The sequence below is a fragment of the Salvelinus namaycush genome, chromosome 37 (genome assembly GCF_016432855.1).
Source record: "Salvelinus namaycush isolate Seneca chromosome 37, SaNama_1.0, whole genome shotgun sequence".
NCBI classification, from domain to species: domain Eukaryota; kingdom Metazoa; phylum Chordata; class Actinopteri; order Salmoniformes; family Salmonidae; genus Salvelinus; species Salvelinus namaycush.
Window position 1 is genome coordinate 10,992,007 of NC_052343.1, and position 121,684 is coordinate 11,113,690.

The 121,684-nt window shown below is 42.2% G+C and overlaps 7 protein-coding genes and 1 pseudogene across 11 annotated transcripts; 3 read left to right on the plus strand and 5 right to left on the minus strand.

Moving 5' to 3' along the window:
* The first annotated feature begins 831 nt into the window (after nt 1-831).
* Nucleotides 832-12,326, plus strand: LOC120031618 (islet cell autoantigen 1-like). The gene is made up of 14 exons (XM_038977422.1): nt 832-934; nt 2,728-2,897; nt 3,009-3,183; nt 3,413-3,485; nt 3,631-3,754; nt 7,347-7,545; nt 7,966-8,091; nt 8,203-8,301; nt 8,778-8,881; nt 8,993-9,033; nt 9,308-9,370; nt 9,552-9,830; nt 10,779-10,871; nt 11,102-12,326. Exons 2-14 carry the CDS (start codon nt 2,881-2,883, stop codon nt 11,221-11,223), a joined length of 1,515 nt encoding a protein of 504 aa, XP_038833350.1. The 5' UTR covers nt 832-934; nt 2,728-2,880; the 3' UTR covers nt 11,224-12,326.
* A 560-nt stretch (nt 12,327-12,886) lies between these two features.
* LOC120031414 (glucocorticoid-induced transcript 1 protein-like) lies at nt 12,887-28,301 on the minus strand. 3 transcript variants are annotated; one of them, XM_038977152.1, is made up of 9 exons: nt 28,166-28,301; nt 27,666-28,046; nt 24,622-24,770; nt 21,716-21,808; nt 19,030-19,140; nt 18,114-18,251; nt 17,425-17,608; nt 15,743-15,863; nt 12,887-15,466 (listed from the first exon to the last, which is right to left on the minus strand). In XM_038977152.1, the coding sequence occupies exons 2-9, from the start codon at nt 27,994-27,996 to the stop codon at nt 15,055-15,057; spliced, it is 1,539 nt and encodes a 512-aa protein (XP_038833080.1). In that variant the 5' UTR covers nt 27,997-28,046; nt 28,166-28,301; the 3' UTR covers nt 12,887-15,054. The 3 variants fall into 3 exon arrangements, with proteins under 3 accessions (XP_038833080.1, XP_038833081.1, XP_038833078.1); XM_038977153.1 differs by having other exon boundaries at nt 19,030-19,137; nt 27,666-28,301; XM_038977150.1 differs by having other exon boundaries at nt 27,666-28,301.
* A 654-nt stretch (nt 28,302-28,955) lies between these two features.
* On the minus strand, nt 28,956-37,889 carry LOC120030786 (GATOR complex protein MIOS). Its single transcript, XM_038976219.1, has 12 exons — nt 37,741-37,889; nt 36,278-37,137; nt 35,611-36,100; nt 34,748-34,846; nt 34,285-34,539; nt 33,691-33,860; nt 33,320-33,385; nt 33,033-33,191; nt 32,473-32,625; nt 31,895-32,099; nt 31,214-31,343; nt 28,956-30,279 (listed from the first exon to the last, which is right to left on the minus strand). The coding sequence occupies exons 2-12, from the start codon at nt 37,094-37,096 to the stop codon at nt 30,189-30,191; spliced, it is 2,637 nt and encodes an 878-aa protein (XP_038832147.1). The 5' UTR covers nt 37,097-37,137; nt 37,741-37,889; the 3' UTR covers nt 28,956-30,188.
* LOC120031610 (collagen alpha-1(XXVIII) chain-like) lies at nt 36,817-53,915 on the plus strand. The gene is made up of 37 exons (XM_038977415.1): nt 36,817-37,132; nt 38,942-39,087; nt 39,507-39,640; nt 42,311-42,873; nt 43,565-43,591; nt 43,677-43,736; nt 43,904-43,957; nt 44,059-44,103; nt 44,245-44,271; nt 44,364-44,408; nt 44,504-44,548; nt 45,458-45,511; nt 46,595-46,663; nt 46,754-46,822; nt 47,032-47,100; nt 47,267-47,335; nt 47,483-47,551; nt 47,679-47,747; nt 47,884-47,952; nt 48,036-48,107; nt 48,227-48,295; nt 48,383-48,454; nt 48,540-48,608; nt 48,735-48,803; nt 48,911-48,979; nt 49,083-49,151; nt 49,289-49,357; nt 49,508-49,576; nt 49,684-49,752; nt 49,928-50,008; nt 50,093-50,128; nt 50,215-50,251; nt 50,341-50,561; nt 50,811-51,144; nt 51,399-51,583; nt 52,023-52,296; nt 52,425-53,915. Exons 3-37 carry the CDS (start codon nt 39,514-39,516, stop codon nt 52,595-52,597), a joined length of 3,567 nt encoding a protein of 1,188 aa, XP_038833343.1. The 5' UTR covers nt 36,817-37,132; nt 38,942-39,087; nt 39,507-39,513; the 3' UTR covers nt 52,598-53,915.
* si:dkey-256h2.1 (uncharacterized protein LOC337520 homolog) lies at nt 53,002-66,174 on the minus strand. Its single transcript, XM_038976220.1, has 12 exons — nt 65,490-66,174; nt 65,253-65,392; nt 64,807-64,982; nt 64,451-64,611; nt 64,027-64,167; nt 63,192-63,313; nt 62,331-62,499; nt 57,792-57,937; nt 56,839-56,963; nt 56,515-56,641; nt 55,709-55,842; nt 53,002-53,910 (listed from the first exon to the last, which is right to left on the minus strand). Exons 1-12 carry the CDS (start codon nt 66,008-66,010, stop codon nt 53,785-53,787), a joined length of 2,088 nt encoding a protein of 695 aa, XP_038832148.1. The 5' UTR covers nt 66,011-66,174; the 3' UTR covers nt 53,002-53,784.
* A 2,237-nt stretch (nt 66,175-68,411) lies between these two features.
* Nucleotides 68,412-79,800, minus strand: LOC120030891 (septin-7-like). Of its 3 annotated transcripts, none has more exons than XM_038976399.1 (15): nt 79,693-79,800; nt 78,797-78,798; nt 78,022-78,124; nt 76,241-76,347; nt 74,214-74,314; nt 73,924-74,058; nt 73,092-73,209; nt 72,735-72,827; nt 72,181-72,277; nt 72,019-72,070; nt 71,739-71,867; nt 70,811-70,831; nt 70,051-70,186; nt 69,604-69,746; nt 68,412-69,383 (listed from the first exon to the last, which is right to left on the minus strand). In XM_038976399.1, exons 1-15 carry the CDS (start codon nt 79,694-79,696, stop codon nt 69,344-69,346), a joined length of 1,281 nt encoding a protein of 426 aa, XP_038832327.1. In that variant the 5' UTR covers nt 79,697-79,800; the 3' UTR covers nt 68,412-69,343. The 3 variants fall into 3 exon arrangements, with proteins under 3 accessions (XP_038832327.1, XP_038832329.1, XP_038832328.1); XM_038976401.1 differs by lacking the exon at nt 78,797-78,798 and adding an exon at nt 78,272-78,400 and having other exon boundaries at nt 79,693-79,763; XM_038976400.1 differs by lacking the exon at nt 70,811-70,831.
* A 2,159-nt stretch (nt 79,801-81,959) lies between these two features.
* Nucleotides 81,960-92,308, plus strand: LOC120031611 (annotated as a pseudogene).
* Nucleotides 92,309-93,596: 1,288 nt separating this feature from the next.
* Nucleotides 93,597-108,400, minus strand: LOC120031612 (retinoic acid receptor beta-like). Its single transcript, XM_038977416.1, has 8 exons — nt 108,259-108,400; nt 104,681-104,829; nt 102,865-103,006; nt 100,743-100,909; nt 98,409-98,585; nt 96,714-96,918; nt 94,763-94,921; nt 93,597-94,394 (listed from the first exon to the last, which is right to left on the minus strand). Exons 1-8 carry the CDS (start codon nt 108,398-108,400, stop codon nt 94,225-94,227), a joined length of 1,311 nt encoding a protein of 436 aa, XP_038833344.1. The 3' UTR covers nt 93,597-94,224.
* Between the last annotated feature and the right edge of the window lie 13,284 nt (nt 108,401-121,684).

Genomic DNA, 121,684 nt, shown 5'->3' on the forward strand with positions numbered 1-121,684 from the left:
TGAAGACAGATATTGATGTCATAAGTCAATCGTGCCACCTGGCAATGATTAGGAGGCGGGATCATGATGATTTAAATGGTTTCACTGTCCAAATCGGCAGGCGTTGCTGACTGCTGCCAGATTTTACAACGACAGAATATGTATTTTAGGTATCAACTAACCACATACGTTATAGCAATCTGTCAGTCGATGACGTGTCACACAACCATTGGTTGATGCCCATGCAACGTCGGAGCAGGGGATCGCGACCAATGCGTGCCTGACTACAACCTAGGTCTGCAAGGTCCGAGCACAATCAGATCACAATGCTTCTTGTAATCGTCTACACCTGTCTGAAAATGAGGGCACAATCAGAATGTCGACAAGACAAAGGATGCAAGTTAGAACCAGGTATAAACGGAGCTTAACAGGTACATATCTCAGGAATAGTTAGGTGAGTTTTCAGAGCAGTGTAATATTATTATTTTTCCACATTAAATAGAAGATTGTTTGTAAATGTCCTCTGTAGTGGGCATCAAGAAGCGCTATTTTTACCTACTGTTCCCATTTAATGTAATTTTTCATATTTACTATCAACCGAGTCCTTAATTAAGGCCACTACAGTTCGCATAGGCCTACAATAAAAAATGTATATAATTTTTTCCCCAAAAAATTATTTGTAACGTTTTTTTCACGCCAAACACTTATGTAACGCAGGGAGGATATTCTGCAGCTTTATTTGCTAATCCCAAATATTTGATCAACAAACGCGACTGCACCCTTTTTTATGGGAGCGAGTTTGGTGCGTTTTACATGACGTCATCAACCATTCTGCGCAAGGATTGTATTCAACAGAATGAGCAGCTGGTTACGCTGTATTGCCTACAGTCAATAATAGTAGAATAAATGTATGGACGTTGGCTATAGCTGAATGGTAGGCTATCAACACAGCAAGGTATGTGATCTTGATTTTCAATGTAAATTAATTGCTTTGGTCAATAGGTGTTTATTGGCGGCTACAAGAATATGGAGAGGGCAGTCTGGTTCACATACGGTGATGATGTGAAGCGTTCTGTGTTTATTCTGGTACGGCGGCCGAATATAGCCGGACATTACATTCATTCACTCACATGCAGGAACCAATTTATTATAAGGCTTATGTTATGGCATTATCCTTGGCTATCCGATGAGAATGTCTTGAACAAGGTGCGTGCTTGCCTTCTCAGCGAGAGGCCTAAAACCAGGCACCTTATTATCAGAGGCTGCTGAATCGTGACAGAGTATTGCCAGGCCCTTTCGGGTGTGGACTGTTAGCCAACAGACTAGACTAGCATGATAGGTTGAGCCTTGTTTCATTTTGTTAAAGGTTATTGAATATCTAAAAATATATAGCTTACGTATTTCTCAATGAATAATTCATTTTTTGTTTTCAACTGTATCGAGCAAGATCGAGTCCCCAAACATGATACATTTTATATACATGTTTTTTTTTAAAGGTACACTACTGTTCAAAAGTTTGGGGTCCTTGTTTTTGAAATATATGTTTTTAAGTCCATTAAAATGACATCAAATTGATCAGAAATACAGTGTAGACATTGTTAATTTTGTAAATGACTATTGTAGCTGGAAACATCCGATTTAAAAAAAAAAATTATAAATGGAATATCTACATAGGAATACAGAGGCCCATTATCAGCAACCATCACTCCTGTGTTCCAATGGCACATTGTTAGCTAATCCAAGTTTATGGCTAATTGATCATTAGAAAACCCTTTATGCAATTATGTTAGCACAGCTGAAAACTGTTGTTCTGATTTAAATAAGCAAAACAACTGGCCTTCTTTAGACTAGTTGAGTATCTTTAGCATCAGCATTTGTGGGTTCAATTACAGGCTCAAAATGGACAGAAACAAATAACTTTCTTCTGAAACTCATCAGTCTATTCTTGTTCAGAGAAATGAAGGCTATTCCATGCGAGAAATGGCCAAGAAACTGAAGATCTCGTACAACGCCTGTACTACTCCCTTGACAGAACAGCGCAAACTGGCACTAACCAGAATAGGAAGAGGAGTGGGAGGCCCCGGTGCACAACTGAGCAAGAGGACAAGTACATTAGAGTGTCTAATTGGAGAAACAGAACCCCACAAGTCCTCAACTTGCAGCTTCATTAAATTGTACCTGCGAAACACCAGTCTCAACGTCAACAGTGAAGACACGACTCCAGGATGCTGGCCTTCTAGGCAGTTTTGGGACATTTTGAGCCTGTAATCGAACCCACAAATGCTTATGTCCCAGATACTCAACTAGTCTAAAGAAGGCCAGTTTTATTGCTGCTTTAATCAGAACAACAGTTTTCAGCTGTGCTAACATAATTGCAAAAGGGTTTTCTAATGATCAATTAGCCTTTTAAAATTATAAACTTGGATTAGCTAACACAACGTGCCATTGGAACACAGGAGTGATGGTTGCTGATAATGGGCCTCTGTACGCCTATGTAGATATTCCATAAAAAATCTGACGTTTCCAGCTACAATAGTCATTTACAAAACAAGGACATTTCTAAGTGACCCTAAACTTTTGAATGGTATTGTGTATTCAAAAAAATCCATTCATGCATGAAAATAACATAAGGATTGGGCTAATAAATTGACCATTCTCCCAATCATTTGCCCATGACTGTCTAGGATAACAGGTGGGGCAGCAGGTGCACTTTTCATAATGGTGTTGATGTCAACTTTGTTTTCACAGTAGCTACTTCTGGTTAATATTTGACCTCAACCAATGGGCAGGTAGAAACTCATACAGTTTTAGTCCACTGTCAACACCATTGGTCCAGACCGACCTGGTGAAGGGAGTTGAAGTTGGCCTGCAAAGCCATGACATAACATGTAACCTGACAAAATGGAGAGGGGAAATTAGTGAGTACAAAAACACTCACCATATTCTTTGAATTAACATCACAAATGTACTTGTTTTTTGCCATATGGTTGATAAAGTAACAAGACTGACTGTTTCGGATGTCATTGCAGTGGTGGCTACTCCCGGGAGTATTTTGACCGCTTTATTGAAAGCCAAGACTCATCTGTTGTGAACAAGTTCCAGCAAAAGTACTGGAAAACCAAACAGAAGATCATCAAGGTCACAGGAAAGAAAGAGGACGAACATGTCGTGGCGTCAGACGCAGACCTGGATGGCAAACTGGAGGTTAGCTTCACAGATCAAATGCTTCAAATCTGTTTTGTTACTGTGTCATGAATACATTGTCATAGATACACAGACAACTGTTGCTCCAATTACCAAAGACCTGAGCGGACAATATCAAGTATCAACCTTTGTTCATCTCACACACAACACAGGCAGATGACTGTTAAAGATTTGTATAAAATGCATATATTTGTTGACTGGCATAAGTCATTTTTCCATTTTATTGTAGGTGTTTCACTCTGTCCAGAGAACGTGCATGGAGCTATTGAAGGTGATCGAGCAGTACCAGAGAAGAATCTGCTGTGAGTCTTTTCACCCTCACATCTGGCACCCACTTCCATCTCGGACCCAGTTACATCAGGATACCCAAGGTTCTTCTGGACCCGGATTCTGAAGCCCTGTTCAATCCTCTGAGTTCTACCATGTGGCTCTATCCCTCCTCTTCAGTTCTATCCCAGGAGGAGAATGAGTTGGGGCGGTTCCTGCGCTCACAGGGCTCCCAGGACCGGACCAGGGCTGGGAAGATCATGCAGGCTACCGGGAAGGCCCTCTGCTTCTCCTCCCAGCAGAGGTTTGTACCTGGACCACACTACCAGAGGACAGACAGACTGGATATTGCAGTGTAGATAGAGAGACAGACATGCAGGATAGTAGTCTCTCTCACTCTACCAGAGGAGACGAGACAGACTACTAGTGTAGCAAGACGGACATGTAGGATAGTAGTTATAGGCGTGTCCTATAACTACTGTGTGTCCATAAGGCTAAGGGAATTTAATTGCCAAAATTATATAGCCTAATTAGCCTACTCCTGTCTATACAAATCCTTCAACATAGGCTACTACACCAGAAAGCATGATTTGGCCACAGAGGATCATTAGCTTCTTTAAAATGGGTGGCAGATAGACTAGCGGTTAAGAGTGTTGAGCCAGTAACTGAAAGGTCGCTGGTTTGAATCCTTGAGCCGACTAGGTGAAAAATGTGTTTAGTACCCTTGAGCATGGCACTTTACCCTAATTGCACCTGTAAATCGCTTTGGATAAGAGCATCTTCTAAATGTAAAAATACATAAAAAAGATTAGCTGTGGATTGTTTTAAATTGCATTGCCTTCAGTCGGAATTTCTGCAGCGTGTGCGGCAAATACCAAATAGATGATTGTTGAGTTGCGACTGTCAGTGAAAAGTAGAGGCCCAGCCAGGCATATTGCAATATTTGAAAATACAATCGTGGGTAAACATAGTTTTGAAAGCAAATGGCTATTGCTGTAAAGAGAAGACGATGAAAAGACTGTCTTTTAGTTATCAAAATTCTCAACTTAATTGAGCGAACAAACATATCAGCACCAGCTGAGATCATCAGCTATATATCACCAGTGAGTGCACGTTCACTGATCAGGGCCACTTGAAAGTTTGTTTTTGGACAATAATTTCCTCTTCCGGGTTAGATTGACGTCATATTGTAAGTATTTGTGTGTCTCCTTCTCGTATATTAGGCCTAGGAGAAGGGGAGACCATTTTTAAAAATCTGTTTGTCGTTCTCAGCAGAGTAGGTTACCTTGTAATTTTTGTCGTATTTATAAAAAAGATTCTGTTTATGTCTCCGGTCATATAAAGTGTAGTAGAATTTCATGAAATGTGTTTATAAAAGGCCACATTTTTCCCGTGCAAAGAAAGGAGAAGAAACATATCTAATATAGCCTATAGCTCTACGTCACTACGCAGTCAGCCATGCATTGAACAGTCTTTTTTTGCAAACAGTGATTGAGTTATATTATTAGCCTAAATCAGGACTATCCAATCTACTCATCACATTATGAATAGTAGGCTATCTTGCATAAGTCTGCAAATGTGATGATGCATGGAATGCTACACTTATAAAGGTACAGTTCTATGGTGAAAAGTAGCTTCCTCAAACTTGAAACTCACACGCTGCCTATGATGGTAGTCTCCCTCTTACAGAGAAGATAGAAAATTGCGTCAATTGGCTCCTAAGGGGCAGGCTAGGAGTCTGCTGTGTATAGAGGCAAGAAAGAAAACCGCATACAGTGAGAGCTTTGTATTATGACAGACATAGGCCTGTACTGTATCAACTAGAGGTCGACCGATTAATCGGAATAGCCAATTAATTAGGGCCGATTTCAAGTTTTCATAACAATCGGTAATTTTGGACGCCAATTTTGGACGCCGATTTAAAAAAAATAATATATATATATATATTTTTTTTACACCTTTATTTAACTAGGCAAGTCAGTTAAGAACACATTCTTATTTTCAATGATGGCCTAGGAACGGTGGGTTAACTGCCTTGTTCAGGGGCAGAACGACAGATTTTTACCTTGTCAGCTCAGGGATTCAATCTTGCAACCTTACGGTTAACTAGTCCAACGCTCTAACCACCTGCCTCACAAGGAGCCCGTTACGCGAATGCAGTAAGAAGCCATGGTAAGTTGCTAGCTAGCATTAAACTTATCTTATAAAAAACAATCAATCAATCATAATCACTAGTTATAACTACACATGGTTGATGATATTACTAGTTTATCTAGCGTGTCCTGCGTTGCATATAATCGATGCAGTGCGCATTTGCGAAAAGGACTGTCGTTGCACCAACGTGTACCTAACCATAAACATCAATGCCTTTCTTAAAATCAATACACAGAAGTATATATTTTTAAAACTGCATATTTAGCTAAAAGAAATCCAGGTTAGCAGGCAATATTAACCAGGTGAAATTGTGTCACTTCTCTTGCGTTCATTGCATGCAGAGTCAGGGTATATGCAACAGTTTGGGCCGCCTGGCTCATTGCGAACTAATTTGCCACAATTTTACGTAATTATGACATAACATTGAAGGTTGTGCAATGTAACAGGAATATTTAGACTTATGGATGCCACCCGTTAGATAAAATACGGAACGGTTCCGTATTTCACTGAAAGAATAAATGTTTTGTTTTCGAGATGATAGTTTCCGGATTCGACCATATTAATGACCTAAGGCTCGTATTTCTGTGTGTTATTATGTTATAATTAAGTCCATGATTTGATAGAGCAGTCTGACTGAGCGATGGTAGGCACCAGCAGGCTCGTAAGCATTCATTCAAACAGCACTTTCGTGTGTTATGCCAGCAGCTTTGCTGTTTATGAATTCAAGCCTATCAACTCCCGAGATTAGGCTGGTGTAACCTATGTGAAATGGCTAGCTAGTTAGCGGGGTGCGCGCTAATAGCGTTTCAAACGTCACTCTCTCTGAGACTTGGAGTACTTGTTCCCCTTGCTCTGCATGGGTAACGCTGCTTCGAGGGTGGCTGTTGTCGATGTGTTCCTGGTTCGAGCCCAGGTAGCGGCGAGGAGAGGGATGGAAGCTATACTGTTACACTGGCAATACTAAAGTGCCTATAAGAACATCCAATAGTCAAAGGGATATGAAATACAAATCGTATAGAGAGAAATAGTCCTATAATAACTACAACCTAAAACTTCTTACCTGGGAATATTGAAGACTCATGTTAAAAGGAACCACCAGCTTTCATATGTTCTCATGTTCTGAGCAAGGAACTTAAACGTTAGCTTTCTTACATGGCACATATTGCACTTTTACTTTCTTCTCCAACACTTTGTTTTTGCATTATTTAAACCAAATTGGACATGTTTCATTATTTATTTGAGGCTAAATTAATTTTATTGATGTATTATATTAAGTTAAAATAAGTGTTCATTCAGTATTGTTGTAATTGTCATTATTACAAATACATTTTAAAAATCGTCCGATTAATCGGTATCGGCTTTTTTTGGTCCTCCAATAATCGGTATCGGTATCAGCGTTGAAAAATCATAATCGGTCAACCTCTAGTATCAACACCGTACCCAGTGTTTGAATAGAAACTGATGACTCATAATTGAGAGAGTGCTATGGTAATCCATGTTGTTTCGGTAATGGTTCATAGGTTAATTTTTACTCATTGTTTGCTGCTCCATCTTTAAGCTTTAGTGACCAATAACCCAGTCAGAAAGTTTCAGGAGCCGAAAAAAAAGGTGAACAGACAATCATCTTTCTAAATGTATCTTTTCGTCCAGCTGCTGCGCTTCACTCATCCACCTTGTGTCAGCTGCACTTCATTTGGATGAGTGGATTTGTTGTCTGTTGATGAGTCTTTTGTCCCCCTCAGGCTGTCTCTGCGTAGTCCTTTGTCTCGCCTCTACCAGGAGGTGGAGACTTTCCGATACCGGGCCATCTCTGACACCTGGCTGACGGTGAACCGCATGGAACAGTCCAGGACGGAATACCGTGGAGCACTGCTCTGGATGAAGGATGTATCCCAGGAGCTCGATCCAGACACACACAAACAGATGGAGAAATTCCGCAAGGTTTGGATACTCTCTTTAGATATTGGTCTCAGTCATATCAGGATGAAGGACTGTTTAAACAGTATGAAAGAAGTCTGTGGGCCAGATTGATTAAGCATTTGTACCTGTTTCTGTACAAAGAATTACATCTAAATTTCATAGAATCAAACAGAAAATAGAATTGTTATATTTACCACTAGATGGTGCAATTTACTGTAAAATTGTGTACTTTAGTATGGAGCTGATTCATGGGAACTAGGGGAAAGGCATGTTTTCTTCTGTTTTGTGTTGGTTGCACTCAGGGGTTATCTTGAGTGAGAAAGACTTCAGTTGCACCTGCAACATCTGTGTGATGATCATTATTCCGTGCAATGTTACGTGCCTAAGTTATGATCCTGTCTTCAGTTGGGCAATATTTAATATCTCTTCTCTCCATCTCAGGTTCAAGTGCAGGTGCGATCCACTAAAACAAGCTTTGACAAACTGAAGAATGATGTCTGCCAAAAAGTCGATTTATTAGGAGCCAGCCGCTGCAATCTGCTTTCTCATGTTTTAACCACATACCAGGTACACCAGAATATCAAGGAGTGGTGTATGCACAGAAAGTAAAATAGCAAGTATTGCATAATAGTAATTGTTGGCTACAGCCTGGTGCTAATATGTATTTGTGTGTTTCAGACCACCCTGTTGCACTTCTGGGAGAAGACGTCTCACACTATGGCTGCCATTCATGAGAGCTTTAAGGGCTGCCAGCACTATGAGTTCTCTACAATCAAGGTGAGGGAGGCCTCTATCATATCTTTTTTTTTTTTTTTTAACTAGGCAATTCAGTTAAGAACAAATTCTTGTTTACAATGACTGCCTACCCCGGCCAAACCCTAACCCCAACGATGCTGGGTCAATTGTGCGCCGCCCTATGGGACTCCCAATCACGGCCGGTTGTGATACAGCCTGGAATCGAACCAGGGTCTGTAGTGACGTCTCTAGCACTGAGGTGCAGTGCCTTAGACCGCTGCGCCACTCTGGAGCCCAATCCCTCTGTAAGCTGTATCATCTTTGTCAGGATTTTGGAATCGGTGAATAGTCTGTTTTATATCTATGATATACTCAAAATGTGTCCGTACAGTGTTGTACTTTACATTAAGAAGGAACTGTGTGTTTCACTACAAGGCCTCACTTAGATGACAGCACAAGGTGTCGTTGTCAGCGTCATGTCTTGTGACATTGTCAGTATGTCATTCTTCTACTTCCAGAGCCTCCAAGACCCCATGGATAAACTGTCATCTCAGGGATCGAAGAAAAAGAGGGAGAAGAAAGTCAAAACAAAGACCGATCTTGAGGAGACTGCAGATGGCCAGTAAGTGGAAATCCATACAACGTGACAGAATTAATTTAAAGTCTTACATTAGGCTTCACAGGATCCTATACTGTACACTACATGTAACATGCTTTTTGTTGTTATCCATAGACTTATCTCAATAGATCCCAATGAAGAGTCCAATGAAGAAGGTAAAGAACCATAGTGCCATTGTAACGCACACTTGTTCTATATTGATGGATTTAAGGCTAAATTAAATCAGATTCCCAACACCTGCACAGCTGTTGTGTTGACAGTGTCTGAGGTGGAACTGTGTTAGAGCTGTCAAATCCACAAGCGGCTGCCGGCATTATACCTATCATGGACATTGCCATTGGCTGCATGGAGTCCGGGTTAACACTAAATTTGATTGAATCTAGGCCTTAAATTAAGTTACCATGCACTTTTCATTATCATCCTGTGCAGCTCAAACCAAGACACCTTCTGGACAATTCTTTGAAGACATTGACCTTAATAGACAAATGACAGGTAATATACAGAAGCACCACCTCAACGTGTGTCCTAGTGTCCTAAATGAATACCAGAGAAAAATATATGAACAGATCATGTGAAATTATTTCTTATTTTACCCCAAAAAACATATCAACTACCCATTATTAGGCCCCACTGCCCACCTCTAAATAACACAGTATTTGATTGGTTATTCCAGGGCCTGAGGATCTTCTCTCAGCCTTCTCTCATCAGGAGCAGGAGGAGGGTGGAGAGAGGGACAGCATGGCCTTGTTGAATGAGATCCTGGGCAGCACGTCTCTGGATGAGGGCGAGTTCTCACAGGAGTGGCAGGAGGTGTTTGGTAAGGGGGACCAGGGGAGCGGAGCCACTAGTAGAGGGGGCCTAGTGGAACCCCAGCAGGAGGAAGACTCCTCCATCTTCCTCCCATCTCACCTCCTGGACCAGAACAGGAACAACCTCCAATCTTCTCTCTCAGGTCAGAGGTCAAATACTGTAGATCATACAAGACTGTTGTGCATATTTATTCATTGGTCAGATTGCATTGCTCTTCATTGAAAAACAAACCATGTGAAGCATCACCGTGTAGTTCTTCCAGAACACAGGATTTTGTGGAGAGAGAGCATGTACAAGATCATCCTTGATTAAATTGAGGAGAAATCCCTGACCAGAGTATGAAGCATGAAACAATTGAATCAATTTGTATTATTAGTGTAATTAAATTCAACCCTGTGGTTGGTTAGATTTTATGGATGAGCCCAGAAATGACATAATTAGGGCTGTGCAGTTGGCCAGTTTGTTTCTTCTCTCAGAATAAGTACTTCAACAAATAAACCTCTTTTTCACCATGCTTAACTATTTCCACGCTGCGAGAAAATGGCCCAAATTCTTTTTACTACAGCTGTGGAAGTAATAGGCACTGGCTATTTGACACTGGCTATTTGATTCGCTTACCCATAGCTAATTGCTCATCTCTTTCCATTCCATTTCTCTCTGGGTCTGGCAGCGACTACTACAGTAGTCCCTCACCTGTTTTTGTGTTTGTCTATATTCACATGGGGGCTAGTGAAGTGAACAGTCATACTGAAATATAATCTTTTAACCTCATGTGGATCTAAATGTATTATTAAATAAGTTTCCATTTCACACCACACTTGTACAGGGTACATACATACTTGTACATGCGTGAAACAGGACAAATATAAATAAGTACCCCTTATTTGACCTTTGAAATGGTTATGGACTGACAATTGTATTTTGGAGAACATACATGGATTTGGTGAAGACATGCAGTGTTCAATAATTGCAATATTCTTGTCTATTGCACAAAGTCAAAAGTTCTGTGTGAAAGTAATTTATTGCCTCCTGGATCAAGCAACGATGTGTATCCCCTCAAGATGGGTCTAAATCTGCCTCTCCCTTCCAGATTGGGCCACGAGCATTCCACAGCCCATCTCCCAGGCAACAGAGCAATCATCTGGAGCCAATCAGAACCCCTCTAGGCCAACAGCAGTGAGAGGTAGGATTGGGCCAAACGAGTAAAACCTATGAATAGAATTGAAAGGGTTTAGCTCATAAAAAAAAGCTGTGTTTCCAACAAGAACCTGTGTTTGAATGCTTTCGGAGTACTTGTTGGGTATAAATAGCACAATGTCTGAGTCAGATGAAGCCCTGTATTAAACAAGACATTACTATTCAACATCCAAGTTTACTGTGTGAGATGTTTTACCTCTGGTTCTGATTGTCCAGAGACTCCAGAGACCGCCAAAGACCTCTCAGCCTGGTTCAACCTGTTCGCCGACTTGGACCCTCTGTCGAACCCAGACGCAGTAGGCAGGAGTGGGCAGGAGCATGAGCTTCACAACGCATAGACCTGCGACCTGATTCACATCCAGGGCAAGCTCCTACGCTATAAGTTAGCATAATGCACAACAAGGTTATGGTTATTTTGCTGTTAACATCTGTTCTAGGGTCATCTCTTTCTCAACCCCCGTCCTACTCCTTACCATTGAGTTAAACAACAATTTTACCCTGACCCAGCTGTTAGAGGCATTTACTGTACAAGTATTCAATGGTATCAATCAATTGAGCTTGAAATCGTGAATTCCAAAAGAAAACAAATGTTATTTGTGTCTTTGTTTAACATGATTTATCAATGTTTATAAGTTAAGTTGTCAGAGCGGGTAGATGCTTTCAACAACCAAAGGATGTACGAAGGATTCATGATTAGCTTTTTCAGAATTATTGCCTTGTCATTTGGGTATACCTGTAAGGTTTCTGGTGGTGACAATGATGAGGCCTTTACACCCAGCTCAACAATAGGAAAATCAGTATACAGTATGAAAGGGTAAAATATGTATCAGTTTTGTCTGATAGATCATACATTTATTGCATGTTTTGTGTAATCCTTATTTGATTGTGATTGTACTCACGATATGTTACTGTTGACAATAACATATCTAACATTTGATTTGTTTGAGATGGCCTGGAATAAATTCAAGGTGTGTTATAGAGCAGCGCACTAGACCGCTGACAATGCACCTTTTTAAAAGGCATTTTCTCAGATGTTTGTGGAAATCCTATTCACGGTAACCACTGCACATGTCGGCTCCAACGTAAATGACCTTAGTCTGTTCTGGTGCGCTGTTCTATAACACGCCTCAGATTGCATCCCAGCCTAGGTATACATTTATTAACTAGCTGCACTTTCAAGTACACAATCTGTATTCTATTGTTTGGAGAGCAACCTATGGAAGAGTGAGAAATGTGCATAACACATTCTAACCTGCATAAAATACATATGTTGTAATTGGTGACTGGTTTTAAGCTTGTAAACAAAATTATTAGAATTATATTTTAATTGTGGAGTGCTGAAAAGTGTGCATTTTGATTTTGTCAGTAAAAATGTGCTAAATGAGACTAACTTATTAGAATTCAACTATTGCCATTGTTTACATTAAAGCCTTGTTTATTCCTGTTATCTTATGTATTGTTGCTTTATTTGAATGCTGCAAAGCTATGCTATTGTTCCTCTATTGTCAGGTTACAACCACAAGACTATTTTTCCTCTTTGGTTTATTAGCTTTGAATAGATAGTGGGATATGTGCATTCTCTCAACTGACAGAATTTCTATCTCACTGAATCCCTGAGGCATATGCTGTCACTGTAGGCTTCCTCTGAACCATAAAACTGAACTAATAAGCCAGGTTAAGGGGTTCTAGGGCTCGATTAAATCCGTATTGTTGAAGTTCAGCGCTATAGCACCCTTTGAAATGTCGGACTGAGACGACATATGCAGCGTTTACTGTGAATGCAGTCTCCACGAACGCAGGAACGTTGCCGTTAAATTACATTTGTGCTATAGCTCTGAACTTCGGCAATAAGGACTGAATCGAGCGCCTAGTCTCGAGTGGCCAGCCTTCCAAAATCCTGTCTTGTTGGAAGCCTGGGCTTAATAAGTGAAAGGGGTTCTAATACATCTAAAATAATAAGAAGCTAGTGCTTTAAAAAAAGAGACAAACATCAAGTGATTTTATTGCTTACTTTATTGTAAAAACACAAGGTCTACATAAAACATGAAATACACAGGCATGAAATATTAGTGCTGAACATGGCAAGCCTTGCTGAACTTTGAAAATAATGTTAGTATCATTTCAAACTAGTCATCGAGCAGCGGTCATTTTTACCGACAAAATATACATCTAGGTTTGAGTGGATTGTGTTGCATATGTTTGTGTTCGTTTTGCAAATGGTTTTGTCTGTTTTTACTTGAAAAATACTTTCATATAGTTTTTTTGATATTATTGCCAAGGGGTTTTAACGTAATGTACTGAAGATACATAATACACTTAGGGAATGGATTCAATCCGTATCGTAGAAGTATTGGGGGAGGTCCACGTTATAGCTCGATTTAAATTTAAAGGCAATAATTCCCGCGGTACTTCCACGACAAGGATTGAATGCAGCCCTTGTACACAGTTTCATGAAATATTGTACTCCATATTGAACGTCAAATCAAACACTAGGATACTTATAGTTTGTATTTGCTTTACATTTTATATAGTACTGTGTAATATTATATAGTGATTATTATCACGCCTGGAATTAAGTGCTTTGAAAATATCTCATTAGCCTCAATGTTAATTCTGAATTTGACAGAATTATAAGTGTTTGTTGATTGCTTATCTATTTCGTATTTTAAAAAGTCACTTTCGGCTTTGGTTTTTTGCTCATTTCTTTTTTTGTTGATGCTGGGGAAAAAATTTGGGGCTAGATTCTATCAGATGCGCACTAGCCAACACCCGCAGTGGCATTATACCTGAAGTGGACATGGCCATTGGCTGCATGGAGAAGCATTACGAGAAATCCCATGTAGCCTTGTTTACAAGTTCGAACACTGGAATGTGAGACGTAATCTATACCTCGATTAGGCTAATAGAAGTCCTCATTTTGTTGAATGATTTTCAATTAGAGCGTCATTATTTCTATTTAGCCTACACTTTCTCTTTCTGAACTTCTAATGCCAGAGAGACGGGTGTGGCAATGATCACAGAAGCAGCTGTTCACTGATTTGACAACTTCAACGCAGTAACAACTGACACCGCCAAAACTCAAAGCACCGCTGGTTAACGCTTAATCCGATTGAATCTAGGCCTTATTTTGATCAATTTTATTGGTTAAATGTCATAGCTCATATTTAATCAATTTCATCACTAGGGAGGTTGAACAGGCTGTGAAAGATAATACTGCTGATATCTTGGAGCTACAATATAATAACCTCCTGAATGTCTCTTAAGCACTTGAAACTATCTTTACAGATTTCCCATGTACCAAGTTATCATTTCTAACGATGGAAATCCTTTAATATGTTGTGTTGAAAGATTAGAATCAGCACTTGTATAAAGACTATGGAATGTCTTTGGAGTAATGTCGTGAATGAACCATAAAAGGCAACGTCAAAGTTCATGCTTGAGTAGTAGTACATTCCAAATGACCTGAGTTCATTGGTTATTCAGGGGACCTGAAACAAGGCTATGTGGGGACACTGTGCTTTGTAGCTGGCTGTTTGGTCACTTTCAGATCGTCTTCAGCTTTTTGTCATGCGTTTACATAAACTGGATTGAAACCTGAAATAATTGTAAACATTCAGGGAAAGGTGGAGCATTGTATTATAACTGTAGGACATCCCAATAGGGTTTTCAATATAAACAGGCATGATATTTTATATTAAAAAGCTTATCCATGCTGTAATATTGACTAGCAACACAGAACAGCTAAATAAGCTGGTTAGATAAACATTTTCAAAATTCAATAAAATACATGTTATTCTCTTGCCCATTGCTTAATTCCCTTATTTTTTTCTCAATTTCTTTAATTGATTTTGATAAAGCTGATTGCTACAGAACACAATACATGAAACAATTGAATCTACCCTCTGAATAGAAAACAAGTCTTTCTGGAGGATGTTGCCTGCCACACCTTTCAGAAGAAAAGGCTAGGTTAGTAAGGATAGGCCCTCCTTGCTGGCTAATGTTGTGTTAAAGAGCTATACTCAGCTAGAGGCCTTCTCAGCTAGTCTGGTCCCAGGTCTGTTGTGCTGTTTTGCCACCTCCTATGGTCATTGCGACCCTAGGAGTTAGCGAGACAGCTCAAACTGACATGGGACCAGGCTAATGCTCAGCAGCTGGACTGTACCTGAGAACTAGCTGGTAAGAAGGATGTGTGTAGTGGAGCAGGAATCTGGTGACAGGCCGTCTGGGACCATTGCTGTGCTTGTCGGTTCGTCTGTGTTAGGGCCTATGTCTGGGCTCAGACTGTCTGTGCTGTTATCTGTGCTTGTGTCAATGCCTACGCCTGTGTCTGAGCTACTGACCATGTCTGTGCCTATAGACGAGCTCCAGTTAGTGGAGGCCAGAGTAGTGGAACTACTGGGTGTCATGGCGTCCTCGGGCCATGTGCTGCCTTTTCCATGGAGACCAGGGCTGGACGAGGTCGTGGTGAAGTGGGAGGAGCAGAGGAGTTTGACGGGACAGAAGGCGGAGCCCCTGGGGATGAAGTTCACCTTGTTTTTGTCTGGGCATGAAAAAAGAGGGAAGCCTTTGGAGACACCAGACCTGGGGAGGAAAAGTGAGGGAGAATGTCTTAATCTTTTTATCATCACATACCAAAGTGTGTATATGAAACACCTACAGTGAGAGAGTCCTACAGATGTAGGATCTTAATTTGATCGTGCCGTTGCAGGAGAACTAAATGAAGATCCTACATCTGTACAGTGGCACAAGGACATACACTATCAGACCAATTTAAAAAAGAAACCAAAACATGTAACACTATGAAGTTGAGAAGCATTCGAATTAGAAATACCCCTCAACGTAGTGAAGAAGACTTACACCATCTCTTCAAACACTTTGACCCTCTCACACCCCTCCGGAGGCTCCCGTTTGAACATGTAGCTGTTGTTGGGTTTGGGAGAGGTGGCAAACTTGGGAAGGGGAGAGCTGCAGCCGCTGTCTGAAAACAGAATGGAACATATAAGCAGGTCAGTGTGGTGATCTTATGTTCCTATAAAGGAACGTGTGTTAGAGATCTGTTGTCTATAAAAGACAATGAGATGATTAATTTAATACGGCACAGTACTAATACAGCGTGAGCCATTTATCATTAAGCAAATCCTGATCAATGGACTCCTGAACAGAGGATGTGAGCGGAGCATGCCCAATTTGATTGGAACGTGTGGCAAGATTCCCAAAGGCTGGAGCGTCGGCCTTCTCGCCCGCTCCAATTTCGCCCCAGTAGAGATCACTTCAGGAGCTCAGGGCATGCCCGCCCCAGCATGCATTTGTAGTCTACTTGTGTGCTGCTAATAGCCACTTGCTTTAGCTACTGTTATGGAGTTCACTAAATATTTTCATAAAGAAACTGATAAAACACACAGGTACTAAATCAAGGTGACTTATGAGGACCAATAGCAAGACAGGGAGTGTGGTGATATAGTGTCCTTAACGATTGTGGAATCTGAAAAGACACTTATCCCAAAAGTATGATGGTGTACTTACTACGTGCACATGCTAAAAGAAAGGAATGAGGTGGGTAGATAACTATGTGCGTCATTATAGAAAGTATTTATGAACTAAAAATCAGATCTCTTAAACGTTTCGTTCATTTTTGTTCTATTATCTATACAATAGGCCATCATTGATTTTGGCCCAATAGGCCTGGCATATTCCAACGTTCAAGGAGCTTTCCGTTTTGATTGGGTTATTTTGCCTAAAAACTTTTAGGCCTACTTATTAAAATAAATAAAAAAACAACTCTGCATCTCTGCCCAGCCTGGCAAGAATGGCCTAAAGGGTGTTTAGCATCCCCAGTGGCTCTGCAAGTGTGGAGAGGATATTATCCACTGCTGGCTGTCTCTCTAGGCACCATCACATGAGCCTGAACCCACAGACTGGCCAAACTCCTGTTTCTAAAAATGTATTCAAAGGCACTAACAAGTAATTTTTCATTGAATTTGTATTTAATTCAAAGCCTAAATGCGCAATTTATAGACTATAATGATTTAATACAACGAAATGTTGTTTAAATGCTGCTCGCTTTATGTCCCTACCAGCCTATTGTGTCAAATTCGCAAATGCTTCACAATGTACTTCTTTGTAGGCTGTAGCCTTGAAATAATATAGCCTAAATCATTTGTTCCTTCTTAGGCTCCCTGTCTGGCTCCTGGTCTATTTAGAGTGTTTATATGCTGTTTAACATTCAAATCCTTATGGTTTGGTTTCAATACTTAAAAACCAATTGGTAGGTCCAGTTATTCACAAAAATAGATGGGTGTTAGTTAAATTGTGATTTTGATGAATGAGGTGAATTTGGAGCTGGATTTTTTTTCCTGTGAGCGTAGAGCGTTTTTTTTTGCGGAGCAGTAGGAAAGGACATGGAGCACTGGAGCGGTGAGAGGGATTTCCAATCGCTCAACTATGTTCCTGAGACATGTAATGGCTGGAGACTGTTGAATGTGTGCATTGAACTACAGTAATAGATCATGCAAGTCAGAAAATACATCTGAATGGAGTACCTTTGTCAAGCTCTTCTGTAGAGCAGGGGCTGCCTTCTGGGGACTGGAGGGGGTCAGGGGTGAAGGGGCAGGGGCTGGAACCGCCACTAGAGGGGGCCTGGGTGTCCGTGTCACGTGTGTCACCGCCATTGCCGTAGCGATGAGGCTGAAACGGGGCGCGGCGGCCATCCAACACGTCCAAAGCCTGAGAGGTCAGAGATGGAGATGGAGGGAAGAATGAAGGGATGCGAGGAGTGCAAGAACCACAGCAGGGCACTATATAATTCCCAGTTGTTATTGATCATCATACATAAGTCAATTCAATGCATTCAGTTAATTTCAATATTATCACACTGCATGTAAACTCTAGTATGTGTGGACGTATTTGAATGACAAGCAGAAAAGCAAATACCAGTGCAGATGATAATGCATGATACAGTATGAAAATGTTCAGAGCCCTTCTGCTTGTGCTGTAGAGTACAGCTGATTCTGAGCAGAAGAAGACTTGCTGCGCTGCAGGTCGTAAATATGTGTGTGTGTGTGTGCGTGCGTGTGGGCACCCATGTACACGCTTCAGGGAGAGCCATTTCACTAACCTGTCAAGGTTTACTGCCCTAATTCACACACAATTTACAGCTCTACTCAACTCTCAGCAATTTAAATCAGTGTGAGTGAGAATATAGTGTGTGTGTGTGTGTGTGTGTTCCCACCTGTATTCCCTGCTTCCAGTCCTCTCTGATGAACACATTCTCCAGCTCGTGGTTGATGCCCTCCACGCTGCTAGGCACTCTCGATATGAGGGACTTTGGCACTGGGATGTTCGACAGGGCTGTGGAAACCACCTTATTCTGGAAAACATGGCAAACCAAGGGTGGTGGTAGAAATGTTTTGTAGCTTTTCTATGATCATTTTAAACAGACATCTCGTCAATTGTATGCTCTCCCCAGTATTTCAGTGTATGATATTGCTATGGAATGTGATTTATGTGAGGTTAAATTTGAAGTTAAATTACGTTAAAGTGAGGTCAAAAATAATATAGGCTGTGACTGATCTACCACAGGTGAAAGTCATACCATGTCAAAGTTAGTTTATGTTCTTTTCCCCAGTGCTTTGTTTACAGTTGCTCAGGATCCATTAATGAATGAACCACAAACACAGAGAGTACTGGGAACTGGGCATGCCCAGACACGTCTCCTCCTCTTCCTCTTTTTCATCTGTCTCTGGTCAGAATAGGGACTCGTGAACTAGAGCTCTTTAAATCAAATATATATATATATATATATATTTTAAGTGGTCTGACCACATTCATATGACGGGAAACATGCCTGAACAATTGCCTGAATTGTGACCGAACAATTCTGCACTACAGCAAAGCCACATTGTTGTTTTGGAAACACATGTTGCCTGAAGCAGAAACAGCCTGGCCAGGCTACCAAAACCCTAGTCTATACATTTACAATCAAGTATTATCCATAATAAGTACTGCATTTATTTAAGGTTGTACATGGTACAGTGACACTCCCACTGTGAATATAGCATTGGGGCAGACACCATACTAGTTCCATGCTACCATGCCCTGTGATCTGGGTGGCAGACACAGGGAGGCAGCAGTAGGGTATAACTCACCTGGAGATGGCATGTGGTGCTGGTGTGTAGTCCCAGCTGCTGATCTCTGTCTTTGCTCTGGCGGCTGACCTGTTTACTGCGCTGGAGCTGCAGCCTGAGTTTAGCAATCTGCTGGAGAAAGACAGGGGGTTTACCTCAGAGAAAATGAATGGTTCTCAATGGACATTCAAGGTAGCCTGGTGGTTACATACTGCATGTGCTGTGTAGCCAACACTTCTGTTGTTTCATGCCATACATGGCAGAGAGGAGTTGGCTAAAGCACAAATAGACTGGACCACCAAGCTATATTTGAGGTATAATTCAATAGAATATGCACTTAGAAAAGGTACAAAGCAATACATAAGGGATAATCAACGAGGAGCAATGCGTTCAATGGAAAATGATGCACGATGTGGAAGTTGTGCCACGAGCTTCCTCGGATTTCCATTGTTTTTTGTTGTTTTCCTCAGAACAGCATTTCTCCAGCATTCAGAGTGATTTGTCCACAGATTCAGAATGAATTTGAAAAAAATCTGTAAAGAGAGGGCTTTTATGGATATAGCTACGATCAAACATAAGTGAAGTCAAAAGGTTATTATGTTTCTGTACTGGTTATATAATCATAACATAATCAGTTGTATAATGCAGACTAAGGCGAGGTCTTTTAATGCTGATCTTATAATCCTGGCTATACAGTACACAGAAAGAGTATGTCTACTCTATAGGATGTACTGCCCTGCAAGTCATCGATATAGGTTATTATAAAGTCATCGATATAGGTTATTACATCCATAGAGGATATTTTACAACAGTTCCATGTCATCCATAGAGGTTATTTTTGAACAGTACCATGTCATCCACAGTGGTTATTATAGAAGGGTACAGTGTGGTTCGTCTGGATTGACTTGCTTTGAGAGTACAGAATAGGAGGCAATAGTGCCAAGGCAATCCATATGAGGTTTCTGAAGATGAGGACAAACAGGGCAGTGTAAAGCTCAGTGTATTAAAGGGCTGGACCTCAGAATATGATATTATCACGATACTTAGGTGAGCGATACGATATGTATTGCGATTCTATATGTATCATGATTCTATATGTATTGCGATTGGATACTGCGATTTTATTGCGATGGGGAAAAAATGAAAAATTGGTTCCAAACATATTGCTCACTATATGTCTGCTGCAGACGGATAAGAGAAAACCATGACAAAATGAGTTTTGGAGGTAAAAGTGCTCAAAACATGTTGGCTCATCATTAAAAACAATTAAAAAGATGAAGAACTTGCTATAGGATGATAAATACCAGAGTTTTGGCGCAGGAACACCTGACTAGCACTAGCTAACGCTATCTTGTATTTTTGATTTTTTTTAATCAATACTTTGAGTCAACGGTATCGATATAAAATCGACAAAAACAATATTGCGATACTCTACTGCCTTGAAACTCAACTGTGGACCTGGAAACCAGTTCCACTGTGTTTCCCCCCCCCCCCTCTAATGAGGGACTGATTTAGACCTGGCACATCAGATGGGTGCAATTCATTATCAGGTAGAACAGAAAAATCCAGACCTTGTAGGGTAAGATTTTAATAGCCCTTCTTACTGTATTGATTCCCTCTCCCCCCATCTCTACTGTATAGTACCACTCACCGTTGGGTGGGAAGATTTGTCCTTTGGCTATATATGACTGGGTCAGCTAAAATATATATGTAAGACTACATGTCAAATCCAAATGTACCTATTGCTACTTTTATATGTTACAACGTGCGACTTAGATAAACTTAGATTATTAGTATCTTTAGAAACATGTACTATATGTTGCTATATGTTACTACATGTACATACAGTACAGTAGCATATCATCATAATCATGTCAAGAACAAAAAGAAACATCTCAACATAGTGAGAGAACATTCCATCCATTTAGTGTTTATCGCTCATCTAACAACAGGCCTATCTTATGTAAGTCAGCCCATTTCAAAAGCCTCAATACCATTGTTTTGCTGATTTACTCTTGAGCAAAAGCCAGCAGACTGTAACACGCTTATATATGTGTTGTTTGCAGGAGGACTAGGCCTTTATGGAGATAGATAAGGCTCATCCTTGTCACTAGAGTATCAACAGGGCCAAGCTGAGAGAGAAATGATATGGCTGTTACACCCTGCAGACAAGTTCAGTGCCTGCTTCCCCTCTCAAAACAACCAGCCCCAACGAGATGCGACGGACTAGACTACAGAGGGAAAGGAAGGTTAAATAAAGACTGTGGTCTGGAAGAGCTAGAGAACTAATAACTCAATGTGGTCTCCAACTAGCCACTAACTCAGCCAGGCTACGCGCACGGAAACCAACCTTCAGGAGAATAATATTTAACTGAACCTCATATCCTGACAAATAAAACACATCTCAAGTAATGGCTGAACCTCAAAGCCCTGACAAAAACTTGTTGGAAGTATATTTGATTATGCACATACAGTGCAGCTCCAATAATGTCAACACTACAGCTCTTGCTGGATGTTTTGTGACAGACCAGCTATTCTGGTCTAACATTAAACTCCTCAGAGAGTTATGGTGTTGAAATCGGTTACAGTATTCGATTACAAATAATAGGATAGCGCCCCTTACAGTTGTTTTGGCTAGGGACATAGGTCATGCAGAGAGTGTTTACGCTAGGCTAAATATGCTAGGAAGGTTGAGTGTGGCACCTACCTCTTTCAGATGGTCTGCACTACCCCAGGAGGCTGACCGCTGGTGTGGGCTTCCCTGCTCCCCTCCTCCCTCCTCTATCCACAGACCAGGAGTCTGAAACACACACACACACACACACACACACACACACACACACACACACACACACACACACACACACACACACACACACACACACACACACACACACACACGCACAGATATAAATATGCATACTCTTAAGCAGTGGATAAACAAATACACCCACATCAATCCCCATCCTTTGTATGGAATTCAGGACTGAGAGACAAGACTCCGGAATTCACTGAGATGAACAGACAAGAGAGAGGTGGGTGAAATCAATCATCACCCCTGTGCCTTCGCCAGAGATGCACACATCTGGAATCAATCAAATGAGTCAAAAATTGTCTTTGCGGGATAAAGAAGGATGCAGGCACAAAACAGTAATAATATGTGTGATAGCTACTACTTAAAGTTGTATTCTCACAGTTTTAATGACAATCCACATTAGGACAGATTGCCAAAGGCTACTTTGTGGTTGGTGACTGACATACAACATACTAACTACTAGCTGGTAAGTCTGTGGGAAAGCAGATAGAGAAAAGTGCTCTAGTGTCTACAAGAATGCAACCTTTACATAAATAACGAAATGGTTAACTTATGTAAAATACATGCAAAAAGAGACAGGATGTTTCAAAAGCATGTTTGCAACCATGATGCACTTCCCCTCGATTATGCATATCAACAGTGACATTGGTCCTCCAAGGAGTCGTGGTCAGTACAGTAGAGTGAAGCATCTTAAATGTCAATGTCCTCGTACTGCCTTACGTTTGACCCTTGTCGAAAAACAAAACATCCTCTATAACGCACAACGTTACACAAAAGACCCACTCTATGATATGCAATATGAAGAACACTAGTGATGCATTATGGCTACTGGCACATTGCTCTTCAGAAAGGACAAACGGTTTAAACGGGTGCTTGTGCGCCAATAAAGAGGCCACTATGCTGGATGGCAGATGTGCTAGCGTTTAGAGTAACATGTTGAACATGGCTATGGTATTGCTGTGGTGTTTGATGCTAGAGCCAAACATTGAGGGCTGAATGAATAGTGAAAGGAAAGTTTCCAATGCTAAGTGCAAACTTTGCAAAAAGTTATATTGAGATGTTAAGTAATATGGGTATTATTAACTTGTAGCCTAGTTCTCCAGTACTACTAAAGCCTACCCTTCAGCAAATAGTTCGAAGGGTACAAGAACATAGCAATGCTTACACCATTGGCTACTTATCTCCATCATCATTGTAATAACAATTTAAATGCTTATTTTTTATAACAAATTAAGTGTCTGTTCACAGAGCTCCCAGCTTTGTTTACCTCAAGCCTCTTTTATCGACTTAGTTTTTGCACTTCCCGGCCTGTCTTGTGTGTTTTGTGGGGTTGTTTGCCAGGTGTCGTGCCAGATAATGCTCTGGTGAGATAAAGGTAGGGTACTTTACTTTCACATAGTCTACAGCTCATGTTAAATGACTCTCACCCCACTTAAAATCCTATTTGATTTCCCAGCAGGGATACTGAACGTCAATGGATTTACAATGGAATTGAAGTTGGTTTGTTTAGTTTACATGCTGAGGTAAGAGTATAGAATGCCACAGCTATCATTTGGTCTGATTTGAGTTGATGAGGGTATTACGTTCTGGTTCTGTGACCTTGTAGGTCTTCTCATCTACAGATATCTTGCACGTCTAAAACATGATGAAAATTTTTTCGAGAATAGATAAAACGCTCATTATGGATTCAAGCTTCTTGAAGAACAAGGAAAGAGCAGTAGTGCATAACTGCTGACTTTAAACGACTCATAAGTAAAACATGCCGAGTTGATAGTCATCGATAATAGACTGTCCACATCCTGCCTGTGTAACACAATTCTAAAAACGAAGATTAAGACAGCCTTTAGTCTGACTAAATCAATACATTCTGTCTGTCTGTGTGTGCTTGTGGGTATGCCTGTGTGTGTGTGTGTGTGTCTGTTTAATCTTCATACAAACATTCTCTGTGTTCTGTAACCACAGGGCCTGGGGCAGACAGATCTATCCCGGAACAGTGATTAGCATATGTATGGCCCTCCGCTCCTCACTCCCACACAAAGGCAGACGGGCCAGCCACAAGGGCCAGGTGGTAAGCAGTGGGATTCCTCTCCTCGCCCCAACCATCGCCTGAGGGACAGGTGCAAACAACTTCACCTCCGCAGACAGCTACATTCCAGCTCTGAAAAGAGCCCGTCTCTAGATTGTGTGCTACAACAAAGACTTTCTGTCCCAGTTTTTTTGCTGTTGCAGTGTTACAGGCGATTTGGGGTAATGGGAGAGATCTTGTTAACAGGAAGTAGCTAGTCTGTGACTGTACTTGGGGAGTTTGTGCTTTTCCTAATCGAAGTGGTTTAAGTGAAGCAGTCCACACCATCATTAGGGGAACGTTGATTCTATATGTAGCTACTTGAACCTGGAGGCCCACTCACCACTTCCAAAGACTAAACAAAGAGCCCCAAGGTGAATAAAGGTTTACAGGGAAGAAGCCATGTAAATGAGGCTGGGCGGAACTCATTCAGTCCACATGAAAGGATTCTATTAGGACGGACAGCGCAGCCATGGTCAATGGCCCTGCCATCATCATACATATTCAATATGGGTTCATAACCACAAAAATCTGCCCATTCTCAAACTGCATGGAACGGTTAATCACTTTGACCAGAATAGTGAGTGCTGATGTGTGGGCTGCTACCCAGGAAAATTGTAGTCAAAATACACCCAGTACGTCTTTTTCTGAAGAGAAACTTGATTTAGAAAACATTTTAAATAAATGATTATGTGCATCATTAGCTTTTATGGGTCCTTTGGCCTACAGTTACCTGTGTGGCTTTGTCTTTCATGCAGGAAGGGTAGGGTCCATGGGAGTCACGAGGCCACTGGCCTGTGAGGTACGGGCCCATAATGGCGTCCAGGGAAGATGTCCGACGGATAGCACTGGAGCTACGCACCTGCAGTTTGGACCTCTCTCCTACAGGAGCAAGGGGAGAGCAAGGGTCAGTATAGGACACACCCACACTGTCATACTGAACAATTGGCCCGGAACGTCTTGTTGTTTCCATAAAACGGCTCTATTGCTAACCTTATTGACTATCAGTGCTCTACAGTGATATATACTAGGCCTAACTAATCTGGATGTGTTGAAGCTAGGTCTGATGTTATGGGAGCTGCCTTCTCTCAGCCAAAGTAGTTAAACACACACCACCCACATAAGAACTCATTAACAACCACACCACAATTAACAGCAATATGGCCTGCATTCACTCAACATTCCTCCTGCAGTAACCCAAACACAGAAATGTGCTGTTTTTCTAAAGCAGGGAGACATGAAAGAGGAAATGGGTGAACGCATAGGCTAGTAAGCAGTATTATGCTTTGTGATTGTTGAAAGTCAATGAGAGCTCCTTGCTTTCCATATCAAAGAGCTTCTGAGGGGGTGAAGGAGGTGACCAGGGTACACATTCTTCATTCAGTCTGTTCCTTGTCTAAGTGCATATGCAGTGTTCCTTTTCGATACCACTACACACCACCTGGGCTCTAGGGCCTAGATGATCAGCCAAGTCTGAGCATATCAACCAAAATATGTTGGCTAAGTAAGTAAACCCAATGACTTAGGGTAAACTATCTGAGGAAAAGGGAGTGGATTTCCATCAATATTGTTGTAGCCAAAGTTCTCCAAACACAGCATGAAAATTTAGCCCGAGTGATTTTCCACTGTCTCTCCACTTTGCTAAATTTAGGCTCTCAAGAGCAAAATAAAGTCAGATCATTTCCTGGCTTTTAGTATGCATACGGTCCCTTTCACAATTTTCTAATCAACCTTTTCAAAAATAGTGCACTTTCTCCCAAAGTTGACAGATTTTGAGCTGGGTTCTAGGTTTAACAACAAGCTTGTTTTCCAATTTACTCTTACTCTGCAGTTTGGGGACGTGCGACAATGAGGCAGGCCATTTCAGCACAGCTGGCACTTTGACAGGGAGGGGGAGTTTCTTTGTTGAGACCATTGGGAAGGCCTGGTGTGGGGCTGATGTCATAGTGTGAACCTAAAGATCATGTGGTGGAATGTCACCCTTTTCCATTGCCTTCACCCTGACCCGTTGTCCTTGCGACCCTTTCCCCACCACCTAGCTCAGATGAGATGGGTGATGCAAATGAACACGCTGACTGACTGAAAGGAAGATGTCCACTAATTAACTTCTCCAATGTTCCAATCACAAAGCTGCATGGCTGACAAGGACACAATGTATTGTCCACTTTAATGTTTAACCTTAATTTGTCAGATGCCTCGAAAGATAAAACCACAAATTCACTTCAGTGTGTTTGCTGCAAATAGCCTGCAATTCTGAGGAAACGGTCAAATAAAAATAGTTCCATATTTCCGTTTGACAATGAAAGATGAACAATACATCTACATATTTCCATTTCCATCCCTGTGCACTTCCCAGTGGTATCCAAATTCCACTTGTCGCAATGCAATGCACCTCCTACCCCTAGCTAGCAGATGACATCACACAAACTAGCCTTGTTTCGACTGGGAGGTCACTGCCATCCAACAGCGGGTCTCCATCACAACGTATGTGTCTGGACACTGCTCAGGGTTGAAGGTCATCTCATTCTGAGGACCAGGGAATGCAAGGCATGTCATGTCATTTTCCCGAACATTGAGTTACCAACCCCACAATAACCGCAATGCAGCTCAAAGACAAGGAGGCTGCCATCTTGGGAAAGGTAAGGCGGACGCCATTATACTCCACTGATGTAGGAGGGCGTCAAGACAGCTGGAGCGTCATGGCTGTCACTGGTTAAACCATGGTGATTCATGACCTGCCCTCGTAAAGTGCAGAAGGTCATTGTAGTAAAAATACTTGGTTGCGTATTGAGTACAACATTGTCCTGGATGCAGATTTGGAGTCACACAGCAGGTTCGACGCAGTCTCCAAGCTGTGACAGAAAAAAGCTAACTGTATTCAGAGATTTCGCCTTCACAAAGGCAAGCAGACATTAACTAGATGCTTTGTGTGTCTTGCATTTTACTGCTGTGAAATACACCTATTCCAGAAGTTTTTTTGTTGGGGAAGATAAATATAATCAGTCTCAATACCCGCGGCAACATCAATATTTGACAGGAGAGCCTGTCTCAGAAACAGGATTTAGAGTGTTCTAGTCTCCCATCTCCCCCTTCAGTCCACCCTCCTGAAAGGAATAACTGCGCAGGCTGAACCAATAGAGACATGAAATGTCACACCACTCACTTCCATTCTCCATAACATAGTGCTCACAATATGTTCCCGATGTATACAATACAGTACAGTTGAAAGGGAGTAGGTCATACACCTGTAACCTGACTGTTTGTGCAACAACGATTCTCAGGGTCTACAGCCCCCTTACAACCCTTAAACATGTCTTGCTGCCAATTATCTCCTCCCTTTTTCTGTCAATAGTCCATAAGCAGCAGGAGTGTAAGAGAGGACACTATAAGCTTCCTTATTAGCGATGTGATGTATTGTAGTAGTAGGCCTTCGTATGGGCCTACTTCCCCTTTTGTCTAACTCTGGGGCCATATATTCAATCAAAACCTAATATGCTTCCTTAATCAGCACAAGACAAATCATGTGTTTGACTTACCTTAGAAACCTAGGGCCCTATTCAGTGTCAAGGTGACTGAATAGGGCACAGTCAGTCTCACTAATCCATCAATATTGTAAAAATTAATTAGGCTATAAAATGCATAGCAAACACTGTATTACAAGAATACAAAAGGCCTACAATCTCTTGACCATCACCAAGAGCAAGCAAAATGGTGCATTTTTCCTGCATACATCGATATTGTAGCATGTGGTAGGTGGATAATATAACAATATTTTACCTCTACAAACGGGTGAGTTTGGACCCCGGTCAGGTGAGTGCGAGACCCTATTTTCAGGAGACAGTCTCTGTCTCGTGGCGCCAGTGCAATTTACTCCAAGATTCAGATTCGCACTTGGGGGAGATGACCCGCGGCTATTTGTCTGTCCATTGTTGCCTCCAACAGAGAGAGGCGGAGAGCGTGTCGGGCTGCTCTGGCCCCCGCGTATGAGCTGGTAGGGCACGGTAGCACGGATGGGGTGCAAACGGCAGCTGTTGGAAAAACTGGGGGACCCTGCATTGCTACGTCTGACTGAGGACTGTTGTTGAAGCGAGTTGGTGGGAACTGACATTCTGCTGCTTCGTATCACTTTCAGGAAAAATTTCGCCAAGATATCCGCTTCTGGAAAACACAGGATTAACTTCCTTTAATTTTAGCTCGTATGCTGCTCGAGCTCATTTTGCAGCAATCTCGCAGTTATCTTGCATCTTGAAAAGGCGAATTCTACTGCAATAACTTACCCGAAGAACACTAAAACAAGTATTATTTGGGCATGTTTGTCGAGAACTTTAAATATATGTTTTAAAAACTTAATTTGTACAGTTAGCTAAACATATTCCCTAATATTTGGCGATTCCCTACCGTCCCCATGTCCACTGTAAATGACAGTTGTATCCGCAAGACTACTGGCTGATAAACCTGGGCGGGCTGCACTCTTTAATTCTGATCATGTGGTTGGACAGCTAAATTATACAGTAACATTACTCATTGGTCCAATGTTGTCTATCGACTGTACTTTCAGCCAATAACTTCATCGATGTATTATAAGGATTGGACCAATTTCTTTCTCAAAACCTTCGTTTTAAAAATGTACTTTACAATATTTGTGTAATTACCTGTACAATTAAATACATAATGTGTGATGTAATGACATTAATTCATATGGACGAAATGTTGTTAGACAAACCAGATTCTAGGACAGACACGATTTGATGAAATATGATCCTCAGTTTTTAAACCAAATTTGCATAGTCCCAGGACTAAGCTATATGTATATACGTATTTATTTAACCAGGCAAGTTCAAGTATACCCGCTATAGAATTACTGGGTAGTCATTGTGTATTTTATTTCCTTTAGACAACTTTAAATATGAGACAAAACGGTAACATCATACATGATCGAGAACACCAAAGATTTAGGCCTAAAGTTATAATTAAAAGGGCATACATTTTCACCAAAGATTGAAGCAATTCGTTACTATGATTCCGTTTTCAAAAGGCAAATGCAAAAACTATTTTTGGAGACTTGAGTTCAAGTAACTTTTTATTCAGAACGGTACACGCCTACCAAATGTGTGAACCCCACTCCATTATGGTTCACAAAAGGGTACGCCATAAAATATCCGACGCTGAGACGGTGGTGAAAAACAGAATACAGTAGCTCGCATGCCCCCTCCCTACCCCATGACCAAGTTAATTAGCCAGCTCGGGTGCAGGCCCCTCACGTTTACAATGGTTCCCCGAGTCGAAGCAGTAGAGTCTATTGGGGGGCGGCAGAGAAAGAAAAACACATTTACAATGCATCTTACACATCGCCGTCCCTGTGGAGTCTGGACAACCATCCCGGATTGATATGTGTATGCATATTTAGTGCGCGATTTTGTCCCGGGGAGAGAGAACCGAGGGCCTTCTCGCGCTCCAGCTCTCGCCCTCTTTGAGTCAGTGGTGTTCCAGCAGCTGAAGTTCTTTATGAAGAGAACAATCTGGAGGGTCTTGTCGGAGTGCCGAGCAGCTGCTGTTTTTTTCTCTGCCTCTTTTCACAAGATACAGGCCTGGAGTGAGTAGGTGAATACACAGACAACTTCCCCCCTCCCTGCCCCTGCACTGTAAACCCTGACATACAATGTGAAATGAAGAGTGGCACAGGCCAGGGTAACCAGAAGAGAAAGCATTGTCAATTTGTTCTCTTTCTGTTGCCTGGGGTAACTAACTTCCTTATTTCATCACTTTGTCAATGTTTTTCGAGATATCTCAGTCTGATTGTGACCCAGAAAGAAAGCTTGAAAAAATGTAAGTCTTAAAACATAGCTACAATATATTGGCACACAATCACATCCTTTACCTGCTGGCTTATTTGAGGCATAGGGGAAATGAAGGCTATATGCTAATGATAGGAATTAAAGGATCATCCTGATTCAGGTTTGGTTAAAGGAGGCCGTTTATAACACAACCTTTATAATATATCCCTTTAAGGATCTCCTTAATATCATTAGTAAGCATCAAGTCACAATCCTTCAAGACATTCATTGATTCATCAGTAACACATCTAGCCTCTTTTACCATATGATTATGAAAAGATGTTAAGTTTTTATTCAACTCAAGCTATCACCCAGTGTTAACACTATTCAAGCAGCCTGTCCAGAACAGTACCCAGCAACCTGGCTTAGTCTGGGGTGTGTCGACTGGTAGGTGCCGTAGTGAAGTCAGAGTGCACAGGCAGGTTTTAGGCTGGTGGTTAGGCTATGGACCCTACCAGAGGCCCCTCTAGTGGCTGTCTGAAGGCACCAGGTTTCCTGTGGTGTCCAGCTGCATACACTTACAAGTGCAGGCCGACACTGGACACTCTGTATGGTCCCTATGGGGAACAGAGAGGACAACCAAAGGTTAAATCAATAAACAACCATTAAAATGCACAAACCACCAAAAATGTGACTTCTCACAATGCTACCAAATCAAATCAAATGTTATTTGTCACATGCCCCGGTGTAGACCTTACCGTCAAATGCTTAGTTACAAGCCCTTAACCAACAATGTTAGTCAGGTTAGTCGAGGTAATTTGTATATATAGACAGGGGTAAAGTGACTATGCATAGACAATAAACAGCGAGTAGCAACAGTGGAAAAACAAAGGGAGGGTAAATGTAAATAGTCCAGGTGGCCATTTGATTAATTGTTCAGCAGTCCGATGGCTTGGGGGTAGAAGCTGTTAAGGATTCTTTTGGACCTAGACTTAGCGCTTCGGTACCGCTTGCCGTGCGGTAGCAGAGAGAACAGTCTATGACTTGGGTGACTGGAGTCTTTGACAATTTTTGGGGCCATCCTCTGACACCACCTAGTATATAGGTCCTGGATGGCAGGAAGCATGGGCCCATGCTTACAGTCAGATGCCGAGCAGTTGCCATACCAAGCAGTGATGCAACTGGTCAGGATGCTCTTGATGGTGCAGCTGTAGAACTTTTTGAGGATCTGGGGTCCCATGCCAAATCTTTTCAGTCTCCTGAGGGGGAAAAGGTATTGTCATGCCCTCTTCAGAACTGTCTTGGTGTGTTTGGACCATGATAGTTCGTTGGTGATGTGGACACCAAGGAACTTGAACCTTACGACCCGCTCCACTACAGCCCCGTCGATGTTATTGGGGGACTGTTCGGCCCGCATTTTCCTGTAGTTCACGATCAGCTCCTTTGTCTTTCATTGAGGAGAGGTCGTCGTACAAGACCTATGATGCATTCCGTTGACAAAACTACTCTGATACAGAAAATGTTATCTGAACGTTCCGGTAATGTTCTTACCTAAACCAGCTGAGTATGTGACCTGCGTGGCCGCCATGTCGGCAGTTGTGGCACCAGGTGAACCAGTTGTTGAACTGGGCCAGTTTGTTCTCTCTGGCCAGATCCACCTTCTCGTCTGACTTCCCCGTGCCTGGAAAAAAACAACAGCGGTATGACTACACACATCTAATATAAACCATAAAATGCAAATGTTTGTTTTGCTTTTTATGTGCTTTGAGATTATTTTCTGTGATGAAAAGAGCTATACAGGTTAACTAAATTACTATTAATAATCTGGTTGATGTTTTATAAGCCAACTAAAGTACAGATCAGTATCTACAATCATTATCACATTAATGATCTGCTTTATTTATTTTCTGTGTGATTTGTATTAGTTAGTGATACAACAACATTGTATCACTAGCTAATATACTGTATGTATGCATTTCTCTCACTCAATTACCCTGAAGTGTGTGTATGCATTCCTATTTAAATAATAGGGTGTGTAATGAGGAAGTTAGACTGGCTGCAGAACTGTGACAGTAGGGTAAAGTTGAACTTTGACACTGATCCATGACCAGTTTTTCATTCTCTCCCCATAATGTTTATGGTTAGGATTAGGGGAAGGTAAACAGATCCTAGATCTGTGGCTACAGGCAACTTCCACCAGAGCCTATCTGTGGAATATACCATGTCCAGTACCTGGGCAGTTGGACACAGGCGTGCCCATGTTCATGAGGCAGAGGGCACACCGGGGGAGGGGCTTCCTGCAGCCAGGGCAGCTGGTGACCTTTGACTTGGTGGGCGAGCCGCTGACCCCGTACTGGCTGAAGCCGCGGCCCTGGTGGGGCATGGCCGAGCAGCTGTACGATATGGACTTCCCACAGAAGTTACAGCTCACAAACACCTGCAGCAGGCAACAACACAAAGGTCAAGTGTGATAAGGACTGGCAGGTTAAATTAGAGCTAGCAGAAGCCAACATGAATAGGTTATAGCATCGAGATCCTTGTTAAGCTTATGAAGCTAGAGATTAATGTACTCGTCCAATACAGTGTATCATTATCTAGCTGACCAATAACAAATAAACAACTAGCATCACTTATTAATCAGGATAATCATATTCATTATTGTGTTTTAAGTTTATGTAAAACCTGCAAGCAAGTTAGTCACTCAGTCACATCCTCCATGTGAAGATTTATGAACAGATAAACCAAAAGACAGAGACATTAATAACTATGAACAACTGTCCATCTCTTAGTGCAGTGTTCCCTTTCCTTGCCTGTGCCAGTGGTTTGGAGCTGGGGTCCAGCTTGCTCCTGTGGATGTCAAACTCAGCCCGTTTGTGCCAGAACCTCCATGCGTCCAGCAGGTTACGGTAGTTCTCGATCCAGCACTGGACACGCGGGTCCTTCACCACCTCCCCTGGGGAACCCTGGGAGGGAAGGACACTAGGTCATGAAGCTCCCCTTACAGTGACAAAGGTATTTGAGTTTGAAACAGAATGGAAGTGGGCTCCCGTTACTGTGTTAGTCTCACATCAGCATAGCTTCTATGATATTTGTATTGTCACTTTTACAGTTGTTTTTCGTTTTATCATTAAGCATTTGAACTCCAGCAAATCTTAAAGATTCAACAAATCTATAAGCCTGAATGTGGGAAAAACCTTGGATAAAAGATCCAACAATCGATCTTGAGCAAAACTTATCTAATTCTAGCCAACATGGGACAGGTGATCGTAGTATGAACCACAAGGTCAGTCAGCCCGTTGCCTCGACTACAACCGTTCTACGGTGTGATGTCGAGCTGTGCAAGACTATTCAGCCCCTGCTCTGACCATACCTTGAGCATGCAGAAGCTGGCGGTCTGGACGTCTCCGGTCCGGTCCACGTAGCTCTCCATCAGGTCCACTCCGTCTTTGGTCAGCCCCGTCAGCAGGATCCCCTCCAGGTTCCCCACCTCCTTCATCTCACTGGTCAGCTTCTCCATGTAGCGAGGCAGCTACATAACAAGACACAGAGAAAATGAAACATACCTTTCAATAGATAGAACCAGGTAATCAGTGAAAAAAAATATGATTATTATCTATTTAGTGTATGTTGTCGTGCGTTTGCTGGAGGAGGTCTTACCTGTGCGTCGTTTAGGAACATGCATGCAAAGGCCACTCGGTCCGTTACAGCCACACTACTCTCATACTAAGGAGGGAAACAACAAGGTTTGTATGACTAAGTTGTACTTTTTTTTTAACGTTGGAATCTTCAAACTACTATATCAAACACTGCCCTCTTCATGCTGCTGCTGATATTTAGGATTCATTTGTAGTTTCCCTGAAAACTCACTGAGGCCCCCTCGTGGTCCCTAGCCCCTTTTGACAATTCAGGTACTATAGCCCTTTGTACTTCAGCCTAACATGATAATGAATGTTATAAAGGATTGGATCATGCACATAAAAATCTGGCAACCCAGTTTATATCAATGGTTTACCGCCTTCCCTGCGTACCAGTACTCCGTCGTATGTGCCAGGCTCACTGGTGAGGAAGGCAAACATGACACACAGGTAGGGGTTCTTGAGTTGCAGCCTCAGAGAGCTGCACATCTCCCTCCACAGGGAACTCTTCTCGTCCGTGTAACCTGACAACGCCATGGCAACCACGTTTAGGTTCAGGTCCCCTGCAAGGAAGGAAGGGTGGGGAAGATTGGTTTATTTCGCTTGGATAGCTTGGTTTATTATCTTGGTTTATGAGCTTCCACTGTACACTATAGCCAAATCCTAATCTAATATTGGTGGGTATACTTTCTGACTGTATAATGCTTTTGTTTACAGTGGTGAAATCCTAGCAGTATGTTATAGTACTTTTGCTGTGATGGAAGTGACACTTCAAGCAGCAAGAGCACAGTAGGGCAATGCATGTACTGTTAACACTCAATATCTAATTAGTCTCCCTGTCAGTCTGTGACCAGGCAGTAATTAGTAGCACACTTTATGCTGTGTACAGTACATACAGTGTATATTGCAAACAAGTTCTTGAGCCCTTACAAAGAATCTTCAAAAATGCATTACATAGCCCTGTCCCAGATGACTCCATGCCAGTACCTCTCTCAGCGGAGGCTCCCTTGTTGAGGATCTGGATGGCCCTACGGATGTCCAGGTTGAAGAGGGCCACGGCGGCCGCACGCTCCCACTCGCCCTCCCCCTCCAGGGAGCGCAGGAAGGGCTCCACGTTGATGTCGGGGCCTCGGTTTATCCAGCCGCACAGACGCAGGGCAAGGCTGCGCTCCTCGCTGTGGAACCTGGGGACATCCGTCTGGCGATCTGAGCCGCTCCAGCACCGTCGGTTCTCTGTAGTGCCTGGTGGAGTAGAGAGAAACAGATATACAAATGTTACTTCAGGGACTTTTTTGCTCCAATTTGAAGAAAAACCTAGGGGAAACACTGAAAAATAGTTGTATAACTTACAGTACCTATGTAGAATGTTACATAATACTGTCAAGGGTTAAGCCTGTATATTTAGCCTAGATATAGACCTAAAGATGATCTAGATCTTTAGGTTGCTTACCTGAGCTGGACTTGACTATGTTCTTGATGCCTGAATAGACCAGGGCCTGTTTGTTCCCCTGCTGTTTCTGCTCCATGTCTTCAGTGTACTGCTTCATGAGTGATACTTACATAGGAAATGGAACGCTGAGACATCATAAGAACCACAGTACAAACAGTGACATACAATATAGAAACTTAGTCTATGTACATTGTATCCAGTATGTCAGGTGTAAGAACACAAAGACAAATGATAATTCAATGAATCACTACAGTGCAAGCAGAACGCCAGGCATGTCTCTCACACAAGGACAGTGTCTACTTAAAAATAAACAGAACAAAAAATGTAATAAACAGCACATGAATCATCACGCAAAGCTAGATATGTTTAGAAATTAGTAAGCACCAGTAATGTAATAAACCAGGGGTATTCAACTCTTACCCTACAAGGTCCAGAGCCTGATGGTTTTCTGTTCTACCTGATAATTAATTGTACCCACCTGGTGTCCCAGGTCTAAATCAGTCCTTGATTAGAGGGGAACAATGAAAAAAGACAGTGGAGCTGGCTTCGAGGTCCAGTTGAGATTGAGTGTAATTAAGCAATAAGGCCCAAGGAGGTGTGGTATATGGCCAATATACCGCGGCTAACGATTGTTCTTATGCACAACGCAACGCGGAGTGCCTGGACACAGCCCTTAGCCGTGGTATATTGGCCATATATCACAAACCCCAGAGGAGCCTTATTGCTATTATAAACTGGTTACCAATGTAATTAGAGCAGTAAAACGAAATGTTGTCATACCCGTGGTATACGGTCTGATATACAATGGCCTTCAGCCTATAAGAATTCAGGGCTGAAACCACCCAGTTTATAATAAAGGATATAGAACAGAGTGTACCACAGGGACTTGAGCTGGGGGTCGTCCCCTCCGGCCAGCAAATGGTTCTTCCACACCTGGACCGTATCATGACCGTACCTGGACTGGGCCCTCTGCCTCATCTTAGTGGCTATGTCCTTCTCTACAGTACCCTCCCCTCCCACGCCCCCCTCCTCGGCACACTCATAGAGGTGTCTGCCGCAGGCCCACATGAGCGAAGTGGTGGAGCTCCAGGCTAAAGAGATACGTTCGAACACAGTGAAGTCGGTCATGGTGCGGTTGGCGGCCGAAACCACCACCATGCGGTTCTGGGAAGTGGGGTGCCAGGCGAAGCTGCCAATGAGGCTGTTGCTGGGCTGCACGCTGCGCTCGATGATCGTGGGCTCTGTCTCGTCGCCGATGGGCGTGGGCGTGTGCTGCATGTCGTAAAGGCGGATGATGTTGCTGTCGCGTGTCAGTGTGGCCAACAGGCCCATACGCGTGGGGCACCAGGCCACCTGGGAATGAAAGTGAATTGTACATCCTTACATCCAAAACATGTAGGCTATAGCACAATTATGCATTACGCTATCACACAAAAAGTATACTCCTGATATGTGCAAGTCGATTGTACACTGGATGGCAGGGGACAACATAATTTCACAACAGACCAAAAAAGCATTCCAGTAAGTTACCTTGGTGAGTGGCTTGGGCTGCTCGGTAAGCGTGAGCACTGGCTTCTCAAACTTGCGCAGGTCCCAGATGGCCACCTGGCCCTCAAAGAAGGAGGCCACGCGGTCTGGGAAGTGGGGGTCCACTGTCACACCCTGGATGGCCTTGGTGTTGACGAAGGTCTTCTGGCTGGTGTTGCGCAGGTCGAAGATGGCCAGGTTGCGGTGCATGCCAGCCAAGAGCAGCTTCTGGTCGCGGGGCAACCAGCAGAGGGACAGGCAAGCATCGTTCTGGCCTAGCTCATACAGGGGCTTGGTCACCACTAGGCCAGAGTCTGTGTCTCCTGACGAGAGACGGATCTTTTCGGTGGCTACACTAGCCTCTGGGGAGAACTTACTGCTAATGTCCCATATGAGCACTGAGAAGTCTGCTCTGTGCTTGTCCAGGCCGGCGGCTAGCCAGTTGCTGTCTACAGGGTTCCAGGCTAGGGTGTTGCATTGACGTGCATGCTTGGGCACAAACTCTTTCCCCATTAGCTCCTTGCACTTGGAGTTGTGGCTCTGGCCTAGGCTAGTGAGGACTACCCTGCCGTTAGCCTGTCCAACTGCTAGCAGACATTCAGGCTCGTGCTTTGGGTACCAGGCCACACATTTCATGTAGGGGGTGTCAGAGTTGATCGCTAATAGGGTAGCAGCGGTCTCCTCAGAGAGGGGGAGAGCTCCGGCTTTGGTCTCGCCGCTCCCCACAGGTCCGATGCGGTACAGTCCAAGCTCTGAGTCACAGATGACATAGCGGTCGGCGTGGTGGGGAGACCACAGAATGTCTGGCTTTGAGCCACTCATTGTTCAAAGGAAGAGCTTCTTGCTTTTTACAACTAGGTATACTGGGGGAAAACAGCATTTACAGTACAGCTGAAAGTTACCAACTGACATCTAGGAAGTAGTCTACTAGTGAGCAAACTAATATGTTTAGCCTACTTTCTATAAACGAATATGTTGAGCCTACTTTCTATAAACTTAGCTGAAGTTATTGTACAAATGTTGTCACAATGTAGTTAACTACCATTATGTGCAGCACGGGAGCAACATATTAGGTCGCTAACTGCTAGCTAGTGACAAGTGGCACAGCTAACAGACGATTTAGTTAGCAATCCCAAGGCGTAAAATAACGATAGGCCTAAATTGCATTAAAATTGCAAGATGTTAATGCAACATTGTATCTAGCGAAATAGTTAATTAAACAAAATGTGGATATAGGATACTTTGTAGCAGATTTTTTAGCAAAAAATATGAACGTCTGCTATCTTAGCGAGCTACAGTAGGTAGCTAACGTTATCTGTCTAGCTGCAGTGCTAGCTACAATTGTTTTGACATCGCAAGATTAGCTTCCCGAAGTACCAGTATCAAGAAAACAGATCAACCGCAAATAAACATTCGTAAATTGTGTTTCTACTAATAAAGATAACAAATTATTGAAAAAAACTTACAAATTGCTAGACATGTCAACATGGACAAAACTGGGTGTCCACTAGTTACCACAGCCACAAAGTCAAAATTGCCTATATCGTAAAATTTCATAAAAACAAACATTAGCTTTTTGGTCTTAATTTAAGGTTAGGCATAAAGGTAGCAGTGTGGTTAGGTTTAAAATCACAGTTCAATAAGATAAATTGTAGAAATAGGCGGGCTTTATGATTTTGTGGCTGTGGTAACTAGTGACGACCACAAACCAAAGCCGTGCTTGTTTTCATGTTACACCAAAATATTTCCCCGGAAAAAACATATTGCTATTCGAGTGGTCCGGTTACGCACAAACCCGTTAGAATTTTGAGGAACACGGCACTGTCAATTCCTGAAGGTGGCGCTACAAACAAAGATGTATGATATTGGGATACGACTACATTTGTATTATATTGTAATAGTAGATATGCATGTTTAATAGGCTTTTACATCTGTTAGATGATCAAGGGTTTTCAAACTGGGGTCCCCAGACCCCGGGGGTCCGCGGAAAAGTTGGAGAAAGAGAAACAAATTGACCCCTCTTATTTTTCACAAAATTATACATTTGTTTTATCAAACCTGCAGAACACAAGTTGGGACATAAGTTAGCCCAAGGTAGTACTGGCAGGTTGGTCTTATCCTACTGCAAATCAAATTAAGTATCATTCCACGTGGGCGTTAAATGATTCTTGAACATGCGGGGGAGCCTGTATTCTGGTTCTATCTATTGAAAAACAACATCATGCCTGTTTTTCAAGTTAGCAGGCGTGCAAGTGGAGAAGAGGAAAATCGTCATAACATGTATCAGTTGGTACTTTTATGTACAACATCCAAATAATCACCATGCAGAAAGGTTACAAACAGTTCTAAATAGCAAATAACGTGATTCAAACGTAGACTGTGGGGAAAGAGAAATGTTTAAAGAAACCACAACGTGTTTTAACTTTTTATCCTCAGCTTTTTACACCTCTATAATGCTTAATTAAGCATAATACGTTATAAGGAATTCATGTCAGAGCTACAATATTACGCGCGCTACTAAATCAAATTGTATTGGTCACATACACGTCCTATGAGTGACTACAATTTATTCAGTATCTGTGAGTTTGTAAAACTGAAATTTCATAAAGATACATGAAGAGAATACATAGTGACATGTAGCGCACAATAATCTACACATTCTTGCAGAGGAACCGAGCGCTGTCCTTCCCTAAGCGACATCGCACTTCACGTCGTGGACTAGTCCTAACTGGTGATCAGGACGAGATGCTGCTTCCTAAACCACTCCAGATGATTATACCTAAATCGGCGGCTGTATTTAAATGAGAACTAAGGTAAGATGATAAAAATCCACATTTTCAAATCAAATGACAACTTTTTGAGTAGTTGGCCAATTATTTTGTCTTGTGGGACGTAAAAGATGAAAAATAGATTACACTGACTTTGTTTTCTAGGCACAAATTAGCATAAATTATGTGGCATGTTGTTTTAGTTGAATATTTCGTTTTTTTAGTGCTCTGTATAAATATTTGACAACATTACAGGAATTCATAAAGTACATTTATGTTGCCAGCTTCAGCCCATAGTTGATACAGTGACTCTGCATGGCCCATGTACTGTACATTGATTCTGTGCACCAACAATTGGGGTGAGAATCAACAATGATCGTGATTGAGGAGGAGATCGCATCCACACCTGCCATAGAGAATGATGTCACACTTGAATACGACATGTTTTTTTTCTTTATGTGTAGGGTGTGAATGTTGAGAAAGAACAACATGGGGAAAGGAGTGGCTCTGTTCCTTCTACTGTTGGCACTTCTTCACGAGGCCATAGGTCAGAGAAGAAGAAAAGGAAAGTACAGTGTCCTCAGAGATGGAGGAAATGGTAAATGAAGTCCACATGTTAGTGAGGATGGTCAGTCACTGTGGCTTATCCATTTTTTTTTTTATCTATATGGCTACATTACATCTAAAACACCCCGTGCATGTTAAAGGGGGGCTGAACTTCCTGATTTAGCCACGGTTTCAATTCTCATTAGGATATGCGACTGAAAATAACAGTCAACCTTCGTTCCGTGACATACCGTGTTTTTCCTAATTAGCTCGCAAATCTAAGTTTTGGACTGACTTTATGTCTAAAATTATCCTATTTACACTTGAATACATGTTTCTCATATCGATGCCACACAGGCCGTTTTCAAAAGGAAAAGTAGCTTATTACGTTCAGTTGCTCTTTAAGGTGTTTCTGTCTTTTGTACAAATAAAAAAAAAGGGTGCACAATCTGCTGGAGAAGTCAAATAACTTTCTCAGCCAACAGGAACATTTTAATTTATCAATGTCTAAGTCATTGTAACCGTGATTTATTCTAAGTAGATGTACAGTGCATTCGGAAAGTATTCAGACCCCTTGACTTTTTCCAAATGTTGTTTGTTACAGCATTATTCTAAAAAATTGTTTAAATAGTTTTTTTCCCTAATCAATCTACACACAATACCCCATAATGACAAAGCAAAAACAGTTTTTTAGATTTTTTTGCAAATGAAATATTACATTTACATAATTATTCAGACCCTTTACTCAGTACTTTGTTGAAGCACCGTTGGCAACGATTACAGCCTTGAGTCTTCATGGGTCTGATGCTACAAGCTTGGCACACCTGTATTTGGGGAGTTTCTCCCATTCTTCTCTGCAGATCCTCTTAAGCTCTGTCAGGTTGGATGTGGAGCGTTGCTGCACAGCTATTTTCAGGTCTCTCCAGAGATGTTCGACCGGGTTCAAGTCCGGGCTCTGGCAGGCCCACTCAAGGACTTTCAGAGACTTGTCCCGAAGCCACTCCTGCGTTGTTTTGGCTGTGTGCTTAGGGTCGTTGTCCTGTTGGAAGGTGAACCTTCGCCCCAGTCAGGTCCTGAGCGCTCTGGAGCAGGTTTTCATCAAGGATCTCTCTGTACTTTGCTCTGTTCATCTTTCCCTCGATCCTGAGTAGTCTTTCAGTCCCTGCCGCTGAAAAACATCCCCACAGCATGATGCTACCACCACCATGCTTCACTGTAGGGATGGTGCCAGGTTTCCTCCAGACGTGACGCTTAGCATTCAGGCCAAAGAGTTCAATCTTGGTTTCATTAGACCAGATAATCTTGTTTCTCATGGTCTGAGAGTCTTTAGGTGCCTTTTGGCAAACTCCAAGTGGCATGTCATGTGCCTTTTACTGAGGAGTGGCTTCCATCTGGCCACTCTACCATAAATGCCTTATTGGTGGAATGCTGCAGAGATGGTTGTCCTTCTGGAAGGTTCTCCCATCTCCACAGAGGAACTCTGGAGCTCTGTCAGAGTGACCATCGGGTTCTTGGTCACCTCCCTTCTCCCCTGATTGCTCAGTTTGACTGGGCGCCAACTCTAGGAAGAGTCTTGGTGGTTCCAAACTTCTTCCATTTAAGAGTCATGGTGGCCACTGTGTTCTTGGGGACCTTCAATGCTGCAGAAATGTTTAGGTACCCTTCCCCAGATCTGTGCCTCGACACAATCCTGTCTCGGAGCGCTATGGACAATTCCTTCGATCTCATAGCTTGGTTTTTGTTCTGACATGCACTGTCAACTGTGGGACCTTAAATAAACAGGTGTGTGCCTATCCAAATCATGTCCAATCAATTGAATTTACTACAGGTGGACTCCAATCAACTTGAAGAAACATCTCAAGGATGATCAATGGTAACAGGATGCACCTGAGCTCAATTTCGATTCTCATAGCAAAGGGCCTGAATACTTATGTAAATAAGGTTTTTCTGTTTTTGCTTTTGTAAAAGTATAGATACCTTAATAGAAAGTTACTCAAGTAAAAGTCACCCAGTAAAATACTACTTGAGTAAAAGTCTAAAAGTATTTGGTTCTAAATATTCTTAAGTATCAAAAGTAAATGTAATTGCTAATAATTCAAGTATCAAAAGTAAAAGTATAAATCATTTCAAATTCCTTCTATTAAGCAAAGCAGGCAGCACCTTTTTCTTGTTTTAAAAATGTATGGATAGCCAGGGGCTATGTCCGCCAGATCAGAGGCAGAAGGGAGGACCATGTGTTGTCTTGATAAGTGCGTGAATTGGACAATTTCACCCGTCCTGCTAAGCATTCAAAATGTAATAATAATTTTGGGTGTCAGAGAAAATGTATGAGAGTAAAAAGAGTAAAAAGTATGAAAAAGTATGTATGAGAGTAAAAAGTACATTATTTTCTTTCGGAATGTAGTGAAGTAAAAGTAAAAGTAGTCAAAAATATAAATAGTAAAGTACAGATACCCCAAAAAACTACTTACGTAGTACTTTAAAGTATTTTTACTTAAGTATTTTACATCACTGTGAAATCCATAGATTAGGGCCTAATTTATTTATTTTAATTTGACTGATTTCCTTATGAACTGTAACTCAGCAAAAATATTTGAAATTGTTGCATGTTGCGTTTATACTGTATTTCTGTTCAGTATAGATATTCATTTGCTTTTGACATTGGCCTGAAGTTTATCCAATTGATCTCCATGTGAAACACATGTATGTATCCCTCTCCCAGACATGACAACATGTTCCATGGAGGTGGCCTTCATTCTGGACAGTTCGGAGAGCGCCAAGACCTTCCTGTTCGAGAAGCAGAAGTCCTTTGTTCTGCATTTCAGCACTCGTCTCACCATGCTCCAGGTGTCTGGATGGACCCTGAAGCTGCGGATGGCTGCTCTGCAGTACAGCAGCTCCGTGTCTGTAGAGCACAGCTTCACTGCCTGGCAGGACCTGGATGTGTTCCACAGCAGAGTCAGCTCCATGGCCTACATTGGCCATGGCACCTACTCCACCTACGCCATCACCAACGCCACACAGCTCTTCACCCAGGAGACCAAGGAGGACAGCGTCAGGGTGGCGGTGCTCATGACCGACGGTGCCGATCATCCGAGGAACCCTGATGTGATCGGAGCAGCGGCGGATGCTAAGGCTAGTGGCGTGAAGCTCTTTGCTGTAGGGTTGTCGGACCTGGCCCGCCAGAACAGTGCCAAACTCCGGGCTATTGCCAGCACACCGGCCCAGCAGTTCGTCCACAGTCTCACTGACCCCCAGCTAGAGGAGAAGTTACTGAAAGAGTTGGTGAGTGTTCTGTCATCAAAGTCACCCTACACTCAAGTTGAAGATGATTGGTATGCTGAACCAGGCCAGCACGGTATGGTTTGGGATCATTAGTTTGTAGTGTGAAATGGGTATGATAGTACCTCCACACTGTCTTTTCTATATGAGTATGAGAACTTCACAGCTTTTTCCAGAGGTTTGTGGAGGTACAAAGTGAGGGAAACTAAGTTAGTTGGCGCACAACATCCCTGTCCAACAGTTCTGAGCTCCTCAGATAAACTTGTCTTGTTATCATGTCTGTGTCCTAAGCGGGGGCTCAAACCTCAATGGCAGAATTGTTCCTGTGTGGGGAATTCTTCCCCTAATATGCATTTTCCATAACACAGAGATTTGTCTATGGACAGACAATAGCATGAATTATACATTTTCCAAAAATCCATCATTGTTTTTCTAATTCATATTCATCATTAGCGGAGGTTTAAAAGAGAACAGCTTTATTAAGCAAAACATACAGGAAGTCATCTAGGCTTCTATCGCCTGTCCCATCTGTTGTTTTATTCTTTCTTAGAACAATGTCTTGACCATCTGTACCATTGTTCATGTACAGTAAGTATTGCTCAGGTACAATACAATGTTCAGTCAATAGTGGTACAGTTGGAATTGTTTCTAGGTAAAAATCTCACACAATCTTCTTGTATTTTTTTCCATTCAGGGTGCAATAGTGCTTGAGGCGGTAAGTACTTCAAAATAATAAACACTACATTGGCACTGGAAGTAGCCGGTGGAGTGATAAGATTGATTTTGTATTCTTTTCATTGTATCAGTGTCCACAGGCTAAAGTGTGTTTGTGTGAAAGAGGGGAGAGAGGCCCTCCTGGAAACCCAGTGAGTACACTAGACGTTTTTCAACAGAACATGTAGGTCTACAGTGAGGATTATGCAGTAACCCAGTATGACTGACACACCACACAAAACAAAATAAAAACATAAGAAATACCGAATACTCTCATTCAACAGTGACTCCATATACTAACTTATTGTGTTTCGTCAAGGGTAAAAAAGGAGATCCAGGATATGAAGGACCATCTGGTCCAAAAGGATCAGGGGTAAGTTGTAAAAATATAGTGATTTTCACTATTTTAATGACCTTAAGTGTTCTACATACAATCCTGTTCTCACATTTATAACACTGCCTCAATTCTACAAGGGAGAACCTGGAGTCAGTGGCCGACCAGGAAGTGACGGTCTTGAGGTATACAATGTATTTCTTTATTCTGTAATTATTTTCTGAGGCATTCTATTCTAATTAACTTCCATCTAACTGCCACATGTCCATAGTTGACTGAGATACCTTCAGTACTGGGTGTTGAACACTGTTGTTCTTACTTTACAGGGCAGTCCTGGTTATAAAGGTGGCAAGGTGGGACATCTGCTTTCAAGACATTTCAGAATACAATTGTCTTGCTTAAAAGTGTTTTGCCAATGATTGGTTGAACTTGTGCTGTATTTCAGGGGGAGATAGGAGACTGTGGCACCCCTGGGGAAAAAGGAGATGAAGTAAGTACAATGATTACTGTGCCATTTTGGTTCAATCAACATTGTGATCTATTCTACAGTATGTGTGCCAACTGAAGCATGATGTCATATTACAGGGCCCCGGAGGACCTCCTGGCCCACGGGGACCCAGAGGAGACCAGGTACAGTGTAACATTGTTGTTTTTACTCCTTCAATACAGGAACAGGTATATTTCGCTACCTTTTTAGGACCTTGTTTTAATCATGATTGCATATGATACAGTATGTTCATATGGAATAGGTTAATTGATTCTCAATGAATGATGCACTTTAGAGCAAGGGCTGAGTACTTTTTTCACTAAGGTGTTGTTTGATGACAGGGTGAAAATACCTGAGTCCTGATTACAGACATTGAGAACAGACTGCATATAAGTCAGTCAGAGACATCCCTTATTCCCTTTCATTCTCAAACATGGAAAATGGAAGTTGAGTTTGTCATTTTCCCACCCATGCACTTATGGAATGTGAATTTTGGATTACGCCTAATCCCGATGCTAATGTGAGTATCTAAAGCAGTGAATCCAGGCTTGCAGGATATTATTCTTTTCCAGGAGCAGACTTTGTGTCGTAGGATTAGCTGCTAGGACAGGGTTGGCAGTACAGTGGCACTGTTCCTCCTCACTATCAGCCCCTCGTCTGGCATGGTATCAGTGATAGTGTTGTTTTGACACCAGGCCCTGAGAATGGAACAAAACTACTGCTCTGTTCTGTATAGTTCTGTGCATTTGTATTGCATTAGTTCAACTGTAAGAATTGACTACTAACTGGTACATTGTAAAATGTAAAATACTCCTCACAATATAGATTTGGCAGATATCAGGGATGAGTTAGATTCTCTGGGCTATCAATTCTATACAAACAATAGCTACATATTGTACAGTGAGAAAAAAGGCTGTTGTAGACGCCATTTCAAAACCATTTCAGATGGACTTGTTAGGATACTGCAATGGAACCAGTGCATTATATAAATCAACTTCATTGTGCTTTTATTCATTAAGGCCATTTCTGGATTTTTTTGGTTTTTTCAACAGGGTGTTAATGGACCACCCGGGGAGCAGGGTCCGGAGGGCCAAACAGGACCTAAAGTAGGCATGCTGATTCTCAGCCAATTACATTCATGGGCTGCTAGGAAATCAGCCAATTACAGTCATGGGTGCTACTGTATGACACTTTCCTACATGCAAACACATTTTCACACAGCATCTCTATTGTCAAAGTGTGTTGCTTGGTCATTGAGAGAGCTGAGTTGACCATTCTGTCCATGTGTAACAGTATAACTTTACGTCCGTCCCCTCGACACGGGCGCGAACCAGGGACCCTCTGCACACATCAACAACAGTCACCCACGAAGCATCGCTCCACAAAAGCCACGGCCCTTGCAGAGCAATGGGAACCACTACTTCAAGGTCTCAAAGCGAGTGACGTAACCGATTGAAACGCTATTAGCGCGCACCACCGCTAACTAGCTAGCCATTTCACATCCGTTACACTCACCCCCCTTTCGACCTCCTCCTTTTCCGCAGCAACAGCATCAATTTAACAGTTTAACTTTAGACCGTCCCCTCGCCCCGACACGGGCGCGAACCAGGGACCCTCTGCACACATCAACAACAGTCACCCACGAAGCGTCGTTACCCATCGCTCCACAAAGGCCGCGGCCCTTGCAGAGCAAGGGGAACCACTACTTCAAGGTCTCAAAGCGGGTGACGTGACCGATTGAAACGCTATTAGCGCGCACCACCGCTAACTAGCTAGCCATTTCACATCCGTTACACATGTCTATTTAAATACTGATCCTTCACTTTCTCTCACACATTGACCAGACCTCTCAAACAAGGAAGGCCTTGGAATCAAGTGATTTAGAGCCATTTAGCTATTTAGATTTTTTTAAATTAAAGTTCTGATGTAATCAAGAACATAAAGTATAGCAGGAACAAGTGACAGATGCGTTATTGAATCCCATGAAGATCCTTTGTCTTTTTTTTCTATCCTCGTAGACTTCTGTTGGAATGGATAGAGTTCCTCTGTGGAGAAGCACTGGGGAAGGGTTTTCTCTTACAGTATGAACTTGGAACAGAAGTGTTTTATGACTAACTTGTTGGTGGTGTGGGTTTCAAGTAGTAGGCGTTTTGACAAATTCACACTGTGATCGTACACCTCTAACACAGGGGGACCAAGGACCCACCGGTGCATCTGGACCAGTAGGTGACATTGGCATTGGGTTCCCAGGTCCAAAGGTAACCTAATAATAACCATTACAGAGATGATGCTATACATTTACAGTTTATGTAAATAACATAAATGCTGAAATGTGTCATTGTTCTCAGGGGGCCAAAGGAATTCAGGGAAGACCAGGAACCCTTGGTCCCATTGGAATTGGAGAGCCAGGACAGCCAGTAAGTATTACTGTAGATGCCAGCTTTGGATACCTAAACAGTGATCGCTATGGGAACATTATACATGACCCTATCCTTCTACCTCTGATTCATATGATCAGATTTGACAATGGTAATCTAAAAACAAAACTAAATGTTGCCATTTACTGGACAGTAAATTTTGAAACTGTTTGAGGGTCAAAAATGATGAGACTGTTTGTTTATTTCAGGGACCCCCAGGACTTGCTGGAGCACAGGGTAACCAGGGAGCTGTTGGGGAGGGGCTCCCTGGCCCAAAGGTGGGCAAATATTTGAGTGTCCGAGCATTATCCTGTTTCATGTATACTGTTAGGTATAACTGTGCACATCCTAAAGTCAGAATGAGGTCTGGTGTAAGTATAACGGGGCATTAATATGTCATATTGTTTTTTTAAATCAATGTGGACTCAAGTATCTATTTTTCAGGGGGATCGAGGCTACGAGGGCCCCAGAGGTGAGCGTGGTCTCACTGGTGTTGGGGTCAAAGGTGATAAGGTAAAGCAAGTTTAAGACTATTGGACATTACTATGTTGAGGTCTTATGTTGGTCCGTATGAGGATAAATGATCAATGATCCATTGAGAATGATCCCATATTCCTTCAGTGAAATGACATTTGACGAGAGGTCTTGTGTTTTTCTCAGGGAAATCTTGGACAGCTTGGATCACAAGGACCAGTGGGAATGCCAGGGGCAGGAATTCAAGGAGAAAAGGTACATTCTGATTAAACTGCAGTCAGATCCTTTTGTATAATGTCAATTTGTCTATTCTCAAACATACTGTATACTCACACATACTTATACTCATATTCCTTTTCTTCTAATGTCCCCTTCTTTTCAGGGGAACCAAGGGCCAGTTGGCCCTCCAGGCCCCAGAGGGAATCCAGGTGTGGGACTTATGGGCCAAAAGGTAAGGTTGAATGTCACATGGTCAAAGGAAGTCTAATGTCAGGCAAAAACTAAAGTCTTGGATCTGAACGCAAGACACAAACGTACAGTATATTAATTTAGTAAATATGATGCCACATATACTGTTTGTTCTGCAGGGAAGCCAAGGCTTCTCAGGTGAGCCTGGAATCCCAGGGGAGAGAGGTGTCGGGGAGCCAGGACCTAAAGTAAGTCTGATGGTTCAGTAAGACAGTATTTAAACCAGATCAAGTAAAACTGTGTTAAAAGAGATTTGTAAATGCTCCTCTAGGGAGACCCAGGATCGGAGGGGTTGCCTGGTATTCCGGGCCTCTCTGGAAAGGATGGAGACATAGGACAGAAGGTGGGCACAGTGTGCTGTGATGCAATGTCATTATCACTAGGACATTACATTAATGCCAGTCTGTCGACTCACAGTGTTTATTGTTTACAGTATTGTGTATTTATTTCACATGGTATCAGGGTGACATTGGGTTACAGGGGCCCAGGGGACCTGATGGTTCACCCGGAAAAGGTGTCCCTGGAGAAAAGGTACAAACCAGCAGTCTTAAAGCATTTTCACTATTTCAAAGGATGTATGGAAGAGTGTTTGAAATCAATCTGTGACTATTCTCTCAGGGGGACCGAGGGGAGCGGGGCTCCAGGGGCCAGCTAGGGGCAGTAGGGCCTGTGGGGCCTGTGGGGGCCAAGGTAAGCACATGCACAATAGTCATGCTCAACACTACTGACCCAAAGCATGGTTGGTTCTGCTGTTATAAAATGTTTCCTGTTTCAGGGTGAACCCGGAAGTGCTGGACGACCAGGTACAAATGGACCACCTGGGCGGGGATTACCCGGTATGAAGGTATGTTCTGGTGAGAAGGACCATTGACAACACTGTTGGTTACCACTTTATTAGGATATTAAAGTGTTACCATATCTTAAGGATGATGTCAGTGTTCTATTTTATGTTGGGTTGTTTTGTTTCCAGGGGGACCCTGGTGCAGTAGGCCCACCCGGACATGTTGGTGAACCCGGAATAGGAATCACTGGACCGAAGGTCATTTGATTCAGCTTCTTTCAGTTTGATTTGGGAGGTGCAAGTATTTCTCAGATGTCCAATGAACCACATAAGACCATTGGTGTAAAACCACTCTCACTTTTTAGGGTGAGAGAGGGCTACCAGGGCCCATTGGTCCACCTGGGCTTGAAGGGGAAGGCCTCCCTGGAACTCCAGTAACTATCCCCATTTTCTCTAGTATTATGATCATATTCATTGATCTATGCTGACTATTTAGTTTGAATACTGTATGAATGGATGTTCTGTCATGTTTATTAGGGCCCCCCTGGAATACCAGGACTGACAGGTGAGACTGGACCAGAAGGAAAAGGTTTACCTGGTCCTAAGGTGAGTTTTCCGGTATAATGATTGCATAAACTTAAATTTAGGACACAAAATAACCTTAACCCAATTATAGGGGCAACTTAATGTGTTTGTTTTGTGATCTATATGTGAGTATTTAACCTGAGGATCTTTCTGTTCAGGGAGACCGGGGAACTCCAGGCCCCACAGGACCAGCTGGAGCACCAGGAGTCGGGCTAATGGGTCCCAAGGTCATGAATCCTATTCAGACCAATAATAATAATTTTATCAATGTGTAGGAGGAGAAAGGAGCCATCATGATTGGAGTACACAGGATTGAGAAAGATTGATAGGAACCGTATGACTGGCGGAGCATCAAGATGACATGATTCTCTCTGCAGGGGTCAGCCGGTCAGATTGGAGCACCGGGTCCCCAGGGACTGCCTGGAGAGGGCATTCAAGGACCAAAGGTACAGTTAAAGGACCATTTAGTATGCCATGTTAGGTCATAGTACAGCCAGGCATATACTAGTGCTGTTTCCACAGGTCAAAATGCTGAATTGATTTTGTCTGATAGGGGGAGTCAGGATTCCAGGGGATCATGGGCCCCAGGGGGCCCCCAGGACATGGTATTCAAGGGGATAAGGTAAGAACCTCCACACAAACAACATAACATGTAGCTTAATAAATATAGAGATGTTATCCAATCTCTAATCTCGGCAGCCAGAACCAAATCCAGTCTCACAAATGGTCTTGAACTTGACAAAATTATAATGCTTTCCAAGTTCTAGAAAAGTTCTGCAGTTTTGCCGTTCCTACAGGGAGACAGGGGGTTCGTGGGTGAACGAGGCAGAAAGGGGGACAGGGGAGAGACTGGAGAGACAGGAGCTGCTGGACCTTTGGTACTAGTCTTACTATAAATCTGGAAAAAGCATGGACATTATCAGATGTATATATTTGTTATTGAGTGATCTCCTGAATTACAGGGCAGACTGGGAGAAAAGGGGGAACCTGGCCTAACAGTAAGTATAGTCTGTTTTGTACACTGTACCTCCGTACTGTAGTATTACAATGACTAGGCACTAAAGTGTTTTACCATCTTTTACAGAGAGAGGAGGTCACCAAACTGGTCAGATCTATATGTGGTTAGTGTGGTAATTCACACACCAGGTACAATACCATACCTGTAATGGCTGTTTGCAGAGACTTTCAATTAATCTTTCTCTTTCCCCAGGTTGTGGGGTGAAGTGCCGTGAGAGCCCACTGGAGATGGTCTTTGTGATTGACAGCTCAGAGAGCGTTGGCCCCGACAACTTCAACGTGGTCAAGGACTTTGTGAACTCTCTGGTCGGCCGCGCCTCCGTGAGCCGGGAGACCACTCACGTGGGGGTGGTCCTCTACAGCCACATCAACATGGTGGTGGTCAGTCTGCACCAGCAGGCCAGCCGGGACCAGGTCAAGACTGTGTTTTACATTTCTCAAAACTTTATTGAGGCCTCTGTAATGATAACATTCAATTCATATGACATAAATGTTCAATGCAAGGTGATTTTCTCTCAAGTGTCCAAAATGAAAAATCTTATTCTCTAATACAGTAGCCTGGTCCCAGATCTGTTTGTGGTGTCTTGCCAACTCCTATGGTCATCACAAACAGATCTGGGACCAGGCTACATCAGAGATTTTATCAATATTTATCACCACCAGGTGAAGGCGGCGGTCCGCACTATGACCTACCTGGGCGAAGGCACCTTTACGGGCAGCGCCATCCATCAGGCCAACCAGGTGTTCCGGGCGGCCAGGCCCGGTGTGAGGAAAGTGGCCATAGTGATCACAGATGGACAGGCGGACGAGAGGGACACTGTGAGGCTGGAGGAAGCGGTGAAAGAGGCCAATGACAGTAACATTGAGACATTTGTCATCGGGGTGGTGAACCAGAGTGATCCGCTGTACGAGGAGTTTAAGAAAGAGCTCCACCTCATGGCCTCTGACCCAGACAGGGAACACATGTACCTGATTGATGACTTCAGGACACTTCCTGGTAAGCAGGAAGTACCTTTCACTGATGTCCATCCTTACTGAAGTTAATGTTCCTTATAAGGAAGATCTTGTAAAGCCACAGTTATATCTGAAGAGTTAATGTAGAACTAAATACTTCTAAAGCCAGAGAAACACCTGTGCTGTTAAAACTAGCCAAAGAAAATACAGTCCTAAATATCTGTACGTTTTACATAGCTGTGTCTTATTGCCTAGTCCCAATAATATCAGGGTACTGTCTTGTCTTGGATCATCCAGCCCTTGAGAGCAAGCTGCTGAGTCGGATCTGTGAGAGTGATGGCGGGGCCCAAATCAGCTCCATCCCTAGCTCCAGATACTCCCCCGGAACCCCTGGACAAGCCGGGATTGTCAGGGAAACCCCAGAGAGGACTGATACCGACACGCCCACTTTCAATGGAGACTTCAAGAAAACACAGATGGTGGTGAGAATGACAACACTTCCACTTTACATAATGGTTCTGTCATGATCAGAATAGGGCTGCACATTTACTGAGTTTTACTGAGCTCACTAAGCTTTGCAGTACAATATATCATGTCATTGTAAAATATAATATTGTGAAGAAAATTAGGAGAGAACTCACCATAACCAAAAGATTGCTAAAAAGGCCCCACATAAGGATAGTGTCTGAACTCGGGCCCAAAATTGTATTTCCGCTAAATGAGCCATGAATTGAGTGTGAGTACGTGCACATGTTCATTTGCATGCGTTCATACATGGACCTGTGTGTCAAGATTTTGATTGCAATCCCATATTATAGACAATAACTCAGGTTCAAGCCTATGCAGGTGCAATCACATACTATAGCAGATGTACAGAATACACATATCCATTTAACCATTTCTTTACCCTCGTTTAAACAGCCAGGTTCACCAGGAGAGCCAGACAGAGTCTTTATCCCACAGGGCCCCCAGACTGGGGACCGAGATAACTCGGAGACCTACAGGGTCCCATCCTTTGACAGGGAACCATTCAAGCGCCTACCAGAGTTCCTTCTTCCGTCAGAGATGAAGAACCCCACCCACAGTGTGGTCATGACAGGCCCCCAGGCCCCCACCCAGATGCCCCTTCCCGTAGTAAAGCTACCCAGGCTCCCCTCAACCTCTCCACCTCTGCCCCAGGATGCTTTAATACCAGGTCATTTGATTGATTGGATATAGCGCTTTTCCAGAGTTAAAACTACTGTGTAGCACCTTGCTGATATTTCCCCATTTCCTACAGTACAAGTAAAATCAATGTCCTCCATTTCTCTTCCCTTTTCCCAGATGAGAGCTGTGGACAGATTCTGGACCCTGGGCCTTGCAGAAATTATGTTGTGAAGTGGTACTATGACACTACGGCTAACGCCTGTGCCCAATTCTGGTTCGGAGGTTGTCAGGGAAACCAAAACCAGTTTGAGTCGGAGAAGAGCTGCAAAAAAACCTGTGTGAAGGTCTAACACGTTTGTTGACTTGTTTTGAATGCTTACAAATCTACCTGATTGTATTGATGAGACAGATGATATATTTGGGTCAAAGTTGGGTCAATTTCAATATCAGTGCCTTATCTCTTCACCAATACTTTGACATGGGGATAGAAAACTTGTCGAAGAGAGGACTAGGTAATTTTAGGACCAAATGTTCAATCACAATTATTTTGGATTCGTATTCTCTCGTCTTGGAACTGTTGGTGGTAACATGGCACCATTTCAATTTAACTTGAATTAAATTGAATGAATCCCCTCAGGGGCAATAAGCTATTTACATAACGATGTATATGTGTGTCTTTGGTTTAACATAAGCTCCCTCATTTCTTGGAGCTAACTCGGTAAGTGAATGAGACTTAGGGCTTTTGAAAGAAGTATACAGTGAGGGAACCATTCCATTTATTCATGTTCAAGATGGAGTAATAAGGGCAGTGCGAACCGTATTGGTTTCCAAAAACACTGTTGAACACTAAATAGTAATGTTACAAACGTGGCAGAAGGTCTTAACACTAACCTTTATCCCTGATTAACTTTTCTATAAGTAACTCATTTGTATGAAAACTGACTGCTGGATATTAGTTTATAATACTGCACACCTTCATTAAAGTTAATTAAATGAACAAAGAGAATGTTGTTAATTTGAACATCCAGATATATTTTCACATTTTAAGAAAGATTACACTGTTTAATGCATTCATGTCTGTGGTAGCAAATGTAACCAACCCACACTCCTCCAACCTTTGCAAGTAAACCATTCAAAAAGAGATACTTGAATAATTGAAGGATCAGAAAGTGGTTGATCTTGCGTCAGGAAAAGCGTCTTGTCATCACCTGAAAGTTTAATTTTGACACTAAAAGCTAAGTTTGTGTAATTACACATAATTGACCAGGTTAAGTAGCAAGATAACAATAGCTCCTTCTTCAACTTTTCTGAAGAGCAAAATGAGCTATTCAAGATGACGTCTTCTTTGTATCAAACTTGAGTGAAAACTCTTTGAGTGGGAAAACAGTGCAAGTTGGTGACACACCCAAACATAGAATAGGATACAATATTACTGGATAAAAGTGGCAGTCTGATAAGAAAATAAAGATTTTAACATGATTCGCATCAATCACAGTCATTACAATTCACATTCAAGACAACCTGGTTGTCAGGGAGACTACTTGTAGAACACCAGATAAGAGAACATGACAATGTAGCCAGGGTCGTGAGACGGATTGGGGTCCTGTCCACTGTAAAGGCCAAAGTAGAGCAGAGTATTGGCTTCAATCCCACTCATGTCCAGCTGAGAAAGACAAGAAATAATTCAAGGCCTCAGGAGAAACACTTTAGTAAATCAAACATCCCCAATACTGTAATATCTATGGATTACAAATGAAGCCTGTGGTAATTAAATGAAGTGGTCATGAACATGATGTGTGTGTATCAAATGAATAAAATGTAACTGAAGCTTTGAAAAGAGAGGGTCATGTGTGCCTTTCCAAGGACTCATGAGTGATCAAGTGCTGTACTCATCTAATAGGCTAGTTTCATGAAGGGCGCTCCACTGCAAACTAATGGACACAAATGCCTACTGTAGCAAAAAAATCTATAATTTGAATGCTTAACCAAAAACCCTGCAGTTTATGTGATAGAAGATGAGCAAAACTTTTGTCTTGAATCTCTTTCAATGTCAGAAATAGCAGCTAAAACACCAAAAAAAGGCTTGCAAATTTACAAAGACTATGTGTTATGGTCTTGTTTACATGGTGAAGGAATGCCTCTTTAGTATGAACTTGAAGGTGACAACATTGTACATTGTTACATTATCATTTCATAGTTCAATATCATTCCAGTATGAGGTGAGGATGAAATAACCATAGAAATAGAATGATTAAATTAGATAGATCTAATGATAAATTCTATTTATATGGAAAGGACGTATAAAGCCATTTTTCGTTTACAAGCAATCGTCACATTCGAGGGATGCACCAAAAAGCTCTGTAGCACGATAGTCAATGCTAAAATCAGGACTAGAGGTCAACCGATTAACCGGAATGGCCGATTAATTAGGGCCGATTTCAAGTTAAATTGTAAATTTATCATCGAATCACAGCCTACTTCGCCAAACGGTTGATGATTTAACAAGCACATTCGCGAAAAAAGCACTGTCATTGCACCTAACCATAAACATCAATGCATTTCTTAAAATCAATACACAAGTATATATTTTTAAACCTGCATATTTAGTTAATATTGCCTGCTAACATGATTTTCTTTTATCTAGGGAAATTGTGTCACTTCTCTTGCGTTCTGTGCAAGCAGAGTCAGGGTATATGCAGCAGTTTGGGCCGCCTGGCTCATTGCGAACTGTGTGAAGACCATTTCTTCCTAACAAAGACCGTAATTAATTTGCCAGAATTGTACATAATTATGACATAACATTGAAGGTTGTGCAATGTAACAGCAATATTTAGACTTAGGGATGCCACCCGTTAGATAAAATACGGAACGGTTCCGTATTTCACTGAAAGAATAAACATTTTGTTTTCGAAATGATAGTTTCCGGATTTGACCATATTAATGACCTAAGGCTCGTATTTCTGTGTGTTATTATATTATAATTAAGTCTATGATTTGATATTTGATAGAGCAGTCTGACTGAGCGGTGGTAGGTAGGTAATTATTACAAATATATATATATATAAAAATCGACCAATTAATCGGTATTGGCTTTTTTTGGTCCTCCAATAATCGGTATCGGCGTTGAAAAATCATAATCGGTCGACCTCTAGTCAGGACCCAGACAAACTTAACAGTGACTGAGAGATGACCGTGAAAACATGCAAGACTGATGGCTATAGCTATGTTCAACAACTGCATGATTCTTCTGGCTTTAACTAGCTCTATTTGTGATTTAATCAATCCTCTGATGACATCTGTGATGTTGCAGACGATAACCATCCGATTATGTGTTTGTTAACTTGCATGAGCTGCATTTGAAGTTGCATGTGATCGTATTCACCGCTAGCTAAATAAAGAGGTTTCTGATGACGAACCGCAAGGGCAACTATTCATGACGCGGTCTGGTGACAGTTCTATACCTGTGTGGTGATGTCAATCCTCCAGGGGGTGACCTGTAGCCCATCACACCAGCCTCCACGGCCGTACAGCCAGGTGCCATGCTCATTGGGCACCGCCCCCTCTCCCACCCGCATGGCACACCCCAGGGCTGAACCTGGAGAGTAAAACAACACCAGGAAACAGTCAGGACAATGGGATCGTTAAAGAACGCTGCATTAAAAACATGGTGAATGCAGTATAATACATTGATATGGTAGTATCTACATTCATTTGGAACGGAATGCATGACAAAAGACCCACACCTGACTCACTCAAACAAGAATAGGGACACAAGCAGGCAAATGCCCTAAGACAGGGGTCAGCAACAGGCAGCTTGCAGGCCAAATTCAGCTGAAAGGGATTTAATATGGATTTAATTTGGCCCCCAAAAATACATTTTTACTAATAATTTTTGTACAAATAATTTTTGTTCTTGGGCAAAAAACACAAATTTCCAGGAATTTAGCTAATTCCTTTAATTTAGGAAATCTGTTCCCAAGTATTCCCACGAATACATAAAGAGACCTATGTGGCCGTGTCTCAATGTAATCAAGGTATGAAATGATTATGGTATTGTGAAATACAATATCTACTTGGGCTTACTTACGGTGTAAAAACAATAATGTTCCACCCCCCCAGCCCATCCAATCCAGAAAAAAAATCGTCCCGCCGTTCAATTTAATTGCCCTCAGAGGTATACAACCTCATGCTAATGTAACTATGGCCCAGTCTAAGGGAAGATTATATGAATCTGCATGACCAAACTCTAACGTTAGTCATTTCTCACCTGCCGAGTCAAAAATACGGGTGTTATTAAATGCTCCGTTGACGAGGAAGTGGTGTGATGTCACACAGAACTCGCCACAGCCGTTCTCGTCGCTCCCGTGGCCTGTGATTACGGCATACAACTCCACCTAAGACACAAAATGGTACATAAAATGACTGATTACTATTATATAATTGATTTGTAAAGCAGCTTTTTACCCACATTATGGACAAAGCACTAACTAAAACAAAGGCATATTAAAAAATGTAAGAACATGCAGTTTATGACAATTACCATTTATTATGAGTAAATGTAAACAGAAGTAATATCAATTCTGCATTATACCTTTTTTGTTGAGGCTGGGACAGTGAATTTGATTGGTTGGTATCTCTTGTTGTATTCCTTGTCAAAGGTGCCTCCACTGTACAATGACATCAGCTTAAAGGGGTAAAGCTTGTCTGAGTGATTGGCTGTAACAAGAGCAAAATCTAGTTATAACATCTGTTTGAAGAGTTCATTCTGTTACTTATTACCATATAAGAATACAGCATGATACTGTCTTTAGACAGTATTGCATTTGTGCAGTGAGAAAAAGCTGATTCTGGAGTACTTTTTTCCCCATGACTACTCTGTTGTGACCGAGACTCATAGGGGGGGTTGTCCTTTGCCAGGACAACTTTCCAGCAACAATTTGCAAACATCCTGTTATTTTCTATGACACTCCACTTTGCTTAGGATGGAAGTGCACATCTTTTTCTACACAGTGTGAAAGAGGGAAGAAATGGTCTAAATTACTCAAGTGATTTCTGTCCTATATACCCACCTATTGGAAACCTATTTAATGTTGGGGGTTTTAAGCGAAAGAGTCAGTCCTATTGCCTAACCATCACTTAGCATTTTTTTATACTGTAAAAAAATATACATATATTTTAGAGAAGAATTCTGATACACAATGAACAGTAAAATACTAATTAAAAAGTGTAGAGTATGAATGAATGTCTTATGACAGTGTTATGTAGGCGTTATTATTTGTATTTTTTTATTTAACTAGGCAAGTCAGTTAAGAACAAATTCTTATTTACAATGACGACCTACCCCGGCCAAAACCTAACAAAGACGATGCTGGGCCAATTGTGCGCCGCCCTATGGACTCCCAATCATGGCCGGTTGTGAAACAGCCTGGAATCAAACCAGGGTCTGTAGTGATGCCTCTAGCACCGAGATGCAGTGCCTTAGGATTCCCGAGTGGCGCAGCGGTCTAACACCTGTGACTGTGTTATGTAGGCATTATAACTTACTTGAGTGATTTGTGTGGCTGAATCTCAGACTCAGAGACACCACCCAGGGCATGGCCCAAGGCACAGTCTTCATGGTGAAGGTACATCTCCCATTGTTCAACAGAGGCACCAGAGGAGAAACATCAGTGAGCCAGCGCCCAATGCCTCTAGGGGAGGAACATTAACATTGTTAAAATAATTTGCAGGAGCGTTTCTTTAAGCCAAAGGGGATCGCTTTGAAGTGGTAAAGGCCATAGGCACAGAGGTAAAAGGCCCAGTGGAGTCAAAAACGGGATTTTCCTATGTTATATACATATATATACACTGCTCAAAAAAATAAAGGGAACACTTAAATAACACAAATTAACTCCAAGTCAATCACACTTCTGTGAAATCAAACTGTCCACTTAGGAGGCAACACTGATTGACAATAAATTTCACATGCTGTTGTGCAAATGGAATAGACAAAAGGTGGAAATTATAGGCAATTAGCAAGACACCCCCAATAAAGGAGTGGTTCTGCAGGTGGTGACCACAGACCACTTCTCAGTTCCTATGCTTCCTGGCTGATGTTTTGGTCACTTTTGAATGCTGGCGGTGCTTTCACTTTAGTGGTAGCATGAGACGGAGTCTACAACCCACACAAGTGGCTCAGGTAGTGCAGCTCATCCAGGATGGCACATCAATGCGAGCTGTGGCAAGAAGGTTTGCTGTGTCTGTCAGCGTAGTGTCCACAGCATGGAGGCGCTACCAGGAGACAGGCCAGTACATCAGGAGACGTGGAGGAGGCCGTAGGAGGGCAACTAATTCCTCTAACTCCTCCCAAACCCGGATCCGGGAGCACCCCCATCAGTAAAAAAGCTGACTAGCATAGCCTAGCATAGCGTCACAAGTAAATACTAGCATCTAAATATCATTAAATCACAAGTCCAAGACACCAGATGAAAGATACACATCTTGTGAATCCAGCCATCATTTCTGATTTTTAAAATGTTTTACAGGGAAGACACAATATGTAAATCTATTAGCTAACCACGTTAGCAAAAGACACCACTTTTCTTACTCCACCATTTTTTTACTGCATCAGTAGCTATCACAAATTCGACCAAATAAAGATATAAATAGCCACTAACCAAGAAACAACTTCATCAGATGACAGTCTGATAACATATTTATTGTATAGCATATGTTTTGTTAGAAAAATGTGCATATTTCAGGTATAAATCATAGTTTACCATTGCAGCCACCATCACAACTCTCACCAAAGCGACTAGAATAACTACAGAGACCATCGTGTATTACCTAATTACTCATCATAAAACATTTCTTAAAAATACACAGCGTACAGCAAATGAAAGACACAGATCTTGTGAATCCAGCCAATATTTCAGATTTTCTAAGTGTTTTACAGCGAAAACACAATATAGCGTTATATTAGCTTACCACAATAGCAAACATCACAACAGCATTGATTCAAGCCAAAAATAGCGATAACGTATAAACCACCAAAATATATTAATTTTTTCACTAACCTTCTCAGAATTCTTCAGATGACAGTCCTATAACATCATATTACACAATGCATATAGAGTTTGTTCGAAAATGTGCATAATTAGCGGCACAAATCGTGGTTATACAATGTGATTAGTGGCCAAAACTTCAAGCAATCTGTCCGGCGCCATCTTGGAGAGGCACCTATTCTAATCGAAAACTATTCATAAACTTGACTAAAAAATATAAGTTGGACAACAAATGAAAGACAAATTAGTTCTTATTGCAATCGCTGTGTTACATTTTTTAAATTAACGTTACTTCAGCATACAGCGTGCGCTAAAGCGAGACCGCACCGAAATTCATGGCGGAATTATTATTTGACATTTGTCAACATAAATACGAATTAACAACATAAAGATTGCTTACTATTTGCCGAGCTTCCATCAGAATCTTGGGCAAGGTGTCCTTTCTCCAGAACAATCGTCTTTTGGTTGAAAGATGTCCTCTTCTCATGTGGAAATAGCAGCTAACGATAGCCACCCACTGGAGAGGTGTCCAACTCGTGAAAGCGCATCACAAAGAAATCCAGGAAAATCGCAATAAACTGATATAAACTGCTATAAGTCGGTTTAAATTAACTACCTTATGATGTCTTTAACAACTATAACGAATAAAAACATGACCGGAGATACAGAACTGCTAAAACGAAAGCTTTGCAGGAGGCCATTGTGATGTCCCTGATGCGCCAGGCGCCCCGTTGAAAAGAACGGTACTTCCGTTCCACGGTCTTATATAGGGCCCCAGATTGCGCAATCCACTCCATTCAAATTCTCCCCGCTTACTGACATCTAGAGGAAGGCGTATGCAGTGCATGTAGCCCGATGGCTTACATGGGGACTTATAAACTGACCTCAGAACAGGGACCTCGATTTCTGAAATCTCACTCCCTGACAGGAAATGTGCTGCAGAATGAGTTCTGTTTCACTCAGAGAAATAATTCAAACGGTTTTAGAAACTAGAGAGTGTTTTCTATCCAATAGTAATAATAATATGCATATTGTACGAGCAAGAATTGAGTACGAGGCAGTTTAATTTGGGAACGAATTTTTACAAAGTCGAAATGGCGCCCCCCTAGTGTCAAGACTAATAACACAAATTATTGTATGTTTCTTGTCTATATTGAATACATCATTTAAACATTCACAGTGTAGGTTGGAAAAAGTATGTGAACCCCTAGGCTAATGAGACGAGATTGGAGATGTTAGTTAGAGCTGCCTTGCCCTATAAAAACAACACACAAAATTTGAGGTTGCTATTCACAAGAAGCATTGCCTGATGTGAAACATGCCTCGAACATAATCTCAGAAGACCTAAGATTAAGAATTGTTGACTTGCATAAAGCTGGAAAGTGTCACAAAAGTATCTCTAAAAGCCTAAAAGTCTATAAATGGGGAAAGTTCAGCACTGTTGCTACTCTCCCTAGGAGTGGCCGTCCTGCAAAGATGACTGCAAGAGCACAGTGCAGAATGCTTAATGAGGTTAAGAAGGATCCTAGTGTCAGCTAAAGAGTTACAGAAATCTCTGGAGCATGCTAACATCTCTGTTGATGAGTCCACGATACGTAAAACACTAAACAAGAATGTTGTTCATGGACAGACACCACGGAAGAAGCCACTGCTGTCCAAAACAACATTGCTGCAAGTTTGCAAAAGTGCACCTGGATGTTCCAGTAGTATTCTGTGGACAGATTAAACTAAAGTTGAGTTGTTTGGAAGGAACACACAACACTATATGTGGAGAAAAAAAAGTACAGCACACCAACATCAAAAACTCATCTCCACTGTAAAGTATGGTGGAGGGAGCATCATGGTTTGGGGCTGCTTTGCTGCCTCAGGGCCTGGACAGCTTGCTATCATCGACGGAAAAATGAATTCCCAAGTTTATCAAGACATTTTGTAGGAGAATGTTAGGCTATCTGTCCGCCAATTGAAGCTTAACAGAAGTCGGGTGATGCAACAGGACAACGACCCAAAACACAGAAGTAAATCAACAACAGAATGGCTTCAACAGAAGAAAATACGCCTTCTGGAGTGGCCCAGTCAGAGTCCTCACCTCAGTCCGATTGAGATGCTGTGGCATGAACTCAAGAGAGCAGTTCACACCAGACATCCCAAGAATATTGCTGAACTGAAACAGTTTTGTAAAGAGGAATGGTCCAAAATTCCTCCTGACCGTTGTGCAGGTCTGATCCGCAACTACAGAAAACATTTGGTTAAGGTTATTGCTGCCAAAGAACGGTCAACCAGTTATTAAATCCAAGGGTTCACATACTTTTCCCACCCTGCACTGTGAAGGTTTACACTATGTTTTCAATAAAGACATAAAAATGAATAATTTTTTGTGAGTTATTAGTTTAAGCAGGCTGTGTTAGTCTATTGTTGTGACCTAGATGAAGACCAGATCAAATTATATGACCAATGCAGAAATCCAGGTATTTCCAAAGGGTTCACATACTTTTTCTTGCCACTGTACATTTCCACACTATGAAGTAGTAATAATAGTGTGAAATTGTGAAAATGATGATAATGGCCTTTTAGTGTGAGAGCTGTTTGAAAAAACTGCCTGGGATTTCTGCTTGTTGTGCACGGGTGGAGTTTTGGCCTGCCTGGTGACATCACCAAGCGGTGTAAGTTAATAGACCAATAAAGAGTTTCAAACCTCTCTGACAATAACAGCTAGTTTTCAGGTTACATATCCCTCCCATTAGGCTCCTCCAATTAGGCCCCTCACTTAGACCACTCCGAGCAATTTTTTTTGTTGAGAAATGCTCTTGATAAGAAGCTATTTGGGTTTCTTTTTGACCATTTTAATTGAAAATAATCACAGTAAGGTACATCATTGTTACGCATAAATTATTTGATATGGAGATTTAAAAAAAACATCTGCATCAATGGAAGTGGAACAGCTTTGTCCTTCTTGAGTGATCTTAACAAATATCAAAATGCATTTTGGGGACTCATGTCACATGGTATCCATGTCAAGTGACAACAAATGCACAGACTATACCTGCGGAAGGCTGTTATCCAGCGCCCCATCTCCATGTTGCAGTGGGGACTGAAATGATCACAGCACACAAACAGCTGCACAGTGTGGTCCCAGTGGGCGCAGGAGTCATCCCTCTTGCTGGGACACGACAGAGACGCGTCCAACTCCAGCAGGTCAAAATCCAACATGTCTACCGACACAATGAAATGGAAAATTCAATATTCCGATCCCCTTTAAATACCTATCAAATTATATTCAAAGCTGATGCATTTATTGTCGACTTAGTGTATGGCTCGACCATAAATGCTGAGTGTACAAAACATTAAGAGCACCTTCCTAATATTGAGTTGCACCCCTTTTGCCATCAGAACAGCCTCAATTCGTTGGGGCATGGACTACAAAGTATCGAAAGCGTTCCACAGGGGTTCTGGCTCATGTTGACTACAATGCTTCCCATAGTTGTGTCAAGTTGGCTGGATGTCCTTTGGGTGGTGGACCATTTTGATAAACACGGGAAAATGTTGAGTGTGAAAAACCCAGCAGCGTTGCAGTTCTTGACACACTCAAACCGGTGTGCTTGGCACCTACCATACCCCGTTCAAAGGCACTTAAATCTTTTGTCTTGCCCATTCACCGTCTCAATGGCACACATACACAATCCATGTGTCAATTTTCTCAAGGCTTAAAAATCATTATTTAACCTGTCTCCCCCTTCATCTACACTGACTGAAGTGGATTTAACAAGTGACATCAATAAAGGACCATAGCTTTCACCTGGATTCACATGGTCAGCCTGTCATGGAAAGAGCAGGTGTTCCTAATGTTTTGTACACTCAGTGTATGTGTAAATGACCTGGTGGAGATACAATGAGGTCTCTTTACCAGAAGGCAGGTTCACAGTGGCTACTGCTCCACTCTGTCCTTGCATCTGGACCTTCTCAAACACAGGGACCACCCAGGCTGGGTCACAGAGTCTAGTCTGAAGCCCCTCATAGAAATCAAACCTAGGAGGGAACGGTTACAATTACCAAATAGATGAAAATATTTATCTTTCTTCACATACTCCTGACATATGAATTCCTGATGTCTTCAGTATACTGACATATGAATTCCTGATGTCTTCAGTATACTGACATATGAATTCCTGATGTCTTCAGTATACTGACATATGAATTCCTGATGTCTTCAGTATACTGACATATGAATTCCTGATGTCTTCATCAGTATACTGACATATGAATTCCTGATGTCTTCAGTATACTGACATATGAATTCCTGATGTCTTCAGTATACTGACATATGAATTCCTGATGTCTTCAGTATACTGACATATGAATTCCTGATGTCTTCAGTATACTGACATATGAATTCCTGATGTCTTCAGTATACTGACATATGAATTCCTGATGTCTTCAGTATACTGACATATGAATTCCTGATGTCTTCAGTATACTGACATATGAATTCCTGATGTCTTCAGTATACTGAAATATGAATTCCTGATGTCTTCAGTATACTGACATATGAATTCCTGATGTCTTCAGTATACTGACATATGAATTCCTGATGTCTTCAGTATACTGACATATGAATTCCTGATGTCTTCAGTATACTGACATATGAATTCCTGATGTCTTCAGTATACTGACATATGAATTCCTGATGTCTTCAGTTTACTGTAATAAACTGGGGAATCCATAGTGTGCTTACTGCTTACCACTGGGCCTGCCAGTTGATAAACTTGAAGGAGGGGTAGAGGAACCAGCCCATCTCAGACAGTGCCCCCTGCTGGTCAATGCCAATGAAGAAGTTTGGAGAGGGGGTACTCTGAAAAGACACATTCACCATGTGCCCATACCTACAAAACATAGAACAGAATATAAACATCCATTTATTAACTTTATTTGGTCCAATATTCATTAATGGTTGAGAATTTGACAATCAACAAGTGTAAAATAACATACACAGTAGGTTCTATTGACCATCTCATCAGGTCAGGAGTCGATAGATAATTTCCATGAGTAATCCGTCTAAGACTACTGAGAGAACACAATTATCCTTAGAGGAAGCATGGCTTCCAGTGAGTTAAGTGAGGAAGGCAACTTGACCTAACACTGTATGAGTCAGTCAGTGTTAGTTACCTAAGGGCCTGGGCTACAGAGGGCTCGCAATGCACCATGGCAGCAGGTATGCCTAGTGGCGTAGAACATTCGTCTCCCACACAGTTCATATCCTGGATCGGGTTTCCAGGACCTGCATGGATAAGGACACCTGTGGCATTGGACTTGGCCATGTTCTTCACCTAGGGACGGAAACAAACAATGTCAATGTGTTCCTTCATGTCGAGTTCAGGCACATGGAAAGTCTGTGAGTGTTTACACAACCTCTCAAACTCTATGGGCAACTGTATAACAACTCTTCTGTTAAACCTGGAAAACAGCAGTTAAATGTTTCCACGCATCTCTCCACCTATCCCTCTCTCTGTCTCATAACTGACCTTGGTGAAAAAGGAGCAGTTGCCCTCGGAAACCCAGGCAACAGCACTTGCAGCGGAGGGGGCGGGCTCACATCCATCGCCTGCATCAATCAACTGGTGTTTCATCTGGCTCCAGGAGCCCATCAGCCAATCGTATCGCGCATCAAGTCTCTTGACAATCACCGGCATGTTCCACACTGTATGTAATTAACATTTCAATAAATACATCACTTCCAGAAGATGGACATAGAAAACAATAAATACATGGCCCATCTGTCATTAAATAACTGATGACACCCTGAGAACTCTGAACTATAATATGTTCCTCCGGGATAGAATAATAATAGTCAAAAACAAAAGTTAAATGGACCACAAACAGTTGGGATCTAAATGCAAGGGACAATGAAACTTCCACTGGTGCTTTGATGAGTGCACCAGTCGTACAGTGCATAGAGAGTATTCCCTACCTGTAGAGGTAAAAACTGCTTGAGAAAGGCCACAGTTGTGTCCGGAACAACCCCAAGAGTACAGCACACTGGGAATCCAGTTCCCTAAGCAAAATACAGGAACAGGGGAGAAGTGCAATCTGGACAAAACCTCTTTCTTTCTGTTGAACAGAAACATGAAGGGAAAGTTGTAATATGTCAGTTCAGTTCAATGTCTCCTCTATATTAACAAGCAACAGTAAACATTTGTGTTGCTACCTATGCGATGCTACACGAAGGACTTGATCTCTCATCCATAAGGCATCGTTGACAGAGCTGTCATCAAGAGACACGAAGAGGACTTGGGTGCTCTCGGGTAGGTTCTGGACCAAGTCGGTTAATGACGACTCAGAGTTCCACAGGCACTCCAAAAAGGCAGACTTGTTGGTAAAAGCATGAATTATCAATGGCCCTTTCAACCCTGCAAGTGGCGGGTAAACGAATTCTCCATCAAGGGTTACCACTTTGAAAGCTGGAGCTGTGTTACCTGGCTCCAATACCGTGACTTGTTGAAGAGTTATTTTGGATCTGAAGTTGATGGTGCTATGCGCAAATGTAGATGGTGAGAATGCACGCTCGTCTTGGTCTAAATTATGAGTTGACTTCATCCCTCTCATTTTCGCTGTTGCATCAATTTGAATTACATGTAGACCTAACGTTACTGTTAAGCAGCACAGCACCAAAGTTGATGATAACCAAGCCATATGTTCCTCCCTCAACGGTGGCGGTATGTCGATCATTTTCTAAATCAATTTGCACACAGCAGTATCTTGGGTCATTGCTGTGTAAATGCAAAATATGTATAAAAAAAAAAAAAAACGATTTAAACTGACAGCATTGAGCCAGGAGTTGACAGATAGTACAATAACGAGTACTTCCTTGTTTATTCCAAGGGATGTATGAAGTGGGCGCGTGCACTTGTACGGTGGCCCATAAATGCTAAAAAGTCTTAGACGCAAGGATTATTACTGTATGTGTGCTTATGCTTGTTTCAAGGATTTCACTGTACACGCACGCTCTCTCTCTCACACACACACCTGCTTTCTCGCTCACTCTGACACATCACACTCTTTCTTTTTATTGTGCCCTACTCCCTACTTTTTGTTTAACTTTTCTTGTGTTTCTTTTATACTATATAAAGCGGCCTTGGGTCCTTAAAAAGCGCTATAAATAGGCTGCCATGTATTAAATATGACGTTTTGACGGCATTTGTATATGTTGTACTTCTGGATGGAATTGATTGATTGTGAGCCCAGCACATTAGGAAAAGTAGGCTAGCCTTGTTCCAGACATTTAGATTTTAGGCCTCTGTTGAACAGAAGCAACAGTGGTTTACCCCTTCAGAAATAAAACACAAAGACAAACCTACTGACTCATAATATGACCTAATTATGTTACAACAAAACTGCTTGACATTGACACCCACTTCAGCTCTGTCTCTGCATAAAAACGCCGGCGCGCCGATTGTAATGTCACGCCAATAGATAGACGCACTTCTTTCTCTGTTAAAATTTGCTCCATGGGGTATACCAGCAGGCTGCATCTTTGAACTATTGATATTATAGGAATTCAGTATTTATTCAGGCCATTAGTCTGGTTTTATCAGTGAAGTTACTCTCATCAAATAAAATAAACGCATGAAGAGGAACAACTTTACGCACAGCACACCTGCTAACACAATGAAGATAATTCTACTCATCATGGTATTTTCCCTCGTTTTGGCAACTGTCCTCAGCCAAAAAATCTATTTTGATGACAGTTGGAGAGAAGAAAATGAAACGGTAGGACATTTCTCTCAAATTGGCAAAAATATGTTTGAAACATTTGACTATAGCCTAGTGTCATTGTCGATATTAAGATAAAAAAATGTTTCAGCACTGTCCGGTACATTTGGAAATGTGGACTATTTAGGAAGCAGCCACGGGCAGTGATAGGCTTCATAATTTGCATCTCATGATTAGCCTAGGCTACATTCAAATGAATAAGCTAAATTGTGTATTTTATTTATTCAGAGCAAATGGCCACAATCTGAGCAATACAAAGAAATCCTGAAAAGAATGACTCGAAAACCTGAGTCACGCAAATTCTTTGGTCTTATGGGGAAAAGAGGCTCTGGTATGCTAACTACTTTCTAGTTATAATTCAATATTTTAAAGGACATATATTCTTTTCTACAAAAGCTCATCTGTATTTTTGCTTTTTCCCCTTCCACTCTTTGCAGCAAAATCCCAGGTAACAAGAAGAAGTAAGTGTTGCATTTAATAGGATCTCTGTGCCTTGTATCCCATTGATATCTTCATACTAGTAGCCTCAGTTAAATGCTATTGAAATAGTCATTGCCAACAATGTCTAATGCATGATAGAATTACATATGATAAAGGTATGAACACCACTAAGGTGGAACTGGTCTTCATATACAATTCCTGCAAGACTCTCTGGTGTGTAATGTCAAAATGGGATCACTGTGGGAGATATACTTTTTTCAGTCTGAAATAGCCCTACTCTCACCTCTTTTCCAGGGCAGAAATTTGAGTCTTTTGTTGGACTGATGGGTAAAAGGAGCTCAGAGGAACAAGGTAAAATACCAGCATTTAGTGTCTGACTATTCTGAGTGAGTTTTTTTCTCTTAGGACATACTGTTGATTACTGTTATTCCTGCAGGTAACTTCTAATGAATCTCCAAAGCAGCTACATACAACTTTGAATCAAAAGAATCAAGTGTGTACCAGGATGCACTGAAAATGTGTTTGCATGATTGTTTCAGTCAAGTGTGATGTCCAATATTTTGAAAACATTTTTGCATCAAATTAACAGTACTTGCAAAAATTGCTTTAGACAATTAAGGAAGATGCATATTACTGTGGTGTGAAATGTCAAATCTATTCAGGCAAATAACCTGTTAGTGCTCTGAAAACATTCATATTGTGCATGTAATGTGGCAGAATACTTATCAAAAGTAAAACCACTAAACTGAGACACGCTGAATGAAGGTGGCGATATGGTGCAGACAAAGCAGATTAATACTAAACTACAGAGCAAAATAAGTATCACATTTAAACTGTTTAAATTTCAGTAGGCCTACATAATAGGTATTCTGAATGTAGTAATGCAGTATCAACATGCATCTCTTATCAGAATTCATTGCATTACAAGTCTATCACATGTTTATTAAGTGACTTTGTACAATACAAATAAAAAAATACAGATGAGTACATAGCCAAAGCAAAATATGGTGTTGACTTTCCTTTCCCACATAATCTGATGACATGTGGAGTTACAGAAACATTCCTTTCATTTATTTATTTTTGCTCTTTGTACGACTACTGAATGTACTTTAAACAGTCAATCCTCTTCAGAAACTAGTCAAAGCTTCAGAAAAATTCTCCATACAAAAAAAACATTACTTTAGCTGGCTCGGTATATATAAAAATAAACTAACTGAAATATAACATTTATGAAGTTAATGGTGGTCCAAGGCTAGTGAAATTAGCTAAAATCAGAAGAAAGCGTTACATTTTGGAAAAAGCTTCAGCCATAAAAAAGCCCAAGGTGCATTTTTGCCTCCAGATTTCCCATTACTCCTGTTGAGAGACTAAGACAGTTGTTTCGTGTTAGGCTACATTGCATGGGGAGCTGTTCAGTATGAGGTTTATCTGTTACACTTCACTAAACAAAAATTATTTTGTAAATGCCATTTCCTTTTCCACATCATGGAAGATCTTTTGTGCATGTAAACAAATAAAACCACTGAAACATGATTGTATAACAGTTCATTTTTTTTGTTGCTCTGCATTAAACGGTAGACATCAGTTGTTAAATAGACAATGCAACCTTGGGGGGGAAGGGGGCAGTTCAGTTATATATGGGTTTGGCCTGTCTAAGACAGTAAGTTTGGTTAAGGTAAACACATTCCTTGGAGAAGTCCACAGGCAGCTCTCTTCCGGTCATTGTGACAGTACATGCAGACCCAGCTGGGCTGTACAAGAGCTTTGGTGTTGGTTTGGTGCCACACACGGATGTCCGAGCTGGCAACATTGGCAACAAGTACAACTTGGTGTTTCTGCAGACTGTCTCTAAAATATCTTCCCCTTCTTTTTGTTTTTTTCCAGAGTCCTGTAGAGGAGAATAGTATATAAGGCAATAAAATGACAAACATTTACAAACAGTGGTTGAGAATTATACAGTGACATCTAGTGGGACACGCTGGTATTACATTCTGCAAAGACCATTGTGTCCAGTTAAGTTGTTCTCTCTATCCAACAGACAACACTAAATAGAGCTACTTTAGTAACAACCAAAGTCACCAGTTCAGGTGCGTGACAGACAGTGTTACCTGGAGGCATCCAGTCTCTGTTGCTCCAGGCGCTGATTGGTCTCCCAGTTGGCCCGGTCATCCTCAAACTGGCGTCTCTTCTCCTCCAGCTCCTTGTGCTGGGCCTCCAGATTCTTCTTCATCTGCTCATGACGCCTCGAGAGCTGCAGAAGAGACATTTAGAAAAAAATTGAAAAGGCATGATCACAACTGTATGACTCACTGAAAAAGTGACAATTGTTGTTAAGAGGACTATCCTGGTTAAATAAGTGTGCATTTGGAAATGTAACACTTCAGAGAGGGGCAGTGACACACACGTCAATAAAACACAACCCACTCACTGTCTCACTAAGACTTTCAGTGCATCAACACCCACCAAAAAGTTACAGTGTTTATGCATCAGGAAGTAAGAAGTCAAACCATACGGTAGAGGTCAGTAGTGTAGTAAGGCAATGTGACTGATGTTACCTCAGCCTCGGAATCTCTCAGCTTCTGGATCTTCTCCTTGACCTTCATCTCAAACACCTGTTCCATTTCCATCTCCATCTTCTTCATCTTGGCCACGTGCTCCCTCCGCTCCTCCTCCATCTGAGCTAGGGGGCTCCTGCAGGGTCACACACACGTATGCATGCAAACAGTCAGACCAGTCCTACAGTGCACCGACCTCCATCACACTGGAATAATCTGCACAGTAATGCCACCCCCATTTTCCTGCAGGGAATTGGTACATACAAGGATCTATGCATGAAAGGAACGGTAGGACCCAACAATGTGGTGACTGAAATGTGGAAAAGCAGAGGGAAGAAGAAACCCAATTTGCTCTGGAGCAGGGGACTCAAAGACCAGCACCAAGCAATCACGGAGCTGAGTTAGCTAAGCTGTTAGCATAGGCTAGTGAGTAACTGTAGTGAAATAGTGGTGCTTTGGGATGTTAGCTTAGCTAAATGTTAGTAAACGCAATTGAAAGTGAGAAGAAGCCACCAGTCCAACTACGCTAATTACATTTGTAGTATTCGCAATGTAATATGCATATTTATCAATTCCCAGTTGACTTCTCAATGTTGGCATCTACAGGGTTCCTGAGACATTGTCCGACATAAGGGGGAAGAACGGAGAGAAAACTGAACTGGGAAAAAGAGAACCCAGACAAAGGAACACGAACAGGGGAGGAAAAAGGTATATTAAAAATAATAATAATGATCTAAGGAAACATAAATTGACCACTTACATGCCTTCACCTGTGTCATGTCTAAAAAAACAGAAACACACACACACTTAGCATGCTGTGATGAAATCATGCACTACGACAACGGGAAAAAATAAACGGACTGACCGCACTAACAAAAAACATGGACTAAGAACGAAACATCTACTTTCTCACGGTAAACAAGGAAAAGTTCAAAGAAACAAAACCACTTTTCAAGAGGCATGAAACGGTGTGTGTAGTAGCAGCATGTGTTTGGTGCATAGCTGTGCGTTAGGAACCGCAGTGTGTGAGGGTGTCTCTCAGTAAAGAGCTAAGATGCTGAGCGTGGTTGGTGTACATAACAGGGTCTTAGGTGTAAGAGAGCAACAGTGTGGAATTTAAAGGGATAGTTATGGATTTTGGCAATCATGCCCTTTTCTACTTCCCCGGAGTCAGATGAATTTGTGGATACCATTTTTATATATCTGTGTCCAGTATGAAGGAAGTTGCTATCTAGCGCAATACTAACTAGCATAAGCGCAATTGCTAACTAGCCTTAGCGCAATGACTGGAAGTCTATGGGTATAGACTTCCAGTCATTGCGCTTACGCTAGTTAGCATTGCGCTAGATAGCAACTTCCTTTAAACTGCACGAGAGACATAAAAATGGTATCCCAGAGTTCATCTGACTGAGGAAGTAGATAAAGGCCCTCATTGCCAAAATCCCGAAGTATCCCCTTAAGCTGTAATACCTGCATTTGGAATGATGGACCTATATTGGGGGGGAAAAATACCTCCAAGAACACTACGACAATAACATCCATTTATATACAGCCTAAATATCACATCAATATGATAAAACATTTCAAATGTCCAGTAGATTATCTGTCATGTAAAATATGCCTTTGATCATTGACAAAGAGAGTTAGGCTATGCCTAATAGAGAACCATTGGTAGCTGTTGGACTCACTTGGTCGACTGTTGACCCTTGACCCTGTTGTTGTCCTGTCCGTTGTAGGTGACAGCCGCCAACTTCCTGCTGCGGTAGTTCTCATAGTGGACGTTATTGGTCACGTCCTTCAGGTCCTGCATGTGGGTTCTGTACGCACACAGAAAGACAGACAAAACAAGTCTTAGAAACCTAGCAAGTTGAGGCTATGGTCAATGTTGTTGACAACGTAACAAAAAAAATGCATTGTCATTTCCCCATTTTCTATCAATTGTTGTAACTTCATGTTTTGAGTCTGTACCTGATGAGCATGTCTCGTAGGATGGTGAAATCACAGTGGTCTCCGTTCTCAACTGCAAGGCAAGACAATCAATACATATTCAAACCGCTCTCCAGAAGGAGCCTCTTACTATTACCGATTTTCCTTCTCTGATCAAACTACATCTCCCATCATGCCTGGTACCTTCTGCCACTCCCCATGGGTACTGTCGTCCTCTGGTCCTCTTCCCGTTCACCTCGATGATGGTGTTACTGCCCACCACGGCCAGGGGCAGACGGTCCTGCAAGAAAAATAACACAATGACGTGTGAGACGAGTGTGTGTGTGTATATGCAACAGCCCTTCCAGAATTTTGTGATAGGCTAGTTGTGGGCCAAAATATTTGGTTTTGCTGCAGCAATTCAGATATTTCGCACGGCAATTTGTGATGATTTTGACCAATTTGGAAAAAAGTTTGACGTGCTGCTTGATTGAACCATTTTATGCTGTAAAAGTTAGTTATTGGTTCAAATGTCCAGCACTCTTTTTTTTGTGTGTGTTTTACGTGGTAATAGTGCAGTGACTGGTAATTTGCACGCTCTCGCACAATAAGCAGGGAATTGTTGATTTTGCAAAAACCAATTGCAATCGCAATATCCAGGCGGGACTGATGTAGCTAAGTGCCTCACAGTTTAAATGGCTAAGTTCGTTGGTGCATGCATGGTGTTTAAAACTACTCGCAGTACATTTGTGTCATACCTTGATCTTCTTCACCAGTTTGTTCTCCTCCTCATCATCCGTCTCTGGGAACTCGTAGATCTGGATTTTGTGCTCCAGGATTTCCCGCATGATCTGAGGGACCGTTCAGTATGTTTTATTAACAAGGACCCCAATGACAAAACAAAAGACATGTGGGACAGTTCTTTATCATATGGTATCAACTCCCTTCGGAATTTCCTCTGGGTAGTACATTCATACAGTCTGAAGGCATCGTCGGAGCAGTATGTGGAATAGGAAACGGCCCATTCTGCCCAAACAGTCTATTTCTATCTGCAACAATCAAGTCTTCGTGTTTGTAGACCCTTGATGCCCAGCCCCCAGACAGAGCCCACTGACCTGCTTCTTGAACCGTTGGCACTCCTCTGGGGTGAGAGTGTCTGCTTTTGCGATCAGTGGGATGACGTTCACCTTCTCATGCAACCGTTTCATAAACTCAATATCCAGAGGCTTCAGTCTGGAGGGAGACATGGCATAATAACATTAGTACCATAAATGGTGGGGTAGGGGTGCTGATGGACAGATTCAGTCCAGTATTTTCATAGCAAACCATGAAGCTCACATTTCTTTCCTTAAATCTAGTAACTAATAAAACATTGCAATGGAGCTCTAGTAGTGTAAACAAACAAGCAATATCAACGATGACAACACAAATAACTATTGTCTGTGTCCCCAGAACACTTTCCCCAGCTGTTTCTCATTAGCAGTGTCACTGTGCAAGGCACTCGAGTGTGAGTGAGCTATATCAGCTGGTGCTGTGAGGAGTGTGTGCGTGTGAGGGGTCAGTGTGTGTGAGGCCAGCATAAGCTGCTCATTCTAAGAGCCTGTCTCAACACTGACTGGGGGATTGCAAGGACAATGTCCCATAGAACAGAGTATGAGCAGTGAACGCATGCACACACCCCATTTACCCCACGTCACACACAGCCTTCTCTGACAGAGAGCCGATGCCCTTTAGCACTATCAGTCATATGAAACACAACTATGTATGTATACTGCAAAACAACCCTAAAGAGAGAGAAAAAAACCTTTAAGAGGCAGTAGCCAAAAATGATTGGAATTTCTAATATGGGGTAGTGTACTTTACACTTGTGAAATCTTATATAAATCTTAAGCAGCCCTCGCCATTCATTCACACTGTCCGATCTCTCTCCCTACCACCTAGACTCACCCGTGTCCCGAGGGGGCGATGAAGTAGAGGCAGCACTGCACTCTGCTGTCGGGCATCAGTCGTCTGTTCACCCGCGACTCACAGTTGAGGAAATCCTCAAACTTGCTGTCTATGTGGTCGATGACCGGCTGCCAGCTGCGTGGTACATACAGCCACAGGGAGGAAACAAACCCACACACATTGAGCCAAAATGGTCACTACTTCCTGGAAACCTGTTCACAAGCTATGTCAAATGGGTCAAGATCAATGCATTTATTGGAACCAAAATGGAGTTGTCAAACTTTGCGTACCAGTTGCTATTGTCCACAGCGTCGCCGAATCCTGGGGTGTCGACTATTGTGAGCAGGAGCTGGACACCACCTTCCTTTACTAACACTTTGGATTGCTCCACCTGGGAAATACAGAATTATATTAGCATTCAATAGTTGTCTTGTCTAAATGCATACTATTACTGTTCATATTTGGTGTATGACAGTGAGATAGTGAACAATACAACTTTCCTAAGAACTGTCGTAAGAATATAAAGCTCTGGCTATTTAACAATGCCAGACCCAATGCGCTCAGCAAAACGCCTGTCTCCACAAGAGAGTGTTTGCAACAACACAGAAGAAATGAGCATACTGCCAATCCCAATGAAGGGAAAGAGGAGGACCAAAACAACCTCTCAGCAAGACACCTTGTCCCCAATTGTGTAGCACACATTGAGGACAGTGGGTGACTCTCATTCTAGCTGCATGCATCAACATGCAGTCTAACACTGTGTTATTACCTAACTATGTAGAGGAACCAGAAAAACAGATGAGCATCTGTGTGGAGATAACGTTGCGTTTTGGAGACCAAGTTTCTCTACTAAATGACATGCAGTGCCTTCAGAAAGTACTCACGCCCCTTGCCATTTTGTTGTGTTACAGCCTGAATTTAAAATGAATTATTTTGAGATTTTTTTGTCACAAGCCTACACACAATACCCCATAATGTCAAAGTGGAATAATGTTGGTCAATTCTTTTTTACAAACTGATTAAATAAACGAAAAGCTGAAATGTCTTGAATCATGCAGTGAATTTCAAACAGATTCAACCACAAAGACCAGGGATGTTTTCCAATGCCTCGCAAAGGGCACCTATTGGTAGATGGGTAGAAGAAGAAAAAGCAGCCATTCAATAGCCCTTTGAGCATGGTGAAGTTGTTAATTACACTTTGGATGTTGTATCATGACACCCAGTCACTAAAATGATACAGGCGTCCTTCCTTACTCAGTTGCCGGAGAGGTGACTTTAAAACAGTTGCAGCCTTTAAAATGGCTGTGATCGGAGAAAACGGAGGATGGATCAACAACATTGTAGTTACTCCACAACACTAACCTAAATGACAGAGGAAGCATGTACAGAATACAAATATTCAAAAACATCCTGTTTGCAACAAGGCACTAAAGTAATACTGCTAAAAAAATGTGGCAAAGCAATTAACTTTTTGTCCTGAATACAAAGTGTTATGTTTGGGGCAAATCCAATACATTACTGAATTCCACTCTCCATATTTTTAAGTATAGTGGTGGCTGAATCATGTTATGGGTATGCTTGTAATCATTAATTAAGGACTGGGAAGTTTCAGGATAAAAAAGAAACGGAATAAGGCTAAGCAAAGGCAAAATCCTAGAGGCAAACCTGGTTCAGTACGCTTTCCACCAGACACAGAGATGAATTCATCTTTCAGCAGGGCAGTAACCTAAAGGCCAAATCTACACTGGAGTTACTTACCAAGAAGACAGTGAATGTTCCCGAGTGGCCGAGGTAAATCTACTGAAAATCTACGGCGAGACCTGAAAATGGTTGTCTAGTAATGATCAGCAACCAATTTGACAAAGCTTGAAAAAACGTTTAAAATGAAAAAAAAAGGCAAATGTTCCATCCAGGTATGGAAAGCTCTTGGAGACTTACCCAGAAAGACTCACAGCTGTAATCGCTGCCAAATGTGCTTCTACAAAGTATCGACTGAGACTCAGGGGTGTGAAAACGTATGAACATGCATTTAATTTTCAATACACTTGCAAAAATGTACAACAACAAAAAACATAATTATGGGTTATTGTGTGTAGATGTGTGCGAATAGTTTTTGCTTTCATCCATTTTGAATTCAGGCTGTAACACAAAATGTGGAATAAGTCAAGGGGTATGAATACTTTAGTCTGCTCTATATCGCAGAATGTGTTTCAAATTCCAAGGCATCAACACTGAGGCAAACTAACATGGTCATCGGTGGAAAAAGGATATTCAACAAGAGAATACAGGACTGTTAAGCAGAAGTGTTTTAAACTACCTGTACAGTCTTTTTGACTCTGTGCGAAGGCCCAGGGTATTCTGACGAGTACAAATCTGTTAGGAACAGAGAGTTGATCAACGTGGACTTGCCCAATCCCGATTCACCTAGAAAAAAAGAATAAAAACAGTTGCAGTAAAACAATCTATTTATTTTTGATCATAAAGCCTAATGACAGTGTTGCTACATTAGGGTCAGTGTCATTTTAAACGAGGGAATCAATGCAACTCAAATCACCATACTGGCCTAGTGTGCACAGTATAACATATAGCTATACCAGCAAGAACACAACATTTAAAAGATATAAGGGAACACTGACATTATAAACAGCTAACCATACATGTTGAAAGCTGGTACACCCCACTGTGTGATAGCTATTCATGCAACTTTAGAGGCATCCAATGGTACTGTAGAAGCATCGAATAAAGCCCAGCCAATAAATCCCAAAGGTCATGTCTTTGATTGAGGGCCATTGACATTTGTCCAAGACGACCATCCATCTGAATGATTGTGTAAAGGGCTAGGACAACAGCTCCTAGTCTGAACGTGGCTAGAGAATGCCTTATGCCGGCTGTGTGGTCCCGTTTATCTAGTATGGCTAGCCATTGTGCGCCTGGTCTCCATGCTCCTGGTGAATGGAATCATTAACGCAGTGGAAATGACCACTGGCACTGACCTCGATCATTAACGAGCTGCTGTTTACAGGCTACAGTATTGGGAGTTGAGCGCTACCATTTCAGTGTTGAGCAATTGCACTTGACAACGTGCATTTCAATGCCCATCTTCATACTCCTATGAGTATGAACGGCTAGTTTATATCAACACACCAGTGTTTTCCATGTAACAGGACAGGTTGGCGTGCTGCGCTCAGCGAGGCATAGTGTGCTGTGCCAGTCACTGCTGATAACGCCAGCCCTTTCTGACATTACCAGTGACATGGGCTCAAAGCTCCTCAAGACTGGGTAGAGGAGCAGGCTCTGCCTACTGCTGAGGCAGTGTGTTTGTAACAGTATACAAAACTGATATTGCAAAACAGGACTTTAAAAATCGTATTATTATTCTCATTGCAGCAATCAGGCTGGCGAAATCGTCAAGGCATTTTTGGGCCCCAACAGCCAACTTGGGCACCATCCAACACACTGCCTTTAAAGGACATTTTTACACAGCAGGGTAAATCATGGTGACTTGTTTAAGAGGAACCCCGTTGCATGCGAGTGCCTGGCAAGGCAGGCATGTTTAGATAGGCTACTGACAAGTGTAGCCTAACTTCTTAAAATTAAAAAAAATCTATGATAAACCCATGACTGGCTCAGAAAGAGGCTGTTGTTGAGATAAACTGCGAGACAAACTATTCTTAGCAGTGAGGGAGAAATTCTGCTATGCCGACCACAGGAAATGGTTTGACCCAAAGAAACATTTTCCCTCCAAACAGTGACTGATTAGCAAATGAAGGTCCTGGCCGAGTTCAACGACCGCATCCAAGTACTTCAACGGCACCCTTGTATTTTTGATAATACTGCGCAGTTTTTAATAAATCAATGCTATTTTAATAGGCAGGCAGATGTGAAAAAAAGTTAAATGAGAGGTTGACTGAGAGGAGGTTAACCACACACACGCACACACTTTGCTTGCACATAACTGTGGTCACACACACATTCCTGTCTACAAATTTAACTTACCATATACAGCCTTACCTGGTCAACTGTATTGTGTAAACTGAAATGACTGAAAACATGACTCGGTTGAACCATGACCTCAATATATGAATAGCATTTTCTTACCGACAACCATCAGGGTGAATTCAAAGCCTCTCTTCACTGATTTTCTGTACACTTGATTGGGAAGGCTAGCAAAGCCCACATACCCCTCCAGATTCTTTTGTTGCTGGAAAGTAACATACGAGCACAACATCATCACCACAGCGTTTGCAATGTATGTAACAGGCCTAGGATACTTTAAAATTAGGATAAAGTCCTTCTGATAAACAGGCAAATCAACATCGGCCTAACTGACCAATCCATCCATACTTACAGCTGTTTTATGGAAATAATCATGCGATGTGGTCCAACGTGAGGTAAGAGCCAAAGGAGAGAACACACGCGACAACAGTCAATATCAGCAATAATCCTAACACAGAATTATTTTCACAAACTGGAAAACCTGGGGATAAATAACATGTGCTTAGGCTAGCAAGCATAACATCACAGAATTGGATAGTATGATAATGTTATTCACTGTTGTTGGCTTCACCATGGGGTATAACGGAGTCCAATCTCTGTTGATGCCCTTAGCCTTGGACTGTCGTTCAAATATTTTCAATTGAAAGCCTATGTCAGTGCAAAATGATCGTTCAAATTGTATGTCTTCTTTATGTCCATGCATGGTATGAGTGAGATCACTATCTGTACACCAGTGGAGGCTGGTGGGAGGAGCTATAGGAGGACGGGCTCATTGTAATGGATAGAATAAAAGAAACGGTGTCAAACCTGGCTTCCATGTGTTTGATACTGTTCCATATATTCCATTCCAGCCATCACAATGAGCCCGTCCTCCCACAGCTTTACACTGTTACATGAAAAATGTAACAAATCCTCCACGACTATGCTAGCTAGTGTGGTTTCCGTTTCAGTTTGCGGGTCAACTGAAGGAAGTGGTGAGAGGTGTACACTCATGACTGCATGAGAAAAATGTGTATCTTCACCACAATTTAAATAGGCCTTCTTTAATAAAAACCTGACTCACTTTCACTTGGTCCTACCCTAAACCAATTTGAAAAGGCAGACACCCAAAGATACCCCATCTTCACACTTGACTTGAACATACTCTGGTTTGCTGTTTTCGACACTATAGGGTGTCACACACACTTCAATCTATTTTTCAGTGTCGAACTCATGGGGAAATCAAGTGTTTGAAATAACTGGAAGTAAATACATTGCTTGACATTATTGTTTTGCTAGCTAACCATTAACAATGGCTTGCTTGGTGAATACTGGGACACTAATTTAAGGGTAGGGACTTGGCGTTAGCATTTTCTGAATCGTAGGCTAACAAGCCAGCTGGCTAACGTTAGGTGGTGAACATGACGTTATCGCCACACACTGGAAAAAAAGCTAGCTAGCGTTACCTCGATGGAGTTTACTTAACAAACACCAGATACATAAAATAAGACATTCGCTTTTGGAATGAACCACTAGGTAGGTAAACATTTAGGAACGTAATTAGTGATGAGGTAGAAAATAACTACACAGGAAATGCCTTAGCTAACGCTAACCTGCTAGCTAAACTAGCAACTCATCCAACAACTGGTGGGGGGACGACTGGGCGTTGGTTACTCAGACAATTAGAAAGCCACAAACAACCATTACTTTAAAATAGCCATTCTGATACAACAAGCTATACATGTAATTTCCAAAGCAGTTTTAGGACATTTTTGATACAGTAAGTAGGCTCACCCATAATGTTGACGTTCGCTGCCGCTCAGAAACCGATCATTCACAACCCGACATTCCGCTTCTTACCACTAGCGCATACCTACGTACTATGGCCGACGTAATTTCACACCTGAACGACGGAGAGTACGCCAGATACAATGCGTACTGAGATTATGAATAGCAAAAATTAAGGACCAAATATCTCGCGGTAGTTTGTTCATTGCCTGAGTTATCCACATGCTATCGCGACAACAATATTACATTTTTGCTTAAGAGAATCTGTTTTAATTTGATGTATTTTCCATCAACAGAAACCTGACAGAAACTCTGCATCTACTTAACTTTCCAAAATCGGAAGTTTATTTTGCATATAGATCGATGCACACAGGTTAGTAGTTTATGAAAAATAAATATTAATCAAAATAAGAGCTATAAACCTACTTGTTAAATACAGTTATTTAGTATTAATATGTTTATTTATGCACTTGGTGAAACTGGAACAACCACTGAACTATAATAACAGGGGAACAACAAACAACTACATTCCAAAGACAAAATTATCTGGTGACGGAATGTGAAAAAAAGGCGTCAGTTGTATCCATAGAAACTACCACATAATAATGTTGCTTCCTCCTATTGGTTAAAACTATCATCAAATTCAGTATGACCTTTTCCAATTCGGGCACATACTTTCCCATAATATGCCCATGAATAAACTGCATCATTGAAGGAGAAAACAAGCTTGAAAAATAATAATAAAAGAACAGGTGTATCTTACATATTTGCCATGGTGAAGGAGGGTAAGGGACTGCTCAGTGGCTCAAAGGAAACATGTTTGTCCTTTGTTTTGTGTTCCCTTGTAGTGGATGGCTGCATTATTCCCGAACTATGTCGCACATGTTGTTGTTCAGTGTTACTAGCTACCGCTAGGCTAATGTTTCTAAAACAGACTATGTTTATTTGTATATTGAGAGCAGTTACAATGTACCAAATGCCATGATATTGAATGCATTGTTATACTTTGTCAATTATCGGAAGTTGAACCTCAGGTAATGACCCATGGAAGCAGAAGGGAGTTTGTATAATGCCCAACCCATTTAAAAAGGTGAGAAGAGCAGGCAAACTACTCCAGAAGTTAAAGGGACCAGACAACAAGTATGTCGTATTGAAGTCATTTCAGGTTCAGTCAATTCAGATACTGCACATGCATAATGTCAAAATAGGCCTACTTTTTTGGGGACATTTTCAACTAAAATATTTGCACACAACTGATATCCTGTTTTGACTGGAATAAAACGATTGACCAAAAGGTAACACTTTTTAGGGAATCAGATGATCTCAGGAAACTTCTGTCCCTGCTTGAAACTAATGCTCACAGACACCAGGTAAGGACATGTCAATTCATATGAATGTCAAACCCTCTATTTTGTGTACAATATGATGTGATCAGGTTTGTCTGCCTGACATCCCAGCTGCTGCCTGACATTCCAGGTGGCAGCGTTGAGACAGTCATGTAAGGTCCGCAACAGTGGAGGAAGATCCCAGACCACTCTCCAGCTAAATAATGCATGCAAAAATAGGAGTCAGATTCACATCATCTCTGAAGATCCTGAGCCGGAGAAATTCAGGTATATCCCTAAATAATGCATTTAGGATTCCTTAAATATTATTGATCACATAATTAACTTTTCTTACACATCTTTCCTTCTAACAGCGCAACATCCAGAAATCAACATTGTTTCAACAGTCATCCTCAACATATGCTCTTTTTGGAGATCCTTACCTCTTTGGTCAAGAACAGACTGTGCATGTAGTCTCATACAGTTTCAACATTTTTTGTGCAGCTGATGTTGTTGATGAAGGTCTTGAAAGTTGCTCAGTTGTGTGTGTACTTCCGTTGTAGTGACTGGGTCGACCATGCACCACCTGAGTCTGTCCTTAGAGTGCTCATCTGTCTGCAATTGCTTATAAGAGAACCCCTTTATCATGTAAAACGAATGATGGTCCTTTTCTTCCTTCAACTTCATATGATGTAAAATAGATATGACTTGTGCTGCCTTTCTTTTATGACTTGTTGACAAAAACCTGACAAGCAAGCAGGACAATTCAACACTCTGAATTCAGGTATATTTTTACTTCTCTTCATACCTTCTCTTTTCAGAGAGTTTTTCATCAACTCCAAGCTGTTGATCTTCTTGCAAGGGTAAATGTACTTTAAATCTATTTTTAAAAACCTTCAAGTCTGACAGCTTGTGTTGCTTTTTATAGTTGCCGCTTTCTGTCCCGTTCACTCCCTCTCCAGTACATGGAGTTGATGTGCAGCAGTTATCTGGAGTGTGGAAAGCAGACATTTGCTATGGAGAAGTTGGTCACTATGACATGTGAGTTATCAAATCCCCCCAAAAAGTAGCCTGTATTTCCCTCAATGTCCTTCCTTATCAATCCTTGTCTTTTCATTCCTGAATAGATATGTTTCAGAAACTGTCTGCAGTGGAGGACCAAAGGCAGTGGGTTATTGAGAGTGGAGCTCATAAGGTAAACAATTGTAAAAATTGCACTGCCTTGTACAATATACTATAGGATTGTGTTAAATAAAGAACTGTACTCCTAACTGACTGTTAGTCCAATGTCTGATCCCCATTACGTGTGGATAGGTTTCTTTCTGTCTGGGAAAGTAGTAACTAATGAGCATATAATGATATAAGATTTCATGCTCATGCTCAGACCCTGGTAAAGCTCCTATCAACACATGACAGCAGTGTGTTACTAGGTTCCCTCCTAGCACTCACCTCATTGGCTGAGAGGTAACTGCTCTTATAAAGGGACCTTGGGACATCATGCATACCTTTTAGTAAGAGTATACACTGTAGCTAACACTTAAATACATCGCTTGATCAATCCCCTTGTTCAGAATGCAAGGAGAAGATAGGAGAGTTGTCAATCATGGAGAATCTTCTTGTTATACTACAAGATTATGACTTATTGTCCATAAGGTACAGTGTCTACCTCCCTAATCAGTCACACACTATGCATTCATCTTTAAGCAATAACGTTGCTTCAAAATAAACAGTTCGCCTTACACCCCCATCAACAGCATGACTATATCAGTAGCAATAACATGCACCTTCCAATGTCTTGCTTTGATGTGTGTTTTGCATATCCATTTTTCTTTGTGTCCCTTTCAGGATGAGTGCAGAGTTGCTGCGGCTGCTTTTCCCGGTGCGGCAGGTGCGGGAGCAGGTGAGGGAGTGCGAGGGACTGCCGGTGCTGCTCAGCCTGCTGCACGGGGAGCACCTGAAGCTGCTGTGGAGCGTAGTGTGGGTCCTGGTCCAGCTGTGTGAGGAGCCAGACACCAGCGCCGAGATACGCACCTGGGGAGGGGTGCAACAGCTGCTCCACATCCTCAACAGGTGAGAGGCTGCCTCTGGATAGACTAAAGAAGTATCATAAAAGTTCATGGAGAGCATAGACTACTCAGGAGTTCACTGGGTCAAATGCAGTATATTGGGTGAGGCCTAGGTAGTGCATATTATGACCTTGAGAAAATAGTGGTTATGAGAAAATGGTATGCAACCTCTGGTTAGGCTAAAAATGTCACGCCATGTCTCTGTTTCACCTATTCCTGTGATTGTCTCCACCCCCTCCGGGTGTCGTGTATTTTCCCCAGTGTATTTATCTCTGTGTTTCCTGTCTCTCTGTGCCAGTTTGTCTTTTATGTTTAGTCAACCAGCGTGTTTTTCCCGTACTCCTTTTGCTATTCTCCTTTTTCTAGTCCTCCCAGTTTTGACCCTTGCCTGTTTCTGGACTCTGTACCCGCCTGCCTGACCATTCTGCCTGCCTTGACCACGAGCCTGTCTGCCACTCTGTACCTCCTGGACTCTGATCTGGTTTTGACCTTTTTGCCTGTCCACGACCATTCTCTTGCCTACCCCTTTGGATTAATAAACACTGTAAGACTCCAACCATCTGCCTCCTGTGTCTGCATCTGGGTCTCGCCTTGTGCCTTGATAAAAATAGTATTTCAAACTTTAGAACATATATTAATCAAGAGTTACTTAAGAGTTTAGTGGGTCAAAGACAGTGGTTGAAACATTGGTTAGTGCATATTATAACCAATGAGAAAATGAAGTTGATGAGAAAGTGGTATGCAACCCAGATCAGTAGACTTCTGTAATGTACTTCCTAGCCACCGTGCTTCTACACCTGCATTGCTTGCTGTTTGGGGTTTTAGGCTGGGTTTCTGTACAGCACTTTGAGATATCAGCTGATGTACGAAGGGCTATATAAATACATTTGATTTGATTTACTGTAATGTACCGTTCCAGTGAACGGGCGTACGTTTCGAACCGCTCCTCTATCGAGGCCGTTGCAGCGCCAATGCAGCAGGACGCATCCAGAGACAGCACATCAGCGAGGAGCTCAGTCTGCAGGAGGGTGTGGACGACACCATGTCTCTACAGTCAGGTAGGAACGTACACTGGATATGTTGACTATAGATCATACAGATTGATCTACGTCCAACATAATCTTATGTAAATGTCTGTCTTTACTGCAGCGTGCTGTGCGGCTCTGACTGAGCTCGTTTTGGATGACACCACTGCATATCAGGTGGTTCAGGTAAGGGCACCTACCCACAAACAGAAACAGAATGTTGGCTGCCGTTAGAATGGTCAATGAACTGGGCAGTATTTAGGACTATGATATTGATTCAGAATTGTGTTCGTGGAAAGGACATTTTTGAAATGCATTCTTTTTGCTTCGTCAGGAGAATGGGGTCTATGTAATTGCGAAATTGATTCTGCCACAACGCTTTCTCAATGGACCAAAAGCAATATCCCTACAGGTATTAAACATGCATTAGATAATGGTGTAATTACAATTATCATGTCATGTTTGTCCTTATACTGCAATGATAGTGATTATGTTATTGTTGATGTTGACAGTGCTATGCATTTCGGAACCTACGTTTCCTCTTCAGCATGGAATGTAACCGACATCTGTTTTAAAGGTGATGACATAAGACATTGTTTCTTAAAGTCAATGTACATATTCTTTCCTTTCAGAAAATGTATGAAAATCATTTTCTGTTTCAGGCTCTTTCCTACAGATTTATTTGAGATGTTCATTGATGTTGGACATTATGTGAGAGACATCACTGTCTATGAAGCACTTCAAGCAAAAGTTTCTCTCTACACGGTGAGACAACTACTATACTGTAAAAACGACTATACGTAACATACAGGTCAACACCAACATATAGCGTCTTAAAAGGTTGTTGGGCCACCATAAACCAAAACCGCTTCAATGCATCTTGGCATAGATTCTACAAGTGTCTGTAACAATATTGTGGAAGCACCTGCTTTCAATATACTTTTTATCCCTCATTTACTCAAGTGTTTTCATTATTTTGGCAGTTAGCTGTACATTCAAGGGCCCTCCTGTCTCCTTTTACCTGTTAAATACATTTAGATTGTAATGTAAAGCCCCGTATAATAATGATACATTTACTATTTTCATTACTTGTTCTCTGCAGCCATTACTACCCTACTCCACTCTGTGAGGATTGTTTACTGGTGTGTGTTGGCTTGCCTTTAGCAGGAGGAATTGGACAGTCTGAGGGAGAGTATTGAGACTTTTGACCATAACTACCCTCCTCTGAGAGTGATCAATGGTTACTGCATACTGGACCATTTAGGCACTGGGGCCTTCGGCAGTGTGTTCAAGGTAGAGCCTCCCGCTGAGCCATTCATCAGTGCCAACCTTAACGTGCCTGTAAGAGTGGACACATGACAGCCATTACAATGTGGTTGTGATTGATGTGTGGCATGTCTGATTGTGCTTGGATTTCAAGGGCTCATGATCATGAATTGCAATCACCAGAATTTAGCTACCTCTGCATGCTTGAGTTTGAATTTGTACAATTTGGCATGACTATGGAGTGATTTTAGTGCCAAAAGAAATTGAATCTGAAATGTATTTTGGCACTAATATTTTTTTATTTTAGATTTTTTTTGTTTAACCTTTATTTAACTAGGCAAGTCAGTTGAGAACAAATTCTTATATACAATGACGCAAAAGGCCTCCTGTGGGGACGGGGGCCTGGGATTAAAAATATAAATGTAGGACAAAACACACATCACAGCAAGATAGACAACACAAAACTACATGAAGAGAGCCCTAAGACAACATCATAGAAAGGCAGAAACAAATGACAACACAGCATGGTAGCAACACAACATAACAACAACATGGTAACAACACAACATATGGTAGCAGCACAAAACATGGTACAAACATTATTGGGCACAGACAACAGCACAAAGGGCAAGAAGGTAGAGGCAACAATACATCACACAAAGCAGCCACAACTGTCAGTAAGAGTGTCCATGATTGAGTCTTTGAATGAAGAGATTGATATAAAACTGTCCAGTTTGAGTGTTTGTTGCAGCTCGTTCCAGTCGCTAGCTGCAGCGAACTGAAAAGAGGAGCGACTCAGGGATGTGTGTGCTTTGGGGACCTTTAACAGAATGTGACTGGCAGAACGGGTGTTATATGTGGAGAATGAGGGCTGCAGTAGATATCTCAGATAGGGGGGAATGAGGCCTAAGAGGGTTTTATAAATAAACATCAACCAGTGGGTCTTGCGACAGGTATACAAAGATGACCAGTTTACAGAGGAGTATAGAGTGCAGTGATGCGTCCTGTAAGGAGCATTGGTGGCAAATCTGATGGCCGAATGGTAAAGAACATCTAGCCGCTCGTGAGCACCCTTACCTGTCTATCTATAAATTACGTCTTCGTAATCTGGCATGGGTAGGATGGTCATCTGAATCAGGGTTAGTTTGACAGGTGGGGTGAAAGAGGAGCGATTACGATAGAGGAAACCATGTCTAGATTTAACTTTAGCCTGCAGCTTTGATATGTGCTGAGAGAAGGACAGTGTACTGTCTAGCCATACTCCCAAGTACTTGTATGAGGTGACTACCTCAAGGTCTAAACCCTCAGAGTTAGTAATAACACCTGTGGGAGGTGGGGCATTCTTCCTACCAAACCACATTACCTTTGTTTTGGAGGTGTACAGAACAAGGTTAATGGTAGAGAAAGCTTGTTGGATGCTAAGAAAGCTTTGTTGTGGAGCAATTAACACAAAATCCAGGGAGGGGCCAGCTGAGTATAAGACTGTATCATCTGCATATAAATGGATGAGAGCGCTTCCTACTGCCTGAGCTATATTGTTGATGTAAATTGAGAAGAGCGTGGGGCCTAGGATCAATCCTTGGGGTACTCCTTAGTGACAGATGGTGGCTGAGACAGCAGATTGTCTGACTTTATACACTGCACTCTTTGAGAGAGGTAGTTAGCAAACCAGCCCAAAGATCTCTCAGAGACACCAATACTCCTTAGCCGGCCCACAAGAATGGAATGGTCTTCCGTATCAAAAGCTTTGGCCAAGCCAATAAAAATAGCAGCACAATATTGCTTAGAATCAAGAGCAATGGTGACATCATTGAGGACCTTTAAGGTTGCAGTGACACATCCATAACCTGAGCGGAAACCAGATTGCATACCAGAGAGAATACTATAGACATCAAGAAAGCCAGTCAGTTGATTATTGACAAGTTTTTCCAACACTTTTTGATAAACAGGGCAAAATAGTAATAGGCCTATAACAGTCAGGATCAGCTTGATCTCCCCCTTTAAATAAAGGACGAACCGTAATATCACTCCACACGTCATTAACATTCTTTCTGGTATATTTTCTACCGGTTTGGTTTTGATTGTTGTGTGTGGTTGTGCTGAGAGGTGAGGAAACAGAGTGGACAGAACCTTCTGGCTCTGAAGGAATCGTATCTCCACAACCCTGCCTTTGGCAAAGATAAGAAGTCCAGAGACAGCAACGTGGAGAAGATAGTGTCTGAGCCCACCATCGTTAAGGAAGAGGTTAGCATTGGTTTACTATCGGCCAGATACAGTAGTTCATGTCTCACACATAGCTTTTGTTTGTTGATATTCTACCGTGTGGTTATATACAGTATTACCTACAACACACCAGTCAGTACTTATTTTTGACTGATGAGCACTTTTTCTCTGTTCCCTGAAAATGACCCATCCAAATGTTGTGAAATATTACAAGACATTCTTGGAAGGTACGTATCAGACACACCACTATATTGAGTTAACATTATTAAGATATCAGCTTCATAAATGGCATGAACACCGTTGTAGGTGACAGGCTGTACATTGTCATGGAGTCGATAGAAGGTGTTCCCCTCTGGGATCATTTCAACTCTCTGGAAGAGAAGGAGCAGCAATTCACAGAGGAGAGACTTTGGGACATATTCATCCAGGTAAGTATCGGCCTCCATTGCTTTGCACTGACAACAAAGCTACTGTGACCGTGAATTCTCTCTTGGATAATTACTATGAAGGAATGAATTAATCAATGCTATGATGTTGTTTACTAAAGAGTGCATATCCTTGTTTGTTTTTTTCTCCCAATGAAATTCCTCGGATGTGTCTGGCTTTAAGGTACCTGCACAAGGAGAAGAGGGTCATCCCCCGAGACCTAATAACGTCATGCTGGGAGAAAGGGACAAAGTCACTATCAGTCAGTCAATCACAGTTGTCCTTTTCATGCTCTATTTCTCTCTCCTCATGGCATCTCCTACTAAAACCAGAGGCACACGTAAACGGGAATGAGTCAAATTCTTCAGCAAACCACTTACCATTCATTTTACGTACATCATGTCGTTATGCCTGAAGGTATACGTGTCGGTAAAACATTTGACCTGAATCCATTTCAGCTGGCTTAACAGAAACAGGAGAACAGCAAGCTAACATCAGTGGTTGGGACCATACTGTGTTCCTGGTGAGTTGTGTGTATAATAGTTACTCAGGGGAGATTTCAGGTAGATCTGTCCTGATGATGAAGTAGGTCGTCTCTAAGGTACGACTGCCTTTAGCAAGCTTCATGACTGACACTCCAATATCATTTGAATGATCTCTACAACTGCCCCTTATTGTGTGTGTGTATATGTGTGAGTGTAGTCCAGAGATAGTGAAGAGAGCCGTATGGGGAGAAGGCTGATGTCTGGGCTAGCGGATGTATCCTCTACCAGATGGCTACACTGAGGCCTCCGTTCTACAGCAGCAACATGCTCTCCCTCGCCACCAAGGTAACACGCAAACGCACATACACACACACTACTCACATAGGTTCTCTATGTACCTAAGGCTATTGTTGCTAAACTGTGATTTGTGTTGGTAGATTGTGGAGGCAGTCTATGAACCAGTGGAGCAAGGCCTTTTCTCAGAGAGAGTCACAGACATGATTAAATGGTAAGATGTTAAAGTTAATTAATTTATGTTTCACTTAAATATTTTTGATGTGGATAGCAAAGGGCTCTCATTGCATGACACAAATCAATGATGGACAGTGCTTGACAAGATGCTACATTATCTGATTACTACCTAAATAACTCCCATAATACCCCTCAGGTGCCTGACAACCGACGCAGACTTGCGTCCAGACATTGTGGAAGTCAGCTCCAAGATCTCTGACATCATGATGAGGTTCATGGACAGCTTGTACACCTCCCAGAATGCTTTGGAGAGGAGGGCGGAGCGAGACAGGAAGCGAGCACAGAAGTACTTCCTGGAGAGCCATCGGGGCAGGGGCAGCTGCCGCCACTCCTCTAAAGACCAGGAGAAAACCCCTAGTAGGACTGATGAGTCCATGGTACCATACTTCTCTTTAGGCCATAGCTCAAACCAAAGCAAAAAAATACACCGCCAAGGTAAATCTTCCCTGGATTATATGGCCATAATTTATGTTTCTCATAAAACATTTGCTACCATGTTGATTATGATCTATATGTTTATATAGATAATGGCTCCGATGGAGATCTAGATCCCTCTCATACCAACATCTCCACTGCCTCGGGGTATAAAGACGCTGGTGAGCACTTGAATTCAAAATGCTCACTTGAATTTAGATCTTTCAGCTACTAGGAGTATTCCCAAGTGAAATGTTTGGATTGGAATCAATTTATCTTTGTTATTGTTAAAGGGCCGGTAAAGAGCAGCATCAGTGCTTCTGTGGCAGATGAACAAATCTTAGCTGGGTGAGTCTGATGATCGTACTCTGATATATTATATGTTGTTGAATATTACCCATATCATCATTTCATCTGAAGAGTGCCTATACTGTTTGTGTCATGACAACAGTTTGTCAGTCAAGTGATAAAATAACCATCCTGTTTTCCTCAGTGGTGAGTTTGCTGTTCTGAAGCCAAAACCTCGACCAGCTAAATTGGGTAATTTTGAAGGATGTTCTGCTTTCCTCCTTTAACTCTTTAGTTAAAAGGGTTCAACTCAACCGATAAACATGTGGGTTTCATAGCGTCAGCAGGAATCTGTGTATCTCAGAGGAAGGTTCGGCAGATCGATGATCCCATCCAAAAACTCCTGGTATCACTCAGGTAAGTCTATATGTACTTTAGATTTTCATTCGATTTAGAGTTCCGGTAATATAATGAGATATACCAGTTTGTTGGTGTATAAAGTATGTCTAGACATTTGAACTGTCGTGTCTTTGCTATCGTTAAATTGAAGACTTATAGTTTTTATCAAAGATTCCTGTAATTAGGGATTACGCGATCAACTGAGTAATAACGTAACTAATTAACTATGAATTTGGGAGCACCAGGGAAAGTAGTCAGATTACAAAGTTATAATTTCCCAATATAACCTTTCAGATATTTTCATATCTGATCAATAGTCTTCTAATTAATGATTTATTTACTTTACCTCACGTTAGTCTCATTCCAAACGTCGTAAATTGTTGATTATCTGCACGAACCCAGTCTTCACTATGAGTCATCCATACATCAATTGTCTTAAATCATTTATTTATTACTAACTAATTAATTCACAGAAATGCATAAACAAACAAACAAACTTAAAATTGGTTACATGAAAATGATGGGAGAAATATGCCCTAGGGGGGCTGAACCGGCATGGCGGCTTGTTAGACAAAAGGGAAAATGGGGGGGGTTGATTCAGAAGTCACTACAGAGTATACTCTTTATAACAATTGACATGCTAATCCTTACACATGAACGCTCACTCATTCGGGAACAATTGCAATCAATATATATATAGTTACGCTCGGTGTGTGTCGTCTTGATTGTTGGAGAGAAGTTCGTTTTTGTTGGAGTTCCTTCTGTCTCGGTTATTGTGGATAGTTCAGAGTGACATTCGTTATAGAATGGATGTTTCGGCGGTTGTCTTTCTTCGCGTTCAATGATACCGAATTCCTAGCTGCAGACTAGTAGTCAATATCAAAACTTGTTCTTATTCGCCTAAGAGTTTAACCATGTGGTATGGTTAAAGATTCAGCAATTGTACTTAACCTTCGTTCTCCCCATGGAGAGAAAACATGGTCTAAATGGTAATTTCCCAGAGTTGAGCTTTTATTCGGATAGCAGAGAGGGGCTGTCCTTGGATGTCTGACCCAACTGGCTCAGGGGCGGGTCCTCGGGTTTAGTTCAAATCAAACGGGATTTGTATTTTTCTTCATTAAACAGTCCAAAATCACATTACACAATTATACAAACAGTATCATACTCACTCATTCATTTTATACAACAAACAGATGTAAACCTCATATCTGAGGTTATTATATAAACAGCGGTATGGTAATGTAGTCCCACAGTCTCTCATGAGTTTCCCACATGGGGACAAACGGGCATGTTAATAGCTGGACTCCCCACCGATCTTTTATACTTTTGCAGGAATATGAAATATGTTCGTACCTCAAGTTCTGTGAGGTGGAAGAGAATTCCTTTGTCCTGAAAGTTTACCCTCTCTCTTAATACTGTTTGGCCATGAGGAGATTCTCAGGAATTTACGACGTCTCTCTGTGATCACAGCATGGGTTGAAGGAGGAAAGGGAGAGGCAGGGAGAGGGGGATGGGGTTTGCAATACCCAAGCAGGCAACGTCATGACAGAACCATTATATTTAAAATCATACTGTTTTTCACCATTTTATGTTCAGCTTCCCCCAGCTCTTCAGCACAGTGTCAAACGGCGGGCGATTGAGAGATTCAAAATGTCCCTGTTCCACTACGGAAGCAGTCCCTACAGTCTCAAGGTGGAGCTTAACAAGGTAAGTACAAGACACCAGGAACTTACAACAACGTTAGAGCGATCTGCCTCAACTTTGGAGTTGAACTGCGGTAGTTAGAGTGGCATTGTAAGCCTATATACCAGTCTAGTTCATCTAACGGGTTAAATCCGTATGTGTTGATCTCCATTTTGTTTCCAGCTGCTCCAGGGGTCTCCAGAGCTAATGGAGTCGGGCTCAGACTGGTGGTCTCTGGTCCAGTCATTTGGAGGAGACCATCTAGGTGCTGCCAAGCAAGGTACGCTAACCTCAGTGCTAGTGCATACTGGTTAACATAGCAATCTGACAGTACTGAGGCAACAGCCACAGCTACATGATTGTTGTGTACTCACATTGTCTCCCATGGGGGTTGCTATAACTCTGTCTACGTGTTTACAAGCCTAAAATTTATCTGCTAACAAGTCTAACTTTGTGCTACAGGTGATATGGAAAATGGGAATCAGCTATGAGCAGATGCAGGTTAGTATCTGGGATTTTTTTTAATGTATAGAAATAAATACAGTAAGTTAGCCTGTTGAAGTTGACATATTTCTGGACATGTGGATGTCTATGTCTGGCTGAAACGGAGAAACTGGAAATATGGATGGTATAAGTGATAATTCCTTTCAGGCCATTATAGAGGAGGTTCTGGAGGAGAATGGATAGAACCCAATGAGGAATGACCAGGGTGCAACAGGGACAAACAAGTGACCTCCATCCTTATATATCATATCTTTATTAGCATGCTAGTGTTTTCCAGTCACACTGTCGAAATGGGCTAGCACTACATTTCTTTGAGAGGCTGATAACCTTGATACACAGTCTACATAAAGGGGAAGTGTTTCACGACAGGCTCAAACAGAGACAAATAGGGTACTGATTTCGGGTCAAAGAAAGCAGTCATACTTCTCTATCACATATGCATATTAGACTATTTATGGCCTAAGACGTTGAAACTGTATGGATACTTGGAGTTTTTCCTCTTTGTGTTTGCACTGAGCTAATGTACTCATGCGTAGATCATATGTACAAATCTATACCGTTTCTAGGGTCTTTCTCAGTGGGGTGCTGTTGTGTGATTATTTTGTGACCTCTCTCTCTCTCAGGTTACACTTTCTTTACTCTAAGTAGACTCAGGATAGTGATTTTACAGCTTTATCTTTGGTTTTGTCTGACCTGCATCAGACGGCATGTTCCTAATGTCTCTATACAATAACTTGCTTGTTGTTGTTGACTTTTGCACAGTTAAATAGTCTACTTCTAGATGATATTCTATGTTAAATGTTATGAATTGTACATTTTAATTTGTTTCTCAACAGCTATGCTCTGAGGAAATCTCAGATGAAGATTGATGCACTTTCTACCTATGTTTAACTTTTAACAGACAGGTATTCGTGTACTCTGGTCTGTGTGTTAATAGAAACTCTTGCATGTATTTCCATGACATGGGAAATAGATCTATTGCTGTGGAGAATCCTGTTTTGTATGTCTGGCTTTAGATTATTGAGCCACTCTTGAATATTTCATCTCATTATTGTGTTTATACAGTAATGAGTGTAATTCTCTACAAAGACCACAAGGGGCAGTATCAACCTTTGTATGGAGTACTGGCTCCTGTAAAGATATACAAAATAAAAAAATAAATGAGTCAGACACACCCGGGGTATATATAGTTTCAAGACTTTAATAGACCAATAACTACCTGAAATATGATCATAATCAATATCACAAAAATGCACCATGCCGTTCATAGGGATAAACATAACCATACAATGGTATGTAGAATACGTGTTGACATGGTGAGAGTAATAGCACTTAACAAAGCCAATCATGCAAGACTTTAAATAATGGAAATGTGAACCCCCTTACTTTAGAGTAGGTACCTGTTTTAAAATCTCTCGTACATTTGTGACCTACACACACCCAGTAAATGCATCCTTTTTGAGAGTTAAACTGAATCCATATCATGCACATTGTCATGCCTTGCCACTGTGTCGCACCACAATGGAATGTCCATTCACAATTCACATGAATTCCACTCCCATCCGTATAGAAAGGCTCTCTGTGTGAGGTTAATATGTTAAGCTACTCTCTAGTACTGCAATGCACTGTATGTATTTAAACCATCTTCTAAGCACCTTATGATACTGACCAACACACAGGCCGGTCCTGTTATAGCTCCAGTCACGTCCAGTTATGAGTATTCTCTTTTTCTCTCGGTATGTACGTCACAACTAAGTACTGTAGCATGATTCTATTTACAATTCCCTTTATATATTCAACTCTGAATACACTGTTTTCACTGGTATCGTTCACATTTGACCATCCTCATCATTTCCTTCCCGGAACATCCCACTGGAGGTATATTTTTCAAACAGGCCAGTGTCTATGTACTGTGTGGACATGGAGAGTGTGTGGGTGTGATGTTCTTGTCTGCTCTCTGCTCCTCAGACTGCTTCTGCTTCTCCAGGTTCTCCATCTCCTCCAGCATCTCCTGGATAAGAGGAGGCATGGAACCTGGGATCTCCATCTTCAACGTCACCACGCGCTCAGCTCCTGTGTAATTAGAAGGGAAAATGTCAATGACACTTTATAGAGTAGTCGAAGTGTCTCTTAACTATATCACTCTCATCAGAGGCAGATTTCCTTTATTTTCTCCTATTTAACCCACCTCCACCCAGCATGTCTTAAAGGGTTTTTACACTGACTAGATTTGTTGCCCACACCGACTTCTACAAGTCACCCCTGATTTTCTACTTCTCTCTTTACACTACATCCTTAAATTAGCCCTGGATGTGGTTGGATGTGCACTGCTGTTGTAAAATCACAATATGCCATAACACCTGGTTATAACAGTCATGAAGCCAAGCCAACAGACTAAGGTCAAAGTAAGTGTCATAGCCGATAGGGAGTTGACCTCTAACCTTTGGCGCTGATGCTGCGCAGGTCGGTTATCTTCATGAGGACCTTGGGGAACATGAGGGGCATGCTGGGCCGGCGTTTACGGGAGTAGATCTTCAAGGCCTCCAGTAAGGGCTCTTGCAGGACCTCCACCTTCGACGGCTCCTCCAGGTCCTGGCGGTCTGACACAGGAGAGACATTGTCAGTGTGACACCGACACATCATTCATCTGCTAATTCAGCTCATATCTAGTTTGTTTGTGTGACTCCACTACAAAGCCAACACAAGGAAGCTAAGGTAACTGAACTGAATGACTATCGCCTCGTTGCACTCACTTCTGTCATCATGAAGCGCTTTGAGAGACTAGTCAAGGATCATATCACCTCCACCCTCCCTGACACCCTAGACACACTCCAATTTGCTTACCGTCCCAATAGGTCCACAGACAACGTAATCGCCATCACACTGCCCTATCCCCAGAGGAATACCTATGTAAGAATGCTGTTCATTGACTACAGCTCAGCATTTAACACCATAGTACCCTCCAAACTCGCCATTAAGCTCGAGCCCCTGGGTCTCGACCCCGCCCTGTGCAACTGGGTCCTGGACTTTCTGACAGGCGCCCCCAGGTGGTGAAGGTAGGAAACATCTCCACCCCGCTGATCCTCAACACTGGGGCCTCAAGGGTGCGTTCTCAGCCCTCTCCTGTACTCCCTGTTCATGGCCACGCACGCTTCCAACTCAATCATCAAGTTTGCAGACGACATTACAGTGGTAGGCTTGTTTACCAACAACGACGAGACGACCTACAGGGAGGAGGTGAGGGCTCTCGGAGAGTGTGGTGTCAGGAAAATAACCTCTCACTCAACATAAAAAAAACAAAGGAGATCGTGGACTTCAGCAAACAGCAGAGGGAGCACCCCCCCCATCCACATCGACGGCACAGTAGTGAAGCTGAAACTTAATTGGTCCACCCACACAGACAGCGTGGTGAAGAACAACAGCTCCTCTTCAACCTCAGGAGGCAGAAGAAATTTGGCTTGTCACCTAAAACACTCACAAACTTTTACAGATGCACAATTGAGAGCATCCTGTCGGGCTGTATCACCGCCTGGTACGGCAACTGCACCGCCCACAACCGCATGGCTCTCCAGAGGGTAGTGAGGTCTGCACAACGCATCACCGGGGGCAAACTACCTGCCCTCCAGGACACCTATACCACCCGATGTCACAGGAAGGCCAAAAAGAACATCAAGGACAACCACCACCCGAGCCACTGCCTGTTCACCCTGCTATCATCCAGAAGGCGAGGTCAGTACAGGTGCATCAAAGCCGGGACCGAGAGACTGAAAAACAGCTTTCATTCTCAAGGCCATCAGACTGTTAAACAGCCATCACTAAGATAGAGAGGCTGCTGCCGACATACTGACTCAAATCTCTGGCCACTTAAATAAATGGATTTAATAAAGGTATCACTAGTCACTTTAAATAACGGCACTTTAATAATGTCTTCATATCCTACATTACTCATCTCATATGTATATACTGTATTCTATACCATCTACTGCATCTTGCCTAAGCCGCACGGCCATCGCTCATACATATATTTATATGTACATATTCATCCCTTTACATTTGTGTGTATTAGGTAGTTGTTGTGAATTTGTTAGATTACTTGTTAGATATTACTGCATGGTCAGAACTAGAAGCACAAGCATTTCGCTACACTCACATTACCATCTGCTAACCATGTGTATGTGACCAATAACATTTGATTTGATTTGATATATGTATAATTTAACTACACCCACAGAAACTTCTATACACAAAATCGACAGTGAGGTTAATTTATTGGAGTAAATAGTTTCAAATAAATGTACTAAAAGTTAATCCATTCATAAAACAAAAAAAAAGATAGTTCACGTTCCATATAAAACATTCTGCCTGTACTGAAGCTATGGATAGTTGCAGTACCTCCAGACACCAGGCAGATGGCGCTGAGGAGGCCACTTTCTGTGTCATCCATTTCCAAGGGCAGCAGCTGGCCGGCGAAGGTGAACACCTGGTCTGTGAGCGGGCCAAAGCCAGCGTTGTGGATCTGTGTACGGGTCAAGGTCAGCCCGTCTGAGAAGGTCATAGTGTCCTGGTCAGGAGTGTACCTCGTACAGATCCGCAGAATCTACAGTAGACATAAGGGGACATAAGGGGTAGTATAGGACATACAGAAAGGGACAGTATAGTCAGTATAGAAAAAGGCAATGTGAGATGCATTTTCAAGAAGAGGGGGATGGAAATTAAAATTCAAAGACACGAAAGACAGTTCAGGCAAATAGAAAAAGAGAGAGAGAAGTATAGAGGTAAAACACAAACCTACATGGAGTCTGCATAAGAAAAAAGAGATAGAGGGATCATGTCGAGAGAGATAAACAGATAAACAGATCAGGTAGAGAGAGATAAAGAGAAAGACAGATCAGGTAGAGAGAGATAAAGAGAAAGACAGATCAGGTAGAGCGAGATATAGAGATGTACAGATCAGGTAGAGAGAGATAAAGAGAGAGACAGACAGATCAAGTAGAGAGATAAAGAGAGACAGACAGATAAGGTAGAGAGAAATAAAGAGAAAGACAGATAAGGTAGAGAGAGATAAAGAGAAAGACAGATAAGGTAGAGAGAGATAAAGAGAAAGACAGATAAGGTAGAGAGAGATAGAGAAAGACAGATAAGGTAGAGAGAGATAGAGAAAGACAGATAAGGTAGAGAGAGATAGAGAAAGACAGATAAGGTAGAGATAGACAGATAAGGTAGAGAGAGATAAAGAGATAGACAGATCAGGTAGAGAGAGATAAAGAGAAAGAAAGATCAGGTAGAGAGAGATAGAGAAAGAGATAGAAGGATCAGGTTGAGAGAGATAAAGAAAGAGATAGAAGGATCAGGTTGAGAGAGATAGAGAGAGAGACAGACAGACATATCAAGTAGAGAGAGATAGAGAAAGTGATAGAGAGATCAGGTAGAGAGATAGAGAAAGATAGATCAGGTCGAGAGAGATAGAGAAAGAGATAGACAGATCGAGAAAGATAGATAGATCAGGTAGAAAGAGATAGACAGATCAGGTAGAGAGAGATAGATGAAGACTCCTTAAAAACTCCTTAAAAAAACATTTGTAGCTTAAATAATGCTACATCATAGTAAGGCACTGAGTCAAGTTTCACAAACGGCCTAAATCACCATCAATCTGCACAGTAATTATCCCTGCACGCCTCATTAGAAACCACCTCAGTAATGTAAAATAAACATGATAACGCTTTGATTTCAGATTAAAGAGTTCCCATTGAGAAAATAGAGCCGTGAGTGAATCACCATGGTGCAGCTAGTGAGAATCTACCAACCTTTGATGGTGCTGGAGAAGCACAGAGTTGACAATGAAAACCAGAAGATATGGGGAGATGAAAGAGAATAAAACATGCCTTCAGCGGTAACACTCTGTCTGAACCCACCACCACTGTGTCTGTCTTCAGCACAAACGTATGCTGAGACAATGGAACAGCAGATCCATAGTGTCTGCACCAAACAGCACACTGAGGCTGAACCCTTCTAACTGCACACAGGCCAGTTGATGAGGTGTGAGATGTGCTTTGGAGATGATGATGTGGACGTACACACACAGCTCACCAGAATGTCCAGACAGGCCGCTTTGAGGAGGGTGATCTGGTCAGTTATAGTCAGGCCGGTGAAGCCAGGAACCCGTTTGGCAAACTCCACAACCCTGATGATACATTTGGTGGCCAGCTCACTGAACTTATCCCACAGCCCCAGGTCCAACTGGATCCTAGTGTCTGAGCTTGAGTTCTACAGATACATGGACATGGAGAGGGGGGGGGGGGTAAAGAAAGATTAGAGAATGGGGGGATAGATAGATGGAGGGAGAGAGAATGGGGGGCGGAAAGAGAGGGATGGGGATGAAGAGAGAGAAAATCATGAGAAAACAAAAAAGATAATTACTTGAAACATTGAGAGAGAGAGCGAGCGAGAGAGAGAGTAGGAGAGAGAGACAGAGAGAGAGCGAGAGAGAGAGTAGGAGAGAGACAGAGAGAGAGAGCGCGAGAGAGAGAGAGTAGGAGAGAGAGACAGAGAGAGCAAGAGAGTAGGAGAGAGAGGAGAGAGACAGAGAGAGAGAGAGAAAGCGAGAGCGAGAGCGAGAGCAATTAGTTCTGAGTATTATCTCAACAATACAACCAGTATGATCCATAGATGACTAGATTATGGTACAGGGATAGTGTTTCTGAGCCTCAACAGAGACAGGCCTACCCACAGAATTACATGGAAATCTATCCATGATACATGTAATATATACAGTTGAAGTCAGAAGTTTACATACACCTTAGCCAAATACTTTTTTAAACAATTCCTGACATTTAATCCTCGTAAAAATTCCTTGTTTTAGGTCAGCTATGCTCACCACTATATTTTAAGAATGTGAAATGTCAAAATAATAGTAGAGATAACTATTTATTTCAGCTTTTATTTCTTTCATCACATTCCCAGTGGGCCAGAAGTTTACATACACTCAATTAGTATTTGGTAGCATTGTCTTTAAATTGTTTAACTTGGGTCAAACGTTTCGGGTAGCCTTCCACAAGATTCCCACAGTAAGTTGGGTAAATTTTGGCCCATTCCTCCTGACAGAGCTGGTGTAACTGAGTCAGGTTTGTAGGCCTCCTTGCTCACACACACTTTTTCAGTTCTGCCCACAAATTTTCTATGGGATTGAGGTCAGGGCTTTGTGATGGCCACTCCGATACCTTGACTTTGTTGTCCTTAAGCCATTTTGCCACAACTTTGGAAGTATGCTTTGGGTCATTGTCCATTTGGAAGACCCATTTGCGACCAAGCTTTAACTTTCTAACTGATGTCTTGAGATGTTGCTACAATATATCCATATAATTTTCCTCATAATGCCATCTATTTTGTGAAGTGCACCAGTCCCTCCAGCAGCAAAGCACCCCTACAACATGCTGCCACCCCCGTGCTTCACGGTTGGGATGGTGTTCTTCGGCTTGCAAGCCTCCCTCTTTTTCCTCCAAACATAAGGATGGTCATTATGGCCAAACAGTTCTATTTTTGTTTTATCAGACCAGAGGACATTTCTCCAAAAAGTACGATCTTTGTCCCCATGTGCAGTTGCAAACCGTAGTCTGGCTTTTTTATGGCGGTTTTGGAGCAGTGGCTTCTTCCTTGCTGAGCGGCCTTTCAGGTTATGTCGATATAGGACTCGTTTTACTGTGGATATAGATACTTTTGTACCTGTTTCCTCCAGCATCTTCACAAGGTCCTTTGCTGCTGTTCTGGGATTGATTTGCACTTTTCGCACCAAAGTACGTTCATCTCTAGGAGACAGAACGCATCTCCTTCCTGAGCGGTATGACGGCTGCGTGGTCCCATGGTGTTAATACTTGCGTGCTATTGTTTGTACAGATGAACGTGGCACCTTCAGGTGTTTGGAAATTGCTCCCAAGGATGAACTTGTGGAAGTCTACAAAAAAAATTCTGAGGTCTTGGCTGATTTATTTTGATTTTCCCATGATGTCAAGCAAAGACGCACTGCGTTTGAATGTGGGCCTTGAAATACATCCACAGGTACACCTCCAATTGACTCAAATTATGTCAATTAGCCTATCAGAAGCTTCAAAAGCCATGACATTTTTTTCTGGAATTTTCCAAGCTGTTTAAAGCACAGTCAACTTAATGTATGTAAACTTCTGACCCACTGGAATTGTGATACAGTGAATTATAAGTGAAATAATCTGTCTGTAAACAATTGTTGGAAAAATGACTTGTGTCATGCACAAAGTAGATGTCCTAACCAAATTGCCAAAACTATAGTTTGTTAACAAGAAATTTGTGGAGTGGTAGAAAAACGAGTTTTAATGACTCCAACCTAAGTGTATGTAAACTTCCGACTTCAACTGTATCTATAGTGCTAACATGGCAGTGGCTGTTACTCACTGTAGTGTATTTGCCCAACTGGCAGAGGGAAGGGAAGGTCTCTCTATGAGCCCTACAGATTTTCTCCACTATACAGCCCAGTTCTGCTGTCAGCTCATATGTCTCGATGATGGTCATCTTGGGAGTCTCCTTCTTCTCCTTCCTCTTACTCCGGTCATTCCTGACAGCTGGGAAGAGAGGATGAAAAATGAACGGAGCTAACTCAAGAAAAAAATTGAAATTGAATTTGTTGCAATAGCTAAGTTGGTTGGATCATGGTGCTTGTAACACAATACCTCTGGTGTGATTTCCCTTGTGGGCAACACCTGCAGAATATATAGTAGGTGTTAACAGTAAAGAGTCTGTTAAATGACCATATTTTTCTAAACAAGCCATGCACATTTACCAATGAGTGTCTAAGTAATGTAAAATAGTCATGTTACCTTCCAACTGATCTATAAATCACGCCAACGTACTTCAACCATTGGTTTTCAACACCGGCCACTCATTTCACTGAGCCGGATCTCAGGGAGAGATCCATCTTATGCACCTGGTCTCCTCAGACAGACACATGCCTCAGATCTGTGCAGTCAATGGATAGTCTACTCTAGTCTGCCCTACTTCCTGCAATCATTGTGTATAACCTTCACTCTGGGCTGCATTACATACCAGTCAGTGACAACGGCAGACAATGATACAGTAATATTAGTAGCCGTTACATTCCAGCCACAAGGCCACAAGGCTGATACGTGTGTTGATGGATGTATGTAATGCTGACATGCTGGGTAGAAGAGATGAATGACATTCAGTATAGCAGGCATCCATCACCATGACACCATCCCCCGACCCACAACAGAGATTGTATCTGGGTCAGTGCGCCTTCTGGGCAATGGTGTTTGAAGTGCTTTCATGTGTTGGACAGCGAAGGTGGAATTAGTGTTCTTGGAAAACGTTCGGACAGCAAGCATTGACATGATTAGACAGGTTTGAAGGTACAGTGCCTTCAGAAACAATTCACACCCTTTGACGTTTTCCACATTTTGTTGAGTTAAAACTAACTCTGCGTGCAATAATCATTACACTTTGGATGAATCAATACACCCAGTCACTGCAAAGATACAGGCGTCCTTGACAGCGTTGACGGAGAGGATGGAAACCGCTCAGGGATTTCACAATGAGGCTAATGGAGATTTGAGACCAGTTCCAGAGTGAAATGGCTGTCACGACTTCCGCCGAAGTCGGTCCCTCTCCTTGTTCGGCGGTCAACGTCACCGATCTTCTAGCCATCACTGATCCATTTTCATTTTCCATTGGTTTTGTCTTGTCTTCCTTCACACCTGGTTCCAATCCCATCAATTACATGTTGTGTATTTAACCCTCTGTTTCCCATCATGTCCTTCTCGAAGATAGTTTTTTGTACGTTTGTGTATTATGTGTTGGTGCATGACGGGTTCTTGTACCCACTTTTATTTATTCTGTAATTTTGGTTTTGTAGTTTTGTTAAGTTTATTAAACCACTCCATTTATACCAAGTTCTATTCTCCTGCGCCTGACTTCCCTGCCACCTACACACACGCCATTACAGGCTGTGATAGGAGAAAACTGAGGATGGATCAACAACATTGTAGTTAATCCAAAATACTAACCTAAATGACAGAGTGAAAAGAAGGAAACCTGTACAGAATAAAAATATTCCAAAACAGTCTCTAAGAGCTTTGCAAACCTGGATTGTACAATATTTGTACATTATTCTTTTAAAAATTCTTCAAGCTCTGTCAAATTGGATGTTGATCATTGCTAGACAGACATTTTCAAGTCTTGCCATAGATTTTCAAGCCGATTTTAAGTCAAATTACACAGAAAGACTGTAATCGCTGCCAAAGGTGATTCTAACATGTATTGACTCAGGGGGTTGAATACTTATCTCATCAATATATATTAGTATTTTATTTTCCATTAAGTAAAAAAAAGTATAATTTCTCTTACACTTTGACATTTCACATTATTTTGTGTAGATCCTTGACAAAAAAATGACAATTAAAGTTGCACTATGCAGAAGGTTACATATTGTCACAATCAATTTTAATTCCACTTTGTAACACACCAAAATGTGGAGACATTCTGAAATATTATTGACACTTACACTCCCTGGACATGCCCGCGGCGAAGCACCTCTGTAGCCGGCAGTACTGACAGCGGTTCCTGGTGATCTTATTGATGATGCAGTTACTGTCCCGGTGGCACGTGTAAACCATGTTCTTCTGGACACTTCTACGGAAGAAACCCTGGGAGGCACCAACGGAAAGGATAATAATATGCTTTCAATAGAGAGGACATCTCCCTTGTACTTTCAGCTACCAGCAGTTAACATTCTATAGACGTCTGAAAGGAGCTCGAATGTCTTTGGAGGTGGCGTAGTAGTGTTATTACATCACCCTCTGAATACATATATCCTTCTAAAATGAGGACCTTAAAGGGACACTTCGGAATTTTGGTATCCACGATTTCATCTGACTCCGGGGATGTAGCTAAAGGGCCTCATTGCCAAAATCCCCAAGTATCCCTTTAACATCAACATGTGTTTTCCATATGCAAAGAAAAAAAAAACTACTTTTAAATACTTCATATATAATGAATGACTGTTATCAAACAATCACAATGAAATGAGAGAAATAAAAAACAACAGGCCAAATGCAACCAGAATGATGTTGTGAAACACGTCAATAGTATAGGGTGTAGCTGGGTAACACCACACGTGTTGTGTCTGAAGCAGCGTCCTGTTTATAGTCAGTCAATAGTATAGGGTGTAGCTGGGTAACACCACACGTGTTGTGTCTGAAGCAGCGTCCTGTTTATAGTCAGTCAATAGTATCCCGACACATGAGCAGTTTATCAGGGCAAAGATTCAGGGTGATCACTAAAGGGTGATACTAGTGTTTGCTCTGGGTAAACCCGGCAGTCAAACAGTCCCTAGTGGCCTTGAGTCTACTCTTTAGGGTTAAAAACAGTAGGTTGAGTAACGTTACATAGTTGTATTGTAAGTTGGGTTTTTGCCTTTTGGTAGGCAGTCATTGTAAATAAGAATCTGTTCTTAACTGACTTGCCTAGTGAAATAAAGGTTAAATAAAAAATGTAAATAGATTTATATGCTATATTTCTTTTGGAGTAAAAAAAAATCAGATTTTTATTTTGAACATCTAAATAGATCTGCCAGGTCTGACCAATACGTGTATCAACAGACACCAACTGATATTTCTAAAGCATGCCATTTCCACTTTCGACCTGCTACAGTTGAGAAAACGAACAATCGACAAATCTCTTTCACGCAGCTCCTTATACGAGGTCCCCCTCCAGGGCAGGAGAGATAAGCTCCATGCTCACTTTCTGATTTAAACAGTCAGCGAGACAACTCTGTAACTAACGCCACTTCTCATCTCTAACACAGATGTGATCTCACACTTAATCTATAATTAGGATCATTGCCTTTCATCTTGTTCTGAAAGATGAGGAGGAGAGAATGTCATCTGTAGTCAGGGTCTCCTCCATGCTCTTGGTCTTGTTCACAGTGCTGCCCATCAATTATTTACCTTCTCTTTGTGGAGCCTTCTGTTGCCCGAGCATTCAGCTCGAGCGGAGGGCCAATCGGCCTAGCTTTCATGAACAATTGTGTTAACACCTACTCACTATAGCTCACTGCCATGTACCATCAAAGGATGATAGAGGGGGGACATTTGAGAACCCCAGAGAATAGTGGGAATTGTGTGTGTGTGTGGTGTTTGTTGCAGTTTCTCGCATTACATATCCACATCACAGGTAAATTAGGTCTGGGATTGAACTCCAAAGTAGAAATGAACATGCTGAATACGTTGAAAACGCTGAAGAAATAAAAGTGGAATTATTCATAATTTGAGCAGTCAGATGGTTTTCGCGATACGTACATGATCAGTCTGGTCCCTTACCTTACAGCCCTCACAAGCACTGACGCCATAGTGGTAGCCCGAGGACTTGTCTTGGCACACGAAGCAGGGTTTGTAGGTGCGAGGAGGGGGCGGAGGTGAGAGAGGACTGGCGAACAGGTCCTCTGAGCTGGAGCTCTGGGTTTCCACAGCTGCTGACACACAGGAGGGATAGAGGTAGAAAGGAAGAGAGTGAGAGAGGGATGATGAGGTGCTGGGAAGAAAGACAGGCACTGAGTGTTGGGAGTGAGATGAGGGCTGCCACTGCATAAACTCTGAAATGGCCTCCTTTCCTTATTGTCTTTCTATCATAAGCTGTGACTGAGTTTTCATCGTTTTACTGTCACTTTAATCCACAAAAATCTCTACCGTGGAGACAAGGAGGAGAGGAAAGTAATATTAGGACAAAGCTGGGAGACGGAGAAAATTCCAATTCAGCTGTTGAAAATGCAGTCATACATCGAATTTATGCAGCTTAATGTTCTTCAAACAGTAACGTGTTGAAGTAAAACAGTATTTAATCCCTAAAAACTGTTGAAATATCAAACAAATTGGAATATGTCTTTGGGCCTCCTCTTTTATATTCGAGGAGCAATAGTTATTTCTATGGTCAGTAAACATTCTGCAAAGTGACTACGCAACATAGCATTCAATCCATTTTTTTGTTTTTTCAACCAAACAAATAACAGAAAAGTGCTTGGGCATCTTTTATCGGAGAACAAATACTAATTTCTACGGCTGGTAAACATTGTACTGAGGAACTCAGCAATAGAACTATCTCTATGGAAAACGACTCACAAATTTACTGTAGCTGAGCTGATAACACAGATCATGTCAGCCCACAGTGCCAAGTCCACTTGTGTTCCCGAGGACATGTTGAGGCCATGTGTTGATAGGCATATCTGACTGAGATAATGTTCAGGTTTTCTTTTCAGATTTCTGTGTCGTCCTTTTCACAGAGAGTGCAAGGGTGAAGAAGAGGCAAGATACAGTCATACTATTCCAATGCCATACTTTGTGGGAAAATGACGACAGCAGACACTCTTAAGACATCTCTTCAGTTTTATAGAGAGCCCCCACTGTGACAGGGTAAGCATCCCTGCTGGCTTCTTATCACCTCCACCATAAAAGCACATAGTGCCAGATCAGTGACAGATCACTATAAAAGCCAAATTGAGGGGACAAAAATAGAAAATGTCCTTATATCCATCCCCTTGAACCCACAGCCTCCAGTTGAACCTACCCTCGCCGGGTCAAACAAGAGAACACACCCATTAGCAAGTATTCTCTCCACTGCGAAACAATGGTGGAGCATGCCACAAGCTCAACTGACTGATGAAGCAGTGGAATATTAAGCTAGACTAAGTGGTTTGGAGGGAGAGGGAGGTGCTCACCCACATTTATTAAGAGAGAAACTGGTAAAGAGTAACGTTTTAAGATTTGTGCCACGATCTGCTTCCACTATGTCAAAGGAAAGTCACTTTCTCTGCGCGCTATCACAATGCTATCACACTCTCACTGAGGTCTTTTTGGGGGACTTTTAGGGCTGGATGCTGAAAGTAAAGGCAATCTGTAGTGAGGGAATGTCTGTGTGTTGTGAGTAGGCCAATTGCTCAGTGAAATCCAAACACCCTTAACATTACACTTGTAAACAGGAACAATAATTATAGTCAATAGGATATCAGCGCTGGCCATACAACATTAATGTACTCATATAATAGCCAAAGTGATGAATGAGGTAAATATATTATTGTTTCCCAACAACTACTTTGCTGTGGGTGAGACAAGCCAAGCAGTCTGGGTCTCGTCTGACCTCCTGTTGGTGACCGTCCACTGAACCCTCGGTGACCCCCAGTGACCGTCCTGACCACTGACCACATTGGCTGTGCTTCGGCTGAGATGGTGCTCCAACTACAAACACTGAGCGCTGCCAGAGAAGGTCTAATGTTGTAACAGGCTTTGGTGCTGCCTTCGAAATGCCTTTGAAATCGCAGAAAATATATGGAACATAATGTCCTGTGAAGCCCTTGAGACTGACTGTCAGAAGCACACCGGTGTTGGATAAATTAAAACCTCCAAAGAGACAGCTAGATCAACCATCAGATAGAGGAAACCAAAGGTATCTGAATGGAATTTGACTTCCTAATCTGATCTGTAAATATCAACAACTAGCTGAGGAAATGGGCTCCCGAGTGGCGCAGCGGTCTAAGGCACTGCTTCTCAGTGCTAGAGGAGTCACTACAGACCCTGGTTTGATTCCAGGCTGTATCACAACCGGCTGTGATTGGGAGTCCCATAGGGCGGCGCACAATTGGCCCAGCGTCGTCCGGGTTAGGGTTTGGCGGGGGTAGGCCGTCATTGTAAATAAGAATTTGTTCTTAATAACTGACTTGCCTAGTTAAATAAAGGTTAAATAAAACATTTAATAAAGAGGAACAGTGAATGTAGTAGGTGACAACAGAGGTGTGACAAGTCAAATAAGAGTGCAGATTTTATGGCCAATTCATTATCAATGGGTTCACTGTAATAATCCATGAATTATTGATTTAGGATAACAAGTAAGTATATTGATTGATTGCACAACGGTGAATTCATTCCATAAACTAGGAGGTAGGCTTGCCAATATTAAACTAATGCAATCATCGGTTGCAACAAAGCAAACAATGTGCATATGTAAAATAACAACAATATTGACCCTATTCCTTTGCTATAAAGCCACAATCTGTCATTCTTTTTTCAGCCAAATGGCAGCCCTGTCACTTGGTTTGCTATAAAGCTGAGGGATTGGGCTGGAGAAATGTACCCACTCTCCGATTATCAATGAAGCTATGGATGCAAGGACTGACAGTTATATCAACATTATAGTTTGAAGCATATTTTGAACTATACATTGTTTACAAAGGCATTATTTACAAATGGAGTAAAAAAAGCAACCTTATATTTTGGGTTATAGTGGTGTAATACACTTGTACTGAACGCATTAGGCATTTATAAGTTATTCTTCAAGATTCAATGGGTATCGTTAATTGAAATGACCATAAAAATCTGTAAATATTGCAGACCGCACCTTTAACTTTCATGTGTAGGCCTACATAAATGCTGTTGTGTGTTATTTTTTGTTTAAGCTTGATTTTACTATTGAATTTGATGTAAGCCCTATATCTGAAATAATTGTATCATTTTTGTTCATTTGAACTAGATATGCCATCAATTACATATTCAGAAAGATATATGAAGAAATGCCATCGAACTACAGCCTCTGGAAAAAAGATGGTAGCCTCCATACAACATGACCTAAATAAATATGTTTACATTGTCTTTGGATTAAAGATGCAATGATACAGGACTGCACAGGGAACAGTTTAGGCTACAATGTACGAACAATTGACGCAGGAATAGGCTATATTATAAACAGTGCATCAAAGGTGTAAGAAGAAGATACAACTGGATGTATCATGTCAAGTCCCACGTTCAGTCTTTCAAACAAATATTTCGATTTAGTAAAGAGTAAACCAGTTGGCAACTGAGGGATTATTACTTAAATCCTCAAATAGACCAAATAAAAATAAAGCTTCACCTACATTGCGCGAACCGATGAATTTGCCAATCCGTTTCTGTTAGTCCAGTGAAGCATGAGGTTTGAGATGGTTCCTGGAGCAAAAACGCTGGACTTGCAGTATAGAAGTCTAGCGTTTCCCCTGGACCAACTGCGAGAAAATCCATATAGTCAAACATGGTTTTCTATAACATTAGTGTAAGGCCGAGTCCTTATCAAGATGCGTCAGGATCTAAAGAAATGAAAAAATGGAACAAATGGAATGCAACTGTCCTTAATTCGCACGCCCAAGTAGGATTCTGTTTTCCCTCTCAGTCAAGCGTATGATGGACATTTTTGTTAAAAGTTTGAAATTGACCAAAAATATATTTTATTAATTTGAGTCGATGCAAAAATATCTACAGCTGATTGCCCGCGCCGAGAGAATATTTCCATCGACGGATTAATTCAAAAATATTTGCGTCCATCGCGCGCAGGGGGCACAGCAAAATAGTCAGTCCTCGTGAAAACCCGACAAAACAGAATAGTAGGCTATTTTACATAACAAAGTTTGTTTTGGAGTTCGTAGCTCCCATTTATTGACGAATGGGTTATGCTGTCTCTACACAACCACTTCATACTAGTTATGTCACAGGGAGCGATTGAATTACCTAATATATGCGGGTGAACTTTCCATGAACCTTTTTGGCAACCGCTAACCTTCAAATGACCCAAACACTGTCTGACATCACCAAGTACAAGGATTCCCTCACCAGACGAGATGGACGACAATATTTTGTGCACGCTTGGGTAGAATGTTAGGTCAAATGGTGGTACAGTGTGCGAGGAAGTTGTAGGATTCTGACTTTCTTCATTGATTTCACACTTTTTACTGACTATTGAAATGACATGTATTTGGGAAGTCTGACACGATAGAATATAATGAAATAGAACAGAATCATATAAAATAGATACTTGCAAAAACATACTTTTCTAAATGTAGGCTATCCAGCAACCATGTGCAATCATCTAAGTCTCAGCCTGTGAATAAGTGGAAGTTAGGCTGCCTTTCATATCTGGAAAGTAGGCCTAATATTAATGACCTAGGCCCTACTCTTTTTCCACAGTAAAGCCAATTGTGTAATCTATACTTAAAAATTTAACTAAATGTTTCTGTAAGTGTACATCTTGGCTGGGTGAGATAGATAAGCAGTTCAAAGATTGAACAGTGTTATAACAAAGATTTCAAAGGCTACTCTCTATGCTCTCACATCAGCAGAAAACATATGATAAGAAAACGATAGAGCTTTAAGCTAAAGATAGCGTTGGACTGAAATAGAAAGGAAAGGTCAGTAGAGGTATGTAGATTCTAATTTGAAATATGTAAAATTCCTCTGCTTTAAGTAAAACTTAAAATTACAAGGCAATCTCAGATAAGGAACCTTAAAGCCCCAGTCTGTAAGATTTACGGTAATTTAAACTGAAGAAGTATACCCCTTGATTTTAAAGAACAGATATGGCACGTTAAATACTTCAATGAGTAGTACAACTGCCTTTCCTAACCAAAAAGACTACACACATTTGGCACACCATTACATTATTATGCATCTCACAGTGTGTGACTTTAAAGCTAATTTGTGTTGTTGTTTTTATGCATATATTTTCCCTGAGAATGTGTGGTTTTGTAAGCGAAAAGGTGGTTAAGGCAAATTCAGAACCTGTAACTGTCAGAAAAGGACACTTCAATTGTCTCTTTTGAAAGGACACTCAGAATTCAATAAAATGACAAGAGTCGAAAATTAAACTAATATGGAGGATGTCACAGTATTGGCATTTTGTTATCTAAACTACCATGTCTCTGGAAAATCAATACTCTTTAGCTTCCATTTTTCTTAATCCATGTCTTCTTCCATTTCTCATTCCTGACATAAGGAAGACAAATTCACTGAGAGAGAGCACCATAATTAAATCTAGTGCAGGAGAGTAAACTAGGCCATCAAGATGGGGGAAAAAGGGAGAAAAAAATCTGAGCAATTTCAACATAACAGCACCAACTGCAGCGTACATCAACTGGAAACGAAACCAAAGAAAATAGGAGGAGTGGGGGATTAACTCAGAAATATCAACTGGGAATGAATATAAACCGGATGGGGGTTGACTGAGAGAACAAATATAAACATATTAGAATGTGGGTGTTTTACACTGAAAATACACTTAATAGTTTCCTCAATGCCACTGCTAACCCCATTCACGGGACCATAGCTCCAATGTTAAAGGAGGCTAATTACCCAGTATCTCCCACACTCCAGGGAGGAGGGGTCATTCAGAGGACAGGCATGCAGAGCATTCCTGCAGCCTGCTGGCCCCCACCACCCAGCCCAGGCAGCCTCACTCCCTTTCGCTTTACAGTATCTCTCTTTCTCTCTCTCGAAGTTTCAAGTTTCCCCTTATTTTACCAGGTAAATTGACTGAGAACATATTGTCTTTTACAGCAACAACTGGGCTCCCGAGTGGCGCAGCGGTCTAAGGCACTGCATCTCAGCGCAAAAGGTGTCACTACAGTCCCTGGTTTGAATCCAGGCTGTAAAACATCCGGCCGTGATTGGGAGTCACATAGGGCGGCGCACAATTGGCATAGCGTCATCGGGTTTGGCCGAGGTAGGCCATCATTGTAAATAAGAATTTGTTCTTAACTGACTTGCCTAGTTAAATAAAGGTTACATTGAAAAGGGAAAAAAACTGGGGAAGAGTTACAGGGGGAGGAGAGGGGATGAATGAGCCAATTGGAAGCTGGGGATGGTTGGGTGGCCATGTTGGTATGAGGACCAGATTGGGAATTTAGCCAGGACACCGGGGTTAACACCCCAAATTCTTACAATAAGTGCCATGGGATCTTTAGTGACAACAGAGAGTCGGGACACCCGTTTTAACGTCACATCTGAAAGACGGCACCCTATGCAGGGCAATGTACCCTTCACTGATCTTTGATATTGTATGTGACAATAAAACTGCCCTACCAAGCAAAAAGCAAGTAACTGCTCATTTGGTCAAAAATGAGTTAATGTCATTTTTGCTACATTAAATACGTGCTTAATCATGTGGACAAGTATCCTGCCAATATTGTATTGTGTTTTAGAGAAAATGGGGCTTATGTTAGCAGTAACTGCATAAAGTTACTGTTTAACCAAGGTAAATAAAAGCCATTTTTCTCAGTTCCACACAATGAGCAGTTACTGCCTTTTTGCTTTGTAGGGCAGAAAACATATATTATTTTTATTATCTACTTAGACCAGAAGTAAGAGGGCCCCCTACTGGACCTCCAACACCACTTCCAGCAGCATCTGGTCTCCCATCCAGAGACAGACTCAGGACCGAACCTGCTTAGCTTCAGAGACCAGCAGTGGGATGCAGGGTGGTATGCTGCTGGTATGTACTCCCTCGCTTTCAATCGGTACATTTCCATGATACATCCCCGTTCACTCTCTTTCTCTGTAAAAATGTTTCAGCGCCACCGAACCACGGACATGGTACAGGCCCTGCTGTCTGCCTGTCTGTTGGTCTGTTGGTCATTCAGTCTACCTGTCAGTCTGTGTCTGCCTGTCTGTTCATCTATTCATCACTTTATATATTAAAATGCCATATGATTCTGTGGCATGTTATCTACCAATGGAGGAGCGTAAAATAAATAATAGCATTCCTTTCTAGCAAGATAAGCACTCTCTTCCCACGCATGTGAAATAGCTGTGAAATTTCATCTCAAAGGAGTGCATTAGTGCCGATTACTAGCAAATCTGCACTGATTAGATAAGGATGCCCTAAAATGAGAAGCAGCTTTCCCAACCTTAAGTTAGATTGTGACAATAGTTAGATTGTCACAATGCACCCTCCACCATTGCTACTCAGATCCCAGTGAAACATTGATACCACAGTACATTTATTTGTGATGAATCAATAATTATTGGTGAATAAATAAGGTTCTGTATATGAACTGTGACTGTCCTCTTTCTCTTCCCACATTATCCAATACATCTGTTCCAATTACCCACATAAACTACATCATCAATGAACTCAACTCGGCAAAAAAAGAAAAGCAAACTTAACATGTGTAAATATTTGTATGAACATAACAAGATTCAACAACTGAGACATAAACTGAACAAGTTCCACAGACATGTGACTAACAGAAATTGAATAATGTGTCCCTGAAAAGGGGGGGAGTCAAAATCAAAAGTAACAGTCAGTATCTGGTGTGGCCACAAGCTGCGTTAAGTACTGGAGTGCATCTCCTCCTCATGGACTGCACCAGATTTGCCAATTCTTGCTGTGAGATGTTACCCCACTCTTCCACCAAGGCAAGTTCCCGGACATTTCTGGGGAGAATGGCCCTAGCCCTCACCATCCGATCCAACAGGTCTCAGACGTGCTCAATCCCATCCCTTCGCTGGCAATGGCAGAACACTGACATTGCTGTCTTACAGGAAATCATGCACAGAACGAGCAGTATGGCTGGTGGCACTGTCATGCTGGAGGGTCATGTCAGGATGAGCCTGCAGGAAGGGTACCACATGAGGGAGGAGGATGTCTTCCCTGTAACGCACAGCGTTGAGATTGCCTGCAATGACAACAAGCTCAGTCCGATGATGCTGTGACACACCGCCCCAGACCATGACGGACCCTCCACCTCCAAATTGATCCTGCTCTAGAGTACAGGCCTCGGTGTAACGCTCATTCCTTCGACGATAAACGCAAATCCGACCATCACCTCTGGTGAGACAAAACCGCGACTTGTCAGTGAAGAGCACTTTTTGCCAGTCCTGTCTGGTCCAGCGACGGTGGGTTTGTGCCCATAGGCGACGTTGTTGCCAGTGATGTCTGGTGAGGACCTGCCTTACAACAGACCTACAAACCCAGTCCAGCCTCTCTCAGCCTATTGAGGACAGTCTCAGCACTGATGAAGGGATTGTGCATTCCTGGTGCAACTCAGGCAGTTGCTGTTGCCATTCTGTAACTGTCCCGCAGGTGTGATGTTCGGATGTACCGATCCTGTGCAGGTGTTGTTACACATGGTCTGCCACTGCGAGGATGATCAGCTGTCCGTCCTGTCTCCCTGTAGCGCTGTCTTAGGCGTCTCACAGTACGGACATTGCAATTTATTGCCCTGGCCACATCTGCAGTCCTCATGCCTCCTTGCAGCATGCCTAAGGCACGTTCACGCAGATGAGCAGGGACCCTGGGCATCTTTCTTTTGGTGTTTTTCAGAGTCAGTAGAAAGGCCTCTTTAGTGTCCTAAGTTTTCATAACTGTGACCTTAATTGCCTACCGTCTGTAAGCTGTTAGTGTCTTAACGACCGTTCCACAGGTGCATGTTCATTAATTGTTTATGGTTCATTGAACAAGCATGGGTGTCACGCCCTGACCTGAGATATCTCTGTTTTCTTTATATTTTGGTTAGGTCAGGGTGTGACTAGGGTGGGTACGTTAGTTTTTGTATTTTCTCAGGTTTTGTAGGTCTATGTGATTTGTATGTCTATGGTGGCCTGATATGGTTCCCAATCAGAGGCAGCTGTTTATCGTTGTCTCTGATTGGGGATCAAATTTAGGTAGCCATTTTCCCTTTGGTGTTTGTGGGTTCTTGTTCTATGTTTAGTTGCCTGTCTGCACTACTCATATTAGCTTCACGGTTCGTTTTGTTATTTTGTTAGTTTGTTCAGTGTTCATTCTTAAATAAAGAAGAATGTACGCATCCCACGCTGCACCTTGGTCTCCTCCTTACAACGGCCGTGACAATGGGAAACTGTTTTTAAACCTTTTACAATGAAGATCTGCAAACTTATTTAGATTTTTACGAATTATCTTTGAAAGACAGTCTCCTGAAAAAGGGACATTTATTTTTTTGCTGAGTTTAGTATGATTGACTAAATATTGGCATGTTATTGCTGTTCAACATCAGACTACATTACACCCATCCCATTCCAAACCCTGGGGAATATCCTTATAGTTTAGTTCTGGAAGGAATGACACTCTTCTCCCCACCCTTAAAAAGGCAAGAATTGGAAAAGAGATACTATGAGTAAAGGCAACATTTTCTTTAATATTAGCTTTGCTTTGTAGCTGTTTACAGCCTGTTGTTAGCCCTCACTCAGCTCATCTCATCTTTAAATCGTTATTTATTGGAGTTATATATCTTTTATACGGGCTGTTACACAAGCAGCAACAGGATGAGAGGGACAAAGTGGCTTTAAAGCTGCCGACGTTCAATCAAACTCTTTTTAAAGGGGTGTTTGATTTTCTAAAGGGATAGTGTCAGGCCTATTAAGAAGCGAACAAAGGAAAACCATCTTCTTGATTGATGTATGGTTGCCATGGTTATTCAAAATGGGGCATCTGTGGCCAATGGGGATTGAGAACATCCATACAGTCTCTGTTTTGGGAGCATAACCCTAATCTATATGGAATTAAGAAAATTAATTCAGATGTAGAATCTAAATTTGACCAGTATTGCCACAGCAAAACAATCCTGCAGCAACAGGATTTGAACGTTTAGTCCATAAAGTTGGTTGATGGGTGGTTAGGTTATTAGCTACCTGAAAAGTGCAATACTGTTAATATAACCGTGTGGTAGTGCAGGTTTTCAGTGAATTTATGTAAATTATGAAGCCCATCTGCATTTCCTGTGGTGCAGGAAAGAAAAAGAGTGATCAAATGAAGATCCTACACCAGTACATAGATGAGTTGCATGGATTATAGCATGGGTCATGTGACACAGAGCAGAGTATTCAAAGGATGTTTACAAAGTGTGTCTGGCACAATTGTTTCATTGAAAATGGCTAAACTGTATTATCATTATCCAACATTGTAATGAACCAAAAACATTAAAAAAATATATATAAAAATAACTCCAAATACTGAGTATCTTCAAAGCAGCTGTAAAACTACATAATTACATACACAAATTATTAAATGCAACAAAACACAAGTTAACAACAATTTGCAGATTACACTTGAGAAACCACTGCACACATCAATTTAATATTTTGATTTTGTTACCAAACCTCTGCACACATTTACCTTGTTTTATGCATACAATGAGATAAACATTATACTCTTACGAACAATAAAATGAAATTCCTTAAATGACACACTAGGACATTCAATCCCAACCACAATCCCATCTTGTCCCAATACAATGTATAATTTCCATAGTGGAAACCATTCTGCAGTTGCTGTTGATTTGATGGAACCGTTTGTGTATGGCTCTTACCATCATAGCAGACAAAGGATTTTCGATCACTACAGGGCACATCATTCCAGTCTCTACTATCCCCATTTTCCTCTCTATTGTTACACAGTGCTGATCGCTATGCTTATTATTCGGTTGACCAGTCCATCAGTTTTGAAACCCTGTATCTTTCTCATCAGTGCTATTAGCCAATGATCATGTCCAGTTGGTAATGTTATCATACAGTCCTATCCATGCCAAGTCAGTATAATCAGCCGTAATGTTATTCGGTGTAGTCATATCCTCCATGTTGTCTATGGGGGCCAGGTCAATATACTTCTCTCTGCAGTAGCTCTGTGCTTAGGCCTAGGTCATGGGCAAGTTCACATAGTAATAGTCATAGGGAAGGCATGCGCTGGGATGAACCCTGAAAAGGGAGCACTTGTTTGTGATGTATGTTTTCCTGTAGAAAAGCTGCAAACCACAGGAGGGAGGACAGCTCATTATAATGACTGGAATGGAGTAAATGGAATGGTATCAAACACATGGAAACCATTTGTTTGATGAGTTCGATACCATTCCATAAATTCCGTTCCAGCCATTACTTTGAGCCTGTCCTCCCAAATTAAGGTGCCACCAACCTCCTGTGTTGCAAGCAAAATTCCTGGGCATAATTAAACAGGTACACACCAAAAAATTAGGGTTCTTCAAGGGCTTTTTGGGAACGGTTGATGGTTCTGTGTGGAACCATACGGTCTCAAATAATCCTTTGAGCCCTTCAATGGTTATTTGCTTTTCAGAGAAGGGTTATTTCCTCTTTTAGTGATAATTAAAATGCAGAAGCGTCTCATTCAAATATTTTGGGGCGTGGTTTGTTTACAGCTCTTTTTGTGCAATCGTGACTGAGCTTCATTCCAGTTGATCTAATCTGTTGTTTTATGCTAGTACATGTTATTTATGGCTATGTCCAGTGACGGTGCTATGTCCAGTGACGGTGCTATGTCCAGTGACGGTGCTATGGCTATGTCCAGTGACGATTGACTAAGTCAGTAGTTCTCAAATCTCTCCTCAGGGACCCGCAGCCTTTCCAGAGCTAGCACACCTGGTTCAACTTGTTAATTAACACAATATTAAAACCTACAGAATTTTTACAATATAATATGACTATTAAACTAGGATAAAAAACCCTATATGGTTCTACAAAGAACCTTTGAATTTGAGATAGGTTCTATAAAGAACCATTCTCCATAAAGGTTCTATAAACAACCATGAAAAAAGGGTTCTATATAGCCCCAAAATGGGTTAGAACCATAGCGGAACCCTTTTTTGGTGCTATATAGAACCTTTTTTATGTTTCTTTATAGAACCATAGGAAAGGGTTCTTTATAGCACCATACAGGTTCCATTGAGAATCTGATGAGCATGGTACTTTATAAAACCTTTTAAAAAATCCATATAGAACCAAAAAGGGTTCCGCTGTGGTTACAAGCCAAAGAACTCTTCTTAGGCACTTTATAGAACCATTTGTTTTTAGTGTGTAGAAGGTGAGGTGAGGTTAATGCAGGTCACATCAGGTCAGGGGTAGTCTCGTCCACCAGCCAGCTCTAGCAATTAGCCTGGTGTCACGACTTCCGCCAAAGTCTGTCCCTCTCCTTGTTCGGGCGGCGTTCGGCGGTCGACGTCACCGGCCTTCTAGCCATCGCCGATCCACTTTTCATTTTCCATTTGTTTTGTCCTTGTCCTACACACCTGGTTTCAATCCCCCAATTACTTGTTCATTATTTAACCCTCTGTTCCCCCATGGTTGTTTGTGAGTGATTGTGTGTTTGTAATATGGTCTGTTATTGTGGGCTCGATTTATTGTGTTGTATTTGTGAATATTTGAGTAAATTACATTTATTACTCATATCTGCTGTCCTGCGCCTGACTCCTCTACACCAGCTACAGACAGGCACTATTACACCTGGGGACGAGGTTCCGCTTAGTTATTGCAGTAGCTACATTTCCTGGGGTCCACATAAAACTTACAAATACATGAAAAAGTACAGAACTGTTATAGACAAGAACAACATAAGATATTACTTTTTTTAAGACACCAAGAGACAACAAAAATACTATTTACACACTATTCATATAAACATATTTATATTCTTATATACAATACAGTTAAATTAGATCTTTAAAAAGAGGAGAGGTTCTGTCATACTGTCACGTTCCTGACCTGTTTTCTGTTGTTTTTGTATGTGTTTAGTTGGTCAGGGCGTGAGTTGGGGTGGGTAGTCTATGTTATGTGTTTTCTATGTTGGGTTAAGGTGTTGCCTGATATGGTTCTCAATTAGAGGCAGGTGTTTGACGTTTCCTCTGATTGAGAACCATATTAAGGTAGGCTGTTCTCACTGTTTGTTTGTGGGTGATTGTTCCTGTGTCTGTGTATACCACACGGGACTGTTTCGTTTGTTCGTTCGTTTTAGGTAGTCTGTTCCTGTTTCATGCGTTCTTCGTCTATGTTGTAAGTTCGTAAGTTCAGGTCTGTCTACGTCGTTTTGTTGTTTTGTATTTTCCTAGTGTTTTGTCAGTGTTTCGTCTGTTATATTAAATCAGTATGTATTCATCACCCGCTGCGCCTTGGTCCGCTCATTCACCACAAGACGAATGTTACAGAATCACCCACCAAACCCGGATCAAGCAGCGGGTTAACGGGCAGCAGCGACAGCAGCAGTGGGTCAAGGAGGAATGGACATGGGAGGAGATTCTGGACGGAGAAGGACCCTGGGCAGAGCCAGAGGAGTGTCGCCGCCCAAAGGCGGAGCTGGAGGCATCTAAAGCGGAGAGGCGGCATTATGAGGCGCTAGCAAGGCAGAGCGGCTGGAAGCCCGAGAGGCTCACCCAAAAATTTCTTGGGAGGGGGCTAAAAGGGAGTGTGGCGAAGTCAGGTAGGAGACCTGCGCATACTCCCTGTACTTACCGTGGAGAGCGAGAGTACGGGCAGACACCGTGTTACGCAGTAGAGCGCATGGTGTCTCCTGTACGTGTTCATAGCCCGGTGCGGGTTATTCCACCTCCCCGCACTAGCCGGGCTAGAGTGAGCATTGAGCCAAGTGCCATGAAGCCGGCTCAACATATCTGGCCTCCAGTACGTCTCCTCGGGCCGGTGTACATGGCATCAGCCTTACGCATGGTGTCCCCGGTTCGCCAACACAGCCCAGTGCGGGTTATTCCACCTCCCCGCACTGGACGGGCTACGGGGAGCATGCAACCAGGTAAGGTTGGGCAGGCTCAGTGCTCAACGGAGCCAGTACGCCTGCACGGTCCGGTATATCCGGCGCCACCTTCCCGCCCCAGCCCAGTGCCACCAGTGCCTACACCACGCACCAAGCTTCCTGTGCGTCTCCAGAGCCCTGTTCCTCCTCCACGCACTAGCCCTATGGTGCGTGTCTCCAGCCCGGTACCACCAGTTCCGGCACCACGCATCAAGCCTCCTGTGCGTCTCCAGAGCCCTGTACGCACTGTTCCTTCTCCCCGCACTCGCCCTAAGGTGCGTGCCCTCAGCCCGGTACCACCAGTGCCGGTACCACGCACCAGGCCTATAGTGCGCATCGAGAGTCCAGTGTGCCCTGTTCCTGCTCCCCGCACTAGCCTTGAGGTGCGTGTCTCCAGTCCGGTACCACCTGTTCCGGCACCACGCACCAGGCCTACTGTGCGCCTCAGCAGGTCAGAGTCGGCCGTCTGCCCAACGCCGCCTGCACTGCTCGTCTGCCCAGCGCCGTCTGAGCCATCCGTCTGCCCAGCGCCGTCTGAGCCATCCGTCTGCCCAGCGCCGTCTGAGCCATTCGTCTGCCCAGCGCCGTCTGAGCCATCCGTCTGCCCAGCGCCGTCTGAGCCATCCGTCTGCCCAGCGCCGTCTGAGCCATCCGTCTGCCCAGCGCCGTCTGAGCCATCCGTCTGCCCAGCGCCTTCTGAGCCGTCCGTCTGCCACGAGCCATTAGAGCCGCCCGTCTGTCCCGAGCCATTAGAGCCGTCCGTCAGTCAGGAGCCGCTAGAGCCGTCCGTCAGTCAGGAGCCGCCAGAGCCGCCAGCCAGTCAGGAGCCGCCAGAGCCGCCAGCCAGTCAGGAGCCGCCAGAGCCGCCAGCCAGTCAGGAGCCGCCAGAGCCGCCAGCCAGTCAGGAGCCGCCAGAGCCGCCAGCCAGTCAGGAGCCGCCAGAGCCGCCAGCCAGTCAGGAGCTGCCAGAGCCGCCAGCCAGTCAGGAGCTGCCAGAGCCGCCAGCCAGTCAGGAGCTGCCAGAGCCGCCAGCCAATCAGGAGCTGCCAGAGCCGCCAGCCAGTCAGGAGCTGCCAGAGCCGCCAGCCAGTCAGGAGCTGCCAGAGCTGCCTTCCAGTCAGGAGCTGCCTTCCAGTCATGAGCTGCCCTTCAGTCATGAGCTGCCCTTCAGTCATGAGCTGCCTTCCAGTCATGAGCTGCCTTCCAGTCATGAGCTGCCTTCCAGTCATGAGCTGCCCTCCAGTCATGAGCTGCCCTCCAGTCATGAGCTGCCCTCCAGTCATGAGCTGCCCTCCAGTCATGAGCTGCCCTACAGTCATGAGCTGCCCTACAGTCATGAGCTGCCCTACAGTCCGGAGCTGCCACTCAGTCCGGAGCTGCCACTCAGTCCGGAGCTGCCACTCAGTCCGGAGCTGCCAGTAGTCCAGAGTTGTCCCTCTGTCCTAAGCTACCTCTCTGTCCGGAGCGATCTCTCTATCCTGAGCTACCTCTCTGTCCTGAGCTACCTCTCTGTCCTGAGCTACCTCTTTGTCCTGAGCTACCTCTCTGTCCTGAGTTGTCTCCTCTATTTAGGAGGGGCCTTGGTGAAGGTTCCTGGACCATGGTCGGGGGCGAGGGTCGCCACTCAAGGGACGCTAAGGAGGGGGACAAAGACAGTGGTGGAGTGGTGTCCTCGTCCACCGCCGGAGCCGCCACCGCGGACAGATGCCCACCCAGACCCTCCCCTTGAGTTTTAGGGGTGCGCCCGGAGTTCGCACCTTGAGGGGGGGGTTCTGTCACGTTCCTGACCTGTTTTCTGTTGTTTTTGTATGTGTTTAGTTGGTCAGGGCGTGAGTTGGGGTGGGTAGTCTATGTTATGTGTTTTCTATGTTGGGTTAAGGTGTTGCCTGATATGGTTCTCAATTAGAGGCAGGTGTTTGACGTTTCCTCTGATTGAGAACCATATTAAGGTAGGCTGTTCTCACTGTTTGTTTGTGGGTGATTGTTCCTGTGTCTGTGTATACCACACGGGACTGTTTCGTTTGTTCGTTCGTTTTAGGTAGTCTGTTCCTGTTTCATGCGTTCTTCGTCTATATTGTAAGTTCGTAAGTTCAGGTCTGTCTACGTCGTTTTGTTGTTTTGTATTTTCCTAGTGTTTTGTCAGTGTTTCGTCTGTTATATTAAATCAGTATGTATTCATCACCCGCTGCGCCTTGGTCCGCTCATTCACCACAAGACGAACTTTACACATACAATATGTATTTTTTTATCAGATGTTTTGCTTTTTGCAGTAACCTCTGGTTGCAGAGCATTCCAGGATGACATGGCTCTATACATAACTGAGCGTCGCATTAAATCTGTTTTCGGTTTGGGTACCGGTCAGGTGAGGTGAGGAATGAGGATGGGTGGGGTGCATTATGGAAAAGCGTTCTTCGGAGAGTTCTTAGAAAAGTTCTTAGAAGAGTTCTTTGAAAGTTAGCATTCTATATACTGCCAAATAAGGGTTATTTGGCTTGTAACCATAGCAGATCCCTTATTTGTGCTATGTATAACCTTTTCTTTTAAAGGTTCTATGAAGAACTTTGTTCATTTAGTATTTAGTAGGATCTCCATTAGCTGCCACCAAGGCAGCAGCTACTCTTCCTGGGGTCCCAACAGGGTTAAAACAGTTAACAAAACACAAAACACAACAACCGCCATAAATAATACAATACATCATACAAGACATTATTACTCTTTTATTACACATTAACAATATAAAATCCATAATACCTCAATATAATGTGTGTTAGAGTGTGAGTGCGTTTGTGTGTGTGTCTCTTCACAGTCCGCGTTGTGCCGTGAGCTGTTGTTTTATTGCTCACTTGAGTTACTTGATGTGGAAGAGAGTTCCATGTAGTCACGGCTCTATGTAGTACTGTTTGTTTCCCAGAGTCTGTTCTGGACTTGGGGACTGTGAAGAGACCCCTGGTGGCACGTCTTGTGGGGTATGTATGTGTGTCTGAGCTGTGTGT

Bases quoted from the DNA above. Each gene is read 5' to 3' on its own strand.
- LOC120031618 (XM_038977422.1), top strand. The intron at 3,755-7,346 runs GTTTGTACCTGG...TGTCCCCCTCAG, and splicing joins TGCTTCTCCTCCCAGCAGAG to GCTGTCTCTGCGTAGTCCTT. The intron at 9,831-10,778 runs GTCAGAGGTCAA...TCTCCCTTCCAG, and splicing joins CCTCCAATCTTCTCTCTCAG to ATTGGGCCACGAGCATTCCA.
- LOC120031414 (XM_038977152.1), bottom strand. From the start codon at position 27,996: ATGTCAGTTCCCACCAACTCGCTTCAACAACAGTCCTCAGTCAGACGT. The intron at 24,771-27,665 runs GTAAAATATTGT...TTGCTCCTGTAG, and splicing joins AAACTCACCCGTTTGTAGAG to GAGAGAGGTCCAAACTGCAG. The intron at 17,609-18,113 runs GTGGGAACACAC...CTGACCTCTCAG, and splicing joins ACTGGAAGCAGGGAATACAG to GCTTTGGACGTGTTGGATGG.
- LOC120030786 (XM_038976219.1), bottom strand. From the start codon at position 37,096: ATGAGTGGCTCAAAGCCAGACATTCTGTGGTCTCCCCACCACGCCGAC. The intron at 34,540-34,747 runs GTAAGCAACCTA...CTACTCCACCAG, and splicing joins CATAGTCAAGTCCAGCTCAG to GCACTACAGAGAACCGACGG. The intron at 33,861-34,284 runs GTACTGGCATGG...CCTTCCTTGCAG, and splicing joins GGGAGCCTCCGCTGAGAGAG to GGGACCTGAACCTAAACGTG.
- LOC120031610 (XM_038977415.1), top strand. From the start codon at position 39,514: ATGTTGAGAAAGAACAACATGGGGAAAGGAGTGGCTCTGTTCCTTCTA. The intron at 48,296-48,382 runs GTACAAACCAGC...CTATTCTCTCAG, and splicing joins AAGGTGTCCCTGGAGAAAAG to GGGGACCGAGGGGAGCGGGG. The intron at 49,358-49,507 runs GTCATGAATCCT...TTCTCTCTGCAG, and splicing joins TCGGGCTAATGGGTCCCAAG to GGGTCAGCCGGTCAGATTGG.
- si:dkey-256h2.1 (XM_038976220.1), bottom strand. From the start codon at position 66,010: ATGATCGACATACCGCCACCGTTGAGGGAGGAACATATGGCTTGGTTA. The intron at 64,983-65,252 runs GTAGGGAATACT...AATTACATACAG, and splicing joins AGCAGTTTTTACCTCTACAG to TGTGGAACATGCCGGTGATT. The intron at 63,314-64,026 runs GTAAGCAGTAAG...GTTCCCTCCTAG, and splicing joins ATCAACTGGCAGGCCCAGTG to GTTTGATTTCTATGAGGGGC.
- LOC120030891 (XM_038976399.1), bottom strand. The intron at 74,315-76,240 runs GTAGTTTAAAAC...TGTATTTCCCAG, and splicing joins GAGTCAAAAAGACTGTACAG to GTGGAGCAATCCAAAGTGTT. The intron at 70,832-71,738 runs GTGAGTCCAACA...CTGTTTTTTTAG, and splicing joins AAGGGTCAACAGTCGACCAA to ACATGACACAGGTGAAGGCA.
- LOC120031612 (XM_038977416.1), bottom strand. From the start codon at position 108,400: ATGGATTTTCTCGCAGTTGGTCCAGGGGAAACGCTAGACTTCTATACT. The intron at 94,922-96,713 runs GTACTGCAACTA...CTCCTGTGTCAG, and splicing joins CATCTGCCTGGTGTCTGGAG to ACCGCCAGGACCTGGAGGAG. The intron at 94,395-94,762 runs GTTAGAGGTCAA...CTAATTACACAG, and splicing joins GCGCAGCATCAGCGCCAAAG to GAGCTGAGCGCGTGGTGACG.